Source organism: Osmerus mordax, chromosome 14 (assembly GCF_038355195.1).
Source record: "Osmerus mordax isolate fOsmMor3 chromosome 14, fOsmMor3.pri, whole genome shotgun sequence".
Taxonomy (NCBI): domain Eukaryota; kingdom Metazoa; phylum Chordata; class Actinopteri; order Osmeriformes; family Osmeridae; genus Osmerus; species Osmerus mordax.
This window is the reverse complement of record NC_090063.1, coordinates 3765808-3904149: the sequence shown is the minus strand read 5'-3', so window position 1 is coordinate 3904149 and position 138342 is coordinate 3765808. Positions and strand designations below refer to the sequence as shown.

Here is a 138342-nt window from a genome sequence, read left to right as displayed (position 1 = left end):
CAAAAGGGTAAGATAGAACAGAGAAAGACTACATGATGTAATTCAAGAGTATCCTTTCACTGAAGTTCACTAATTCATAAAAAATACATTGTAGTAAGAAATGTATTTTTACTCTTCTAGCACCTTTGACAATAATGCTTGATAAAATGGATAAGGGGATTACAGTTTTTAGAATGTAATAAACAGCCATACCATGACACTACTCAAATCTCTGTCGGGAATTTCCTACATGTGGGAATAGAAATAAAGTAATGGTCCCCCTGCTCTCCTCTACCCCCTCTCCACCCATTTAGTCCATGACATCCCAGAACGTTCTTGCATCTGACCTGTCATAATTAAATTTGGGCGGGGTTTAACTCCAAAGGACCAATGGGCTCCCTCCCCTGAAACAGCATGGTTGGGCAGAGCTGTGAAGGTTTTGTAGTGCTACCCAGTGGGGTCAGGTCAGTTTTAGTTACGCATTATGAGACCCATTCAAGAAGTGTGGCTTAATCAACTTAATTGCAAAAGGAATACACAGGGGCAGGCCTTTATTAATAAACCAAACGGTGTTGATTAAAGGTATGCTAATCCCCTTGTGATAATCCCTACTAGAATTGTTTCGCAAAATGGGGTTTTATATCAGGTAGAGGAGACACATACATGTTCATCAACAACTGTGAAGCAGCGGATGTGATGATGGGATGAAAGACCTTGGCGTTGGGCCATGACCCCCCCCCCTCCAACCTACCCCTGCCCCACTCCCCCCTCTCCCCCAGCCCCACGGAATCCATGTCAAAAACCTCTGCTTGGTCCGTGCCGCCATGACTTCTCCAGACGAAGAGTTGAAGAGTTAGAGGAGTGTTTGTGTTTATCCTGCATCTCCGCCGTCTCACCCCAACGTGAACCTCCCCAATCCAATACAAGATCGTCAGCAGAGTTATGTTGCTGCCTCTCAATGTCGTTCCCCCCCCCCCCCCCCCCCACCCCCCAGCCCCAACTGTACCTGTTTGCTTTGGCAGAACAGCCTCTCGTACAAACACCCGCAGCCCATAGCTTATTCATCACGCTTGCGCAGAACTTGATGATAAAATAACAGGCGTGCTGAAACAAACCATTTGTTACAGGCGCAGATTTATTATGCTGTCCACTTGAAACAGAGTACAGAGGCTTTCCAAGGCATCTGCTACTTAGGCTGCAACAACAAATATAAGCTAGCAAGGTCGGCTTGGCGCGGCCACAGCTGCCCCCGTAGCTTGGAAAGTCCCGCGTTCCTGGTCACCCCGGGAAGAGTCGTAGGCACACAGATGGGCCCAGCCGCTTTCCGACATCTTAGCAACCTATCCGCTCCTGACGGTTTACGTCCAACACATCATTAAGCATTCTGCATTACAGGGTTCAGAGGGGCCGGCTGGAGAGCTGTGCGGCTCCTGGCTACCAGCCTCAGACCTGGTTAGTTACATGCAACAACACCACTGAGCTGTAAACACTTCAGGGAGCACCAGCAGCCCGTTCATCATAGTGACACCCAAAGGTAATCGACACCACAGGCCTTAGCTGACAGTAAGCAGGAGCTACAGGCTTCTCTCAGACTCCTAGACCCCCATGACTAGACCAAGACCCAGACTCCTAGACCCTTAGACCCAGACATACATCCAGACTCTTAAGCCTAGACCTACACCCAATCTCTTAGGTCCAGACCCCTGGGTCTAGAGCCAGACACCCAGACCCCCAGACCCAAACCCAGATCCATAGGTCCAGTTTATACGGATGGCTATCAGTACTTGAACTGACCAACGTAAACACACATGGATGGAAATGGAAAAATATGAAAAGTTGTAGCAAGATTCAACAATACAAGTGAAATGGTTCTAAGCGTAGCAACACCAAAAAAAAACACAACAGTAAATTCCTACGTGCGTGATTTTAAGTTCACATTTGAAGTCCGCGTCTGCATCCACTGCACTATGTCATCCATTTGCTTTTTTCTCAATGGCGACGCCCCTGTCAGTCAAAAGAACAACATCAACATTGGAAGCCACCCATGAAGGCCGACTCCCTCTGCCTGTTTTTCTCTCAACCGGCGGCTCCCTTTCTCCTCCCGCTCCCTGACTCTCCCCTCTCCGTCCCTCCTCCCTTTTCTCACTATATCTTTCTCTCCCTTTCTCTTGCTCTCCGCCTCATTGACTCGACCACAAAGTGTCTGTTGCAGATGCCCCAGACCTCTAAAAGGACTAGCGAGACACCAGAGCTAAGCATTTAAGTGGGTTGATTCTCCCACCTCCCCCCTAACCCCTTTCTCTCTCCATGCCTGTAATGTACTGTCTATCCTCACCCGTAGTTTGGAGTCTTGCCCAAAACCGTCTGGATCCTGGATCAGTATTTGACAAGCGTTCGGTTCGCATAGCGTTAGACGGAGCCACAATGAGATCCAGAGGCTTTCTGATACACACAAGCCCACTGTCTCGGACCGAGCCCCTGCCACCCCCCCCTCCCCTGCCAAAAAGGGAGCCACATCAGAGGCAGAGCACGCAGGCCCTCTGTAACACATTATGGAGCTGGGGCTTTGATTCTTTTCTGCAAGATAGTGATCACACCACCACGGGTTATGTATGGCATTTTGGAGGTGAGGGAAATCCCTCAGAACGACGTGTGCCTCGCTAAGTCATGACAATGTGATCTGAGGACGGCGCAAAGCCCTTGAACCAGCGGCCTTGCACTGTTCAAAACCAGCTCGCGATCTGCTCCGAAGATTACAAACAACTTTGCACTTCTTCACTTTAAACCAACGTTCAAAGTGATCATTTCCTCTGTCTGTGTGTGTGTGTGTGTGTGCGCGTGTAGGCCAGGTTCCACAGTGCATCGTGTGTGGCTGCGTCTGGTCTCACAGTGACAGACAGTGGCAGGCCCAACCGTACTGTGGTATTGTGGAGATGGATTGAGAGAAGAATTTCTCTCTCCTTCCCTTCTTTCCCCCATGTCTGTCTATCCCTGCGCCATCCCTCCAGAGGTTAGGTCAAATAATAACAACAAAAAAAGAATATACCTAGTGAGCAGCGTCAACATGGACTGAGTCGGAGGGAGGCAATAAATACACGTTTCCTAGTGAAAGCCTGTCTCAAAGCAGTCTTTGGTGCGACCCCACGCAGCACAGCTAATCTCTCAGTCTGGCGGAGCATTACGAAGCTGTGAGAGGGGAAAAAATGAACGGTTTTATCCAGAGAGATCACGCCGAAGTGGAAAAAAGACGTCGTTTGATTTGATACTTCCTCCCACCGTTGGCGGACACTTCCTGTGTGCCGTCACAACATTTCGGCAGCCAGAGTTCAGCCCTAGTGGTGGGTGGGAGGGTGTGTGTGTGCGAGGGGGTACAGTGGGTGCTTCAGGGTGGTCAGTGCAGCATATCTGGAGCGAATCCCCGTAGGAGACGTAAAGGGGGCTCCACAGGCAGGTAACTAGATATATACTCGCTGCGGGAAGGGGTGCAGCGCGCCTGCTGAACCTGAACACAATTCCACTGTTAACAACAGGGCTACATTGACCTCGGCACCAGCTGGGGACGAAAACGCTGCTCTCTTTGGTTCCTACGGATTGCAGTGGTTCACAGAGTTGTACATGTGCGTGTGTGTTTGAATCTCTCATGGTCTTTCCTCCCACCAGCTTTTAGTGGCTCACTTATGGTCTCATCCTGGCTTCCCTCGCATGGAAAACCTGAAGAGGCTTTTGGCTTTTACAACCCCCCCCCCCCCCCCCATACACACAAACACACACTCTCACACACACACACACACTTTCACCCCCTCGGCTCTTCCACACAAACACACACACACTCTCACCCCCTCACACACAAACTCTCACCCACCCACCCACACACAGACACACATTTGCACACACTACACACACACACACACATACGCACTCTCTCGAACGGACAAAGCAAATGAATGCACAGCACCAAAATGGTAATCCAGCCACCACACAGGCAGACTTCTTCAAATGGTTCCAAAACCCTTCACATCACCACACATATGGCGGTTGGATTCTCTGCTGATATCTCAGAGTAATAAATCAGAAATAAACGAAATTGTTTGCAACAAATGTCTGTTATTCGTCAAGTCATAAATGCACCATTGTGTCACAGCACAAGCGTCATCTATCAAACCTTGATCTAAACTCTGTTGGATTTAATCGACTTAGTGCTTAGTGCTCCCACCAGATGAATGAACTTGTTCCCGAGGCCTGGTGTAGACCTGGAGTGTAACTGAAATGAAAGAAACCATGTCTGAATGAGATTAAAGCTCAGGGGTCAGAGGTCATTTCACTCCCGTCCTCTCAAGACCAGTGTTTGGTCAGGTGCTTACTCACAATCTTGTGGGAGTGCACTGTGCTCTGAGAGTGTGTGTGTATGTGGGGTGTGTGTGTGTTTGTCTGCATTTTGTTTGCTGACAGAGAAAAAAACGACTGGAATTGTATGTTTCCAAGTGAATGTACAAACTATAAAAATATTTAGTTTCTGTATCTGACAGGTTTTGCAAAACACATGCTGGGATTCACTAATTGTGGTCCACAGTATTCGCAGCCTAAGACAACAAGCTCTGAAATTTGTTTCAACTTGGTGTTTGTTGGTTTAGCCAGGGATTCAGTTAGCCTCAACATACTCTAGAAGGTTCCTGGGTGGACCCAAGCGGCTGTTTTTCTTTCACAGATTCATGGACTCCCGTATGTTTTTGCCAAGTCAAACAAGACAGAATAATACATTTGGAAACTTTCAACAAAGCTCGGAGGGAATAAAAAATGGCTCATATTTCAGTAGAAATTGATTTGATTAACTTACCTATCTATACTATTTCCACAGATTAGTATAACATTGCAAAGACCGACATTGTACATGAGCATGTACACAAACTCCTAAACAGGCATGGATCAAAACGGGAAAACTGACACTCAAGCTAAATTATGCTTACACACACACACACACACACACACCTACACGCACAGACACAAATACCACTACACAGAGATGCAATCAAATATATGTGGCAATAAAAAGCATACATGTACAATTAGAACAGGCAGGCCAGATGTAGGAAGCCCAACCTGACCGCAGAGGAAAAGACTTATAAAATAATTACCCTGGAAAAAAGTGAAACATGCTCAGCAAGTGCACTCATAGGAGCATGGAAGAAATTCAGAGAGCGCCCAGGTACTTGCGGTTAGTGGATTAGCCAAACTGTGTGTGAGTAAAAAGATCATAACGAAGGAGAGCTGTCACATGCACGGTACACAGACAACAGCTACGTACAGTGCATGCGAAAGTTTCAAACCCTTCGAATACGATATCTGGTGTTCGACGTTTCCCAGATGGCACGCACCCACACACACACACGCTTACTCGCACACGAACATGCAGCGTTTGTTGGTGAAACAGAGAAAGCACACTGACACAAACAATCAAGCAGCGTTTGAAAGGGTGACATTCAAACAGGGTAGACCGGCGTGCGTCCCCCGCTTCCTGTGTGAGTGGCCAGTGCGACAGGATCAGTGGGAGCTCTCCAGAGGCAGGACGGCAGTCTGACACTACTCCACTACTTCTGTCTGTCTGGGCCTCCTTGTTTTTCCAGTAGGTAATTGATTTCTAGGCCTGCCATCCTCCTCTCCTCTTGATCTCTCCATCCTTCCCTGTCACTCTGCACTCAGGTGGAACCGAGCAGTCGGGGTCTTGGGGTGTGTGTTTGGGGGGGGGGGGGTAGTGTCCGACGTGAGCACATATGCTACACAGATTAGTGTGTTTCCGTGCAATTCCCCCTTCACCCCCGACCCCCGTGAGGGGATAGAGTTTCTGAGGGTCGACGAGGGAAGAGAAGTGAAATGTAGCGGTGGTCGAACGGTGCTAGGATGTCACAGAGCAAACACATAAATCTGTGCATCTGAACACCGGACGTTTTGTTAGCTTTGGGTGTGTGCGTGTGTGTGTGTGTGTCTGTGTGTGTGTGTATCTTGTGGACCTACCTCTCTATCTTCCCTCCCCTCTATCCCAACCCCCCCCCCCCCCCCTTATATTTCTCCATCTTCTCTCCTCATTCTTTTTTTTCCTTTTTCATCTCAGTATTATTTGGAGGGTGCTGAAAATTTTTCCATTAAGACAAAGATGGAGAGTACTGCTTTGTAGATAAATAAATGTCTCAATTCCTTGGGATAACACTTCAGGCAAAATGACGTACAATTAGAATTTGCCTCAATTCATCTCACTGAGCACTGCTCAATAACGAAACCATTTTTAAACCATCTTTCATTATTTATTCCATGTTTCCATTTCAAACTACAAGCAAACAGATGAACTGAAAGGTGATTATTAAAGAGCCCTCACAGCTAACCCATGTCCCCTTTTTCCATCATTCAGAATTTGAGAGTTGGATTGCAGACAGTCGTAACGGGCTATCAGATTGATGCTCCCTCGTTAATACTTAATGGCTTTACCAGTCTAAACAAATAATCAGTCGCTCAGTAGCTGAGCGTAGGGATTCATGGGGCTATCAATTCACTCTTTCGTGCTGGGGAGGGAGGGAATGCGGGAGGAGGGTGGCAGAGGGGAGGAGAGAGATGTACAGAGAGCGAGGGGGACATGTGTATATATAGAGAGAGAAAGAGAGGGAAGGGGATAACTGGGAATTCATCCCGGTCTTGGACTTTCTCCAGTGGTGCTCCTGGAGAGGCGGCCTGCAGGGTGACCTCTGTCAAGGAGGAGGGGTGCGTTGCTGACCCCTGTACTGCACCCCCGCCCCCCCAAGCGTGCCCCCCACCCACCTCGAAACCCCCACCTTCCTCAAGGCAAAGCTCAATGCACACCATTCATGGCTGTGTGTTTATCCTAGAGATGCTCTATGGGGACGGCCTGAGAGAGAGAGAGAGAGAGAGAGAGAGAGAGAGAGAGAGAGAGAGAGAGAGAGAGAGAGAGAGAGAGGGAAAAGAGAGAAAGAGAGAGAGAGAGAGAGAGAGAGAGAGAGAGAGAGAGAGAGAGAGAGAGAGAGAGAGAGAGAGAGAGAGAGAGAGAGAGGAAAAGAGAGAAAGAGAGAGAGACAGGGGGAGCTGTTGGCAGAGACAAGTTTCCCTGGCAGCTAAGGGACCTGAAGGAGGAAGTGTGAAGGTTTTAACTACCCTGTGCGCACACACACTGGAGCAGAACACACACACGCAAACACACGCTATTGCGTCCTCCCCGGGAACCATTCTATCCACCCATCGACGGGGAACTCGATGTTATTTGCTTTTCCAGGCCTTGCTTTATAAACGTGTTAAACTTTCACCAACCAATATGCTTTTTGCTAACTGGTGTGGTAGGTAAATATGAAAAGAAGGACTTTAAAACGTACGCGTAAAAAAAAAACACACACACTTTCTCACTTTCGCAGTGTCTAATACAAAAATACACGCACACACGAAAACATACACACTCAGAAGTGTTGAAGTGTGTCCTAATGCATTTAAAGAGCTGGACCCTGGAATGATTTGGTTTCCCTGGAACCAAACAGCCCACATCCCCATCCACAAACATTCAGGAGAGCTGCACCTACCCGTCCTTCACCCGCGGCCGGTCTGGTCGGGGCCTGGGGGGGGTTGGAAGGTTAGAACATGGGGGTGCGACGTCTGTTTTCACAGCTGGGGTCATGCTTCAAAGTCCACAAGAAGGACCCGATGCACAGAGTCAATCAGTCCCATCTCCGAACAGGTCTTCTTTATTTGAGACCGCGTGAGACGAGGGGTTTGCCGTACATCTCGTTTCGGGGACATTTCGTTTCGTGAGCGTCTAGTCTGCATTGTGAGAGCTTTGCACGAGCGTGCGAGCATGCGTCTTTCTCCACGAGCTAATAAGTTAGCCCCCCTCGTGTTGACTTGGGAGTCCCCCTTCCATAGCAACTACTGTACACAGAGTCCCCATTCCCCCTCCATAACTCCATCGGATATTTTAACACCTCTGGACTGCATAAACGTGTCTCTGTGCATTCCTCAACGACATGCTGCCGAAATAAATCCGGCAAGTGAGCCACTTCCCATTTTTCTTCCCGAGGCTGGCACACATCAGTTAGATCAGTCGATATGATAATCCTTGGAATCTATCAACGGCATCCCTTGGCTGTTTTTCCACTCCCTCACAGCTCCATCAAAGTTCGGAGGAACGTGGAACTCACTCAGCAGGGCTGTCTGCCCCTTACCCATCTCCTCATCTGGCCCCCAGCATGAGAGGACATGCTCCACAAACTCTCCCCCTGACCCCTCACTGCTTGGCATGTTTGCTTGTGTGTGTGTGTGTGTGTGTGTGTGTGAGTGCACATAAGTTGCTCTGTGTGTGTGTGTGTGCCTGTGTGTGTTCGACGTTCAAGTGTAGACTTGGACATCTCCCTCCCCAGATGACTGGACACAGATGAGATAGCAGCAGTGATGGAGAGGGGAGATGGCTGGTACAGACATTTCCAGAACGCAGACATGGAGGAGGGACACATCTTTATTAACCCTCCAAGTCATTAGATCGACAAGCCGGCTGGCAGCCAAGAGCTTGACAAGGGTAACGTGTACCTACTTGATCTGCTAAACAATGCAAAACACAAACATTTCCCAATGAGATCTGACATGACCTTTCCAAACGACTGTGAAAACACAGGACATTATTTGGGTCTCCAATGTATTGTTCACTTGATCTAAACGGCAACGCGACGCCCCCGGTTCCATAGTGAGAGTGTCCCTAGCTGTCGGCTAGATATACGAGCCTGCTATTCCCCCAGTGGTAGCAAAACAAGCAGCCATGTTTTTGTAGGCCTTTCAGTAAAACCGTTGGACAAACAAAACTGAACTCAGAGAAGCGGAGGAGTCCAGTTCTAGGGGGTGGTAGAACGTACAGCGCTTCCACCATGAGTAAACACTCATGGCAGGTAGCCATTAAAGCAACACCAGCATGTTCCTCATCCCCAAACCTGCTCCAGGTTGGATGTTCAAGTGGGACATCTCCACTGATGCATAATCATACACATGTGTAGTGGGGGTAAATCCAACATGTAGATTGTATTCAATTATATTTGTTATTGCATTTTATAAAATATTTTCTTTTTTTTATATTGTATTGTGCCTGTCAATGAGTTACAGCGCAACAACCCCCCCCCCCCCCCCAGAGATCAATAAAGTACTACTCTAGAGTAATCTATTCTACCTACCCATTGTGCAACCAATTGAAATATATATATGTATGTTAGAAGGAAAATAAATGTGGGAAAGTGTTATGAAACTTGTGTAATAATGGCTTCTTATTACTTTATCATGTGATACTCGCTTTTATAATGTACCATAATGTGAGGTGTTGTGTCCGCACAAACGCATCTATGCCACACTCCCACCATGTGTACAGCCTTGCTATCTATAGTTTCTTTGGAAATATCCCAAGGACGGCTTAACTGGTCACATCCATTAAACTCCCACTCCGAGGGTGCGAGCAGCCACTGCCATAGCTGTGACACGTGAGTAAATACAAATGACTTGACTATGATTACTCCTGAGAAAATGTGTACGTATACCCAGAAAAGAAGTCTGCAAAGCTTTGAAAAACGACCTCTCCACTCTCTTCTCCCCCGCATGTCTCATTCTATTCGGGTAGTTAACATCTAAACTGGCGTCCTTTAGACCCGGACTAGAGAGCTCACGATGCTGCCGCCAGTCACGGCAGCGGTAGACACTTTAATTGCCCTTTAATTGTTTTATATTGTTGTTGCGCAATACAGGAGGGTCCTTGGCATTAACAGGTGTAATACTCTCAGAACTGTGACCTTCTAGGCATTGCTTATCTGATGCACTTATCATACGCACCTTTGTATGTTGCTTTGTATGTCTATGTCAATAAAAAGTGCCTCTCTTTCCATATCAATTGTGCTATTACATCTTTTTGTAACTTTCACAAAAAAAATTCATTCACAGGTTTCTTCTTTGCTGGTGGGTGCTCCACATCGGTTCACCCAATGTGCATTCAATGCACTTGCAGGTCCGCTTTGCTTTGACAACCAGAAAAGTATATTCTGAAAAGGACCAAAAACTCATCCTCTTACTCATAAAATCATAAATCCACAGCTGCTGTGATCCTTTTTCCCATGGGTACATCACCTCATCCATCACTTGGAGTTAGGGAGCTGATGCATTTCGTCTCTGCTCTCGGGTCGTGGCGAGTCACCTCCATCATGAAGCCACGTTAAACCCTTTACACCCAGAGACTGGAGGGGAGTCTTATCAGTGGGCTGAACTGTCCCGATTGTCTGCCCGCCCCCACGCTGATGTCTAACTGAGCTCTCTGGGTGGGCAAGGTGCCAGGCCGGATGAAGAGGCTCGGGGCATCATTCGATCAACGCTCGCTAATTCTGGCAGCCGGGAAGTGTAAAAAAAAAAATCCAAGGAAAACTGAAAAAGCTGAAAGTGTCATCCATTACCCAGAAATCTCTTCTGGCGGCCCATGTGCATGCTTGTCCCTGTCAGTCATGGCCGCCTCCCTATGAACACTGTAGGATCCAGAGTATGGGTGTGTGTGTGTGTGTGTGTGGGGGGGGGGGGGTGAGAGATGTGTAGGATGGATCTTGGGCGGGTTCAAGGCCTCTCATCGCTCAGTAACTGGCGATCTCTCCCACTCCTCTCACTCTCATAGCTTTCTCTCACCTCTTGTACAGCATAGCAGTGATGCAACACATCCATAATGCCAGAGACAGACACAGACATACCCACGCAAAATTCGACCCACACACGCACATGAAACACACACGCACATGACACACACACACACATACTCTGAGCCGGAGTGAACATTCCTCCCATCCCCCATCACCTACATCCTCACCCAGCCAGTTCAACATGTCTGCTAATGCACATCTCTTTTCCCTCCCCATCTTCCTCCCCCTCCCCCCTACTCCCCCCTCGCTCTCCCTCGCCTACTCCCCCCTCCCCCTACTCCCCCCTCGCTCTCCCTCGCCTACTCCCCCCTCCCCCTACTCCCCCCTCGCTCTCCCTCGCCTACTCCCCCCTCCCCCTACTCCCCCCTCGCCTACTCCCCCCTCCCCCTACTCCCCCCTCGCTCTCCCTCGCCTACTCCCCCCTCCCCCTACTCCCCCCTCGCCTACTCCCCCCTCCCCCTCCCCCCTACCTCGCCTACTCCCCCCTTCCTCTCGCTCTCCCTCGCCCACTCCCCCCTCCCCCCTTCTCCTCGACTCCCCCTCCCCCCTCTCGTCCTGCCAGGTGATGTTTCAGGTGCTCCGATACAACGTGGCCAAACCTCTGCCAACCGCCTGCCCAACCCCTCACTCTTTTATCGGCGCGATGGATGGCCTGTAGTGGGATTTACATCCGGCTAAGCGAACTGTCAAACAGATAAGCTGTCGGGGTTAGGGTTTGCTTCTTTCGCCCATCAGCTCACTCCACCGCAACATGCCTCAGTGTCTTTGTTTATGGAGTCGTCCTAGGGGGCAGTGATGCATGGTGATTGGGGTTGGGGATGAGGGGGGGGGGTGCATCTGAATGCATCAGAGAGGTTGAGGCGGGCACCGGGACCGAGAAGGAAGAGGAGGAGGGTGTGTGTGTACCCACACTGTGTCCTATATGATGACTCCATGGGCCTGGCCAATCTCGTGCAGCGAGCACTCGGGGACAGCGGAGCCACACGCAGGGTTTCTGAGGGGTTATTAGAGCGAGAGAGATTGAGTCTGTTCTTCAGGGAGGGGTTTCCTAGAAGGACCACGGCAACATAGCCCTCGCCAGTATGTGTGCCTATGTAGGAAAGAGTCAGGGCATGCGCGCGTGTCTTTTTTCGTGCAGTTGTGTACATGTGCGCGGGCGCATGCAAGCAATTACAGCCCGTACGTGTATCCCAATATTGCGGCGCCCAGAAATATCGCGGCTGTCATCATTGTGACAGATTTGCTAACAATGCTTTACCACCTTTGTGGCAGAGCATGCAGAGAAAAATCACAATGACTTTGTGATCAAGTAAGAAGTTTGAAGTGGCTGCCAAGCGTCACATGTTCTGTAGGCAGCTCCTGACTCTCACCGTCCCGTCTAGTCATTGTTTGACTTGGCTTTACCACAGGGTTCTGTCACACCCCAGCAGGAACAACAACTCTACCTCTGCACTGCCCGGGGAACGGGCTGGAGTCTGGAGAACTCATTTTGTTGGGGAACATGTCACAATATATTAGATGAATGTTCCTGGAGTGTAACCTTTAAGTGCTCCTTTGTGTTTTGAGACCACCTTTTAAGTGGTTCCATTTTCTAGTTCCTGGGGGGTGTTTATGTTAGGATTTTTAAGAACGATGCTAACATACACACACGCTCACACACGCCGCCACCAACACACACACACTAAAACACAAATCGGATTGCTGAAGTGGTCATTTGTACATCAGCATTGAAGCAATGTTTGCATAGCCTTTTGTAGGAACTCATTTCATATCAACACGCTTTCTCTAAAAAAAGATTTGATCAACTACCCTAAGGCAATTGGTCGGTCGGAGCTGTCAATCAGATGAGAACAGGAAGTGGTTTGTAGAAGCTTGTTTCTTCAGCTGAAGAAACAGCAACACTGGTAGCAGGCCACAGAGAACAGTACATTGACAACAGTTAAAATGGAGGTATGGGAGGGATTGAGAAGGAAAGACCAAGATCAATTGATAAAGTAGAGAGAGAGGCACACACTGGGACGAGTGAGTTCGAGAAAGAGTTACAAGAAAGAGTGTAGAGAGGAAGAGAGAAGGAGGAGGGAGGGGGAGTTGCAGGAGTGTTTCAGACAAGGAGGTAAAAAGCATGGGGGCGGCTTTGGTGAATTCCGAACGCCCCCTTCTTTGAAAGTTTGCGTGAGGCAGCTCAACGGAACGCCATGTCGTTTTTACGCTCGGTTGCTTCCAGGACTGAACTGTAAACTAAAGACGACATGCTCTCATTAGTCCGGCCGCCATGGCCTGGCCGGGCCATTTAGCGTACCCAGAATCCCATTGTTTAATTGTGGGGGTCGTGTCAAAGGTCAACCAAAATATTGATGAACTTTTTTAAGGGGGTTAGTTGTGGGGGTAGGGGTGGGGGGGTATCCACTAAGGCTTAAAGCGGCAGGGGAGGCAAGCCGGGTTAGAGGTGGGGAGGCCACAAACACAGCTGTACATAAAGCACACAGATGCTTGACTGAGTGGGGAGTTTCACAGGAAAAGGATGCATATCTGTGTTCTGCTGTTTTAAAATAAAATACTGCGCCTTTTTAGGACCTCGGGAGAGGTGAGAAAGCATAAGCTCCTGAATGACAACAACTCGAAAACTTTCCAAAAGTATCAAAGCGAAGGAAAATCCTTGTGTGATGGAATGCAACGAGTCTGGGAATGTTACTTCACACACAACTACACTGTGTAGGAGTAAACAGTAAAGAAATAAGTCACCACTGAATAACCATGTCAACAACATGAGGATCAAACCATCTGAGCTGTTCAGTGTTGTGAGGATTAGAGTGTTTGTTTAAATCCATGTTGGGTGGATTAATTGTCCTTCACTAAAAAGGACTGGGGAGGTCAAAGAGCCTGGTAAGGTCGTCCTCAAGCCACCTCTAGCCTGTGGATCTGGCACCATTACACAGAGAATCTGGTGCAGTATGACTGGGATATTAGTTGGCTAGAGGATGGTGACAGCAAGATGGTGTAATACTTTGAAATGAACACTATGCCATTTTACCAGAGATGCTTACAGAATGTAGCTATATTCTAATGTATCTAAATCGGTGGACAAACATTTTGAAGGCACGTGTTTGGCAGTAGTTAGGCTATTTTTAGGAAAATATTATCAGTTCCGCCTTGTTTTCTGATCTTTATAGATTTACAAACACACCCAACTTTTCTCCTATCCAAGATAAACTCACAGCCACTGAAAACATGAAAAGAATTGGCAACTGAAAGGATGAGCTTTTTCGGACCACCCTCCCGCTTACAGCATTCTTCAGAGACACAGAAATCTGAAAATAATACCCTCAATATTTATGCACGTGGTCCTGCCGCGACCCCGTCCACTGGGATAGATTAAGTGAATATCTGAAATGTTTTCTTTTCATGTGCGAAGCAGAAACATCTCAGTTAGTGCCACAGTTTAATCGGTTTAATGAAGGTATTGCAGAACTCCAGTCAAAGCTATTTGAAGATATTACTCTAAAAGCTCAACTTGTTGAGTTATTGTTTTGACGTGACGGGTTAACGTAATCCCAGGCTTCTCACGAATGCCTTTGACTTGAATTTACTTGATTTCTATGCTGTGTTAATTGATTGCCTTATTTAAGTGTTGGTGTGTAAAGACAATAAGATGTTACAAATATATAACCTACATAAAAACTATAGTACCTATTTACAAATCATTGAAACACATCCACAAAACATAATTACATTTAAAACACAGGCTAATTTGGGTGTCACTGAGAGGTGGGCCATCTCAAATTTCTTTGTTAAGAAATAACCATTAGTCAAATGTTTGTGTTATCCGTTTAGGTAAGGCGAAGGAAACGTGCACACACATCTGTATTTAGTCTCGACTTGATGAGCTAAACGCGTGTGCTCTTCTGGGAAACTGCTATTGAGGTTACCGAGACGGATTTAAGTACACAAAACAAAAACAAAGTGGTCACTTTATGCCCCAGGCGCATTTCTGGTGACATTTAACAGCAAGGAAAGCTATTTCCTTTACCATTCAAAGTAAAATGTTCTTAATTGGTCAAGAAGTCTGTTGCCGTTTGGGGAAATGTTTGTGATATCCCATGTGCTTTTCACTTCATCTTTGCCGTCCAGTTGATTCTGTGTTTATCCCCCTGTGGAGAAAATTGGTTTAAGCACCAATTTTGATAGGACACTGAAATATTCCCTTGAACTAACGCGCACCATTGAGAAGCCTTTGTAGTTCTAATGGATATTTATTACGAGTGTCAAGATAGGTTTATGTTGTCATTGAATTCGACTAAACACAGAAACAAACATATCACAAAGCGCACCTTATCTGACCAGCCGACTACAATGATACGCCATTAGGCTGGGGGAAATTATCTGACAGAAAACAGATAGTCATCTGTTAACCAAGACTGAACAGTGGATAATTTCACAGATAAACATCTTGGGAATTTGTACTCTTGTAAAATCACTTTGTAAAGTAAATCACCGAGTGTGTGTGTGTGTGTGTTTGCCGGCAACCGTTTGGGTTTCACAGGGGAAAGACCGGAATGTTATCTTTGTTGATGTATCCTACAACTTCAAATGTCAATTGGGAGCGCACTAAAACAAACGAGGTTACATTTTAAGATAATTAAATGTTGCGTTATCAGTGACTAACTGAGGTCGGTCCATGGTCCCTACACAGTGCGCTTTTGTGGGGCAAAGAGGGAAGGATGAGGTGGGATGTGCGCATGTGGCGCTCAGATGTGGGAGACAGGTAGGAACATGGTCTTTGAAGAAGGGGCGGTGTGGAGCGGTATGGGGGGGGGGGCTATAAGAGCGTGCGAATAGTAATAAAAGCTTTTAATGTATTCAAAATGGACTCTACCGGAACGTCTCCCATCCCAGTAAACACACAATTAACTCACTCTGCATTAGGGGCACTGCGCATGATGACGGTGAATTAATTATTGAACCCTCACATCTGCTCACCATTACGCATTGTGCACAGGCGCTTCAGCCTATAGGCAATGGCAGGTTTTTTGCTTGATGTTTAGCGGGACGAGTTTGGTGTGTTTGGCTTGTAATGAATAACGATGCCCGAATAATAAGAAACAATAATTGCATGCCGTGCACTAAGGATTTGCCAAAATATTTTAGTTTCATAAATTCACAAAATAGCCCCACGTGAAGATGTTAGTATTATGCAGCATGCTCTAGGACTAGTATGCTGTAGATTTTGGCAATATTTCAATTCACTTAGGCTATGTCAAAACAATATGCCATGGTTTGACTGTAGTCTAGCCCATTTGTACTTGCCTTGCCTACTTCAGGCAAAATCTACACCACAAAAGTGAAATATTAATGAGTAGAAGCCAGCTTGATGAAAAGTCTCTTTAAAAATGAATGGTTTGTTTTTCCACGATTTTCTAAATATGTGTTTTCTTGGAAACAAACATATGGGGAATAATCATTGTAGGTGGTTGATAAAAACAGACGAGGCTGTAGCGCCTGCAGCTAAGGAAATTCCGTTTCCCCCTCTTGTCTCTGAAGATTGAAGAGTTGCCCCTGGTTCGCTTTGCGCCTCTCAGGATGTGTTGCTCACATGTTTGCATCTGTGCGATTGGACTGTTGTCCCTGAAAGAAAATGCATAAACAGATTTTCGTGTGAACGTATCACGCTGGCTGATGCGCAAGCATCTGTTTTAAATATCTGTTTTGTTTTTCTAAATAAATGTCGGCATTCGATCAAGTTTATGTTTGCAGAAGGTGACTCACACGTATTGGATGAAAACACTGTAATATTTAGTCTAGTAAAGCATCATCCCTTAGAACATAGGATCATACTGAGGCAGGACATATCGATTTCGGTTCTGAGTACCACATTAATAACCTTGAGAACTGATCAATTTCAAATAATTGGTTCAAATAACTTTTGTAGAATATCTTTATATAGCCTATTTATTTTCTATAGCCTATAGATATGTTTGAATGTTATTTAATTAAAATAAACCTCAATGTGGCCTATGCCTGTTTGGCAGTTTGTGCAAGTTACCCACGGGCATCAACAAAGTGCTACCCCCACTTGACTCGACCTGATTCTTTCCTCAAAAGTGAGTGTAGCTTGTGATGGAGCTCAACTTCTTTAAGCCATGACAACTTTTCTGACATGTATAGCTTTAGAGAAGATTCACAGCCCCAGTATCGGTTTTCTTGACACCAAAGACTCCCAATAAGCTTAGGGCTATAGCCTAACTGTCGAGCCAACAAGGAATCACACACAGGCCTAAACACCCTGCATATAGCCTAGTACGACAAATGTGCCTATAGTCTAGAAATATTCGGATAAATGTCATATAGCCTACATTTGAGTGTGAAAAACTTCATATTAATATGTTAATTGGATACAAAGTTATTTGGAATATGTGCACTTTAGGCTATAGCTTTTCATTGCCTGTTAATCAATGTCTAAATTATGTACATGAAAAGACAATGCATGTTTTTCGTTTAATAGGGGCTAAAATGTAACGAAAGTTAGATAGCCTAAATCGTAAACATTTTCCTTGAAACACCGGTACTGTGAGTAAAAAAGATAGTCTATATGTAGCTGCTATATGTAGCCTACAACATCAACAACAACTCAACTTTATATCTGTGCGTTGACATTTTTGTTTCGTTTTTGTCATATGAACAATTTAATTATTATTCATAACATATTTTACAACTATTTATGAGTAGACATGGTAATAATTAATAGTCGGCTTTTTCGTTTTTTTAAAATTAAATATTAATGTATAGCTAGTTATTGAATGTTATAGGGTGTGAATAAAAAATATATAAAGTCGACAGAAAATAACATTCGCCCAGCCTACATTTTACTACCCACTGTAGGCCAGCGTGTGCAGGGGGTGCGTGCGTACATTACAATGTACACACAAGCTAGTAGACTCTGATCTAGATAGTGTTTTGTTTTCCTTCATAATTGACTGGTCAAGTTCATAGCAGACCATTCTGCGGGAGGGCCTAAAATCTGGGCCGAAACTCCCCACAGGGCAGGTGGGAGGAGACACGGGAACGTATAAGTGATCTGACCTCAACATTACTATTCAGAAAGATGTCTGGTTTCCAACTGAAAGTTATTTTTACAATATCCAATTCTCCTCTTTTTATGTAAAAATATAAAAAATCTCACTGTGAACTATAGAGCGCACATCATAGACACATTTGCAGGAAGGGAAAAGAGAGGTTGGGCCTTGAAATGTGAGTCTAAATTTATAAATCATCCCCGTAGTCTAAATATACTAAGCCAAAAGGTTGGCAAACATATAACATGAAAAGGACCGAGTCGTTTACCCACAGAACGTTCCCAAACCCCACCATAGAGTTCCATAAAACTGCACGAGGAACTCTAGACCCGGTCCAACCCTTACATCACTTCCACTTAACCTAATTAACAATAGGCACAGGTTGGAGAAAGTCACTTTTTCTTCCTCGCCAAAGCTATTTTCTCTCATAATTACCTCACTCTGTCACCCAGGCATGATTGAAAGTCTGAAGTTTGATCAGCCCCCCAACGACTTTTCCCGCAGATGTTCAAATATGATCTGCACATGGTTTGGCAAAACGGCACACAAAGCAATTACACCCAACTTGAGTCATGAAATCACGGGTCTTCTAATTATAGTTGTAAACCAACTAGATAATGTTAATAGCAGACGCCAGAACACCATATTTCTTAACAAGTGCTCCATAACTTTGTGCAGTTCCACTTGAGGAACGTTTGAAATAAGCCGAAGTTTCAGGAAAACAGAAAAGGAAATTTGGTTCGCTCGGGATCCTGCACTTGTGTGGCCCTGCTTAAGTAACATTATTACATAGCATATAATACGTTCTATTTTATAATGTATTGTCACTTCTATTAGACCTACAGTAATTATTAAAACACTATTACTGATGCTACTGTTTTTTTATTTGTTTTGTTTTTAAGTAGCTACCCTAGCCTAAGGCAACCAATTTTGCCTTAAGTTGCTCAAGACTTCAAAGATCGTCACGTTTTAAGGGGAGGCCATTTTACTTTGACCTTCATAAACATTTTATTTGGGACCTGTCTAAAATAATCACTGTGAAATAGAACTTAGCTCACAACATTGCATTGCTGATTTCCCAAAGATATTTCATAAAATCGGCGTGAAAATATTTGTACGCAGATCTGTAGTCTCTTTCAACGTTAGACAAGTTTGTTGGTGAAATCTTATTTCTAGGTTTTCTCAAACAAAACATTCGATTGTTTGATTAAAGTAAGAATAACTTTAAAGAGGCACAATGTGCGCAACGATATCTAGGCGAAAACAAGGCATTATGAAGTTAAGAATAAATTCATTACAAATGTAGCCTATTTTATATGTATAGGCTATATTTATACATCATAGAAAGCCCTACGGTTATTTCTTCAATATCGAGTTCATAACATTGAAAACACATTTTAGTTCCTTACTGCTTTGTACCAACTTGCTTTGCGTTTCATGAAGGGTTACCTTATTGCATAAAATGACTCCCATTCTTCAACCAAGACTCAATATACATACTGAACTTTTCCTTTCCAAACAAAACCAGGCAGCGCTTTAACCTCTCAAATGAGGTTGGAAACATGATGTCAGACCTCTCTACATTCAAATTAACCTCCAGGCATGTCCATTGAGTTGCAAATCGCCCGAGCGCGTAAACCTCGATGACTCCTGGTTGCCATTCAACTCAACAAGCGTAGAAGCTCACCTGCCTCCGCTTTCACGGACATGGGCTGTCAATTAACACCCCTGGCACGTTAATTACCCCGCAGTGCCTCAGCACTTCAGCGGGCTTCTCAGGCCCTTCACTACAAGAGCCTCTATTTTCTCAAGAGCCCAAGGAATCTGCATACGCATTTCAGTGCGGAAACAAGACGGATGCCTAGGTCGTACAGTGTCGTGCTATGACTGTGTAAGGCACGTTCAGTGTTCAGTTTTTTATCGATATAATATATTCACAGGGGAAAAATTGGGAAAAAATATATAATTTCCTGGCTCGGATGGCCTGGATAGCTATGATGGCATCTGCATAGTTGTAGAAGATATGGTGCAAAAACAAATGACTTATGTTCAGTGATCTTCAGGGTCTGTAGGAGAAAAGTCGTGAGTAAGCATATGAAAGTGTTGTGTACTCGTTCCTCTTGAGTCATGCCTAATGAGGAGCCCACCAACCCAACAGAGGGAGACAAAGGAAGGGTGAGGGCAAGGGGGGTGAGGATGAGGAAGAGGAGAATCAAAGCCATCATAATAACAGAGGTGAAATCTGTAAATGTTTGTATTTGGCACAGTTTATTCTGTAAATGGCATGCAAGCATATTTGCAACCCCCCCCCCCCCTCACACACACACACACACACACACACACAAGATAAAGTTAAACAAGTCAACAGCGGGCGGTCTCTTTGCACGCATAAGCTTGCGTGATTCACAGTGAGAAATTGAGTTGAGGAGTTGGTGTTTTTGTCAAGACCTGAGGCGCCCAAATACAAATAAAAAACAGATCTAACATTTATACCACTGAGACAGATGAAGTGGGATAGATAAGTATTGAAAAAAGAAAAGAGGGAGAGGCAGAGAGGGAAAGAATACAAAACCATTGCTGTAGACGTTCCTCATAAAGAAGATGACGCCACCTAAAAGACTCCGGAACAAGAGCAGGAGACATCAAAAGGAAAAACCTGAAAACATTGGCACAATAAGACCAATGAATACGCTTAGATCCTTTTGGAACTTCTGTGTGTGTGCCCGCCTGTGTGGTTCTGAGAGTGTGTGTGTGTGTGTGTGTCAGCCTGTGTGGTTCTGAGAGTGTGTGTGTGTGTCAGCCTGTTTGTTTTGGTGTACGTCCACGTACACACCAATACATCTGTACGTGTGTGTTTCTGTTACTAGTTAATGATTGGAACTCCCCGCTGTGTGTGTGTGTGTGTGTGTGTGTGTGTGTGTGTGTGTGTGTGTGTGTGTGTGTGTGTGTGTGTGTGTGTGTGAGAGAGAGAGAGAGTGTGTGTGTGTTGGGACTGTGTGTGAGGATTATTCCAGTGAACCACTGTAGTATTCCATTCTGGTGCTCTTTTGTGTTGTGGCCATGGTTTGTCAGTCCTGTTTCCTTTAGCTCTGCAGGGTTATAGGCACATAGCAGCCAGATACACTAATGATGACTCCTTCATGCTGTTTTACTTCTACTTGTGTGAAAAGGAAGCTCCGCTAGCACACACCAAATATACAGAAGCACACACAGGTGCAAGCGCACAAACACATGCGCCAGCACACGGATACATACTAACCCTGATAGCCATGCAAGGTGGCACTGTAACAAACCTAGACACTACCGAAACTACAAGACCTACAAGTTGATTCAGGGTACTTTGGATCACGTCGAAAAACGAAATGACAAAACTACAAATCAAAATATAATTTAAGACAGCAAATTTGATTTTTGTTGTTGTATGGATAGCAGCCAAATTGTGCTATTCAGACTTAAAGAGGCTAGCTGAGGCCATCGCAGAAATATCAGTTTAGAGTTAAAAAAAATATTTCAGTTTGCACCGAGACACCTAATGTCAACTAGTCCATCAACCTTCACTGACACTAATGGCATCTTGTCTTTTTCTCTGTTCAGATGAATCTCTCTTGCTCTGTCTTTACTCTCTTTCTCTCTCTGTCTGTCTCTCTTTACCCTAGTTTCTCTCGCTGTCTCTCTCTTTACCCTAGTCTCTCTCTGTCTCTCTCTTTACCCTAGTCTCTCTCTGTCTCTCTCTTTACCCTAGTCTCTCTCTGTTTCTCTCTTTACCCTAGTCTCTCTCTGTCTCTCTCTTTACCCTAGTCTCTCTCTGTCTCTCTTTACCCTAGTCTCTCTCTGTCTCTCTCTTTACCCTAGTCTCTCTCTCTGTCTCTCTCTTTACCCTAGTCTCTCTCTGTCTCTCTCTTTACCCTAGTCTCTCTCTGTCTCTCTCTTTACCCTAGTCTCTCTCTGTCTCTCTCTTTACCCTAGTCTCTCTCTCTGTCTCTCTCTTTACCCTAGTCTCTCTCTGTCTCTCTCTTTACCCTAGTCTCTCTCTCTGTCTCTCTCTTTACCCTAGTCTCTCTCTCTGTCTCTCTCTTTATCCAGATGTCTCTTCTTCTCCGTCTCTCTTTCTGCCTCTTTTCCTTCCCTGTCTATTTCTTTGTCCCCCCCCTCTCTTTCTCTCTCCCAGCAAGACCTGTAGATCACCCCTGAACATGGTTCCCTGTGGTCCAAGCTGTGGTCCAGCAGAATTCTACTTCCTCTTTTTTGGTCTCACCGCAACGTCAAAACAATGTTGCTTCGGACGCTGTCAGGAGGCAGAACAGAAGAAACTCAGCTCAGCCAACCAGGAAGTAAACAAAGCCACACAGCTTCGCTTGCGGCCCCGCAACACTGGGTTTCATCAAACCGTGTTTGATCCATTTTTGGGGGGGAAGGAAACAATTCCTTTTTTTATTTGTTATACGGTTTGTCAACAAAAGCCTGTTTGGAACGACCTCCACTTTTATGGCCCGACCCCCTCTTTAGTTTAGTATGACATAATTTCCTTATTGTCAAAATGGCCGTTTTCTGGTTTTAATCTACGCACACAAAAAAGAACCATGCCAAATGTAGGGCTAATCTCTACTGTAAATATTGTAGAGCCCAATGTCCGTAACTCGTCATCATTGACAAGTGTTCACGTTGGGTGGGGGAGCCCCTTTTCACTGTGTACACTGAAAGTCAAACAAGTTGTCGCTAGTGTCAGCCTCTTAGCTGTGCTTTCTACATGTGCTACCATATTGTGAACCTCCCAACAAAACCATTATCTCAACTATCTGTGGTAACTTCAGAAGTAAGCTACACTTCCTTTGCTTCATGGCCACAATCCCCCCCCCCCCGCACCCCCCCTCCCCCACCCCAAAAAAAACAGCCTGCAAGGTTTTTATCTAATTTGATACAGAACTGATCAATTCCTTGCTTTTCAAACATTTGTTATTGTTACTTGTCATGGCATGAGGTGAGAAAACGGTCTTGGAAATTGGTTTATGTTACGGTCCAGGATCTGACAAGCACGTTTGGTGTGGGGTTTCCAAACGTTCCACACACTTATCAAAAGAAAAAGGCCAACTGGGGAACCGGGGGAACGTAAGTGGCAAACACTCCGCAGGCCGGCCCAATTTTCAAGGCGATTTCCTAACTTGAGACACGTTGTTCTGTGAGTGATTGTGGTCCACTTCACGCTGGTGATAATAATGTTTTTCCAATGGGGGTGAATGTGGTGCAAATGGAGAGAAAAACCCTTAAGAGAGAAAAAAAAAAAAGGTAGGACGTCATTAGAAACCACACATTCTAGCCCCTTTGCTTTCCAAATGACACATTCATCATTCTGGATTGCAGGACATTTCCTTTGAAAATCAAAGCAACGCAAAGGTCATGGTAATCCTTACTACTACTACTACTTCTGCTACACACACAAACACACACACACACATATAAACATAAACATAGACTAAAACAGGCTTTCCTGGAGCTTTTCATTGTGATAAAGTATTCCTAAGCTCTTGTAATGAAAATGACTTCACTCTGCGGGGAAACCTGGACTCAACATGTGTTCACAGCTCCTCCTATGAACTAAGACAGCAGACAGACTCACCCCCACACACTCACAGACACACTCACACACACTCAAAGTCGGCTGCCTAATGAGGGATGACCAAGATCACCCAATCAAAAGACGGCACTCCACCCAGAACATATTACTGGATTACTGTTATAGGTTACCATGACGATGTTGTACTTACAAAGGCAGAGCTGGAGTTCACAACCTGTACCGGTCCAGTGATGTTGGATCTGCAGTTACAGCACAGAATCCATGACTAGGATACAGTACACCATTCACTGATATATACTGTGTGGATTTCTAGAATGTTGTCAGTCTGTCTGTCTGGAGTTTATGCAGATTACTGCATTTTTGTTTGCGAACGTTATATTTTATTTTTTTGCAGGCAGGTGTCACCTTAAAACCAAACATATTTTTGCATTAGGATGAACACATGAGTTCTTAATGACGACGTACACATCACGTGACACATCGTAGGATGGTAGATGTGTGCGTGTGTCCTGTCTCTGTATTGCATGTATCAGATCTGTGTGAATGTGAATGTGAATATGAATGTGAACGCTTCATGCGTAAATGAGTGTGTGTGTGTGTGTGTGCACTCTCAGTGTTTAGTCTGAGTTTGCGTGCATGGAGTATTCTCTTCAAGGGGATATGAGGGAGCATGTGTGTGTGTGTGTGTGTGTGTAAAGCTAATACCTCAGAGAATACTCCCTGAGTCTCAGTGTACAGACTGAATTATGCATCAGGAGATTCCCCTCCTCTCTCCGTCTCCAGCCCTCCTTTTGTCCCTCCATCTTTCTCTCTTTCACTCTCTCCATCTCTCCATTGCTCTCTCATTTTCATCACTCTCATCTAAGTGTGTCAGCCTCACTCTTAATATCCTCATCTCTCTATCCCCGGTGCAGTCTCGCTGTCTGTCTGTCTGTGTGTGTGTGTGTGTGTGTGGCTGTCTCTCCAGCCCCCACCCCCTCTTGTCTATCCTCCCTCCCTCCCTCCCATGCTTACTCATGCGTTAAGCAGTGGGTGAAAATGTAACGTTCTCAATGCAAGCTCTGCACGCGATAGTTCCAGGGCTGTGTGAGAAGGCCAACGGCCGTGAAGCAGCCCCACGTGGTCGGGGCATGCTGCTGCAGGAGACAGGAGCAGGAGGGGAGGGAAGGAGAGGAGGAGGGAGGGGAGGTGAGGCGAGGGGAGGGGGTGAGGAAGGGGAAGGAGAGGAGAGGAGGGGGAAGGAGAGGAAAGGGAAGGAGAGGACACTGGCGCGGTGGGCAGGAGAACTGACCCCCGCCATCCCCCTCGCCAACGAAGGGGGGGGGGGGGGGCAGGGGTCCGGGGCCGACTGAAACCATGGCAACGGTTCACACCGATGAGGGATTTTTTTTTTCTTCCTCTGGGTCTGCCGTAGCCGAGGTCAATCAGGTGGGTCAAGGTGAAACGGCAGAGAGGCGTGCGGGGAAGTGGGGGGGGGGGAGGAAACGAGGAACTAGTTGCAGCGCTAAAAGATACTTTCCACATATCCCGGGAACCCCAGACCCCTGACGAAATTAAGGCCGGGACCACAGACTCAAACAGGAGGAGGGGAGAGGTCATATCAAACCCATCACTCACTTTCTCCATCCCCTCACTTATTTTTGCCCCCCTCACCTATCTCCCCTATATCTTGCCCCCCCCCCCCTCCCCCCCCCCGCCATCCCTACACTCCCCAGGCCCCCAACCTCCTGCAGGTCCCCCCTTAACCCCAGGTCTGGCCGACCCCGAGGCCTGGCCCACGCCTGTGATGTGAGGGTACAGGGAGGGGTTAGGGGGGGTCTGATGTATGATCTCCCGGTCCTGCGGGCCGTGTGGCCCTGCCGGCTGATCTAGAAAAGGCCTCTCCGTGGCAGACGGGTTAACGTCTCGTGTCGGACCGCGGGCCGCCGCGGCTGCAGTTGTGATAACAACCTAATGACTTTCTACCTCTGATTACCAAGGAAGGCAGAAACACCGCCAGATCAAGGTAAACAAAGCAGAGTAGCACCTTCGGCTACAATAATAAACCTCCCTCAGAACTGGTGCATTCTGGGAGGATTACTCATATTTTCTCGTCTAATTAGGACAATACATCATTTCCATGCCTACACGGGGTGGGGTGGGAAATGGAGTGCGGCGGGGAGATTGGGGGTGGAGGGGGCGGGGGGGATAGACGAGATAGACAGGAAAGGGTGCGTGTGTGTGGGGTGAGTCAGCTTCAACACAGGGCTGTCTAAAAGTAGGACCTTTCAGCAAAACAAATGACAAAGAGTCGACCTTCACCTTCTCCTCTGTCTTGCTCTTCTCTTTCCCTGGATCCACGTCTACCAAACACCCACACAGCGGAGAGTCCTCCGGGCCTCTTGACGTGCTGCCTGTACTGGAGCTGTGGGGTAGAGGATGCTGACATGGCTTCTTTTGCATGCAACCCCTTTCACAAACGATGCATGCGATGATATCGGGGTAGCAATGGTACGCCTGGGAGGGTTTTACAAAGGTGAACAGCAGACTAGGCGATTCGGAAATGGTTCCCGATAATGGTTTTTGATATGAGGTCAGGTTAGGTTACTGCCATTTGTCAAGCCATTTGTCCCTGTGGGGTTCTCAATTCCGTAAGAATTGGAGTAGGTTTCGCATAGAATGATGTGAGCTATTTCACAAACCAGAGAATGGTATTCGATCTCGTCAAGAATGATAAAATCATGACGAATATGGCTTTGAAGGCTTTATATCATTGTATTGTATGGACCAGTATTGTGACTATTCAACACTGAGTTGGCACTATGAGTTTGTGCACGGTATTCAGTTGTGTGCATCTGTGCGCTTCGACAAGCGCGCGCGAGGGCACAAGCCGCGAGCGCACAAGTGTGTGTGTGCCGGTGTGTGCGTGTGTGTCTGCGTGTGCGTCTGGAAGTGCGTCGGTGTGTCTTCAGGCGGCTGCAGGAGTGCGTCCTTAGAAGATGCAGGTGTCAGTGTGTGTGGTCCCACTGTGGTGGTGGTTGAGGGCCCCGTGGGGAAGGAGGCCTCTTTGAGGACCGTCACTCGCGGGGTTAATATCTGTTTCCCATCTTTCCCAAGTGGCTCTCGAGGGGCTGCGGGTTTCCCCCGTTTCATTTTCGAGAAGAGGGGGAGAAAAAAAGAAAAGAAAAGGAAAGAAGGAGAAGAAAAAAAGGAATAAACCTCACTTATGAAATGACAAGTACTTGGAAAGATCTAATGTGGTCTTAATTGTCTGCCGGCATTGACAAGGGGGTGGGTGTTCCTGAGCATGTTCCCCATCACAATAGGAAACGCGATAAAGACGAGAAAAAAGGGGAGTATGTTGTCGACGTGAAGAGGATGGCGAGAAGTGAGGGCTGGAGTGGGACGCACTCTCACACACAGGCAAGCGCACAGGCACACTTAGAAACATTCTTGAAGTGCTAAGGGTGAGTTTCGCCTGATTCTGTGGCACACAAAGAGATGCTCTGGTGCACAGCCCAGCATGAAAACAGCACATCTAATAAGAGGCCAGAGTTGGCACTATAACTCTCAATAGATCCACTTAAGACCTTGCAAAGGACCTCCAAAAGCTCCAAGGAAACTCAGCTGCAACATTACTACAATGTCCTGTCTTCTAGATCATTGGCTGCCCACTGACTGCATCCAACCACCGAAGGCCGATGGTCTAGCCTGTTGTTTGCAGTCATGGTCAATAATAGTAATGATATGTCATGTATGATTGAGAGTTTATCATTGAACTAATGGCTACATTCAGGTAATCAGCCAATGCATCTTTGTCTGGCCCACAGTAAACTGTAATAACCAAATGGACAGATCAGTTGTGAGAGATTAGGTAACACGGTTTCACCCGACACTTGCTCTTGATAACCATTTGATAAATGACTTCCTTGACCCAGGATTTGATTGTCCGTCCTCAATGACCAGGTGTGTGCACATGCAACTCACCTTTCTGTCTCTCATGCATCCTGTGAGCCTTCTCGCGGAACCGTGGATACCTGAAGTCCAGGAGCGTTTGCTGAAAACCTTCAGGAGAACAGGTTCCTGGGTGAAAGAAGCCTCTCGAGAGCCCCTCAAATGTGCCGATTCCTCTTTTTCTGTTCATGCACACCGCCCGCTCCGCGGCTTAATTAGCGAGCTCTGGGTTTACGCCGCCAGAAAAATGTGTTTTTAACTTGTATGCGAATTTTCTGCGGTATGATTCCCCCTCATTCCCTGCACCCCCACCCTCTACCACCCTTGCCCACTTCACCCGTTCTCTCCATCTGTACTGGTTGAAAGCTGCAGACCTTCCCTTCCTGCACTGCTAGGCTGCTGCTTGTGGTACACAGTCACCCCTGGGAACAACATGTGTGCCACAAGATGATACGGTGGAAGTCTGGAGAGAAAGGAACACACAGGGTGGGCAACGGCAGCTTTTTTTGTGCTCATGTTGAAGCCAAATGCTTTGGAGATTTGGGTTTCCCACTGCAGACATCAGGTAGGCCTCTGTTTTGCCTTTCACGTGTTTGCATTCACAGTGATATCTAATTGGTGTGTTCTCCTTTTGGAGGTCTATAAGGGCCTTTGTTGTCCAATCGTGGAGCAGAAGGGGCGTGTGGCCCAGGTCTACCACACACATTGTTCTCTGGTCTGGCAATTAGCCTTTATGCTTGGGCTTCACATTTGGGACGGTAGAAAGGGCTTTGATGGTACCCTGTTGTCCAAAAAAAATGCTGCTTTATACTAACACCGAAAACATGCGCACTTCATCACGTCATGGGTCAGGGCAGCTCTTGTGGGAGATACTCTGAGCGTGCAGTGTAGCCCAACACAGCGAGAGATGCAACCGGTGCTTGTTATATCAGGGTGTTCAGTCATTCAGGGCCCTCTGTCACCTGTCAGGCCAGGCACACACACACACACACACACCCTGCCCCCCCAGCCTGGAGTCTGGTGTCTGTGCCTCATCTTGGGCTGCTGATGGGGAGACCACCATCCCTCCTTTAGTTTGGGTGTAGTGGGCCGCGTATACGTGGGGCGAGCAGGTCTCTTAACCCCAACCTTTCCCAATCCCACCTCTCATTATCAGTCAAACAGTCATTAGAGGGAGAGAAAGAGAGCCCGGGAGAGAAACAAACAGAGAGAGAGAGAGAGAGAGAGAGAGAGGGAGAGGGAGAGAAAGGGAGAAAGAGAGGGAGAGAGGGAGGGAGTAAGGGTGAGAGAGAGACAGACAGAGAGAGAGAGACAGAGAGAGAGAGGGAGAAAGGGTGAGAGAGCTACAGAGACTGAGAAAATGAGAGAATGAGAGAAAGAGAGAAAGAGAGAAAGAGAGAAAGAGAGAAAGAGAGAAAGAGAGAAAGAGAGAAAGAGAGGGAGAGAAAGAGAGAAAGAGAGAAAGAGAGAAAGAGAGAAAGAGAGAAAGAGAGAAAGAGTTAGAGAGAAAAGCAGTAAGAGGGTGAAGGGGTGGATTGATGAGGTTATCATGTGGATTAGCCCAGACTATCCCAGTGAGACCAAACGATCCCTTCTCCTGCAAGGGTGTTGCGACGAGGCATCCTTCTGCACCCGGCCACTCTCAGTTTCCAGCACTAGGTTATAATGAACAGATTTTTTGTTGGGGGGAGGGGGGGGCTTGCTCCAAGCCCTAAGCCTGGTTCTGGTTTGATTTATACAAGATTTCGACATTGTGTGGGTTTAAGAACAATTTCGAAAAATGGTTCCCCCACTGATACTGGTCTTAAGTTGTGGGTTCCCCCCCCCCATTACACAGAGCAAGTGCTAGGGGAGAGGGCGATAAGGGTCTCAGCTTACATGACACGACTCCACTGCTCTGCTCTGCAGTGCAGTGAAGATCAAGGCACTTCAACACTCCACCGGGCTGCCAGACCTGGCAGCCGTGCACAGAGTGACACTTTGTGACACGTCAGTGAACTGTGTGTGGCAGCACTGGATCCTCACAGCAACAACCCATGGAGCTGATTTGGACTACGAGGATGAATTGGATAAGTGCTGGTTGAGGTGCCGTGACTGTATATGGCAGATGTATGGTACAGGATTGGGATCATAAAGAGTGCGTAGGAAATAGGGTGTGTTAAAGGAAGGGGGGGGGGGGGAGTGAACTGGCAGAAGTCTTTATCAGCTGCCTCGTTTTTGCCACACAAGTTGATACTATAAAAAAGAATCAAAAGTAATCACTGACAGAAAGAGACGGAGAGAGAGGGAGGGAGAAAGAGAGAGGAGAGAGGAGAGAGAGAGAGAGAGAGAGAGAGAGAGAGAGAGAGAGACAGAGAGAGAGACAGAGACAGAGAGAGAGACAGACAGAGATGGCGTGATAAGAAGAGAGTTTGGGAAAAATAGAGAAAGAGAGAGAGAAAGAAAGTTAAATAAAGAGGGAGAAAGCGGGGAGAGAGACAGTCAACAGCAGCTCCAGCGACAGCCTGGACTGGCTGCTCAGAGTTTGGAAGCATTAGAGGCCACATTGAAAGCAAAGCTAAGTTGTTTGGTGTCCAAAAGAACACATTCACTGAGGTCTGTGTTGGAACACACATTAAATTAATCTCAGCACATCTGTCTGTCTGTATGTAGAGCTTTGTCTCTGTCTGTCCCCCCCAAAAACAAGGGAAGAAATATTTTTTGTAATGAAAAAAGTATCCTTTAAAAATGGTTTTCATATGGAAACCTTCTCGATTACTTGTGGTGCTGTTTGTAACCCCAAATTGTTTCTTTAGACCTTAAAATACATGTTCTGTTTTTAAATTGTTATAAATAATTCTACAGCCTTCCTTTGCTTTTAGTTTTTTAGGTATGAGAATGTCTTATCTTCTTGGAATAATGTATACATTCCGCAAAAAGAAAATGTAAGAAAAGAGACAATGTTGGTAGCGCTGACAATAAATAATATAAAACAGTTGCTCAAAATGTAAGCTGTTGTTTATGGATTTGAATTGTGTGTGAGGCTCTGAAAGGACCTTCGGTGAGATCAAACTCCCATCTCCGCTCCGCTCGCCTGACTACAGCTTGGAATCTCTAATTACGCTGCCCCAAAAAGAGCGAGGGATGATGCTTTTATGATGGGCGGAGGAGAGACTTTCGTTCCTCTTCCTCCTCTAACTCCATGATGGATGTTGTAATTCATAGAATGGATTGCCTTATCCAGCTCGACTACCAAGCATCTGGCTGCTTGTGTTCGCTGGTGGTCCTCCTGTGCTATGGTTAAGGATGTTTGTGTGTGAATGTGCTGTATGTGTGTGTGTGTGTGGGTGTGTGTGTTTATGGTTAGGGAAATAATGTTTTGTGAGATTGTGTGTGTGTGTGTTTTGAAAGCCACTCTCGACAAAGCCATCCTAAAATCATCTATTATAGCCTCGCTCATGTGATGTCTATGAGGACCACATGTTGCTCGGTCAATGGGAGAAAAAAATATGACTTCCTAAATCACTTGTGGCACTTTTCAACAGAAGTATGACGATGCAAGCACACAGACACACACACACACACACATGCAGACACATCGCATCTTTAAAAGAATCCAAAAGGATGTATGAGCTGTCAGTGTACGGTGGGTGACAACACTTTCTCTTTACTTTTTAGAGGGCCATAAAATTATGAAAGTAATTACAGACTAACCCACACCCTAAAACGTCACGCTGCGAGATAGGAGGCTGACATCTGTCAGCAGGAAGATGATAGTGTGCACTTTTATCATCATCAGTCTCAATTTAGGCAAAAACACTGGTGCTCTCGTGTGTAGAAACAATTAACCCGCAGAAGGTTCCCCAGGCCAAACATCTACCCAAATACTTGGCACGCTTTTTAACATTGAAAGGCGAGAAAAGCAACATTTCGAGTGAGAGAGAGAACGGCGTGAGGAAGACGTCTCCAGGGTGTGGCGTCGAGGGGCCTGCGTGTCAACGAGGGAGCCCGCTATGTGCCAAGTCGGGCTGCATGGGTCTGGATCAGACCACATGGAGGACCACACAGAACCACGTCGTCTGCCATTAGGACGTTTAAACCCGTCGAGACCGACGTGCAACTCCCATATTCACACAACACGGATTGATTTATGTTGTGGCTGTGTCGGAGCCTCGAGGCTTCACATGTGTAAGTGGCTGGTCTTGGGAGTCCGTGTTTGTGGTAGGGACTTCATCTGGCAGTGAAGGAGGGTGGATGGGGTGCTCCATCAAACGAATAGGCTGGCACTTCGGACTTGAAATTCTCAATAGATTTGATCAACCGCTTCCCACACAAGACCAAATAAGCTCCTACAGTATAGCCTTTTCTTTTTCAAACGCCTGCATTGGTTCAGTGCCATTTGTCCAGTACTATACTGCTTGCTGTCTTGTTTTTTTGAATATGAGTCTTTTTACACGTGTCTGCGGTTCACTTTGGAGGGTTGTTCCTGAATGACGGCATGAAATCCCCCACTTTCCTGTTTACAGGTTACATTAGCCAGTTCGTTTTTTATTCTCCTGACGAAATGCCGGTTCATGCCCGGGACAAGCCGGGGTTAGCTCTGGACCAAAGTCCACACATAAACCAGGGTCTGTTTTGAGAGGGAAAATAGAGATCTTTTCACCGTTTCATCTCAGTAATTCCTCGGCTCTCCTCCTTCGACCAGCCCACCCCGTCCTCTGCTACATACATCTCAGCGTGTTGTGTTTTTACGCGTGTGATCCATGTATAAATGAATACATAACACCAGTATGTGTTTCAGCACGTTCAGTCCCTTGTGTTCTCCAAATAAAAGCTTCATTCATGATCAGTTTTAATGGGGACTAAGACGTAGGTCTGAGTGCCAGGACTGTCTGTGTGTGGCAGTAGGGTTCCCCCGAACACACACGGCTGCATTAGACCTCCACCATTCCTCCTGCCAAGAGTTCCAGCTATACAGTCGTTCCCAGGGCAAACTCCCTCCTTCCCGCAGAATAATTCAAAATGAGTTTCATGTAAAGTGTGTGTGTCCTTAAAATGAGAGCCAGCCCATACCATAAAATCTCAGCAAAAGGTTTCACTATAAAGAATAATTGTTTTGCATTTCAACGTTTTCTAACTCGACAAAGCCTTTTTGTTTTGAATTAAACTGTTACAGTAAAATTCACTTAATGTGTCATTTCAGGCATGTAGTTTGTTCCAGTAAATATAGTAAATGTAGAATTGTATTATATAGGTAATAAATAATATTTTGATTGATTTGTATGTAATAATTATATGTACTGTCTTTTCTAGGTAATTAACAGTTGGGATGAATCTTTGAAAGTAATGATTTAAACCTGAAAAAAAATGTTTAAATGATTATAATCGACATCTGTTTAGCTTTCAAAACAAAACATTTGAAAAAGTTGACCATAATTAATAACATACTCAGACTTATGAATGAATAATGAACATAGAAGAATTATGAATGGCAACAAATGTGCTAGCATTAGGGACCAATGTCTGCTTCCTGTGAACTCAAGCTGACTTCACCAGATACATAACTGAAAAAATATAAAAATGACAGCTAGAAAAAGTGTTCGAGAAAAAGAGAAAGAAAGACAGACAGAAAGACAGTATCCCCAGTGGATAACAAAGATGACAGATGAATCGAAAACAACGTTGGATACACTTGGGTTGCCAGACTCAATTCGCGGATTTTGTTCAATCCTACAGGGTCCCTCCGGTTGTTTTGAAGGGGCGCGCGCGGGAAAAGCAAACAGTATTAATCCTCGGAAAAGTTCAAAATATCCTTCTGTCAAAACAAAAGATCGGGGCCCTTGTTCCGCACAAAGCCTACAAAATAATATTAACTGCAGATGTGAAGGAAGATGGTGGTATAAACACTAGATCCAGCCGTTCCTAAATGTTTAAAAGTGAGCCCAAACGCAGAAGGGCTGCGAGTATTTGCCCAGCTGTTGGGTAAATAAGCAGAGAGCCCTTGCAGGGCTGGATAACCTACAGCAGTGCCCATCAAACCAAACAGATCAGAGACCTCCGATAATCTTCCACTGGTCTGAAGTGGGACAGAGCTGACTCCAATTAGCTCAGCTCTGGTTCCACTGTCGGTATGACAGAAGACGGTGTGTGTGTGTATGTGTGTGTGTGTGTGTATGCGTGTGTATGTGTGTGTGTGTGGTGGCGGTGGTTGAGGGGGGTGCTTTAAACAACTGTTTAACATTACACCATCATTGAAGAGTGTTGTTTAGCCTGGCATCTGTGTTTAAGGTAGATGCATTGTGAAAGCCAGGAGTGATTATACACAACAGGCCTATACTGGTCTCTCCCTGACCGAAGCTAAAGACCATAGTGGAGAGACGTCTGCTATTATTACAGGTCTACTTCACTTGCGGTCTTTAACCTCATGTCCCATTATATTTGCAGATATGGATTTGGGATGCAAGGTCAAGAGGGTTGCAATTTGTTGACCTGTCATTTTTTGGCCTGTACACCATATAAGCAAATGTACAACAGTTGAACCTTGTGTCTTTTTTACTCCGCTTGTAATCAAAGATGCATTATTAATAAGATAATCAAACCCTACAAGCTGGTTTTATTGAGAGACCTCACTGCCAGACCCATGAACCTCGTTACATAACAGAGTCCCCAGACCTTAGCTCATGACACCTTGCTTGGCAGTGTGTCAGGCTGGATGTAAACAGAACGTCTTCTTGGTTACATTTGGAGCTCAAATGCATCAACGCAAGGAAACAGGCAATGGCTACAACAACGGCAGCAGTGGGATCATTCTGGAAATATATAGATGTGCCAACGGATCCTGGACCAGACGGGCTAAGAACAGAACCAGAGAGAAAAAAAAAATTCTACTGCTGAGCCCATTGGCTCTGGTTCCGCACTGGAGTGGAGGCGACAGAGTCCACAAAGCACTAATCAAAGCGAGGTGGAACATGTGAGCTGCCATTCATCACTGGGTGGCGGGGTGTGTGTCACTGCGAGTGTGTGTGTGGAATTAGGCCAAAAAGCACGACCTAATTCTTCATCTACAGTTATACGCTTGGCCGTTCTCTCTCCTCTTCAAGTTTGTTTTTTCAAGGTAGGGCCAATTCTTTAGCCAACTCCTCGTACTTCCTCGCTTAATCCAGAGAGTTTATTGTACAAATACAATTTCAAAGTTATGATATAATTAAAATCGTGTTTCACTGCTGGAAGCTTCAAAGCTCCGGCCGATTCCTAAGACGTTGTTTGCCGATGATGTAATAATTTCCCCGGGATATTTAAAATAAACACATTAGGCCTGAAAGAATTCAAAACTTGTCTCGGACTATAACTCCCCAGCCCTTTTGATTGGCGTGGGGCGTGGAATGCCACATTTTCTTTGCAGTGGAAACCTATGTCCGTCTCTAACGGCTTTCCACGCTCCCATGCAGTGTAAATGATAGGATAATAGAGTGCAGGCGATTGGAGGCTCTGTTTGTTCAATCCATTTCTTCACACAAGTTCCCATTGGCTTTTTCCTTCCCCCTGCCTGTGTGTGTGTGGTGGTCCTCTGATCCGGCTGACCCCGGCCATGTGTTTTCACTTTCTCCTCTGATCTGGGCTCGGCGACCAGCAGGGAACCAAATACAAATTGAATAGTAACCATTCACAGGCCACCCTTTTCATAGCGCCGTTAGGCCCGCTTTGTCTTCCCCCCAGGAGGGGCTGAAAGATAGATAGATGTTCCGTGTTTGGCCCACAGGCCCGCACTCTCTCTTTCTCCCATTCTCTCCCTGAGACCTTGAGGGTGTCCCGTTCCTACAACAAAGGTTTACAGGCCCGTTTTCCAGCATGATGCAGTTTTATTGCAGCCCGTAGTGTACATTTGATAGCTCTTAAATCCATATCACACGTTTACTTGCCTGCACAGATTACCAGGAGTGCAAAACACAGGCTACCAATTGAAAACAGTTAACCTTTACCGGACTTTAAAAAGGGGTTTTAAATAGGAATCTGCATGGAACGACCTATGGAAAACACGCCAATGAGAGAAGCAAAATGCTGGCATTTGGGTGGTGGGCCTTTTATTATTTCAGTTAAGGTGAAGTTTTCATTAGGTCTGTAAACCTCCTCCACCCCCCCCACCCTTTTGAAAGCAATATCTTTTTTCTTCTTCTTGTGAAACTCACCGGACAGCAGCGGCTTGCTAGTGGCTGGGTATGTTTGTTCAGCTTTTATTGGAAGACGTGGTTTGAAGAAGTTAAAAAGAACCCTCTTGTTGTTTTTTGGCTTTTGTGTTTTCTCTGGAGCTGGTCCACGTGCAGCGTTCTCTCTCCACGCTGCAAATGAAGGGAGTGGAAAATGAATCCAATAACTCACCTAAGGAGAGAACAAACTCTCGAGTTGACTGCGTGAATAATCTGCTAAAGATAGATAAGATGAACTGCGGTGTAGGTAGAAAACAGTGAGTCTAGTTATTTGTTCGAGGGAATGATCAACATCCATTTTTTTGGTGCACTTTGGTTGGCCTGTTATTTAAATAAAATAAAAACATCACTTAGACCCATAAGAATCATGCATATTTCAGATTTTTTTTTACTACATGATAAAAAATGATCTGTCTATTTTGTATATGATAAGATCTATTGGCTTTTCACCTCATTTTGCTTTGGCCCCCAGTAGAGTGCTAGTGTAGTGGCTGCAGGCTAGTGAATTAGCCGTACATATATTTGAAGTGTGAGTGTGTAATGTAATTTTCAAACCCTTTTGTTCGCTAGGAATCCTTCTCAGACAGCTTTTACTGGTATAAAAACACATTCATCACCTGTTTTGCATTAAAGTTTCACGCATTTTTCCCCTCTTCTTCTTCTTCTCCCCCTTTTAAATGATTCTTGTAAACTGGGCTTCGTTTACTTAGCCTGGCTTTCATTGCGGCCGTTTTGCACGGTTTACCTTTGTTTGGTTTATTAACCCAGGGGGTTACTTAACCTAAACATCCCAGTCGAATACTTTGGCTTTGGGTTTCTGCGTTTTTAACAAAATTCTTTTTCTTACGTCGTTGAAAGCGACGGGGGCCGAGGGTGTCCGAGTTTATGGTCCGCATTTACAAACCGTTTCGGCTGTCAGCTGGGAATAACAAATGGAAGAAGTGACATGTTAATCAAAGACATATTTGTGGAACATTCTGCTTATTTGAAACTTCAACAAATATTCAATCACAGCTTTATGGGAGGATGCCACACATATTGCAGAGTTTGGATAAGTTAAATTCAGATCTAATAGTTGCTTACACAAGATTAGCCTTTCAAGTCTGGACCACTTTATTTATTCTTCCATTGTGACGTTGACCATAAAATTACTGTTGTTATTGAGCCAGTCATTGTTTCATAATGTAAAACTTGACATAATCCTTTAGATTAAAATTTTTCATATTTCATGCACCATGAAATGAAATAAAGGAACAATGGACTCAGAAAATGTGCCTCTCGTCTTATTCTTAGCTTGAAGATTTTCAACTCAAATTTCTAAATATATTGCCCCTTTCCTCTCTGTTTCTGTGAAGCTGCATCTATTTCAACACCACATGCCTGGAATCCCCAGTGGAATAGTCTTAGACAAATAAAGGCTTAGAGCAGCATTACAGGGAAGGCGAGGGGTGTAGGCAAAAGATAACATGGGCTTGCACTGAGAGTCAAGTGAGACCGTCCTCATTTACAAGACCCCAAAATATCCCCGTAAATAAGAACTAAACGCTGGGTGTTGGGCGTTCGGTTCCCATGCTCCAACATTGTCTCTCCCTTCTCCTCCAGCTGCAGATGGAGGGAGAGGAGGGGGGGCAGGGGGGGGCACACTCTCATGGGTGGTCCGCCCCACATGGTCTCGCACTCTTGCGGTTTGTGCCATACATCTGATAGCGGTGGCTCTCAGCTGGGGACGGGGCTGGGCCCAGTTTTCGTATATTGCGCAGTGACAAAACGACATGCCTGAGACCGAGGCTGGGACTGGCTCCACAATACCTCCACAGCACCTCCACCAGGCCCCCATGTCTGCAACGAGAGCCACAGAGGAGAACGTAGAAGGGATGAGGGGGGGGAGACTTTAGCCACCACGGCCCACAGTCCGCACTTCAATCACGATGGGTGCATCTGAATGGAGGAAGCTTTGGATCCTTCCTGTGGCCCTCAACGGATCGTGGTCTTCGGTGACCAAACAGACCATCGGCTTGTGCGATGTGCTCGTAGACTTTCGTAAGCGTTAGTAGAAATCGAGCTCTGGTTCCAAAGATTGCTAAACCAGAAGGTTTAACTATATCAACGCAAATGATCCGTCATTATATCAAAACTGACAGACTGATAGAGTTGGTATGCGAAAGGCCTGTTGGATCATTTATGTTGAAGTGGAGTTGTCCACAGGCCCACAAATACCACACTTCAACTTAAGAGGTAACCCTCCAGTAACCACATTTTATTGAGTCTCTTTACCCTTCCAGTGTAATCTGTGGAGGCACAGGAACACAATTAGCCTCATAATAACGTTTTATGGAAATCATCTATATAGAGCAGAACAGCCTTCCTAGGTTGAGGCAAGGTCCTTCTAGTGTGGTCCTCTAGTGCACACTGCAGACACTGAGCCTTTCATCCTTAACAAAGTTCTCTTTAGCGGAGAAGCCAGGAGCAATCATCCCTTTTACCCCAACCACACGTGTACAAAGACAGGGTCAGCTGCTATGTCACCACAAATTGTCCTTCATTTTGTTAGGGGAAAATGGGACATGCCTGTGGGAACTCAATTGAACTGGAAGGGTTGAGTTGTAGAAACATCCGTGAGTTGTAGGTTTTTAAAATGGAGACTTCTCAGTCGCTTACGACTGATGGATCACAAGATGAGTCTGCTACTTTTTTTCATGGCAGACGTCAATTAATCGGCTGGTAATTTACTCACCAGCACACACTCCAGCACATAGCCAGAGACCAATTGAATCAGACAAAGCAAAGCCTTCATTACATCCCACACATCACAAACAGTAAAACTCTGTCTTTCTGAAGGCATAACGTCAACTACTATGACTACTGTCGCACTGAGCGAAACAGAGCCGGAAAAAGACAAACCCCCCCAAAAGCATTGGACTTGAAAGCAAGCACTTAATTAAAAGGACATGTTTGGGAGGCTTCTTTAGCGCACAAATAATGAAAAAGCAGCAGGAACAGACAGAACATTGAGCCTCACGCTCGTTGACAGCCTAATACATATTGTCATCTTTTGAAAGATGCATTTCTAGCATGACTGTGGCACTGTTTGCTAGTTGGACCATGCTGTTTGAGTTAAGTCTCTGTCCCCCTCTGCCTCTTTATTTTACGAGCTGACAATTGCCATTTCCCTGACTCCACGGCCACTTGTTTGCCATCCTGGTTAAGCACTCGCTCTCCACTCCAGTCACCTCATCGTGGATTAGCGCCAGAGAGTCAAGGGTGAGAGGCGAGGAAGGTGAGAGGCGAGGAGGGCTGTTACGGGGCTGCGGGCCGAGTCCTCGGGCTGCCAAGCTAGCGGTGGCAGTGTGTTTTACAAGTGTAATCCAATAGTGGTAAGAATGACCCAGTCTTTGTTCAGCCTGGACACCACAAGCAATTCCAATGGTACAGTATTTACTTTTCAACTTTGGCCACTACAGTCTCCACTTTGTGCAGAGCGTTTTGGCGGTGAGTTTCATAGGGGGATGTGAAATGGGTCATTTGTGTGTGTGTGTGTCTGTCAGTGTCTGGCGGAGTGTGTTTATGTAGTGTTTGTTTCAGTCTTCCTGATGTTCACTTCCTTTGGCAGAGAGGCCGTTCAGATGTGGCTGCTCTTCTTTTTCTTTCTGTCTGCACTTGGTGTGTGAGTGTGTGTGTGTGTAGATGTGTGACAGGGAAAAACGTGTGGATTTCTATGTGTGTGGTGGGTTTGTGTGTGTGTGTGTGTGTGTGTGGTGTCTTAATTTCAAAGGTAAATGAAACCCAAGACTGAAGCAAAGCTGACTAAACACACCCGGCCCAGGTGGTTAATGGTGCTCCAGAAATGACCAGTTGACCAGCACCATAGAGGACCCCATTCTGAGGTGCCCTCTCTCCCCTCCAGCTCTCAGCCGGCTCCCATCTGCAAGATATTATGCCCAGAACATTTTCTGTTTGTCCAACACATGTTATGGATGGGTGGTCTTGAGATAACACGACACAAACTCTATGGTGTCACTAAATTACAGGAGGGCGTTGCACTTTTTCCCCTAGTTGTCTACTCTCACTACTCCAGAACTGAAAACTTGACTTGGAGCTTCATGTCTCACTCGTGATTGGCTCATTGATTGGAGGCTCCCATGAGGACTATGAAGTCAGTCTGCCCCACACACACTCACGGTACAGACTCTCTCTCTCACACACCCACACACACCACAGACTCTCACTCACACACACAGCGCAGACACACACACAAGTGCTCATTTGTGTATAATGGGGTCATTTACTAGCACCAACATGTGGAAGGCTGGTGGAGGACGAGGATGAGGGATTAGGAGACATTTTACAAGCAGACAATCTCCACCTGACGATGGAAAAACGGCAGTGTCTCAGCCTCACCCGTCACCAAGCAATTGATCAAAAAGACAACTGTTGGAAATGCTGGTCTGCTTCTTCACATGCTTCAAATGGTCTGTAATAATATCTGTATGGCTGGATAGACAATACAGAAGATGGTTGCATTGGGAGGAGTGAGCTCTTGTCTTCTCTCTGAACACATCTGACAATGGGATTCAAGCCAACAACCATCGCTTTACTCATGTAATCTGTTGCAACCCATGGTGGGGGGGGGGGGAGGAGCAATGATGGGGTCAGGGGTCAGCGGTTGGAGGCTGGAGTTCAGAGCGGTGTGGGGTGGTTCTGATGAGGCCTGCTTACTGGTTAGAGAGGCTCGGACAGACACACAGATCATCCCTTGTAATTGACGGAGGCTAATCGCTGCGGATTCCCTTGACAAGAGAGATTACACACACAGACTGGGGCTGGACAATGGGGATTGTCCACCGCAAAGTGGACTCAGGGACAAAGGGAGGGAATCAGCATAGTAGACTTTGGAGAGAATGTGTGTGTGTGGGGGGGGGGTGGGGGGAGGTTGACAAAGGCTGAGCGGTGCCACCTTTTGGACTATGTAATGACAGTGGGGTCACGGACCCTAGGAGGACAAAGCAACAAGAATTAGAGAGAGACCAACATGTGCACTGGTCATTGTGACAAGCCCATAATGGGACAAGAGCCGTGTGTAGAGGGGATTTGAAATGGAAGATGTTCATCGTGACAGAAGATAAGAGGTGGGGGGTCATTTATGGAGGTCTAAGACCAAGACAGGATTCATCAGCAACACTCGAGTCAAGGACACTTGTGGGAGTGTACTGCTGTCTACAGCGTGTGTCCTTGCAGATGAGTTGACGAGCAGAAGAATCCTCACTTGAGACGGAGCTTTTCAGCATGAAGTTGTCGTTTGGGCACTCACCTCAGGTGCTTCCGTTTAGACGAGCGAAAACAGAAAGCAGATTCTTCTCCTGATGAATCCCATTTCCACCGAGTGTTGATGAACTCCGGAGTTATTGTCCTCCTTAAGAATGCAATTTTGGCTACGCAGTCAAATGCAGAAAGGGGAAGAAATGAGAGAGGGAGGGAGGGAGGGAGAGAGGTCTCAATCCATCAAGCGCATGGAAAGCTCATAACTCACTCAGACAGGTCTCGCCCTAGTGGTTTCAATGATACAGATGACTTTCGCAGAGAAAAAAATTATCACAAGCCAAGAGAAGCATATATACCCATACATGTGTGAACCTGTCATCTGAATGACAGACTGAGACCCCAAGGAATTGCTGTGGTGGTCCAATTAATGTACATTACATTTACAGACCAGTACCGTTAAGACCCACTACGAGTATGAGGTTGTCATGGCAGCCAAACTCGGATTCACCACGGAGACCACTCAGACGGCCATTACGTTCCTACACCTTCTTCTCCCCACATTTGTTGATTTTTTATTTCTCCGTTTTAATGTGTTGAGGGAAATGACTTCCGGGTAATCACCCTGAATCATCAACCGAGCAGAATTAAGAGATGTGTTCAGACGCAGCAGGGGTATTTCCAGGAGGATGAAGCCCAGTGTGCATGTGTGTGTGGACTACTCATCCTACTTTAACATATTTCAGTCATGTGACCAAAACACCCATGTTTTGATTCGATTCCGACACCGTCGGCATGCTCTCGCAACGATATGGACTGAGAATTGCGCAACAGCCGCCTATCGCAGTGATATCCTGCACTGTACGGTCCACAGCGAAGCTTTTTATGGATAATTCCTTTACCCTCGTTTGTTTTCTGCCTCATCCTTCCCCTCTCATCCCTCTCTTTCGTATTGAGTGTCAGCTATTCGAGATGTCTGATACCGCTGCTTATTGTTGTGCCAAAACATTGCTCGGTTTCCACGCGACATCTTGAACAAGTCTGTGAGAACTTTTTTCCCCTCCTCCCTCCTCTCTTTTCCTCTGCATGCTTTAGAAACGTGTCCCTACAGGGACCACCAAAGATGCAAGCTTACAACAACAAAAAACGTTCCCCAAATCAATTACAATCTCTAGTCCAGAGTATCCCGGTATTCAGCGCTGATGAGTTTCTCCAACTGTCTGACTTCCACTGAGAAAAAGCACAAAGGGCCTTCGCATGTGAATGTGAGTGTGCATGTCTGTGTTTGCGTGCTTGAGTGTCTATGTGGGGTTCGGGAAGGATGTCGCATATTTGGTCACATCTCTGGTCAGATATCTAGGATCTCCTCATTGCATTCATAGAAAGAAACGTCTCAATGTCTTGATGTAATCTTAAGGAGCAGTCGGATGTGTTTTACTCACGGGGATCCGAAATGTTGACGTACCAGAAAACGTTGGGGCGTGAAACCTTGAGGTATGTCTAACATCCCACATGAGGATCCGATAAAACAGCCCATCGCTTGTAATCATTTCAGAGAAGATGGATCTTAGGGAAAGACCAAAGAAAGCAAAGGGAGAGACAGAAGATGGGCCCGCTAAAGTGAGGGTCACGACTGTGGTGCGTTGAATTAACAGCTGAAGTTTCGTTTGAAAGCCCAGCACATATAAAAGCCTGCCATCAACACGTATAATCTCTTAGCTGAGCCCATTGAAAGCTGGGTCCCGGGGGTTAATTCACCCATCGCTCCGTGTTTGAATCAACTCCCGACTCACATTGAGATGAAAGCTGCAGAGTCCAGGGACCGGGCCTGGGCCTGGAGGCCCGCTGAGCCAGGACGACTGGGGCGGATTACTGCATGTTCGTCTGGTCGGACCTCCATCGGGACAGGGAAACTGAAAAGAAAAACAATAATTAGACATAATTGCTTGTGTCCAAACACGAGCATTAAAGCCCTCCTCCTCCTCCTTCCCCCCTTTCTCTCCCTCTCTCTTCTTCTTTCGTAGTACGTGAGGTGGAATGGAAGGGACACCCCCCTGTTTTGACAGCTGGGCAGGCGGACATAATTCGTGACAGCTGAACTGAAACGTCCTTAACCACGAAGACAGAGAGGGGAGAAAGAGGAGAAGAGAGGAGAGGGAAGACATAAAGGGAGACCGAAAAGGAAAAGAGAAAGACAGAGATACAGGAAAGGGAGGGAGGGAGGGAGAGAAAGCAACCCAGTCCTGGAGAGAGATCTGCAGAAAGGACGAAAATGATGAAAGGCACACGGCGTAAAATAGAGACGTCAGTGTCGTGCAGAGGGGAGGGACATCACTAGGGGGACGGGAGGAGGAAGGCGGAGGGATGGAGGAAGGGTCACGCATCATAAACTTGCAGGAGAACCAGTGTTGGAAACCATCCGCAAAAAACTGTGGACTGGAGAGACTACTCAAGATCAAACGTGCGCCACTGGAAAAGGAGCCAAATATTTAACGACAGAGCACCGCTGAACATGGTGTCATGCCAGGTTTGACGCATTGGGTTAATTTGCTGCTCCCTGGCGGTGACCCCTGACCTCTGGGGTCACAGGGTCAAATCAAACTGGGAGTGAAGCATCCAAAGCCATGTCAGTCTGAAAAGCTGGGGCAAGGGTCAACACAGAGATTCTCAGTATATAGGCCAAAACAAGGACCATATGTGGACTGATACACATTTGAAACAAAAATAACTCACTCGGACCTGATTTTCCATTCTCACTTCAAAACTACTCACCCACCTCCGGCCCCCACCCTCAGCAACCCCCCACGTTTCGACCCACCGCAGATATTCTGCTCTAATTCGATAAAGTCATAAATACCGTCTATAACAGAGAATTGACATGTGCCCTTTCAAATTGACAGTGACAGAAGTTTTCCCTGAGGGGAAATATTAATACAAACAGGGGATTACTTTTCAAAAATACACAGCTCCCAAATTCTCTCCTGTTGACTTTTCTCTTCAGTCCCAATTTGTGTGAGTGTGAGATGTTAGACTGGTTGTTGTTTTTACCAACAAGGAAACCAGAAGACTAGGGAGGGTCACATGACAGATACCTTTACACTTCACCTATCCATCCTAATTTGTGGTAAAGTACATTCTACAAGAGCTGGCTACTGGAACCTGTGTCGTTCTAATTTAGGAACTGTAGCTATACTATAGACTGTATAGTATAGCTACATGTCAGTGGCGGCTGCTGGTCTTTCAAACAGGGGAAGCTCATTTTCAAGCAAATACCAAGAAATAGGTTGCAGCCGTTTGTCTTTCAACTACAGTTGCAAAATCCGTGATGGGACTGAGCTTGAATAGCTTCGGCGACTTTTTATAGTACAAAATCGCTGTCAATCAAAAGGAGATGCAGTCTTTCGACTCCAATCATCACGCGGAAGCCCAGCGTCCAGGCCAGCCCACTCCTCCATTCACCCCCAGAGACGCTGAGCGTCCAGGGCGGGACATAATCGCAGCATTTATCCAATGACCGTATAGTTTCGAAGCACTGAAAAAAACTGTTCAACGCAGCCCCATTGAAGTCCATGGAAGCTGAGCTTCAACAGGGAAATGCACTGTGGCGCTACGGGAATGTATGAGATGGAAATCAGTCAGTCGACCTGCTAATATATGTAGCTGATTCTGAACGAAGTCGTCTTCGATATGAACGTGTTCTAACGCATTTAAAATGTTAATAAAAATAGTAAATATTTGACCATGAATTTTTTGTTAGGGGAAGCTGAGCTCCCCTTGCAGTCTTAAAGAAATCGCCACTGCTACATGTACTATAGACTCTAACGTGTTGATCAAATGAATGAATAAATGATGTACTGTTGGTGTGGATTGTATGGATTGAAGTCTGGTGTGACATACCGGCTTTCCGCAGGGCATGCAGGTGTCGACAAGATTTCTCCTCAACTTTGATCTCAATTATCCAATCAGTGATTATCCTGAGAGTGACCTTTGGATTGCCATGAGGATTGCTGAGTTTAAAAGGTGAGTTTATTTTCTGCTTCGTCCTACTTTGTGGAAGCCCTGGGAATGTCGAGACACAGACCCTGTATGTCACTATACGCTCAACTTTATTCCAAAACTTTTGGAAGTTGCAGAATACTTAGTATTTATATTTCGTCCTAAATGCTGTCTCTCACTCAGGTTCCTTAATTCCTTAAATATGTTGCCGTAAAGCGAAGGGAGTGACACAGTTTAATGTCAACACTTACACTCTAACTCAGTTTTAACTGCCACCACTAAATCTGAGTGGAGCAGCGCTCCGAGCCACCAGATAACTAACAGCCCCGGTGAGGAGCCCAGTGTTTCTCCTCAACCATTCCCCAAAGACTGCATACCTCCCTTCCCACAACCTTCTACCTAGCATCTGCTATAACAGTCACCCCAGTTATAGGGTTATGACTGAGATTCGATTCACAATCCTACTTTATGAACTTTTGATACCTGGATTATTACAGGGTCGTTCTTTATAAAGGAAAGTCCTGTGACACACACTAAGTGGTAAATGAAATATGAACATAAAATGTTCTACAATTTGCTGCATGGGTCAGTTTTATTCAGTCTGCTTTTGTCATTGATGTTACCATGGTAAAGAGTTATAAAATGAAATTATACACACAAAAAGATTATGTTGGAAGATGACTGACATTATTGGATAATAAAACATAATCTTATCATGCCACAAATATATTTTTATTCGTAGACATTTGCTGTATAGTTTCTAAATAACTACACAATGTCTTACTACTGAGCTACTTTAATGAACCCATAGTTACATTTAAAACAGGCCTCCAACTATTCAATCTCCTCTTCTCACACATGTGGACGTGCTCAAATTTGTTGGTAATCCTTACAGCTCATTGAAATAATACGTAATTCCTCCTAAAAAGTGATGACATTAAAAGTGAATGCATCATGTATACTTGCATGCCTTTGGTATGTCCTAAAACAAAGCAAAGAAGCTGTGAAAAGAGATTACTGCTCATTCTACAAAAATATCTCACTATTGTTGGTACCCCTTAGAAAAAAAGATACTAAATAATTGCATTATAGTAATTTTTCAACCCCATTAGTTTCTTTAATTACTATCTCTAGTCTTGTCTCTCCTTAAGTCTCCAATATTGACATCAGTCCTTCAGCCTATTTAAATGGAGGAAAGGAAGAGTCTAGTCTAAGGAGATCCAAAAGAAAATAACAGACAAGCATGGTAAAGGTACAAGCTACAAGACCATCTCCAAACAGCTTGATGTGACAACAGCTGCAAATAAGAAGTTGAAGGTTCATGGAACTGTCAACCTTCCTGGGTCTCTGCTTTTATCGAGGGGTACCAACAAATCTGAGCATGTCTGTAAAAAACCCTCCCCAGAGTTGATCTTAGATAAGATCCCTCTGGGATCTACAATGGGATCTACTCTAGTATGTATTCTGGAGATTCAAGTCTGACACTACCAGAGTAGATGAGTGAAACACCTGCTCCAGAGGGAAAGACAGACACACAGCCAAGTCCAGAGGCAAAGTAGTAAAATGTGTCTGGGAAAGACTCAGAGACGGGAGAGAGAGAGAGAGAGAGAGAGAGAGAGAGAGAGGGAGAGAGAGAGAGAGAGAGAGAGAGAGAGAGAGAGAGAGAGAGAGAGAGAGAGAGAGAGGGAGAGAGAGAGCGAGAGAGAGCTGCTACACAGAGGGAATGAGTTTATCAAGGTTGATTGGCTGAGTTAGTGAGAGACAAACATGAAAGGACTCCTACCATAGGACCTCTACTACACACATAAGCTTATCTCTCACACAGATACTCATTTTAACAAACTTAATATCATCCTTTAAGCTGCCCTAAAAGTGATATTGAATTCCCAAGAAGGTATTTGCGTTAGTGTGTGTGTGCATGTTAGACAAGTAAAACACAAGATATATTATGGGTTAAGCAAGCACACTGGCACAGTCCTGATAGGTCAGTGTGTGTGTGTGTGTGTGTGGGGGGGTGGGTGTGTGCGTGTGCGCGTGTGTGTGTGTGGTGTGTGTTTAGCCCAGCTCCATTTGCGGAAGCGTATGTAAATGGGTTATTATTCTGAGCAGGTCTGTAAATAATTTCCTGTGGGCTGACTATTTATCAGATTCCCTCGAGGTTTACTGTCTGATGCTCCTCGAACAAACACGTGTGTGTGTATGTGTGACTGTTTCATTCTCTTTCTACACAGACACAGACCTGCTCGCTGGGTGGCGACACTGCTGGCAAGCCGACTGAAAACTGCAAACGACAAAAGTTGGAACAACAGGAAGATAATTCAGATTTGATTGGTTTCACGTGTTCTTCATAAATAACAAAGCTTTCCTGTGCCTCCAGCGTGTTTTCCTGCAAACATGGAATCCATTTGTCCCCCCGTCCTCATGCCCTGACGTAGCACATCACACCCACACACACACACATGCACACACACACACAAACACACAAGCATAGGGCTGGCCCACCATTTTGGCAGGCTGGGAGACTTTGATATAGCGTCAGGAACTTATTTTAAAAAGAGCCACTTTTAGCTGCTAAAAATAGTTGTGAGAGACCCAGAGACAGAAATACAAATGTCAAATGTCAGATGTGTCTCCCTCATCAACGAATCAAAGACTGATAATTATAACTAATGGCAAGATGGCAACTCTGTGCCCTCTGCAATGTGCCTTTAATAAAATGGTTTGTGTGTGCACGTGAACACACTGTGTATACACACATCCAGTACTGTAATGTACGCAGGGCTGACATCATGCATGGGCCGCTCTACCACATATGCCAACAAGGGTTTACTTTGTTTCTCTCTCTCACACACACACACAGCATCACAGTGACCATATTACTCATTATTATTATTCCCATATTAGCACAGCGATCCAATGTAAATTTTCTTACATCCCTCATCAACAGTTCACAACTAAATGTGGCATATTGGCACAATGCTTCTTTTAAGGACATAATCAATCCATTTCATCTGTAATGTTTAGAGTATTGATAAATGTTATTTTTCACTGTGTTAAACTTGGAGTATGTATTGATATTATTCATCATTTAAGTAATCATGGTCGAATCTGAAGGTTTAGTATTACCATAACCCCTTAGGGATTCCTGTAGTAGTTAAACATTAATAATTTAATCAATTGTCTGGTATAGATTTGTTGATGACTTGTTTTGTGCAGAATTCTAGCAATTAGATGCTTAGTTTAGAACTTGGGAACTTGATATCATCACATGTTTGTGATTCAAACTGCCTGCTCCCGGCCTTGTGTACCTCCGTTCCCTCGTGACCTGCGATCATTAGCACATTCATCTCCATTTAGAGAACCCTCTAATTAATCGCCTGTCGATAGCGACGTTCTCGTGAGATATTGTGGTAGAATTGTCTGTGCGTTCGTCTGGAACCCTTTAATTCTGGAGTTGTTTAACGTTTGACGTGTTCCGTAAGGCTTTCATAAAACGGCGCAAATTCTACAAAACTGTAAAATAATGGGCCTTGTCGGCCACCCGCATTTTACTGTGCAGTAAAATTAATGGAAGTCACATTGCACTGCGGTTTATGCATCTACAAAGACTAAAGTCCCGGTTGGCGCACGGTTTAAAATTGTTTTCGAAGTAAGAATTTGCACTTGGAGTTAGGTTTATCTTCATTTTGCTTCAACTCAAAACTGTAAAGACTGCTTTAAATGTTTTTAAGTAGCCAATGAAACCCACACTTATTCAGGGCCAAAGTTTACCACATGTTCCAGCCGAGGTGACTCACCTGCCTTCTCAAACGAATTCCCTTTTTGTAACTGTAGCTTTAGAGCTTGAAGATGAATAGTGAACATTTATTGAAGTTAACAAATTGTTATTAGCTTATATATACAAAATCTTGAGCTCATGGATGTTTGGGGAAGTGGGGGCATACACTGAGACTAGGAGTGCTTGCCAGGGACAAACGTGATTAGCCCACTGTCAAGGAACAGGTTTCAACTTTGCTGGCATCGTTTTTCAGAATCGTTGATTACATGTATTGGTCTTTAATTGCATCCTTTACTCATGTACGTAACGTTTTTGTTTGCCATGTAGGCCTACTTGTGATGATTTAATATGTATTACTTATAGGGCCTACATTTCTTGAAAGCTTAGATTAGTATCAGCCCGAACATAAAATAGGCCTAATGACTCTAATCATTTTAATTTCCGTTGGAAATGAATGGATCTTAATTTTCGATAGTTTGGACCCACGCCACAGTAACTATAGGCTAAACAAGCCTACAACAGTAATCGTAGGTGTGAAATAATAATTCCGGCAGAGTCCTTCTGCGTCAACTCTCAATGAATTACCTTAAGAGCATCGAATATTCGATAGCCCATTATATCTAAATATTTCTTATGTAAATGTGCGTTTTGACGGTTAAAAATAAATAGGCGTAAGCTACAGGGTATATTTATTTTATATGTCAATAAATTATTTCATATATCAACAAATATCCAAAACTTAGTCTGGATAGGCCATATAAAGTTAGGCTACATAGGCCTATCTAAATGTAACATGTTATTCATTTTTGAAGTATAGCGACTACTTTAGAATAGTTATTATAATAGCCTAATAATCAGTCCCGTTTTTAATATAGGATATTCTAAGCTACTATGTTATTGTTTATTTATTCATTGTTTTGGTTTGTTATTCCGGCTGCCAATAATTAGCCTACCAGTGAACTGTCTTGTTTAATATTCTCCGACAGAGCTCGTCGGTCCTGACCCAGTGACAGCTCGACCTATCGATTCCCTCAATCTTCCAATTCCGCCCCCATGTGGTTAAATTACACTTGTGTCTAACCGGCGGCAGCCCGGGAACCTTAATGCAGGGGTGCGCCCTTACTGCCTGCGTCTGTCTTAGACACATTCGAATCCACTGAGGTCTCAATCCTGAAGGAAAACAGCCCGTAACGTCGAATTTAACTCAATTCCGCCCCGCATGTAAAATAAACATGCCTAGAGTCAGACCACTTCCACTACAAGGTTCAGTTACCGCATATGCCCGGGGAGATCTTGCTACGTGGTACGAAAGCTCGAAACTACTTGGAAAATGTGCATTTCATTGCGTCTCAAGGACATTTTTATTGAAGTCTATTGAATAATAACAGTTCTTGGAGCTGTTGGACCAATTTATAGTGCTCAGTTGGATAATTATTGTGTTTAATTTAAGAAATACAATGCCCTTGATAAATACACGTGTATTCATATGAAGTAAAAAAAAAAAATATAGCCTATGTATATATTGTGTGGATTATTTCGGATAGGCCTGACAACTACAGAAACAATAACGTGCACAGTCAATACTTTAGTCCAAATGGGCGCGCAAGCATGCCGACCATCCTGTATTCATCATTGTTGTGTTATACAATGCGCATTTTTCTGTGTCAAAGTACAATAACTGTAGTTCATGCCGTCATATTGAGCCCCGTTACATGTGGTCAGTCGGCACTGATGGATAGATATCTTCATAAGACGGTGGTGGAAGACGGGTAGAGGTGCAGTCGTCATCGGAGTCTTTTCCGTTGTCCAGCCTCTCTTCGCGCGACCTACGGCGAATATCAAACATAACACATCCTGAGGACACCATGAAGGTCTGGTATGGTACATCATGAACACTGCATGCTGATATGCTGTAGGCCCCATTAAATCATGAGCACGGGCTGATCTGGTCAAGCTCATTTGAATGTCACTTTGCAGGTACATTGTCAGAATGTAGTCCAGGCCTTATAATGTGGTAGAACACACTAGCCTATATAAAATGGCCAAACATTTCAACAGTTAAAATAACTTCAACCTTGGGGCAATATGCAGTACAATACTTATCCAACTTGTTATTTTCCCACTCAAACATTAACTTGTTACACAAGAGTTCCTCCTTGTTAGCTTTGCTTGTGAAAAGCCATGCTCAACAACAAATAGTGCAATGGCTAACACTTCCTCAGCCATTATATGAACAAGTTCAGTAAAACAGTACGTGTTATTATATCTACTCTCTTTCCTCAAAATAAACCTTTTTTCCAACATATTGCAATTTATTGTTTGCGTTGGGCTGGGTTTGAAAAAACATTTTAATCCTAATGCTTGGTGACAAGACTTACATTTTGCTGTGGTATTTTCTCCTATTTGTGCTCTCTCATCACATCCTACCTGCTGCCTGTTGTGGCGCTCAGTGTGATGTCATCGTCGGCGTTGAACCCCTGGTTCTCCGCTGGACACACCGTGTAATACCGCGGGGGAAGGTTTAGGGCAACCGCATTGGCCGGGCTCGCGTCTTGGGTGACGGAGGCATACGGTGGCGGGATGTACTGCATCACTGCGGCTCCCTGGAACACGATTGGCTGATTGATGCTGTTGAACAGGAACGATTGGCCCGGTGCGATCTGCTCCACGGTGGCGTCCGTGTCTTCGTCCGGCTGCTCCGAGCATCCCCCGCAGGTTATAAGCCTGAACTTGCAGATGCTGATGAAGACGAAGCTTCCTCCCACAGACAGGAGAATGGGCCCCATTAATTGGCTCCAGCCTTGGCTGTGGTTGTGGTCCAGGTTGAGCCAGCCCATTGCCGTGAAGGTCATGCCCACCAGGGTCATGAAGATCCCAGAGAACAGCAGTGTGGCGCCCGTCTTCTCGCTGTCCGACGCGGCCCCGCCGCTGGCATCTAAACCGGCGGCCAGGGGCCCGGGAAGGATGGTGGCAATGGTCAGAGGGACGCCACCGGGGGATATGACGTCCACGCTACGGCCTGTGTCCACCCCGTAGGCTACGGTGCTGAGGGCAGGGTCGGCCAGAGACTGCTGCCCCAGCATGCTCTCCAAGATGCTGAAGAGGCCGTGTCGATTCTTGAGCCCAAGTGGTCTGATCCAGGAGAGGCTGCCACTGCAGCGTGTGTGTGTGTGTGTGTTTGTGTGCGTTCAGCCATTCCCTCAATCACAAGTTGCAGGTTGAACTCCTGAGTGCGTCCATTGAGGCACTGGTTAACCCAAGACAAAGTAGTTACAGGTTAATCTACACAGTGCTGGTCCTTTGTACCTCATGGTTCGATGTTCCCATTCCTGTTAAGGCCTTAGAGGGCAGCGTCCCTTCCTAAGTGCGTTCAAACATTAAGTGTCAACCCCTCGTGAAGACAAACTCTGGACACCTCTGGACGTTATGACTCTGCATACTTGTCATTTTCATCAATGGATGAGGGAGGTTTAGTTAAGGTTTCTAGATGGGATAAAGTTCAACCAGGACAGTAACTCAGAGCCTGAAGAAAGGCACACAGGCATACTGGGCTGTGACTTGAAAAACAGACTTGAAGAAAATAATTGTGCCATGTATAAATGATGCTCTTGTTTAAAATGTTTTGTGGTAGAAATTTGTTAGGCATCAAAGAAAAGCTCTTTGCCGGAGCAGGGCTCAATTATATTTGTTTGATTTCACTTCATTACTGAGGTAAAACTCGACTCCACTGCGTAGATCTTGTATCAATATTTGAATCAGTTTAGTCAGAATACCAAAGGCCCCTAAGAGTTCAGGAAGGGAGCCTCGCGTTTGAACAGACAAGAGGAGGGTTTGAAGTCTGTGAAAGACAGAGAGTGAGGAAGGGAGCGTGTGTGGGGGGGAGGGGAGGGGAGGAAGGGAGGTGCCTGCACGCACAGACCATGGAACGCGAGCCACAATCCACCTTGTCAAATATCATTTCACACGCTCGCGTCACCGACCGCGCTGTTGTACATAACTTATCACCGCCAGCCCATACTGCAATAGCCGAACAATCAGTGTAGCATGTAGAGCGGAGGGGCTTAAAACACTGGCAATCACGCAATGCAGTGTCACAGGGCCAGGCATAACGAGCCGAGCGCTGAGTAAAAAAACGCACGGCACGCAGGCACTACTGCCGCCGCCTAAAAGGGGCCTCACCACTTAACTCTAGGTGCCGGGGCAGATTCACCACGCTAGCAAGTCTCTTCAAACATGCAACTATGGAGAGAGAAGTGTGTGAGAGATAGTTAGAGTGTGACAGAGAAGAGAGAGTGAGAGATGAGACAGCGAGAGGAGGAAGAGTGGTTGTAAGTTCATCCACGTCTATTGGTAGGCTAATAAGTGCATGATCTCTCATTGTCGCACAGCACACAGAGGCTTGTTCCTTTGCTCTGGGCTGATTGATGGATGAAGAAGCAATTATGAGTCAGTATCTGGAAATGGATGGGGCATGTAACTGGATCCAGTCCAGTGCTTACTCATTTTCCTGACTCAAGACTGATTTGCGACCAAACCAGATGTCAGATATACAGTTTATGTACACAATATTCTAAACCACATTTGTATACTCTTCTCTAACTATACTAAAGCAAACCTGTTCTTGGTGTCAGTATAGGTGTGGTTTAGTTTAGGTCTGGGTTAGTATAGGAGTTATATACTAACCCGTTAACCAGACCTATACTAACCAATACCTACACTACCACAAACTATAATTTATAGAAACCAATATTTATATAATAACACAGACTCGAGTATATACTAAACCAGACATGCTAAACCAGACCTATACTAAACCAGACTATAGTATCGTAAACCAGACTATAGTATATACTACATCAGACCTATACTAAACCAGACTATAGTATCGTAAACCAGACTATAGTATATACTACATCAGACCTATACTAAACCAGACTATAGTATCGTAAACCAGACTATAGTATATACTACATCAGACCTATACTAAACCAGACTATAGTATATACCACATCAGACCTATACTAAACCAGACTATAGTATATACTACATCAGACCTATACTAAACCAGACCAACATCAATCCAGCCCCTCTGTGGTGTCCTGCAGCAAGGCTAGAGGACCAGCCAGCCCTGTCTGTACCACAGCAAAGACACCTATCGTCATGGATTATTCATCCCCAATGCAAACACAGTGACATGCAAACATGTTTTTCACTTGAATTTCCGAGCAGTCTGCTACCATCCCTTAGGAGCGCTCACACCGGCCCGGCGGAAGTGCAGCGGCAGGGATCGCGTGTGACAGGGCCTGCCTCCGATCGAAGAGAAGATCACGCGTGACTTATTGCTTGGCAAGACAAAAGGATCTCATTTGAGGAACCACAGGCTCTGAAACATTCAAAGTCTCACCTGCTGGCTAAACCCGTCTGCATGTGTCTGTTGATACAGTGTGTGTGTACAAGTGGGTGTATTTTTTTTGTGTATATATAGTACATACTATATGTGTGTGTGTATATGTATGTGTGTGTGTGTCACACTAATAGACCCAGATAACTGTACAAAGACTACATATGAGCACCAAATGTTTCAAAGAACCCACTAAAAACTAGAGCTCTGCAGATTCTTTCAATTAAGAAAAATCCAAATATTTATAACCAGAACATTTCCTCTCTGGAGCCAGTGTGTGTGTGTGTGCTGGTGTGTGTGTGTGTGTGCTGGTGTGTGTGTGTTGTGTGCTGGTGTGTGTGTGCTGGTGTGTGCGTGTTGTGTGCTGGTGTGTGTGTGTTGTGTGCTGGTGTGTGTGTGTTGTGTGCTGGTGTGTGTGTGTGTGTGTGTGCTGGTGTGTGCGTGTTGTGTGCTGGTGTGTGTGTGTTGTGTGCTGGTGTGTGTGTGTTGTGTGCTGCCTCACTTAGGGGGCAGATTGATCCTCTGTGTTTATGCTTCCATGCCCCTTTGGCCATTCTGCCATTGGCTGACTTAAACCTCCTCTTTCAAACACACCTTTGAAGGCTTCAACTTCAACCCAAAAAGAGCGGGTGTACACTAGTGTCACATACATCAAACACCAACCATCTCTTCTTATGAAATAGTAGTGATTTCACATTTGAATGCATTAAACCTCATTAAAGATGATTATCATATGAATACATGCAAAAAACATGTCGTTTTTGTGACTGGATGATGAGCTTTAGGAAATCAAAACACTCCTCCATTACCCCCCCCCCCCTCTAACCCCCCCTTCTCTGATCCCCTCCCTTTCCTTCGCACCTCTCTCCCTCTTCCCCACTCCCTCCTCCCTCCCTCTCGTGAGAGGCCAGTAGCACACTCCGTCTCCAGCTCTACAGTACGCTAGTCACCCCCTCTCCTTGCCTGTCCTCACAAAGAAGGGGTGGGGGGGGGGGCACCCTCATCTCTATCGCCGCCACACCCTGTTTCACACTATTGTCTTCATTCAATAACACCAGAAGGACCCCACCTAAAAGAGGTCAACTTCCCCTTAGGTGTCTAGCTGTACTGTGTCATATTATCTGATGAACTGGAGGTAAAGGGGTGAAGCGTTGAAGTTACGGGTGAATTCACCAGCAGACGAGGCTGCCGGCGAACCACAACATGTGGAATGTTGACTGAAGTAACCGCCTCTCGAACGTCTTTACACAGGGAGAGCAAGGGAGGGGCGAGAGAGAAAGTCCTCGACGTTTAGCGGTCAGAGGGTGGGGGAGGGAGAACCTGCCATATAAGATGGGACCGTTTCTCAGTCCCCCCCCCCCCCCCCCCCACACACACACACACACACACGCACACACGCTTATCATGACAGATAGCCTGTGACGTGCCTCAGCTACCCAGGCACGGAAGGCTCGCTCTCTCCTCTGCTCCATCTCTACAGAGCTGGCTGGTAGGGTGTGCTCTGCACGCAGTGGACACGCCACGATCCCCCCGCCGTGGGACTGGGAAGGGGAAGAGGACAGGGACGAGTTGGACCAAGACAAATAGGAGAGGAAGGAAGAGGCTTGCTCCTCTGATAGATCCCAGTTATAACTTTCAACCTGACCTTCCAACCAACCTAAGGCTGAACAGGAATCAGAAACAGCAGGGGGAAAGAGGAGGGGGGGGTGTTGAGAGACAAGCTCACCACAGCTTCTACAGCTGGGGGTTCTGAAGCTCAGCCAATGGGAGAGTCTGGACTAATTCACCTCGGCAGATGGCCAATCGTATCAGTTCCAGCCACTAAATGGATTGGACGAGATTTCATGGGCAATCGAGTCCCGGGGAACAAACACACACACACAGCTTTCCTTCCCTCTGTATGCTGCCACTCTTGTTATGGTTGGCATCTCTGGGCTGGGCAGAAAGAGGCGCTAATTAATGCCTAATGTCCCCCACATTTTAAACAAGGAAGTGACTGAGCACACCATGCCACCATAACAAAAGCATGGAGGACAAAGCATGGAGGAATCTTTTTCAGTTTAAGAGATAGGCACAGCTTGGTTAGGCTTGGGAACGGAATGAACAGACAGACAACACAAAATAAGAAGAGACAGATTTTCGTATGAATTTTGGGTGTCAGAGACCACAGAAAACCACTGTAATTATGCAACGACAACAAAAATCTTAAGACCAAAAGAGATCTTCTCCATGATATTGGACAGCCCCTGAAATCTGCGCCTGTTTCCAGCGAGAAGGGAATTAACTTACAATTTCCTGCTCTGTTGGTGGAAAATATTAGAGCTAGTACTCTTGGATGACAATTCGACCGGTTCAGGGTTTTGAATTATACTTAAGAGGTCTTCTGAGGGTTGAGGGTTGGGGTGGGAGGAGGAGGTGGAAGCCATATTAATGCAACAGACTTACACCATCACTGTTTGTTCAGATGGCTTTACTCAGGTTGGAGAAAGAGAAAGAAAAAGGAGAGATCAAATAGGAACATCAATTACAAATTGACCATAAACGTTACTGATGTGGTGCTCGCTCTCTGTCTTGAGAAATAACTCAAGTCTACGGCTCCAGTGGGCCGTTGGACAAACAGGAGTGTGACGGAGGACAGAAAAGGCCAATTGCTCCCCGCGCTCCAGGCTCATACCATCAGCTGCGGCCCAGACTCGATCAATCCACACCAGATAACATCCACTTAGCTGTGCCAATCTAAGACCCAGACCCAATTAATCCATACCAGATGGCCTGTCTCCAGCTGTGACTCAATCAATCTATAGCAGCTACATAGAGTACAGTTCACACTAACAATACATGCTGAACTAACAGACAGCCTCAATCTATGCCAGAGATGCTTCTGTCTCTGTGTATCTCTCTCACAGACAGACCCAGGCTGAGTGGGGGGGGGGCAGGGATGGAGCCCACTGATGGCTCACACATGTTGCTGAAGAGGGACGTACGGAGGGCACAGAGAAGCTTTATTTCAATTTGCATGAAGGTCTGGGAGAGTAGCAGCTGGGGCATTAGGCATGACTTGCTGTGTAAATATGCATCGTGAGGCCGCGAGCGCACACGCACGCACGCAGGCACGCACACTCACTCACACACACGCACGCACACACACACATACACGCACGAATGCAGAGATTTCTTAGAACTCACACAGGCTCATATTCACACGCACCATTACCATGTGATGGCATCAGCACCTTCAACTTTCATCATCATTTCATCATCTTAATCACTGAGACAGCCCAAATGATTCAATTTGCATAATTGATCTGGAGATGTTAACTTAATAGAATATTTATTCATATAACATTTTTACTTTCAAATGTTTATAGCCATTGCACATGACCCCCTTGGAACCACCTTAACCCATTCCTTACACTGCTTCCATCAGGTTACAGATATACTGTATATCCCTGGCCTGGAAATAGGCATGCTTTGGTATATTCTTCTCCCTCTGCCATAGCATCGTTAAACAAAACATCCCAGTGAATTCCATAAGGAAAGATGCTAAAGGTAAATAAGTATGTACCTTATGTTGTGTTATGTGTATTTTGTAACTATGTCTAATCTATGTGTTCATATGACTCTCTGTAATAGACTGACAACACAAAGTAGGCCTGCGATAAAGAATCCCCGGTAGCTCATCTATTCTGTCCTACAGACTCATGAAGGCCTACCAGAGACACTCCCTCACATGATCTGAGAGTTCAGTAAACCTATATATTCCCCATCATGTTATGTCCTCCCTAATATCATAAAGGAAAAGTATATTGTCATAACCTGTTGCTTGTTTGCTTAAAACTCTTGGGGAATTCTGCTTGCTCGCCATGTCTGTGAGCGGGAGATGCAGTGAGATGAACATAACGAGGTCTCTGCGAGGTCAGTAGGTAAAAACTCACTCCTCCTGCATTTGTTTGGAGGAGAAATTGCCATGACTGTAACACAGCGCTGCAACTAACAAGGTACTTAGCCTGCGCACGCTTATTGACTTCAGAGCCTGTCTCCTCTCTCCTCTCCGAACACGATCCAGCCAAAGTACAGAATCTGACGACCCGGAAATCATTCTGTTGACCGAAACCCTTCACTACCTCTTTCCGTATTGCGTAGTACATAGCTCAAAGCGTGTTGTTATACAAGTGCTCCAAAAATATTTTAGATAGATTAGGCCTACTGAATATATGAATCTTCAAGTGCTCATTAATGGACACATATGACACATATAGGCCTAAAACCGTAACCAGAATAAGTATCTGAAGACACTGATTAAAGAGCAGGCCTTTTTTGTAATTGCAATTCTGCCTACTCAGATTGCGTAATCCAGTGAAATGTCATCATAATCAAGTAAAATTTTAACATTTCAAATTTAAAAAAGCACACGAGACCATTCATTAAGTAGTCATTTTTATATATTTGTATATATTCATATATTACACATTTAATACAGGCACATTGAGAAATCATAAAGTGAAAACGAAAAGTGGCTGAGATATCGGTAAAAATGTACATTTTATGAGAATCATTTACGCTGAATTTGCTCTTTTTATTCTCCTTTCGACAAACATACAAAAAAAGGTGACAAAAATGCCTTGGACAATTTCATTGAGTGTTGTGTTATGAGACAGCAAGAACCAGCTTGCTTTACATTGCATTCAGGTCCATTGTGGTTCTGTAGGAGGTCTCAGTGACTTCATAGAGATAGTTGGAAAGAATTTACAACAGTCACTTTAGGAGATTCCCACAAATAATCCAGATTTGATATGTACTTTCTGATAAAAAAAAAAAAATTGTATTCTACAACTCGTTTTGGGCTACCTTGCATTATTTGGTTGAGTGACGGAGTGAAATACAGCATTTATGAGATGGCGAGATACTTGGACTGTTTTGAAAGGGCACCCCATCTAAAGTTATCACCTGGATGCACTTCTGGCTGAAGGTCTAGTCTCCATCAGGCTACAATTATTCTTGAATTAAAAGCATACGATTAAAAAGACCACTAAAATAGCAATGCAAAAGGTTCATATTACAAGATATTTGTGCCAAGTACTGTGTAGAAAACAACCATGTTTTACATACAACCATTGTTTTACAACATTGTTAACAATAATAACTTTTGTTGTTTCATTAATGCATCAGTGAATCAGACATAAAGACACAAAGCCGGATGCCTGGACAGTTTCCAACTGCCCTTAGAACAGGAAGGCCTTTCGATAAAGAATCTTCACAAACGTGTTTTTATCATTTATTCTCATACTAGATTTGATTAATGTCTAGTAAACCATGTGAGAATCACACAGTCATCATACACTTGAGGGATCCTTTGCCTGCTGATGGAATAGTACCAAACCATGACTAGACACAGTAGGTATTGTAGGCTACTTCCTGGCGTAGCACCTGCAAACCCCTTTTCATTAGCCAATTAGCAACACCAGTCATTGTTACTAGGTACTACAGATCCAATTAGTGACTGCATATTCTAATCATGTGGATGTGAATTTCACAATAAAGGCTTTGGATGAAGAGGCAGATAAAGCCCTTTTTGACTGACTGGTAAATAAGGTTTCTCTAAGAGGAGCAAGTCTCTTTACTGCTGATTTTCAGTTGGAATAAGGCAATAAGTCATCTCTAACTATTGTGTCTTAGGTCAGAATCAAGTACCACATTTGGCAGTACAGACAACTGAGGAATATCTCCTCAAAGTTGTCAACACCTGTTGGCTTCAGGTCTGTTTAAGGCATTTCAAGAACTTAATTATTTGGCCTCGTTTTGACTCCACTGGATATTATTTGACTAACTCAAGTATTGAATAAAATGTTTAAAATGTTTATATTGATAGAAAAGACACCGAAACATCGTCATCGCAAAAGGCAGCTACGAGGTTTGGAGAGACTCTACTGGGCCAAACCTCTCTGGAAGACAAAGGCCTTTGGGTTTAGATAAAATTCGTAAGACAGGATTTTTCCCTTCGGTATCCGAAAAAAAAAGTTTTTATATTAACTGGCTCAAGATTGGTGCTTTATTTTTTGACTGTGCTTTTGCATACAAAAGAGAAAAGAGAAAAAGCTGTAGGCACATTTCTCCACAGAATCGTCCACAGTTCAAACAGGCACTGAGGTCAGTTTAGTAGTCATTTTTTGCTTTTGTATCAGAGTACTTGTTAAAATCGACAACACAATGACAATGTATCAAGGTTTGAGCCATAGATGGTTGAGAGAGGACTGAGTTGTAGTTTGAGACAGCTTATTCACTTAATCGCTTCATTGCACATGATTGGATAAGAAGGAAACCAGAAAAGATGACAAGCCAAAAATAAATCTTGAGTTCAGTCTGGTAAATTAAAGCAATCAGCAATTGCATTTACAGTGGAGAGAGATGGAAGAATGGATGAAAAAAGAAATGCGAGTAGTTTACGTTCATATCATCTTTTCTGTGTTCGAGCTTCGATGAATTACAGAAAGTAGAGATTGTTAGTGCAGATTTTTTTCTTTCATTTTTTTTCTTTTTAGATATAACATAGATTTATATATAATCCATACATTATGTTACCTATACAACACATACTACATATCTGACTTTATAAAAGTCAGAACAGGTCAGAAAGCATCAGACCCATCTCATTACTTTACATTTGCTGACAACTCCACATTAGTTCTGTCTGTTCATTTCTTTCTTTTAAATTCTAAACAGTGTTGCATACCCAGTGCGGTGTTCCTGTAGTCTTCTCTCTAACCAAGGGGAGGGGAAGGGGAACCTGGCCTGAAAATGCACGGATGGTTCCAGAAAGTCAAGGCCTGTCCCCCAAGATTCCGCCTTCATCCTTCATCCTTCATCCGAAAACAGGACAAAAAGTGGGAACGTGTGAAAGTAAAACAAAGTAACTTAGTTACTAACCCTAACCCTAGTTGTATAGAAGCCGTTGTGCTCAAGGGAGTCCAGGTTTGTCTCAGCAGTCTGCCATGTAGCGCCCTGCAACGAGGCACACAAGAAGCTCACATTAGTCCCATTCTAACCTCGTGTTTCTACACAAATACATTTTTGTCGGCCGCTCTCTTTGTCTGTTTTACGAAAAAAAAAAAAACATGTTTCAAAAGCCATTTCCATGCGTTCCAAAATACCTGTGGCAAACCGCTTTTTATTGAGGGAGAGTCGGTATCCAGAGCCGGGCAGCTCCATGTCCACCCCCGAGAGGGTGCTCCCCTCGCTCATGAACTGAACCGCCAGGGTGGAGGGGGTGGAGGGGCCATCGGAAAGCTCAAACTTAGCCCTGAGAGACCCCGAGCCTACAGGGTCACAACACACACTTTTTGTTTTAATGTCTTATTCACATACCAAAATATTTGTTGTGAGACATAAATGTGCGTCATTCATTCATTCATTCAGCCATTATATGAATTACCTTCATTGTCAGAGATATCGCTCAGCTTCCATAACGATTTCTGCTGCTCTGTGTTCCTGTGGAAAACATGAAACGATGAGTCAGTCCCGGAATCTAAAATGGCTCCTTTGATCTGTGTCAACCCCCTCTGTAAGGATCCTGACCAGAGGCTCTTTCTGTCTCACCAGATGGCGTTGGGCAGAGCTTGCATGCTGGTGACCCCTCCATCTACGGGCACTAGGACCTGGAGGTTGGTGAGCGTGCCGGGGCAAGTCATGGACTCCGGGTTGTAGCGGTAGTCGAGGCGCAGGTCGGTGGTGGTGGCCGTGCACTTCCAGTACACCGCAAGGTTCAGAGGGGTGGACTGGATACCATTGGACACCACCTGGGAAAATCAGAGGACCATTATACCATTAAGTACTTTGGGTGCACTTGATTCATTTTTCACTGAAAGGCTATGAATCCAGTGGTTCAGCTCCATGGAATGCAGCTGGTACTCGAATCAAAGACACAGCAATAACTTACCAAATAGTTATCTATTACTTTAACTGGCCGCAAGACTCTAAGTGCTACTCTTTGTCGGCTTAGACCAGGTTACTTAAGACGAGCATGCAACTAACATATCCTGTCATCCATGTTTTCTTTTGCAGTTTTTTTTCCCACTACCCAGGTGGAATCAAGGTCACATCCAGTGCAGACTCTGGTGTGGTGGTGGTCATGTTGAGGTGTGGATCTGACCTGGTACTTGAGGATGTCGACGTTGTAGTAGGAGGCTGTGGGGTTCTGCTCTGAGGACTTCCTTAGGTACGATGTCAGGGCCGGCATGTTGAACCAAAAGTCCTTGGTGTTGGAGTCGCTCTGTGAGGGGTCGCTGGATCCAACACACACGCACGCACACACACTTGTTTTAATGCCTTTGGGAGGTACAACGTTGTTGGAAAAGAGGAAACCAAACATTTTACAAAAGGTCGTAAAGACATCAGCACAAAGTGAACCAAAAAAAGCACCATCTCCTCTGCAAACTCACTCACACACACACACACACACACACACACACACACACACACACACACACACACACACACACACACACACACACACACACACACACACACACACACACACACACACACACACACACACACACACACACACACACACACACACACGGACAGAGGGAAAACTATCAGAGACTCAATTATTCATTGCCCTCCTTGGCTATGTGTGTGCAGCTCCAATAGCTCGGAAAGAATGACCCTTTTATTGCCACCCAGCTATTAAATCATGAATTCCGTTTGATTCAATTAGTAAAGCCATGTGGTCTCCGGGTAACCTCAGTGGAAGCCAAGCGAGAAGAGGAGCAGAGGGGATGAGGGGATGAAGAGAAAAAGAGGGAGCAGTTGAGGGGTAGGGAGAGAGGCCCTTCTCCTTTAGAGGAGAGGAAAACGGTCAAAAGAAAAAACGCTGTGTCAGGTCTTTGTTTAAAACACGTCTTCCCAATAGGTCAGAGTCTCTTTACGCATCGGGCCTTTTGTTGTCAACCCGTTTATCGAATTAACAAGTGGTCCAACTGCTAGGACGGCCGACTGAGTAAGAGTGCGTGTGTGTTTGGATAGGAACACGTGCGTGCCTGACTGAGTCGTCATGATGTGACTGAGTCGTCATGATGTGACTGAGTCGTCATGATGTGACTGAGTCGTCATGATGTGACTGTTATCCCAGCAACACCGTGTGTTGTGTCCGAGCGGAGGGAGGTTAGCGGGACATGGCCAGTCGAGAACCCGATGGATGGAAAAACACTTCACCCTGGGCGTAACGACAGGTTTACAGCCGATCCTAATCGAATTTCCTCCCCCCTCTAAGACTCCCCCCCCCCTGATTCCTCCCCACAAGACTGTAATAAATTCTTCTCTGTATTTTAAAAAATATATTTTTGGGGGGTGTTTTTCGCCATTATTTGTAGTTGGAGAAAGAGAAGAAGACGTGCAGGAAGTAGTCTAGTCAACCAATCAGAATCTGACCCTGAACACCCAGCTTGAACAAAAACACAAACTTTATATTCACGCAACTGTCTAGTCACGGAAGACGTAGAAGTCGATTGGTTGCTCGTCTGCACTGTAGTTTACCAACTGACCATATACATATGACCCACTCACCTGTATAGTAGCTGCTGATTGGGCAGGATCTGCTCCAGCTTGCTGGTGTTCCTCAGTTTGAAGGTGAGCACGGTGGGGGAGGGGTTGGTGGTGAACACCTTCATGATGCCCATGGGGAAGGAGAGCGTCATGTCTCCGGTGATCTTCACTATGCACCTGAGACACAGACACGGCCCTCATGACCACTCAAACACTGGGTCAATACAGCTGATTTGACCGTGTGAAGTGAACTGATTCACATCGATGTTTGTCCAATCTAGAAGTCATCTTTTTTTTTTATGGTAAGAATTAACCATCATACCATTGCCTGATGCAAGTCTCTTATTTAATACTATTACTACTGTTTGGAAGAGTGTCTGGCCCAGTGTTCCACCAATCTAACCCAGGCCCAGTGTAGCCCAAAGCAGACCAGTACAAGTCCAGTCTAGACCAGTACCAGCCCCAGTCCCTCACCGCTCAGCCACCTGACAGGGAGTCAGGTGGCTGAGCGGTGAGGGAATCGGGCTAGTAATCCGAAGGTTGCCAGTTCGATTCCCGGTCATGCCAACTGACGTTGTGTCCTTGGGCAAGGCACTTCACCCTACTTGCCTTGGGTGAATGTGGATAAGAGCGTCTGCTAAATGAATACATGTAAATGTAAATTTAACCAAGGCCCATTCTAGCCCAGGACCAGACCAGTCTAGGCCAGGCCTAGTGTAGTCTAAACTGATTGTGTGGTTTTAGCGTGAGCCCCAACTCTGCCTCTGTGTCCACTACATTGCTTATGAAATGTTCCATTGGCTAATCCCTGCAAAAATAAGACTTTTGCACAGCAGCAATTTAACAGCAGTTAACCAATAAAGGGGTATATGTTTTCTCTGCCCCAGACTATAATCTACCCCGTGTGGGTTATCCGCTCTGAAAGAATGGTGTCGGCATAAAGCAAATCTAAAACATTCCACACGCAGGGAGAGGAGACTCAGACACACACCCCTCCCATGCGTGTGTGAGACAACAGTGTGAACTGTTAAGAGGGGGGGGGGTCATTTGGGACATGAAGCGTAGTGCTTGTTTGCACGATACATTGCAGCATGAGCAACGGTGAGTGCTAAAATGCTAATACCTATGTGCGTGTCTGCGGTTTGGGGAAATTGTGTGCAAGCAGCTAGCTCCCTCTCAGAGTGTGTAGTGTGTGTGTGTTTCTGCACGCATGCCTGGGTGTGTGTGTGTGTGTGGATGCATATACAAACATGTCTGGCTGTGTGTGTGTGTGTGTGTGTGTGCAGGCCCAGGCTGGGGGTAGCTGCAGGAGGTCATGTGAGACTCACTTAGTAGGATCAGCTCCTTTGAAGTAGGCATTAACAGATTCTGTGAAGGCCACAGCGATGGGCAAAGCATCCTGGGAAGCCAGGGTCACCGGGCTGGGTCCGCGAGATGTCCCTGAGAGAGGCAGGGAGACAGAGAGAGAGAGACAGAGAGAGGCAGGGAAACAGAGAGAGACAGAGAGAGACAGAGAGATAAAGAACAAGATAAAGTGATGGAAACATACAATTATTTCAGTTTTGAAGTTTTTGTTAATATTATTAAAAACAAGAAATCAAAATGTGTTGTGAGGGTGTGAGGGTAACAAGACACAGTTAGAATGTACAATTCTGAAGGTAAAAGACACAAGGTACAGTTCTGTAGAAACATGCTTCTTGGAATAAAATGCTTGTTGTTTGTGATTAAAGTGCATGAGTAGTCAGGTCATTTAGGCTTTTGAACCAATTAAAATACAAGGATTATTTGAGCAAGAATTGTTCATTCAAGACGGAACAACTGCTAATATTAAACCTCCATTCCATCATCCAGGATTAATGAAGATACACCCATGCCGTTGACCCAGGGAGAGACACATACTGACGGACCAACCACAATCACATGTCAAAAGTCTGCAAAGCCGACAGCCAATCCGGGTGGCTGGTATTAGTGCGTCACACAGAGAGGGCAGTGCCCGGCCTCGTTAACCACCCCCTTCCGTTTCCTACCTGCGGGCGTTTCGCAGCGCTTCTCAAAGGTGGGCAGCTTGGCTATGAAGCCATCGTCCTCTACGGTGGCCACACCAGAAGCACCCAGACAGGGACAAGACACCACAACCCACAGAGAGTCAAAATGAGGTGACACGATGCCAGGTGGGAGATAAGAGGAGGACACACACTGCCAAGAGTCACCCCAAACACTGAGACTGGCATCCCCCTCCAGCCTCCTTCGATCACACACACACACACACACACGGGTCACAATGCAAGAGCTACCAAGGACACACCGCCCCGGGGCGTCGTGTGACACACGAACTCCGGAGAAGGAGGTGGGAGCGGTATGCGCGTTGCAAGTGGAGGACAGGAAGTTAGGGTGGAGGAAGTCGCGCGGAAGGAAGGAACGGAAGAGGGAAAGAAGGGAGGGGGGGGAGACTCACTCTGACTGAGGAGGAGGAAGGGAGAGAGGGAGAGGAGGAGCTCCGGGCCTGGAGAGGAGGACGAGGGAGCGAGGGCACGCTCCGGCCCTAGGAAGAGGAGGAGAAGGGGGGGGAGAAGGGGAAGAACGGAATCGCAGACACACCATTAAAAGGAAGAACGACAGAACGAGGAGGAAGAGAGGACTGCGGCGTCCTGGGGTGGGGGCGTGTCCTTACCCACTGTGGGCGTGTTGCTCGCGCTCAGAGAGGCGTTGGAGGACAGAGAGGAGGAGCTCTCTGCCCGAGCCAGCGGTGCCGGAGGTGGGCTGGCGTTGGACGTCGCCTTGGGCGGGCTAAACGGCCGCACCTGATTGGTCAACAACAACATAAACAAATGGGGTGGATGGATCGGATGAGTGATTCAGTTGTCAGTGGACCTAGCGACTGTACAGCTGATCTTGCAAAGGTGTGTCACACTGAGCTGAAAGAGGAAGCTCTTGCCCAATGGGTTGACACGTCCACTTGACACATAGGTGTAGCGAATTATTAGTAGTCACATATGACACATATACAAGTTTATTTGGATTGCAGTGCTGAGATCAGACAGATACTCACAATCTCATTGATGCCAGTGAGCTTGCTGGTGGGCAGCTTGGGCCTGGAGGAGGGTCTAGGGGGGGGCACCAGGGCTCCAGCAGCCAGGGGGGTGGTGGGGCGGTTGGGGACAGGCACTGTGGGGTGGGGAGGATCAGTCACAGGTGAACAGCAGCACACAGGCACAGGCACAAGGAACCATTTAAATAGAGTCGAAGCAGAGGCAGAAAAAAAGGAAAAGATGGCCTGCTGTACACTCTATAATGAGGAGGTGTTCCTCGATGCCCTATGGAATGACACATCAGTTTAACCTGCTGACTAGTCAAAGAATTGCTGAGTCACTCCAATCAGAGTCATTCCAACAAACAAAAAAACAAACATGCATTAACATTTCAAACATGCACAAATGGAAAACTGTATTAAAAAGAAATATAACAGAAATTAAGAAATATTTGTGGGTAATAAGTTTATCCAGGATATTGAAATAAACGCCAAAATAAACAAAACAATTATTCAACCATAACAGAAATTATGCAAAGGTAAAAGCTTTAATAAAAAATAAATAAAAATAAGATTTTAAAATAAAATGTATTAATAAATAAATAAAATAGAAATGAACAACTTCACAAAGGCAAACATTGCAAGTGCAGCAACTCCCATGCTGCTTGTTACCGTTGGTGATCTGGCTGATTGTAGCTGCTGCCAGTGGAGCGTAGATATCCTGGTCACCAGTGGTGCTGTTTGGCTCCCCTAACCTAACCTTTGCCCCACTGCCCAGAGACACCCTGTTGTAGGGGTCGGCGGGGTCGTCAGAGAAGAAGCGGGGTGGCCTCCCCGAGGGAGGAAAGGTGGGGGGGATGGACTGGGGCCTGGGGGGGTCCCTCACCCCCCCACCGCTAATGGTTTGGCGGCGTAATGGCACAAAGTCATCATTGAAGGCGATCCACTGGCTCTTGGACCAGGAGACGGAGGAGAAGGCGTCTGCACTCTGAGGCTGGGTGGCTGTGGCCCGGGTTGGGACTAGGGCTGGGCTCTGGGAGGGTTCCAGGGGCTCCATGGGCCTGGTGAGGGGGGCGCTATGGGCCCTGGCTGGGATGGGCCTCAGCCCCAGGAAGGGTTCATCCAGGGAGTCCCAGGGAGAGGTGGAGGTGGCCGAGGATTGGAGGGGAGAGGCACCAATGTTGGGCTGCTGCAGGCTTTGAGCAATGTGGGGGGAGAGCTCTTGCTCTGACACCACCTCAGCTGGAGGGGGCGCTGGAGAGGCCAGAGCAGTGATAAGCACACAACAGAGAGTAAGACTAAGTACATCATTAGCAATGTCACCATGACTAAACAGAAAGGTAAACAGATACACAGATTAAAAACCTACTTTGAACTTTATGCATAATTATATCCATCAACTTAAAAAGCATATTTAACACCTCACTGAATCAGTTACTTTCTGAAATTAAAATGACATTTCCTTGTTGTAAAATACAAGTAAAACTGAACAATGACCTATAAAAAGGTGGAGACTTCTGTTATACAGTAAAATGGTTTCAGCTTAATGGACACTTTTAGATGCAATTTTGCTTTGAGAAAGGTGTTAAATCGTTCACTTAATCCAATGCAATCTCAAGGCAATATTAGGCAACCCCTGCTCCAGGTCAGGCCAAGAATACCAGACATATTTGAGGCTAAAGCCAGTCAGTAATAAATGTGCATTACTTCCGTCTGAGAGGACCCTTGATTTAGAGGTAGACACACACACACGCATGCATGCACGAATGCACACACCCCCTCTCATTTTGAGGGTTTTCAGTCACACACAAAGTTAGACTACAGCACTCACATACTGAACTAAGTACTTTGCACATCCCCACATCTACCACAATAAAAAACAATTACAACGCGGCTGGCACGTGTACAGCGGCTAACGAAGGTTTAAATAAAAGAAAACGCTGGGAAGACAAAATCATAGGTCGCGATGACCTCGATCCAAAAGAGGCGAGGCGAGGCGCACACTCTTTACCTGGCTCTCCTGGGAGAGAGACATCTAAGTCGTTCGGATGGAGACACGGAGAAGGAGGAGCGGGGAGGAAAAGGGAAGCGAGGTCTAACGAAGAGGGGGGGCGAAAGAGAAGAAAGCAGGGGTCAACACAAAACAAGACAAATAAACCAACAGCCAAAAAAAAAAACGGCAAACAAAACAGAAATCCTCCACAGGTGAACGAGAGCTCGGAAAAGGCCTCGAATAACCTAATCTCTAATCTTTTCTTTCACACCTCTCGAAAGAAAAGCGGCCGGCAGATTAATGTTGTGGAGCGTTGAGGCCGGGCCTGTTGAGAAGTGTTGTGTGTGTGTGTGTGTGTTCGGCACTGCTAATACCTGCCTCCATTGTACACACAGAGACTTAACAGGTCAGATGCAGGTTCTAAGTCCTCTAGCTGCATTTTAACTAGGGCACTTTAACGCTGCTCTTTTGACTGGTAATCCCAGACCTCTGACAGTAACAAGACAGTGTTTGACAACAGACGTGCCAGTGGGCCTTACGTACGGCCCCTTGACCTCAACTAGGTGCCAATTAACAGTGGATTACGATTAGCCGAGCCAAAGGGTCAGGGATAACGTCAGCCTGTTTAATCACTGGCGATGCACACACAGGGCTCCCCGCCCTCCCCCCCTCCACCAAACTGAAGTTCAGCACTAGAAACGTTCACACACATGTGTTTATGGCCTGGATGGAGATAAAGGGAGAGCGCGTGAAGAGAACGGGGGGGGGGGGGGGGTGAAGTGTAAAATACAGAAAAAAAAAAAAAGGAAAATACACCATGGCATACAAGGGAAGTTGAATGAAACTATAGATTACAATATGAGCACACAAACAAAAAAAGGAACAAAAAAAAATAAAATACGGACAGCTCAACGAATCACAGGCAGAATCCCAATGTTGAAACGTTCATGAAATGTTTGATTCGAGTCTGGTTCCGGGAATACTTCTGCTGTGTAAACTGGGTTAAATGGATCGGAACCAGACTGCAGAACGAGATCAAAATGGCTACCAGTCTAACTGCCTAAAGTGGAGTGTAGGGTTCACTGCAGGGGTCACCGGCCCTCTGAGACAGACCTGAGAGAGTAGACTTCCAACTGACTGGTCAGAGGGAAGACAGAGAGACACCGGGGAGAAAGGGAGAGACAAGAGAGAGAGAGGGACCGGAAGGGGGTGAGGGGGGGAGAGAAAGAGCATGTTACCTGCAGATGAGGCGACGGAGGGGGAGGAGCCAGCTCCAGGGGAGGGGCCAAACGGATCCAGCGACAGCAGGTCACTGTTGGTCAGTCTGCTGCTGAGATAGAGAGTAACAGAGAAAGAGAGAGAAACAAGGGATGAAATAGAAGGCTACTGTCATACAAACAAAGTCATTGTGGCATGTGCACTAGGCAGCAGGATTCTGTCTGCCATGAGACAGTGGGAGGGTCCTCCTCTACTTACTCATTATAAGATACTGGCATCCTGGTCTTTCCCAGCTCATCACCTGGAGTAGAGAAACACAAATTAAACCCTGTATACACACACACACACACACACACTCACACACACACACACACACACACACACACTCACCTTCACCATGTGACCCCGAAGAAAACACTTACACACACGTTTGCACGCACTCAACACTCACACACACAGATCCGTTCACACACACTCGCAACCAAACACATCCACTCAGGTAGAGGTTCACTCTCAACATCCAGGCACACACTCCGGAGAGAGAGACCCCACGCTAACAGAGGCGGGCCGTGGCCCGGCTCTGTTAGCGTGGGGTCTCTCTCTGGCCGGAGTGTGTTTAGAGAGCCTGGCCACCGGAGCAAATGACAGAACAGGTGCTAATCCTGGAAATCACACCATCCTATTCATGATTCAAACCGAGGATTCCGTGAATTAGTTTTCCAAGAGCTCTACCAAGACCCCCCGGCCCCTTTACCCCAGCCCCTTCCCCGGCCCCTGCTGCCTCACGGCATGGTGGGTTATCTGTGCTGCCATGGTGCCAGTGCTGATAGCATTGAGGCTCTGCGTTAGCTTGCTGTAGGTTAGCGGGTGTTAGTACGCTCTGTGTGTGTGTGTTTGTGTGTGTGTGAGCGCACAGGGAGCTGTGCCAGGGCTTACAGCCTGGGCTGAGGTGAGGTCGTAGCACAGGGAGTGAGTGTGTATGTGTGTGGTGTGTGTGTGTGTGTGTGTGTGTGAGAGAGAGAAAGAGTGCGGGGGCTAGTGCAGGGTCAGACTGACTGACAGACAGGGAGCTACTCACCTGGTACCTGAGCCTTAGCGACTGAGCCTATTCTGCGGGGGGCGAACCCTGCTGACCCCCCCGAACCCATGTAGAACACACAACTATCAATCTCAACTCAGCCTATAAAGTCGTATCAATGTAACCTCTACCCATTACTTGATCATTGAATAAAAGTATCAATATATACTAAATGCTGAATGAATACATTATTACTGTTATAACTGAATTCTGAATATAAACTGAACTGGTCAATATAAACTCAGCTGACCAAGAAGTTCCTATCAGGGTGTAAACTCAATATCAATCAATGTCTTTTTTCACATAGTTATTGGATACACTTTGGGGGTTAATTTGGAGAGATAGTTATGGTAAATACTCTCCATACAAGGTGTGATTTGGTGTATTTATGTCGAATTTCTCTGACAGCCTGGGATGTTTATCAGGCTCTTTAGCAGAAATGAAACTTCTATTCCGTAGACCCAGCCAAAATGCATGGGGAAAAAGAAACAGCAAAACATGGTCGACATGCAAAATAAAAACAGGCAATTAAGCAATTAATCTTACTTATAGCTTATAAGATGACATGTCTACATACGCAAACATGGAAACAAATCAAAATAAATAAATAAAAGTAGCCGAGTTTGGCTCTCGTTTGGGCCATGTTGATTTTGGCGAGAATGCAAAAATGAACTTCTTCAAAAAGCAATCCGGGCATTAGAGAGAGAAAAAAAAGAAGACATCTAAATGGCAGCTCCTTTTAGAGTCACACAGATATAGTGCAAATACAGTACACACACGCGCGCCCACACACACGCACACGCGCGCACACACACACACACACACGCACACACAGAGACAAGGAAAATACTCACTGGATTGATTCCTCCGAATCTGACTCTGAAAACACAAACAGACATTAATTAATTCCAGCGGACACACACATGGGACAAGCTGTGAACTTCCCTGCTCCCCAGAAACACAGCCCCTTCACATCTCCACACAGTGGAGAGGCTGAGAGCACACAGTCAGTTTGTCTACAATTCAACCAGATGAGCTGTATGACCACTCGAACAGCAACAACAAGCTATGTTTAACTATGTGGACTGACAGTACAAGGGGCGTAAAAAAAAAACCCTGATGTTTTGAAACGATGTTGAAAACTATATTATTAACTGTTCCCTGAGGGGAGGGTGCATTTTACACTTCAGAGTTTAAGAGACAGTTAATCATCGTATTAGACTGTTCTCTCTCTCTCTCTTTTTCTCCCTTTCTCTCTCACACACCAACACACAAACACACACACACACACACACACACCAGGCGTTAAACCTAGGGTGAAACATTCAGCAGTACGAGACCTTTCCCCCTCCCCTCCACACAGCGATGAATCAGGCCCAACAGAGAAGGACCCGGACACTTCCACTGGCTCCCTACCAGAGCCCGCTGAGGACATCAATCTGACGCGGCACACAGGCTCACACAAGATATGTACTCCTGTGTGTCCGACCCTATGGACACAGTGAACATCTGTCTCAATAAAGTTTTGACTCACACAGAGGGGAGAAGGGGAAGAGAAGAGAGAGAGAGAAGAAGAACGAGAGAAAAGTAGGAAGAGAAGAGCGTAGTAGAGAGGGAGAACAAGAGAAAAATCTTTGTTTGTTTTTTTTTTAAGTTACAAAAATAAGAATTTGAAAGGAGAGGAAAAAGAGAAGTGGGCGGGAGGAGCAGGCAGGAGAGCTGCTGGGGAAGGTAGCCGAAGCGTTAGGCGGCCGCGGAGCAGGGAGGGCCACGGTTTCGTCCCACAGGCACCGAGCGGCAAATGGGTTCAATTACGGCTCTCCTCTGGCCCACACACACCCGACTTCCACCGGCGTTTCAATAAAGCACCGCCACACAGGGGAACGAGCAGGAGCAGGCGGGAAGAGACGGAGAAAAAGAAACCAGAAGGAAAGAAAGAAAGAAGGAGGGGGAGAGAGAGGAGAGAGGCATGCGTTCAATAATTCACCCCAGATGACGCAACCTTCGTCATCACCTACATTTTTTAAGTCAGGAACATTTAGCCCAGAACTTTTCTGTCAACATGAAAGTGGAAATAACATGAAAATACTTGAAAAGGAAAAACATTGTGGATGGAATCTTCTGGTTTCCAAATGATAATAGAACCCAAGAAGACAAACAACTTTTTGTGTTTTCTTTTGTAGTTTCGGACGAGGAAATATTTGAGAGGTTAAGTTGTGTCCTCGTCGACCAATCCTCATTTGTAACGCACAGAGTGAGAGGTTCAGGCCCTGGAAAAGCCAAACATTGTTTTTCCTGTAGATACTTTCTCAAACGATTCAACACAAATTAAATAAATTCAGTGTAAACCCTGGACTACTTGCCAAGGTTGATTCATTTGGTTTAAAACAAATAGTTAGCTTATTCAAAACATATCTGTAAAAAACATTACCGAACACTCCATCAAATCTAATGGTTGACTTGGCCCATAAAGTGTGCATAAATACTTGTACACAAGTCATGTCCAAACCCTGAGGTCAAATCGTATAAAACACGAGAGGAAGAATGAACAAAAAAGAGTTGGAAAGAGAGAGAGAGAGAAATATTGAGATTGAAAAAAGGCTGATTAAAACACAGAAAGTAGTGGAGAGGAGTGCAGGAAGAGAGGATAGAGAGTAAGTGGAAGAGAGTGAGAGTGAGAGAGATAGGAAGAGAGGGGAAAAAAAGGCTTGATTGGAAAAGCAAAAAAAAAAAAAACTGCTGAGTTTACGCGACAGTTGTGTTGTGTGCAATAAAGATGGAAGGATGGTGTGAAGAGAAAAAAGAGGAGAGGCTCACACAACTGCCGTCCATACACCGAGCGTATGCGACAACAAGTAACATCAAAGCACCCGCCCACCCCCACACACGCTCAAAGTGGTCGGAGACGAGGTCGGCTCTGGGCGGAAGGTCAAAGGTCAACATGGATACAGCGCGCTGCCGGGCTCCGATACGCCAAGCCTGGAATGACTACACAGAGAACAGCGTGTGCGAGTGTCTGAATCCCCCTTTCTGAGAAAAGAGGACTTAGCCAAACCAAGGTCTTGCCCTGGGTATTTAAAGAGACGGCTCCGACTGCACACCTGTCGCACCTTGAAATCTGTTTAAAACCACCCGGCCAGCTAACAGCACGCCAGCGGCTACCTGCGTGGATACCGTCTCAACACGCGCGCTACAACGTGTAAAAAAAACCCTGAGATGATGATGACGATGCAAGCACAACGGGCTAGCTCTCGTGGCTGGGCCTCTGTCAACGCAGGCCCTGCGAGACACCTGGCCAAAGCACACAGAGGTTTTGTAGAAGAGCGGTTGAGAAAGCTGTTGAGCTCTCCCAGGCCTGACGAGCAGGGGATAGGCTGTCTGCTGTTGCCCTCTAGTGTTCCAGGAAAAAGACAAACTGTGGAACTGCCCTGCGCGACTTTAGAAGGGGAAATCCACAGGTGTACGGCGCCAAGGAGTGTGTGCGTGCGCGATTGTGGAGTGTGTACGGGAATGTCAGGGGATGTGTGCGCGCGTTCGGTGTTAGGCGCGGGCATGTACGCGGACGCGTGGCGGTGTGGGCAGGATATTCGGACGTAAGTGTGTGATGGGTGTGCGAGGACATGCATGTCTACGGCTGTGTATAAGTAAGTGGTTTGTGATGTTTATGACTTTGTTTATCTGTGTGTGTGTGTGTGTAAGCGAGTACACGAGTGTCCCGTGTGTGTGAGAGTGTGTGTGTGGGGCACTAACACACCGTGGCTGAGGGCGATAGGCTGATGTTCCCAATGGAGGCCTTGAGCTCGTCGATCGTGGCACGGCTCTGGATGGTCCCGTTGTTGGGCTGCACCGGCTTGATCTCCACGTGGAACTTCTTGGGCTCGTCCTCGTCCTCAGAGTCACTTGACGAGTAGAAAGAGTTCTCTTTGGCATGTAGACACACGGGGGAGGGGGGGGGTTAAGGAACCGGAACCGACCACAGAACACGCTGAAGGCGAGGGGAGAATATGTCGGACATGTGGTCCACACAGGGCCGGACTGTGTTCTTGTTGGGGTTTAGAGTCTTTAGTTTGTTAATGCGGGAATGAAAACCAGAACTTTCCCCGTGTTTACAGTTCTCGCAAACACAGCCTCGCAAAAGATGCTCCAAAGGAACGAGTTCACTTCAAAAAGGAAATAGCGAAAGAGCAAAACAACTCTCCACGATGCATAACAACCACTCGTACTGTAGCTGCACAGTCATGTTTCACATTTCTTGTTGAAGACGAATAAAGAACGTATCGTGCGAGGCAAAGTGGGTCAAAAGGAGCACAGAAAAGGATATCATTTTCATTGACCTCGGGCCTGATACAGAAACCGTCTTCGTCAACCTGGGGAACATTCTGGAAGAGAGAGGGAAAAACCTGTCATTAATATAGAACGAGGAGAGGAGTTGTTTGTGTGCGGGTGAGAGAAAGAGTGACTGATTGACTGAGTGTGTCCACATGTATACTGTATGTGTGTGTTGTTTTCTCACAGCGTTTTGGATGTCTATGTTCCCATTGTACCCTGGGGGTACTCCATTGGCAGCGTTCTGTAGCCAGACAAAAATGAGACAGAGAGAGGGGGGGGGGGGGGGGGGGGGTTTGTAGGGGTAGGATGGCAAAATACAAGAAGTATGAATTTACCACAGAGGTACTTAGATCATAGAAACAACAATTACAGTGTTATCTGAAAACAGAAAACAACTTCAAACGTAAACTCTGTTTTTGCGTTCAAATTTCTATGGTTGGAGTAAAAAAATAAATAAATCCAAGACGTAAATCTCCACGTAAATGTACTTACAGTAGCTTCAACTTCAGTGGATTCTCTGAGAGAGACAAAATAAACAAAAATAAAAAACGTACACAATCATATATTTCATCGTTCTAAGGATATGGCTTTTTGTCTATACATCCCAGCAGCAGAGTTGTGGAACAGAACGTCTCAACACTGTGTTCACTCACGTGGAGTCTGTGTCCTTGTCTTTTCTGCGTCCTGGGATAGCGAACGTCTTCCTCTTCCTGGGTTTGGCTCCTAACGGCAAGAACGTCAACAAACAATAACCTCACCGTTACAAATGTTCCCTAACCCAGTGACTCCAGAAACTTCTATTTGACAAGTTAGCGACTAAACTGTGAATTCTATATTTTAACAGCGGGCCAAAAAACATGGCGCGTTATGTTATTCATTCACGATCTCCAGATTATAGTGTCTGACTCAAGTGCTATGTAATTTATTGTGTGTGTGTGTGTGTTTTACCTTCCGTGGCAATAGCTGTGTTGCACTCCTCAAACTCGATGGGCCCTAAGCAAACAAAACACCCTTTTAAAGCAGGTCGAGTCACGTTGAACTGAAAGGGTTAGCGACCCTCTGCTAAGTTATGCACACTCCCTTATTTTGTTGAAAGAAATGAAACCACAGACGCACTTCTTTGAGGATAGTGTGGACACAGACACACGCACACACATATGCACACGCACAAGTACAGACACTGAAAGGCCCTGGCAGCTCCCAGAGGGCAGATGGGGTTAATCGCAGAGTCAAGTGTGTGTCTGTTGACTATGAGAAAAAGATTTGACACACACACACACACACACACACACACACACACACACACACACACACACACACACTCCCTTTAAATTCTGATAAAATGCTTTCCCATTTTCCACACATGCACACACTCATAGACATTTACACACACAATCTTGAACACACGCTCGCACAACTACACACAAACAGCTACAAAACACTGATTCACACCCTTGCAGCCACGCATACAATTTGACAGAACCAACGATGGCGAAGCTTAACGATAATCAAAATGATTAGATTAACATCTGAAAGCAACCTTAATCAATTCAGACTAATGACCGTGATATCATTCGGATCCTAACCAGCCTCGGATTATTCCATGAAGAAAAGAAAAAAGAAATATGCATAAATGACCTAAGGAAAAAAAAGAGAAAGAAAACTCTTGCAAAAAACAACAAAGCTCACGCTTAATTTACTGCTCATCAATTATGCATGCTTAACTCTGAGTCCTAGCACTTGGAATGGTCGGCCGCCAGAAGGTCTCAAAAAGCATTAGGGTTAGGGTTAGGGTTAGCATTTACAAACGGGTTGTGGCTGAGAGGTTTCATGGCGCACGCACATGAAGAGAAACCACGCTCATCCTCAAGACACACACAAAAACCCACACATCTTCACAGTCTCTCTCTCCCTCTCTCCCTCTCTCCCTCTCTCTCCCTCTCTCTCTCTCCCTCGTCCCTCTCTCTCTCTCTCTCTCTCTCTCTCTGTCTCTCTGTCTCTCTCACACGCACACACTTGCAAAGCCGTGGGAACAACCAGAGGCAACACTTAGGATAAATGTGCGCCTTCAATGACCTCCTCTTGGGATGGTGGTTCTGGCTACGCCGCTCATTACAACTCCAGCACCATCGCACACAGCCATTAGCTGAAGCCACTGTCTCATCAACTAAACCAGCCATCAGAAATCACATCCAGGGAGAAGGAGTAGACGATCATGGTTAAGTCCCAGCCTCCCAGCAAGTGTGCGAGTTATTCAAAAGTCTATCGGGGATGCAAAAACAACCCGTTGATCAAATAAATATTCCCCCCCCTCTCCCGTTGACAATTTATGTTACTACAACCGGACCGACAGGGCGTCCTGGCAGTGCTGTGACTGCAGTGAAAGAGATGCAGAGCATTCCTGGCAGAGAGCAGATCTATGTTCCCAATGCCCTTTAGAGCCTTTTCCTTTTGCATTTGTTGTCTTAGAAGCTAATGCACAACCGGGAGGGAAGAGGCAGGCGGGCCGTTCGCTGAGAGAGAGAGAGAGAGAGAGAGAGAGAGAGAGAGAGAGAGAGAGAGAGAGAGAGAGAATGAATGAATGAAAGAGAGAGAGAATGAAAGAGGGAGAGAGAAAAAGACAGAGAGAGGAGCAATATTTCCGTGGCACAAAAATGTCTTTGACCTGAAAAAAACAAAGCGAACGATATTTGACTCAAATGTATACGGCGGCAGACGCCATCGGAGGCAGTGAGCCTGCACAGGCAGCATCAGTGGCGAGCAGAGCTGAAGCATTGTTGTGAGGGGTGGGGGGGAGGGGAGGGGGGGGGGGAGGGGGGTGGGGGGGCTGGGAGGTTGACCTGAAGCGCAGGGAAGCGGCGAGTCACGAGAGGCCTGCATCACGGCAAGTGTAGTGGATGAAGTGCACCAATGACCCATCGACTCCACTGTGCAAATATTGGGCCTCTTTACCGCCGGCGAATACACACGATTGCCGAGTGTGTGCCCCATTCCAGTCACAACACACTCACACACACACACACACACACGCACACACACACTCCATGCTCTGCCAAGACCAATGTTCGCCAGAGCCAGCAAGACGGAAAGAGAGAGAGAAGAAGCAAGAATGAGAGCCAGAGAGTGATGAACAGAATGAGTGGTGATCTAACACACAACACTCCCCCTAAACCCAACATGCACTGACGAAAAGCAGCAACATGCACACTGTGATGAAGGAACACTTCACGTCATCCGAATCTCTGCAAAAACCCGACCTGGGGTTTTCTCTCACAGATTAGACTCGCTGTGGCTGCCAAACAAAGTAACACCAAAACCCCCAAAAAGAGTAACTACAACATGACAGATGTCAGAAGGTAAGACTTGTGTACGTCTGTAGTTGCTCCAGAGTTCAGGAGACCCTGGCCAAAACAGCAGCCAGGGTGGAGCTCGGGGCTCCGAGGGCAGGGGAGCGGCGCTGACGGCGTGGCCCGGTCGTCCAGGACGTGTTGTTCACACGCACTGGGGAGGACCAGGGCGTGGCGGTCGTACGTCGATGCGAACGCGGACGGGGAGCGCTGGGACCGCAGCGACGGAGGTGGACGCGGCACAGTGAGAGGAGGTTTCTGTTTCTTCCTCGCTCTCCCTCTCATTGCTCCTCTCTCCGTCCATGTCCTGTGTGTGTGTGTGTGTGTGTGAGAGAGGAGACAGAGAGAGAGAGAGAGAAGAGAGAGAGAGAGAGAGAGAGAGAGAGAGAGAGGAGAGCATGCAGTCACGCATGAAAGCAGGAAGCTCTTTTAAATTGCATATGCTTCACATGGCGCTGGGAGCGGAAGAGGGGCGGGGCGATGTTGCGTGTCTGGCTCTCTGCCAGTTGACAGCTCAGCTGGATATCGGTGAACACTCGGTGCTACCACCCCCCCCCTCCCCCCCAAAAAAAACCCACACCCCCAGTGTCACTGTTTCCGTGGTAGAAAGTTTATTCAAGCTCTCTCTCTTTCTCTCTCTCTCTCTCTTTTTCACCCTCTCTACCTTCCTACCTCTCTCTTTCTCTCTCTCACCCGCTCTCTCCCCCTCCCCCTCTCTCTCTCTCTCACTTTCCCTCTCTCTCTCTCTCTCTCACCCTCTCTCCCCCCTCCCCCTCCCCCTCTCTGTCTCTCTCTCACTTTCCCTCTCTCTCTCTCTCTCTCTCTCTCTCTCTCTCTCTGTCCCCCCCCCTCTCTCTCTCTCTCTCCCTCTCTCTCTCTCCCTCTCTCCCTCCCTCTCTCTCCAGCCATCAGAGTGGCAGTGTCATCATGGGGACGACTGGGTTATTGTTCTGACGTGGCGGAGGTCACAGTGTGACCTCTTCTGAACAGCCGGACAGGAGGAGGAATTCTCAAACTGTTTTTGGCCCCAATTAATTTGGCTGTCAAAACAAATGCAAGCCCTTGCACTGTGTCTGGACAGAAGGGTGAGCATGTGTATGCACACACACACACACACACACACACACACACACACACACACACACACACACCCACACACACACACACACAGGGGTACAGCCCTCTGACTGCAAAACCCGAAGTAATGTGGCTGAAAAGCTGGGTCAATGAAATTGCAGAGTCACTATGTAGTCTGACCAATGTACACTAGGGCTCAGGATACACTTTAGGCCAGGCCATACCAGATGGCTGAATTAAGAGAACACGTACAACACTACAGTGTGTGTGTGTGTATGTGTGAGAGAGAGAGAGAGAGAGAGAGAGAGAGAGAGAGAGAGAGAGAGAGAGAGAGAGAGAGAGAGAGAGAGAGACAGAGTTGGAGATTTGCTACTTGATTACTGTGGCATGGCCAAGTTTACACAAGACTCGTTGTTAGACCCTGACCTCCAGAAGAGGGCTGTTCTGACTGCTTAGCCTGGCCCCTCTCCATCCCTCCCCCTGTCACATGGTGGCTGGAATGCAGTGGCCCAGCCCAACCCTCCAGGAGATTAGTATGATTGGTTCTGATGGGCCTTGACCAGCTTTAATTAGCCCTCTCCATACCATCCCCCTCAAACTCACAAGCCTGACATAGGGACACAGTCTCGAGGACTTGGTACAGGACCCAGCATTGGGTCCTGTACTGGGGCAGGTACAGAGGCTGGTGCTGGGTCCAGTACTGCACTGAGGATGCTACTCTCCTCACTTCCCTCTGCCAACTGATCCAGGAACAGCCCTCCGAGTTACAGGTAGTCATACGCACACACGTACATACGCACCTAGCTTTATCCCTCTCATAGTCTGTGTGTGCTCGTCTCACCTGGCCTCTCCTTTCCCGTTCCTTTGCTTTCCGCCAGTTTTTGTATCAAACTCTCCACCGACGTGTTCTCCATGTTCCTTAGAAACTCTGTGTGATCCTAGAAAAAGTGAGTGAGAGAGAGAGACAGACAGAGAGAGAGAGAGAAAGACAGAGAAAGGGCAATGAGTGACAGTTTGTATCCTCAAGTCGTTTGTTTGTACACGCAGGAGGGCTGACAAACACAACACGCCGCAGAGGCTACAAGGGCGCCTTTCGACCGCTCCTCTCCAAACACTACATTACCCACAACTCACTGCGCCGCCCGGGTGCCTGTCATGCCCTCGGCCATGGTTTTTAGCACGGTTTCTCTGTGTCAGTGTCCATGTCCTGGGGAGACCAGCTTACATAATAAATGGAGCTATTGTTTTGTTGTGTTGGTCGTTTTTTTTTGTTTGTTGTTGTTGTCTGTTGACGGTGCGAGTCTCCTGAGTGTCTTTGGTATCAGAGGAAGGGTGGTGTTTGTTTTGTTTGTTTGTTTTGTGTGCGCGCGTGTGTGCGTGTGTGTGTGTGGGGGGGGGGGTGCGTGAGCATAAGGGAGGGATGATAAACATGTTCTGACTGTGTGCCATCTCACCAGACGATTCAGACGTGCGTGATCATGTAAGCACAGCAGAAGCTCCCCAGACACGCACGCTGCCACACAGACGCACAAACACGCACACACACGTGCCCCCCCCCCCCTCCCAGGCCCCTTGGGCGAGGCGGAGTGCATTAGCCCCCTGTTCCTTTGTGAAAGGAGGGGTCTGGTTTGCCGTGGCGGGATAGAATGCTCACTCCAGCACACGCGATCTGTCAGGTGCTGCTGCCGTGACAACACTGCTGTGATGTCATCACCTGCGTGCCTAACACATACACTTACACACACACACACACACACACACACACTAACTCCTCCCTAACCGCCACATATTTTTCACACATGCACAGATAGGCAAAAAGGAAAAAAGAAAACGACGGCATATCCGCCTTCAAGGGCATGTCACTTACACGCGCGCGCTCACTTACAAATACAAACACAGCACACACACTGACATGCACACCTGCCCTCCTTTGAGCATCGGTACCGCACGCAGCCACGTTTTATTATGTACAGTCCATCGAAGCTGTGTGCCAACAGTGTGGTTTGACATTCAAAAACACGACTGGTCTGACATGTTTCCTCACGCGGTTTCTTTCCTCCATCATGTTTCTCTCTCCACTGCTGCGCCCCTCCTTTTCTCCAATCGTATTCTACCTCGCTTTCTCTCCTCCCCCCCACCCCCCCATCCCTTTGTTTCTGGTCTCTGGTTTCATAGCTCCACTGCCCCCCTGTCCCGTGCACTCTCACCTCCTCCCCTCTCCCTCATCCCTCCATCCCGTGCAGTCTCTAAAGACCTCATCCAGTTCTCTGCCCTCTCTCCTGCTGGGGTGTGTGTGTGTTTGTTTCGTCAGGCTTCCATCCATGCCCATAGAGGTGGTAATGGTTGAGACACTGCCACGCCACTGGCTCACACAGCAGTGAACCAGTCTCAAGTCCACAGAACACAGAATTACACTTAGGAGCCAGCCTGCCAGCCTGCCAGCCTGCCAGCCTGCCTGCCTGCCTGCCTGCCTGCCTGCCACGGTCAGGGTGCGAGCTAACTCTGCCTGTGTGCTGCTAAACTAGAGTTCAAGGTGGGAATCTTCCCTATGCCGTCTGTATAAAAGATACAAACACCGAATGGGGGGGAGGGGGGGGGGGGGGATTTGACGACTGTGTAAAAGGGAGTCGGCATGCCGGGACAACACGCACTCGATGCCAAAGATGAAGTTGCGTTTCTGATTCTGGAAGGCCGGCACGCTGTCTGAAACCACACATGGCGGCATTATGACGCCTTTGTTTGGTTTGGTGTAAACAAACAACGGCGCCATAGAGGTGGTCTTCTTAACGCAATGTAGAGGGATCTCTGGCTGAAGTATTGTGTGTGTGTGTGTGCTTGTGTGTTAGTAAGGGATTGTGAGGATCCCATCAATGATTCATGTGTGTATCTATGATTGGACAGTTGAGATGCAGTCCCCCTAAGTGTTGGTATCCATTTGTGTTTGTGTGCATGTCCGAGTGTATGTGTGTTGACAGAGTGTATTTGTTATTTGTTTATCTAAAGTGAACCAGTTGAGTGTGTGTGTGTGTTTGCATGAATGCATGCATGCATGCCTGGGAGAGTGTGCGTGTCTGTGGTCTCCCTGATAAAGCAGTATCTCGCACGACTAAGAGTGGACCACGATTTCTCTCCCTTTCCCTGTCCCTCCCTCCCTTTTCTCCTCTCTCCTCCTCTCCCCCTTTCTCTTCCCCTAACCTTCCATCTCTTGCCTCTCTCCCTCTCTCCCTCCCTCTCTGCCTCTCCCTCCCTCTCCCCCTCTCTCCCTCTCCACCTCTCTCCCTCTCCACCTCTCTCCCTCTCCACCTCTCTCCCTCTCCACCTCTCTCCCCTCTCCACCTCTCCCCCTCTCTCCCTCCCTCCCCCCCCTCCCTCCCTCTTGGTAATGGTGTTCCCTAGCTCACACAGCCTGGTCTAAAGGGTATTCATCACGGAATCACAATTACTTGGGCTGTGTGTAATTTTCCAGCTGTTTGGAAGAGCACTCACCCACCTTCAGGCATGATGTTAATTAAGCCCAGCCAGCGACCGACAGGCAGGCAGGGCCACAGCACTCTGCCGTATCTGTTATCCATTCGCCTTCTTCACACGGAAGCAGACGAGCAGATTAGGGTTCTGGCGCCCCCTCTGGCGACCGCTCGTACTACAGCAGTGAAACGCTCTCTGGGCTGAGAAGGAGATCTTCTGGATTGGCTCACTAATCTGTCAGCCAAACGCCGACTTGTTTACTGACAAACATTCAGTATGACCCTTTTTCCAAAATGGGAGTATACACATTCCAGACATATTTATAGGATGAACTTCACGGGGGAACACGATGTGACATGTCCAGAGTGGTCCGCTTTGGTCTGGTGTGTGTGCTATGACCAGGGAAGACGAGCCAATACACTCGGCCACTCACAGACGCAGTGGAAGGCCGGCACGCTGGTAACATGTTGAAAGTGTTTTAGATTGGCTGAGAGGGAGTTTTGATCAGTTTTTAATTGGTTGGTATAAACGGCTGAATGGAAGGCTTCCTGGTTCTCAGTGGAACGATTAGCAAGATCAAAGGCAACACTAATTGATCTGACGCGCAGTGAACCCAATGAGCACAGCGTCAAGGCAACCAGACACCCCGCCCCGCCCACAGGAATGTGTGTGTGGACGTGTTTGTGTGGATGTGTGTGTTTGTATGTATGCGTGTGTGTATGTATGTGTGTGTGGGTGGATGTTTGTATGGATGTGTGTGTGTGTGTATGTATGTGAGTGTATGTGTGCATGTGGATGTGTGTGTGTGTGAGTGTATGTGTGTGTGGATGTGTGTGTGGATGTGTGCATGTGAATGTGTGTGTGTGTGTGTGAGTGTATATATGTGTGTATGTGTGTGTGGATGTGTGCATGTGGATATGTGTGTGTGTGTGTGAGTGTATGTGTGTGTGGATGTGTGCATGTGGATGTGTGTGTGACCTCACCACTCCGATTTGCACGTGTGTCTCGTCGACGGACTGGGAGTACGATTGGATGATCTCCTTCATGTGGACAATGTGGCTCTCTTCAATGTCCTGAAATTTCTGAAACAGAGAGAGAGAGAGAGCGAGCGAGGGGTAAGGGAGGGTAAAAACTGTGAAGTGCCTGACAAACGGCCATTTTATTGGGAGTAACAGATCCAAGTATCACACAAACACACACAACAAAACTTCCTCCTTCTGCAAACGTACTTCTTCCTGTTTGAGTTGCTCTAACTGGGTGGTCTGGTCAAGGCGCAGCCCCACAACCCAGTACACCCAGTGCACCCCTCCGCCCCCTCCGCCCCCTCCGCCAGCAGCACAAGGTGCCAATTATCTCGGGTGGGCTGTCCCTGGGAGCCGCGCGGCGGCCGTGACGGCGTGCTCATCCCGGGGTTTGGAGCGGCTCGCGTGGGGGAGGTGGGGAGATGGGGAGGTGGGGGAGACCGACACTCTGGTGTTTACTCGCGGCCGTTCCCTGGCACCGGGGCGAGCTGGGATAAACCATGGAGGACGACTATAAATAATCCCCAAACTGGAAAATCACAGCGTAGATGGAGAGAGGGGAGGGATGAGCACTGCCAGACCGCGTAAACACATACACACACACACACACACACATACATGCAGACACACACACATTCTCAGAGGCCTAAATGTGCACGCACACGCGTCCTCTTTCTAATCTTTTCCCATGAAGCACACACAAACACACACACACACACACACGGATTGATCCCGCACAGTCAACAAACATACACACATGTGGAAGTATGGACACGCACACATGCAGTGATGTCAGAGAGATCGCATGTGTGGTGTGTTTACTGTGGATAAGCACATATGCTGACAGTGAGGTGAACTGTGGTGACTGGGATGTGAGGAAGTGGAGCTGCCACATTGCTTCCTCTGGGGGAATATAACCAGGATGGCTGGGCTAAGTCAAACCATCCCCTGCCTCCCTTCCTGCCTCCACACCTTCTTGCTGCCCTGCCTGCATACCTTCCTGCTGCCCTGCCTCCACCACACCTTCCTGCTGCTCTGCCTCCACACCTTCCTGCTGCCCTAGCTCCACACCTTCCAGCTGCCATGACTCCTTTCCTTTCTGACTCCGCACCTTCCTGCTGCCCTGCCTCCACACCTTCCTGCCGCCATACCTTCCTGCTGCCCTGCCTCCTGTCCTCCACGTCCCCCATACCTTCCTGCCTCTATTATCTCCCTCCCTCCCTTCCTTCCTTCCTTCCTTCCTTCCTTTCTTCCTTACCTCCTTCCCGCTCAGCCTCCTTACCTCACCTCCTTGCCTTCCTGGCTCCTTACGTCCTTTAATCTCTGCTCCCTCACTTTTCGGCCCCCATCGCTCCTGCCCTCCCAGCCTAGCTCTGTACGTTTGCCGAACAGCAGGAGGATATACAGAGGATGTGGAGCCCAAACTCTGTTGATCTGATTTTCATTTGCCGTTTATCTAATCAGCCCTTCAGATGGTTCCAATCAGGACTTTCCACAAAGATGAGGGCAAAAAACACAAGCCGGAGACGATGAGCATGGAACACAGGACACACAACCCAGAATACGGAACACACACACACACAGTCCCTGTCCCACACACACAGATGCACAAGCACGCCCTAACACATACCGTGCACACGCGCCACATACGCACCCTCCCCCCCCCCCCCCCCCCCCACACACACACACACAACGTGTGGTCTTGAAAACATCCACTCAAAACACATTGCATGAATAACACGGCACAGAGACACATACCGCAGAGATACAGGCAGAGCAGGGAGGAAACACACACACTCACACGCATACACACACGCATACGCACGCAGCAGATACCTGTGCAGTCTCTGCCATCTTCTGTTCAAACTCAGACTTGGCCGTGGCATATTTCTCAACGTAGGATTTGTAGGCCTCTGTGGCCTTCTTGGCCTTCACTCCCGCCTGTGGAACACACACACGCACAGCGTATTTTAGTACATTACACACTCAACGCTGTACACACACCTAACATTACACTGGCCCAGTACGGCACTCTCCCAGACTCCACACGGAGAGGGAGCCGAAACGAGAGACACTGAGGCTTTCAAATGATTCGACTGACTTCCACACCACCACATCATCAGCATTCCGTTGCGATAAAGATTGGCCCTGCTCGTGTTCTGTATGTGCGTGCCTGTGTGTGTAGGCGTGTGAGTGTTTGTGACCCCCCCCCCCCCCCCCCCCCCCACCTTGTCGGCGTCTCTCTGGGTGGCCCCCTCCTTGCGGAGGCGTTCATGCTCCACCGTCTTGGCATTGTAGTTCTCCTTGGCCTTCTGCAGCGCCTGCGAGGTGGTCTGGATGCTCTGGACTGCCTCCAGCGTGGACGCCACTTCCTCCTTTGTCTGGGCGACCAATCACAGAGCACGGCGTGGGCGTGAGAGAAAACTACAACCATAGGAAACTTACAACCCCCCCCCCCCCGTTCGTGGATAGCTTAGACTCGATTTGATGTTTTCCGGAAGCTTACGGACGGAAATACGAGGTGTGGATAAGCGGGGAGGGAGACGGGTACAGATGAGGTCGTGACTGAGAAACGGTGGTGTTTTTCGGTCGTCTTACTGTCCACAATACCACACGTCCAGAGAGCGACGAGTCAGACACTGAGAAACATCCGAAAACCCACATGCAGGGGCTTCCGCCGAGTACATTTGTTCTCTGCGTTTTGTGGAGGTAACCCACACACATTTACATTTAGTCATTTAGCAGACGCTCTTATCCAGAGCGACTTACAGTAAGTACAGGGACATTCCCCCGAGGCAAGTAGGGTGAAGTGCCTTGCCCAAGGACACAACATCAGTTGGCATGACCGGGAATCGAACTGGCAACCTTCGGATTACTAGCCCGATTCCCTCACCGCTCAGCCACCTGACTCCCCACACACAGACCTAGGAAGAACATGCCGCCGCCATGGGCCCCCAAAACCCACCTCAGTTCACCTACAGCTAATTCACGCCCGGCGTTTCGGTAGCTGGGACGCGCGCGCGTGGCCGCCGCCGCCTCATGCATGAGATACGAGCCGATGTTGTGCCGAGAGGCGGAGAGAAGAGAGAGAGAGCGAGAGCCGGAGAGGTGTAAAACGCAGGGTCTGCCGCACGACAAGGCAGAGCACGGACAGGCACCACGCAGCACAAGGGAGCGGCCCTCAGCCGGCGGGAGGGGGTTCACCACTCACGCGAACCAGATTCGTATCCTTTTGCGACGAACGCAGCTAATACTGTAGGCCTTCCCCGGTGCTGTATGGCCCTACTCGAGGCCTCAGTCACGTGATAGGGGCTGAGGGGTCATTGAGAAACAGTGACGGAGACAGAGCTAGGCGTAGGGGTTTGGATGTCTCCACTGGAGCTATGAGGAGCTCTAGGATGGAGACGGGAACGTGAGAGGTTTGAGAGGAGGGCGGACGAGAGAGAGAGGGAGGAGCTTCAGCGGGGCGCGACGGGGCGTTCCGTGGCTCAACAGCTACACGCTGTGGCCGCTTGACGGAGTGCAGCATTCCGCACGGACGCAAACACAGGCGCACAATCCCTCTTTTTCTCTCTCCGTCGCTCGCTCTTGCAGGCGCACAAACACACAGCGTGACCCTCTCACACGCACGCACTCCCAACTCACTGACACGGGCGCGCTTGCTGCTTCGTACCTTCTTGTGAGCTTTGGCCTGTTCGTCCACGTACTTCTGCACCTCCTTGATGAGCTCCTGCAGCTTCCTGACCAGCTCCATGTGGCAGCCGGCCAGCTTCTCCGTGGAGGTCTTGAACACGTCCCACACCGGAGCAAACGTCCTGAGGGGACAGGGGCGAGGGGGAGAGGGGAGAGACAAAGAAAGGGGGAGAGAGAAAAAAAGAAAGGGGGGGGAGAGAGTGAGGCGACGGAGAGAGAAGGGAGCAGAAAGAGATCGAGAGTCAAGAGTCTAAAGGACCCGTCGCTCGGACCTCGCCACGCCAACGAGATTCTTACCCCAGCTGGGAGAAGTTGCTGGCTGACTTGGCGAGTTTGGTCATCGATCTTGCATACACCTCCTCGATAGTAGCCCTGGGAGTGGGACAAACACGGACAATGATGTCATTCCTTATCTTTACATCCCGACCTGTTGTCGTGACACGGCGGGTCAGAGCTATCAGCGTGACTCCGTCACGTGAATTGTCCGTCCAAATCTGCGAAACAAAACTCCGTGCTTGCTACATAACACTGTTGACTTCGATGAACTGCTTGTTAAATACTTGAATTTAAGTAGTCGGCTGAATCAATTCTGAAGCTGGAAAATGAATGAAGGTAGTGTAAACACACATATGAGCTTTTAGACAGCAGACAAGGAGTTTAGACTCGTGAAATCATATCATGAGAGGAACTTTGTTTCGTACGCAAGGTTCATGTTGAGCAAGGGTGGACAGTAGCAACCTTTTTTTTCGAAAGTACTGTACTTTAGTATATTTTTGGAGTTTATATACTTTTCTTGAGGATTTTGATTTTTTGGGGGGGTGGGGGGGGGGAGGAATGAGTAGTTACTAGGCACTTCACCCTACTTGCCTCGGGGGAGAATGTCCCTGTACTTACTGTAAGTCGCTCTGGATAAGAGCGTCTGCTAAATGGCTAAATGTAAACGTACTAGTTAATCCATTACATTTGAAAGACAAATATTGTGCTTTTGAGTCCACAACATACCTATGAAGGTTCCCTTTACTCAAGCCATTAAAGCACAGATTTGAAGTCGTCGGTTCCATGTTCTTTTCTTAAAATGTGGTAGAGCGTACGCGGTGCTCGTCACAAGAGACTAAACTAGCACAGTAACCTACTCCTACGCTGTCGGTCGAGCTCAAAGAGCTGGCTGGATTTTTTTTGGATCACTTGGCGGCGGTAATGATAACTACGGCAGATCAAGTTGACGATTCCTCACCGGAGCATCCATGGTCATATCTGGGAAAGCATGTCGAATGCAGACCATATACACACAGCCAAAGCTGTGTCAGAGCCCAGGTGGCTAACATGGTGTTTTATAGGGGTGGGGTGGAGGTGTTCAGAAATGAAAACGACATTGGCTGTCCTTTTGTAAATAAACATTGTGTTTCTGTAGGCATTTCTATGGGCTTTGTAACATATTCGAAAAGTGTTTCATTCAACATGTGGAGTCAGGTGGCTGAGCGGTTAAGGAATCGGGCTAGAAATCTGAAGGTTGCCAGTTCGATTCCCGGCTGTGACAAATGACGTTGTGTCCTTGGGCAAGGCACTTCACCCTACTTGTCCCGGGGGAATGTCCCTGTACTTACTGTAAGTCGCTCTGGATAAGAGCGTCTGCTAAATGACTAAATGTAAATGTCACATGCTGTATAAGCAAGTCAGTGCATTCAGAAGGTAGTTTGAGTCATTAGGTTCACACATTTCAAAAACAATGATTTGACCTTAAAAGTAAAACTTTCTTTTTAATACTTAAATATGTTTTAAAGCAAGTACTCCAGTAGTTTACCTTAAATAAACATTCTACTGAACAATTTTCACTTGTTTTGGTGTAGGCCTAACATTTGAGTCATCTCTAAGTTAGTACCTCTAACTTTGACTCGAGTAATGGGAGTTGTCTACTTTGTCCAACATAAGAGAGAGAGTTTGTCTTCCTCTCGCTCTTCCTCCTTCCTCCTCCGTCATCCCACCCTCTCCTTGCGTGGAAGCGACAGAAGTACGTACTACAAACATTTGTTTCGCCGGCGTCCTGAATCATGCACGTTTCATTTAGGGCTCTCCGCCCCTCTGCAGTCACGACACCGCAGGAGCAAAGTCAGGCTGGGGGCCCGCAAGCACGCGCCTGCACAGGGATATATCCATGCTGAGGATACAGCTAACTCTGCCCATCTTTACATACTTTTTTGGGGGTCTGTCGAGCAAAAGTAAAGAGAAAGAGAGATAAAGATAAAGAAAAGACTTCCCACGTGTGCGATCGTAGGGGTCAAGATGCATAACTAGGGTATGGCAAGGAAGGCCTCCACTCATGAGCAAAACACACACACACACACACACACACACACACAGCTCATAATAGCCTTCTCTCTATTCACTGTGCTTCATTTAGTTTCTGCTGGTTAATCATGCCAGAGTGTAGACCGAGCGGTACTTCTGGTATTAAAGAGGCCCTAGTGACAGAGGTGTACTGTGTGCCGTTCCCCTGCAGAGGGAGCCAGAGTGCTGGGGACTGCGCCACGCAGCTACACAAAACACACCTAGCCCAATTCTTCATGAACACAAGGTCATTTGTTCCAATAAAAAATTATGTTAGTCACCTGTTATTTGTAAAAATCATCCGTTTGCATTTTGACCAATAACAGTCTTCTTATCAATACAAACGACATTGTCCAATGCAGGAAGAATGCAAAAAGAAATCTTTAAAAAGATTCTCTCATTTCTATATCCTGATACATTTATCTGTGATCAGATCATCCCTGTGACTGATAACCACATTCCTGAGAGGGACTGAAGCAGACAGTGGAAGTACAGCAAGAATTACAGCCTTTTTCATTCGAGGTCACCAAAATAGATTCCTTACACAATGAAGCTCACAGCACGCATTGTGAGGAATCTGAAAGGAAGGCATTATTACAACATACTTGACAGACTTCAAGTAGGCAGGGTTCATGGTGTGGATTAAACCTTAAGGAGGTGTGGTGTGTGTACTGTAGGTGTGTGGGGGAACGTGCAGGCGTTTGTGTGTGTTTTTGTGTGTATTGTGAGTCCTCGAGTATGTGTGCTGTAGGGGTGTGTGAGTGTGTGTGGGTGTATGAGTGTGTGTGTGTGAATGTGGCCTAGGTATGTGTAGCTGTTTTAGCTACTTTACATTCTATTCAGAAAACACCTCAGCCTTGCTCCACAGACATTTAATTTAGCATACACAAAAATGTGCTTAAAATGTCAACAAATCCTGTTTTTCAAGCTCCCTTTTCAAGTGGAATCTGATTTGGTTAAAATGGGAACCTGTTCAAAGTGGAACTGTTAGACAAGCAGTGACAATGGACCATACTGTAGGCTAATCTACTGTAAAGTAAATATAAATCAATAAGAGGAATAAAACATTTAAAAAGATCAGTAACAGTTCAATTCCAATTTCCCCCTGAGTGTTGGCTAACCGTAGCTGTCTCACTAGACTCTACGTTGTTACCTGGTACTTATTTACTCTTATTGTTTTGTATACACTGCAAGTGTGAAAAGCTTGGTTAATTTGTCACCAATTTCGTCTTTGAATGGCTTTGAGACGTTATTGTTCTTTCTGTCTAAATCAACAAACTATTCCGTCTGTTCTGAGAAACAGTTTAATTGTCCGAGATCTGTACAGAGCTGTACCTGACTCTTGGAAAATGAATTCCTAGTAATACCAGGTAACATGTCGAGCAGGAACCTTTCCTGACACAATTCATTAGTGTCAGCATTCAGCCCAAAACTGACTTCAGGACACCTGAATTGGAGCAAGTGGAGCGGCACTAAACGTGAGATGGTTAACATTTGACCTAAAACACACACACGAACACGGTTGTTACCTTTCTCTGATGAACTCAGACAGCTCCTTAGAGGACATCTGGCCATGCTTCATGTTGTGGTAGAGGACGTCGAATCCATTGTTTTTTTCTCCCTGGACACCAGAAAGAGAAGAGCAGAACACATCAGATGCCTCATCATCTCACAAGATGAACCAGCCAGCCAGCCAGTCAACCAGCGAGCTAAGTGTCCAGCCAGCCAATTCAGATCTCTTTCAGTATTACCATGTAGGCACTGGCCCGGTCCACCAGCAGTACTCTCATGGCCTGCAAGGCCGACAGCTGCATGTGGAGAACCCTCTGGTCCACCATGCTCATCCTAGCCATGCTGCCTCGCTCCTCAAGCCCACAGTACTCAAAGTCCTAAGCTTCCGTTCTAAGGTCTAAGTCTAAGGTCTGTTTTTTAAATCCTGTTCAACGGTCTGGTTTTGATGTACCAAGTTCTGAAGACTCTGTAGGCCTGTAAGTACAGTCAGAACCCTTTAGAACTTTCCCAGGATTCGGTCTGGTATCGTGAAGAACGGATGAGACCAATGTTTGTCTAGGAGTAACCATGCCAATACTCGAGGGAAGGAGTCCTGTTGCACAGCGGATGTAAAAAATGCATCAGCAATACTAAATAATTCATAGCAAGTGGACAAGTGCAGCTAAATGGGTGGCGATTGGAGAGATTTAAGAAGGAAAACAAACAGAATGAATGAAGCCAGATTGAAGTTAAATTCTCACCAGTTGTTGTTTCAACTCACAGTCCAAGTCAATATACGCCTTTGGATTGACAAAGCTTTTCCTAAAACACCATTATTATAGCTCCAGCACCGACTAAATCTCCTAATCTTTCCCAAACCCAAATACACAGAGACATTACACAAGTATTTAGAAAAATTCCCTTTCCAACACTCTGGGAAAATGCTTACTATCCAAGAGTAACCAAGAAATCATCCCTTGATTCGACCTCCATGGCATTGTGTTTTGCATCCAAGCCTTATTATCTGCTACATGCTCACTTTGTGATATGAACCCTTCAAGGGAGTATGTGTGAGAGTGTGTGCGTGCATGTGTGCGTTGTGTGTGCCTGCCTGCCTGCCCGTCTGTGCACCAGCTGTTGCTAACCTCCCCTTCCCTTGAGCATCACACAGCCATTTCCTGGTTCATGAGCTCATCCAATAACACAAGCCCATTCAGCTTGCTCTAACAGATGGAGCCCACCCTCAGCCAATAAAACATAAGAGTAACCGGCGGTCAGAGGTTAGGGGTCGGAGAGTTCAGGAAGGTGATTTCTTAATGGACCTGTGAGATCGGTCACATCAGGATACATCCAAACAGACTTGGGCAAAGAGACAATAAGAATGTGTGTGACAGAGAGAGACACAGAGAGACACAGAGAGAGAGAGAGAGAGAGAGAGAGAGACACAGAGAGAGAGAGAGAGAGAGAGAGAGAGAGAGAGAGAGAGAGAGAGAGAGAGAGAGAGAGAGAGAGAGAGAGAGAGAGGCAGAGAGACAGAGAGGAGAGAGAGGGAAGGAGAGATACACTGTGGTCACCTCCTGACTGAGCTGTTGCACAGTCAGCAACCTCAGAGTTCTAAGCTGGACTTCCTGTTTGAGAGCGACGCCAAGCATGCTAATCAAATCCGGTCTGGCTGCTGCTATGAAGCGGTCATTGCTGGAACACACACAGTCTCACGTTCACTCACACAACTGATACAGTAAAAGGCTGGCGGTCACCTCCCCAGTATTTGGTCATATCTCTCAGCGGGCGAGACTGAAAGAGGGAGAGACTGAAATAGAGACAGACAGCACAGAGAGAGACAGAGACCAACTCTTGCACTCATACCAGGGGAGTTCAGGACAGTGTCAGTATACGACAGGGAGAGACCACTCTGACCAATAAGAAACCAATCATTAATCAAATAATCAGAACATTTATAATAAGATATTTATGGAAGCACTGGCCAATGACAAAGATTCAAACAAGGAGAGGCCACTTGCCAATGGGTAACAAGGACAGAGCATACTGTCACCTGACCAATAAAAGAAAGGAAAACAAAAACACCTGAAGGAGAGTGAATTTTTTGTACCAATAAGAAACTAGAGGTAGCAAGCACAATGGCCAGCAGGGCGGAGCAGCAACAGGAAGGAGTACTACTGACTGCTGCCCGTGTGCACGTGTGCAACGCAGCAATATGAAAGAATACAGAAGACAAATAAAAACAAAACCAGGAAGCAGGTCAGGGCGTATTTGCTTTTCCACCCTAGAGGACAACAATGATCCCTGTTCCCTGCACACAGAGGCCGGTTTTCGCACTGGGGACCAAGTTTCACATCTAGGAATTGAGGAGAATTAAAAAAACTGCCTGCTGTCACTGCGCAAACTATCATAAAACTCCACCCTCCATTGAAGAATATGTCCGAAAGACAGTGTGATATGACTGGGATTTGATCCACGCCAGGCCCAGTTCAAGTAGGGTTTATGCAACTGTCCCTAACTGCCCCGAATGGCCTCCAACTGCCCCCAAATGCCCTCCAGATCTTCACTGAACAATCCCATTCGGAGATTCATTGACCAAGAGCCTGGCCAGGACGGATCGAGATTCTAAGCGCGTCGCGGAAGTCAGAGTGTTAGTCGGGGACAGCCGTTAAGGCTGTGAAAGATAACATGGAGGGGGGCGGGGGGGTTCTGGCACACTGTTATCAACCCCTGCTGCTATGTCAGTGAAGGACTACAATATATAACTGTAAGAACTGGAGAGAGAGAGGGGGGGGGGGGGGGAGAGAATAAGGAGAGTTAGATCAATATAACCTAAATGTATTTATGAATGCTGCAATGGATCAAAGTAGCTTTTGCATGTGTGTGTGCGTGCGCGCGTGTGTCCGCTGTGCACCAACGGATTCGAGAAACACTAGTTCCTCTCAGTGGAATCAGGATCACGTCCCGGTTGGACGGCCAGCTGCAAAACCAGTGACATCATGCTGTTGCCACCAAGTCTGTCACCTTCACACACACACAAACACACACACAGCTCTCTCTATTGACATTGTCTACGGATCAGAAAGGGGAAGGTCCTCTGTCCATGTGGAGGAACAGCACAACAACACACCACGAAGAGGAACAGCACAACAACACACCACGAAGAGGAACAGCACAACAACACACCACGAAGAGGAACAGCACAACAACACACCACGAAGAGGAACAGCACAACAACACACCACGAAGAGGAACAGCAAGTGTCCTACCTCCCTCACAGCCTTTCCAACCCCTTGACCTTATCCTTGTTCTGTGTCACAGTGTATAACACAGTGTATACCACAGTGACACCATATAGGCCAGGCGTAACCCCATTCGTGACACATCTTGGGTCTAGTTACTCAGTGATAAGGAAGGAAGTGTGACCCTGCCACTGTTGCAATGCTTTCAAATGTCAACGCCATGAGAGCAGATCTCATGACTGGAAGGTTTTCCATTATCCTGAATTAGTGTACTATGGTTCAACACATAAGTCCTCTGTAGAAGAAGAACAAAATACAGAAAAAGGACGGGCAGAGAAAAAGAGTTAGCGAAAGAGAAAGAGACAGAGAGACATACACAGGTCTCTCTATCATATGATACCTGTCTGACAGGAAGGAGAAGGTGAACCCAGTGAATGTCAAACGACAGCAGTATAACATCCCATATCCTGTGGAGGAAGTTCCATGTGTTTATGGTTGCATGACTACTTATGTAACGTTGTATGTCACTGCTAACCAGTCTGGCTTTCTTTACAGTGATGCAGCTGGCGATATTGCTTAACCGCGGACCGGCACGAGGCCTGCGAGTGGATCTGGATGGGTTGTCCATTAAGGAGACAGCAAGCAGAACTGACTGAGATTCGGGGTAGATTTTGGAAGTTGTTTGGGGAAGCGTGCAGTGGGTCCACCCTGACTAAGACACGTTCTCCCTTTCTCTCTGGCCTCTGTCGTACCGGGAGAAAACACTAACATTGCTGTGCGAAGTGTTCTGTTTGTTTTTGGCAGAACAAATTATGCGAAATTTGCAAGTGGGTGAGCTGCCGTCGTCTAATTTGAGAAGCGCACGAAACGGAGCCCCTTAATGATGATGAACAGTTCCAGCAGTCATAACATAGGAGGGAAACACAATTAACTTTGATACAGTGCAGTGCACTGACGTGAAATAGGCTAATTCTATGTCAAACTTAAATGCAAGCAAATTAGCTATCCACTTAGAAAACAGTCGTCTTTTTTAGGTCCCATGATAAAAATGTGTACAAGTGGGTTAAACAAATGACTGTAGCTCAAACCACAGATATGCTTGCAAGAGTCGCAATTCATTGTTAGCATGTTTAAGACTAGAGCAGTCTGGGAAAAGTGGTTCAAACAAGGTTAGGCTAATTGAATGTCCTGTCCTTGATTGTTTCTAATCCTTAGCAAAGGTTTGGTGAAATGGAAAAAAAAAACTATTTTATAAGGAGGTAGGGAAAGTTATTTGAGGGACCTCACAGCTGTCTTCAGGTGGAATGACAATCTACTTAGTTGTTGAAAAGGTGGTAGTAGTAGGTACTTAATCGATCCCCGAGGGTAAATTGTGGAGTTGCAGCAGGTAAGATAGAAAATAAAAACAAAATATCTCAAATACAAAATAAGACAAAATACAAACTGAAGATATAGAAAATACAAATATACAAAATACCCAACACAAAAAAAAATGCAGGGCTGTACACAGGGTAAAACAAAGGGTAATGTGCAGAATTTAACACAGGTGACACACATACAAAACAATTAACATAGGTGACACAGGGAGACACACAGGTGAAGCAGATAATACTGCTAATATATAGCATGTACCAGCAAACTGTACAGATGAATGTCCGTTTTATAAGAAGCCCTAATAATATTTAATCTCTTATACCTCATATATTATAGGGAGACGTGTACCAAGTTCTGTGAGATGTACCTAAACTGTGCTAACAGAGCAGTGAAAACAGTGCAGTATAATTACAGTTATGGAATGAGAATGTGCAGAATGGTAACATTGAGGTAGAATTCAGTCATTGAGTGGTGCCCCAACAGCACTGCCAGTGTTCCGGCTCACAGTAAGGCAGTATATGATCGCTGGCACGACCGACTTTCGATAGCGCTACTTGTGACACCGGGGGGGTGACCAGTCTTGCGCTCAAAGTGTTTCGTTTCGCCACAATCATGTGGTGGAGGGGGTAAGACATACTGCTCATGAGGTACGAGAGGACCAGCCCCATGATGTGGGATGATGCGAGTACCGGCCTGTAGACATTCAGGATGGCGGCGTGCCTCTTCTTGGGCCCCGGGACCAGACAGGACAGACACGCCGTCTTCCATATCACAGGGACCACATCGAGGCTCAGGCTGAACTCGTTCGGGGGTAGCCTACCCCGCACAGCCGGGCGTTGCGGCTCCTCTGCATCATTGGGCAACTGCCATCAGGGCCGGGGGGGGGGGGGGGTGGGGCTTGCCCTTGTGAAGCATCTCCGGCTTTCTCTTCACGTGGGCTGTGGTGAACGACGGGGGCGGCGCAGTTGTGGGAGGAGGTATAGATGGGGTATTGGTAGTGGCAGGAGGAAGTGGTGGGGATGGGGGGGAGAGCAGGTAGGGCCGTTGTCAAACTTGTTGAAGGACAGATTTAGCTTGTTGGTCCTGTTTTGACTACCCTCAGCCTGTCCATCCGTTGACTGAAGCCTGCGATGTTCTTCCGCCGCTGCCAGACGTCCCTCACCCGGTCCTGCCGCAAGCTGGTCCTCCATCTTGTCCCTGAAGGCTCTCTTACCCTCCCCGATCGACACCTTCAATTTCTTCTCGACACTCTTGGCTTTGTGCCTCCCACTCCTTCTTATCGTTCAGCAGATCCTTCAGGTCGGTTGTAATCCAAGGCTCGTTGTTGGGAAAACAGCAAACTTTCCAAGTCGGCACATCATTGTCCACACAGAAGTTGATGAAGTCAGTGACACATTCAGTGAGTCCATCAATGTCCTGTCCGTAAGTCGCTGAAAACATCCCAGTTTGTAGTCCCAAAGAAGTCCTGTAGGGCATCCTTGGCATCTCCTCAGTGTTCTTCTGGTCACAGGTAAACTTGGAGCCTTTGGTGGGCAGAGGAGAGAGAGGTGCACCAGATTGTGCTCCGATCTGCCAAGTGGCGGGAATGCAGAGGAACAGTAAGCATCCTTGACGTTTGCATACGGAAACTTCAAGTGCCCCCGGCCTGCACACGCTCACTGGAGCTCTTAGCATTAGGCTCCAGACAGACACACGGTGGAGATCCTGTAAACAGAGACTGCCCAACTGTAAACCAGGAAGTGGCCGGTCCTCTCTCTGTCGTTTCACGGCTGTACTCACACCGCCCGGTTATGACATCATTGAGATTTGAGCAGAGGTCAGCCTTGTGAGTACAGAATGTCTGGGAGCCGACTGGAACACCGTGCTGTCAGGGCTTGGGGAGGTGGGGTTGGATACACAAAAGGTTGTTATGATGTAAACTTTATTTCCATTGCTGCACGAAGGGGCTATGTAGGTGGCCTGCTTTTAGTAGGCAACGGAACGTACAGGACAGACATTTTTAGCGTAACATGCCATTTCAGTATCATATTTTACAACGAGGGCTACATTTTACACAACTGCAAGTTCAGACCTGGCCAACATAAGACAATAGAAGTTTATATTGTACAATGGTATTCAAAAGCATTCACATTTTTATTTAAATTCCTTACTGATTGGGGGGAAAAGCAATACCCAGTGAACCCTGTATTTGTTTACCTAGTCCTCCACAGCCTACATGACAGAAGAGAGTTTCTACAGGCTCTCACGTGGTTATCTCCTGCAGACCTTCCAAATGGACTCTCATGGCCGAGGTCCAATACCAAGTATCATCCTGCTGCACCTCGATACAGTCACAGAGTTGACAGCCATCTGCTATCTACCTTGGCCATTTGTGATGACCTCATGGAAAACAAACACAAGCCTATCTAAAATGAAGGCGGACCTTATTTGGATGATGCAGGAAGTGTTGTCTTGCCATATTGCCAAACTGCATACCTCATGTTACCAGTGTGTCAACAATACAGAAGTGTGAAGAGCAGCATACGTTTGTGTGTGTGTGTGTGAGAGAGAGTGATAGTGTGTGTGAGAAATGATTATACAGACCGCAGACACACACCCAACAGCAATCATCAGGCTGTCGGCTGTATCAACATTTGCTTATCTTTGCTTAATCTTTCCCATGAAACACTGTCAAGACGTTCACAGACACAGGCCCTGCCACAGAACACAGAGGCTCAGACCCAATGCCAACACCAAAAAACACCCCAGAACCCAAACAACCAAACTGTGGGGTTTAGGTACAACATACGACAATCCAAAAACAAGTAACTGAATATTTGAAAGAAGAAAGCTACTGGGGACAAACATTTGAGGTAATAATTGCAGTGATGCAGCAATTTAGAGAGAGGAGACATGCAGGAATGGCTATTTCCATGTCATTCCTGAGACTTGTTTGTTCAGCTAGGAGAGAAGATACGGTGCATATTTAAAATGCAGGGCATGGTATTGACTAGCCGTAGACAGAGAGATAGTGTATCTGTGTGTGTGAGTGTGTGTATGCCTTGCATGTCAAGCATACAGCTGATCTTTGCCATCGCTGTCCTCTTGTGGCTTATCTCAGTGCACAAAGGGCAGATTGAGCGACCAGCAATGGCAGGGGTCTTAGCCTAGCACCTAAGATACAGCACAATCTCTTTCCTCTCTTCCTTTCACCCTCCTCTCTTCTTCTTCTTCCCCTTTTTGCAGTTTCTCTTCTTCATGTCTTTGACTGCTAGCTGGCTCAAATACTAAAAATATGACTCAATGTTAAAAAGTGAACAAGGCATGACTTGAGTGGAGTACTAAATCCCACACTGGTCTAATTTAACAACACAGATAAAGATAGTTCCTTCTGACATTCAACTTGAACCAACAAATGCAACTAACCAGAGCAAACCAGGTGTATGTCTGGGTTGCCAGGTTACATTATTTTTGGGTCATCAAAGAGAACTGATTGAGTTCTATTTTCTGTGCCCAACCCATCAGTGGTTATTTAGGGACATATTTGCAAGGATCTCTACTAGGTTCAATATAGGATGTTAGTTGTCAGTCAGCTGACAGTTTAGATAACACCAGTTGGGCAAGGAATACACCGCTGAACCACATCTCACTTAGCTATTTCACCACATCATTTCTACAGTGAGATGTAAAGCTTATTATTAGGAATGCATGACGCTGTGTGGTTTCCTGTATAATTAGACGTGGCTTAAATTGATAGTTTTCTATTCGTTAAAATGAGAAAGACACATACTGCCTAAATGCAACTACAGGTGTAATTTAGCCCCAACTGGCTTTAATAATACAATATTAGAGTTTATATGACAAAGCTAAAAGATTAGCTTCGGACGATTGCTGCAACCTGCTAGCCAGCATACGTAGCCACGTCAAAACATAACCAGCCAGTCTGGCCACGGAAGAAGCACAATCAAATTGTAGAACATTTAACAGTAAGTAATATATAAAACATCGTTTCAGTTACGCAGTTTGTTAGATAGAGTTGGTGCCTATTTTGACCTACAATGTGTCAATGTATGTTACAACTATTCCCAAACTTATTAAACACCTGGACTCTCACTGAAACTTCATTACAAGAAAATGACGCGTGCAGTGTTGTGAATGACAACTGGGAATGTCCAATGGCTTTCACCGCAACGACCATAAACATTCCAAGACACTCCATGACAGCCAATTGAAGGCGGTGGAGGTGGATTCACTCAACAATGATGTTAGCTAGCACTTAGAGGCCCAATGCCCGTGGTAGCAAAATATCATTCGCCGAGAAAATGTAACAGGGGCAACTGGGCTGTAGAATGGTAACGCTGAATGTGACCCATATTTACATTTACACAACCACTTTAATGCGCGAATAAAAAGATAACAAGTGGTTTAATAGTGAATAATTTAGTCCTCCTGCATATTACATTCACTTACGGGGTTGAGGGGGGGGGGGGGGGGGGGCGTAAGGGGGCTAGAGTTTCACAATACCACCCGGCTAAGGAAAATAAACAAAATCAGAACATACCCAGAAATTCTCAAGGAAGTAAGGCGTTATCATCTTGGTTTCTTCCACTCTCCTCGTTGCGACACTTTAATTAGTTGTAACTAAATCAAAATTTACGTAATAGCTCCGCCGTCCTCCCCCCGTTTCTGTTGTGTCTGCTTTTTTCTCTCTTTCCTCCTCTCCTCTTTCTTCTCCCTCTCCAGACTCCACCTCCGTCGACTACTAGAATCGGTTAATTTCCCTTCCCTTATCCAAAGAAATTGTTGCTCGAGGAAACAGCGCCATCCATGGCAGGAACAAAAAGATTTACCAACTCGCTAATTAAACAAGCACTCTAGAGACAGTATAAGAACCTATACTGAAGCTGGTCAATTTAACGTCCAAAAGTCCAGTTGTTGTAACTGCCAACGTTCCAGCGTTGCTTGGTTATATGCTGAATGAGGTTTTGCACTTAAAACATGTCCATGACTCAACTCACCTGCCTTGATGGATATCTGCCCGAGCAGATTCACGACCAAGTTTATTATTGAATAGGGCCTAAGCGCAATTTGAAAAAAAGAGACTAAATTCAAGCGTTTCATATGTATGTAAACAATTTATTGTCAACAATGTACAGATCCAAGCAGTGATAACCATTCACATCCATTACCTCATACAAATGTTATTACAAAATTACTACAGTACAATATAGATTCTTTGCATGATCCAAAATATTTGGTGGCCCCAAAAAAATATTTTTTCTCAAATTTCAGCAGCTTACTTATCAAAAAGGAAAATAAAATAAAAATAAAATCATATTGTCACAATTCGAAATGAAGTTTCTCCCATTACAGCGAGTGAAGGTGAAGGCAGACTTGGAGAAATTCTAGTCAAGTTTCATAGTTAAATAAACATCACAGGGTATCCAGGAGTTGTCGTTTGAAAGAGACATTCTGCTGTTGTTGGTTGACGCTGTAATAAAGGGACACGTAAAGCGTTTTATACTCTTTGTAATATTAAATACCTCAGTTTGGACACCTAGCCGTGAGCCATGAGCACAAGTTGCTTGTGCGTATCACATATTTCTTCAGATAAATCAGCTAAATTATTATCCAATAGCTCTCAAGGCATCTTGTATATTATTACACTACATATAAACGACTACAATTCTTACAATCACTTTGCCAAAGTTGCATGTATTATGTGCAAGGTTACTCTTTCCAATTTCTTATTCTCTTCTTCACTAAAGTTGTGATTTCAATATCAGTGTGTCTGGTAAATATTTATAAAAAAAAATGGTGTGTGTTTTAATCTCTCAGAATCCTGTTGGTAAGCTATCTAGCACACATACTGTATCTAACATCAATGTTGAACAGCATCCACATATACACACTCTGTTCATGGTTGAAATAGGAGAGGTTTACAACTAATCTCTTTTGGTAAAGGGAGATGGAAAAAGGCATACATTAGGCAAAACAACAACAAAATAACAGCGGTAAACACAAAACAACCTGAGGTTACTACAACAAATATTCAAGTAGAGAAACTAAATTGTATAGCAGTGGACGTCGGTAAAGACAGCACATCGACAGCAAATGCGTTTTTTTAAATATTTTTTGCTATCTCTCGCTCTTTAGTTTGTGTGTCTTTAAATGCAGTGTCCTAAGTGGACAGACCCAGTTAAGCCATGCTTCCTCCTTGTTTGCATGCCAAGCAGCTGGAATGTGACAAAGACTAAATTATTTCAAACTTCAGGACACCAAATATACATGGCACAACACAACAAACAAAGACAAGTGCCTCCACATATCCCATGATGCTTTGTTTCTGTTGTTTCATTTGACCAATAATAAAAGAATAGGACTAATTGTCATTGAATAATTTCCACATTAAAATATTATTTAAATTCAGTTTTAACAATCATAATCAATGAATTAAAGAGTTAGGTCATTCAATTTATAATGTATTATTTATCTAAAAAAAAAAAAAGACTAAATATACCAACATATCAACGGAGAGGATAATACTTCTAAACTTAGCATTATTTAACGTGCCCATGATCAACTATCAATAAATTATTACTGTACAATTTATGTACGAGTGGCACTGCATATTACATTTTCATATCTTACTTTTTGAGTGCATAATATGGCCTTAACACAGGCCTTAAAGTACTGCAGGGATTTCTCTGACCAGCAGAGCCGAGTTGATTGGCTGGGCAGAGACTGCCCCACCCCTGCCCACTTACAACTTCATCATGGGATACAATCAGACAGTCAAACACTTCCACTTTTTTTTGATTCTCAGAGCCATAACAAACACAAAACGAAAAAGGGAAAATTGAGTACAAGATCGTATTCCTAAATCCTGGTTTCACAGCATTGAAAAGTTAATGACTAGGTAGGACAATAGTTAAAGATAAACACGAATAGTAAAATGCTCCAGTCGGCTTGGATTCAATGAAAATTGTCAAAAAGAGGGTGGGTTTTGCAAAGAAATAGTCCTTAATTATTATTTATTTTTATTCAAAGCTTTGTTGAATATTAAAATACCCCCCCTCCCCCCTGCTAGACTGGGATGTGAAGGGCCACCAACATGCAAGGGATCAGTACCCCGCAAAACACAATCACTCAAAACAATCATTACAATCATCCTCCAGATCATGCTTTTAACACAAAATGCAAAAACAACTAACGGCATAACCACAGTACATAATAATAAAAAATAAAAAAGAGGAACAAAAGATTCACTATAACAATAGTTTGCTGTTTGTCGAGTTTGCATTGGAGCACAGAGGTCACAAACACCAATGTAGGACTAGATTCGTATCCTAATATTACTCTAGAAACGCAAACATGGCGATGACGACGATGATAATGGACACTATACATGACGAACACCTGTATGCCATTTCCCTCCCCCCCACTGGAAGAGAGCCGGCTGCGGAGCAGTGTAAAGCCACGTCGACTCACGTAAGAATGTGGGAGTGTGATATGCTCGCCGGTAAACGCACATAGCACGCCACATCCACGGCACAGGACAAAAGAGGACCGGCGTCGCTCAAGAGATGGCTACAGATATGTACACACTCTCTCTCATCCACAGCCTAGCTCCTAGAGACCGTACTACTATACGAGCTACCTTCGAGATAGCCTAGCCATGCTTGCGACAGTAGACATTTATAGAGGCTCCCCAGGCAAGCATAGAGGGGACGAAAAAAAACAACTTTGAAATGGAGTAAAAACACAGAGGTTAAGGAACTTTATCACAGGGTGATGCAAACATCACAACTATCCGATGCAACACACACAGCACTCTAAAGATGAACACCACCTTCCCTGTCATGATGCAAGCATGCTACCTACCCCCAAACCACCACCACCCCCCCCCCCCCCCTCTCTGCGTTAAGACAAGTTACTTTAATTTCAACCACAACAAATAATACTACGTCTGTGATGCCATTTTTGACTGGCTGGCAGAGTAAACGACTTCTGACCAGTTGTAGTCGAAATACTCTAAAATTACTTTTGAATTACTGTTGAATGTCTCTTTAAAGACACACCAATCTATTGTTTTCAACCACTCCACTCAGATATCTAGAGACAGCAGACATTTGATTGAGGACTACAAGTAAAGACAATGCAATTATCATACTCTTATTAAGATATGCAAAGGAGGACACCTTTTTTTTGGCTATAAAACGTTGCTGGCTTAAAAAAAAAGAAAAAAGTCTCTAAATATGATAGTTCATCAGCCTTTTACTCCATTACCATACCGCGGTTAGTTGTTAACTAGCAGCTGTCCACACCATTGCGGAAACAATATTACAATACAGACCTACTGCATTTCCAGGCAATGTCCTGATTTCAGATCCACGACTATGGTACAATCCAGTCTAGTGCTTGTAGTTCCCCTCCCCCTCACCCCCACATCTATCACTGAGTGGTAGATGCCGACTGATTGGTTTTTGATTCTCCACAATACCGCCCACCCTCCCTCCACCCTCAGTCAGTATAAAACTCATGATTTTACCCGACCTAAATAGCTTTTACAGAGTCAACAGATATATGCTCTGCAGTGCTGAAGAGGAGCTTAGAGAATGTATGTTTTATGAAAGGCTGGAAATTAAAAATGGTGAAAATACGAAAGAAGAGGCCTTTCCGTTTCTCTTCAGTCTCTGATTGAGATGCGTTGGATAGCTGAAACTAAATTTTCTCCAATGATAAAGTTGGCCTGAAGGTCACCCCCCTCCCCCCTTGCCTATGCAGAGGGGGGGGGGCGTCGAGTGCCTGGTCTAACTCCTCCCCTCCCACCCCGTCCAGAAGGATGGGGAGGGGTGTGCAACCCCTCCCTCCCCCAGCTGGCAGACCCTACCCCCCCAGTAAAGGGTAACTTATCCCTGGGTTTAAGAGACTCCTGTCGTCTCCCGTATGGACTGACCTGGGAACAGAGAGACAGAGGGGAGGACTTGTGAGTGAATGGTGACACACAGGTACAATTATACAGCCTCATATTGGCATACGGCTAAGTTGACAACCCACACTAGACTTATTTGTTTGACATTTTTAAAGAGAGACTCACCCCCTTGAACAGGCCCATTCCTATGGACACAGTTAGACCCCGTAGAAGGTGGCCAGACGTTCCTTAAGAGGCAGGGGGAACTGGTCAGAGAACCGCCTCCAGTTCTCCTCCCCCACCTGGTTTTTGAATCCATGGAGGATCTGAGAGACAACAATTCCTACTGTGAGATCGTAGGTAGACAGGAAACTCGCACGCAGACAGACAGATGCACGCCCAGTCTCCCATTCACCCTCACACACAAACAACCTTATTCTATACTTAAATAATGGCATACAGTGTACCTTGCAGAACATGTCTCTCAGGTCATCTTTTGGATTTACCCAGGAGGCCACTGCATCACAGAAAAATATAAAATCCTAGGAGAAATGGGGGTGGGGGGAAGGGTCACTGGTGAGTGCAGAATCTACGACACTACTTCAGGTTATCACCAGAGTCAAGGAGCCATTTTACTGGTGAAGCAGGTCTGGTTCTGTCCACTAGTGGGCGAACTCACCTGCACCACTCCTCCAGGGTTGACGCTAATCATGGTGCAGATGCCTCGGAACGCAGAATCTTTCTCCTCGTTGTCTCTTATATTCCGTAGAGAGGTGCACCTGACAACAGGAACGAACCCATTTAACCACAGGAAAACTTCAGCAACAGAAACATGTGTATATCCAGTACAACATTATTTCATTTGCTTGGAACCATTGACCAATAAGTAAAGTCAATGAAACTACCTTGAAAAATATATACAATATATTTAAATTACGCATTAATCTTTACGAGTGATGATAAATTATCTATCAACTGCGCTACTTTTTTTTTTTATTTTTACATACAGTACCTGTAAACATAAAAATAACTCTAGTGTGTAGTCTTGATAACTTAAGCATTATTAGCATTAATTCAGTCTTAGCTCAATACTAAAACAAAAGACTATCAATTTAAATTGTAAACCTAACTTTAAAAATCCTCTCTCTCTCAGACGTGGTCCTAAGGACTAAGCATGCACGCATCAGACAAACGGCACCAGTACAACGCTGCCCTTCTGAACACAATTCAGTAATTAAATCATTCTAAAATTAGCTTACTAATATTTCTAATAGCACTTCTTAAAGTCTAGTCGCTTTGGTCTGGAGCATGTACACTAAGACCTTCCTATCCAGACTGATAGGACCTTTATAAATGCCAATTACTTTTCATTGATACGGGAGAATATTTAGGTAGTGCATTCTGGGATAGGCGCATGCAGCTGGAGGACTACTGAAACAGGAGGGGGACGATTTGGGAGGAATGATCTAGACAGGAAGTCTTTTTTGATCCTTCCTCTTGTATATGTAAAACCAGCAGGCATGTGATAATCTAATCCCATGCACTGATTAGTTGTTAGGGACAATTAACGACATAAAAAACTGCAAATCAAATAAATCAATGTGTAATACATGGAGTTGCTACCGAGAAGAAAACAAATCACAGAAGACCTAAGGAGGACAGTATTAGTTACATGGTTGGCAATGGTTAAGGACTGATTCATAAGAAACAAATGACTTATTTCCAGAAAGAGAGACAGGGAGGAGCGAGAGAGAAGACAGCGACAGGGGAGGATGAGAGAGAGACAGACAGGGAGACAGTCGAGGAAAGAGAAGGAAATGAATGAAATAAAAAAGATTGAATAATACACACCAGGGTCTTACAAACTGCTGAAGCATGGGTGCCACCTCTTGAGGACAAACGTAACCAAGACGACCAATTGTTATTGCTAAGGTAACGCAACCACGGTTATACACCACCAAACGCCAACCAAGACATGAGCAATGAGGGAGGGGGGGAGGAGAAAAAATAAAGAAAAAACAAACAAACAACTCAGAAACATAAAATCAACATAATCTGTGTATGATTATTAACAGAAGATTTCACTTGTGTTGATTCTAACTTCCCCATTCACTAAAAGGGGGAGGAATGCAGAACATGACACTCTAAAAACGACAACACGTTTAAGGGAGAACCCTTTGACAACACAATATCTTCCACAATGCAATGGACAGCATGCAAGTCTAGCGGATCTGAAAAATACCTCTATTTACGTGCTATGGGCAACCTAGTAAGGGATTTTTACAGTACTGTAAGTGGTAAAAGGACGATTTATGGTTCAATAAAACATTTTCAATCTTTCCAACTGAAATGTGCATTCATACAACTTCGATAAATATAAGCGCCTTCATTGGGCTTTCAGAGGTTTCTCCCTTAAACTCACAAAAAGGTTATCTTTTCAGAAGAAACAGAAAATATATAGATAATTTTTTTTGGGAAGAAATGACAGATTACTCCAAGTGAACTAGATGAAAGGAGACTAGTATCCAGCAGGGCAGGAGGAGGGGACCTAAGTTTAAGAGACACAGAACTATGCAACATTCTCATTAAGAAACAAGCATTTATGAACAGTCCAATGACACATGCAGAAAGCAGATGATAGGCTAATTAGAAATTGAGTTCAGTGCAGGATAGGCTTATATGTGGCCCATGAGCGCGGAGGGGCGGGTTTAGGGTTATGAATCTCTGCCGTCTGTATGAGGCAATCAGTTTATTAATTTGTCAAGCTTTTTTTAGAGACCAACATTTATCACATGACATCTTGATTCTCTCCGTGGATCAGTTTAACTGAGAGCTGCCAAGTTTTTCTAACATAAGGCAGATAGAACTGTTACTGTTGTTTAACGCTGGATCATTTCGACTTGTCTGATGGTTTTTGGTACCAATGCATATCCTGCACCAAACATCCGCCATCCTTAACTAAACAACATTCAACATCTATTGGCAGATATGCATTCACATTTAAAAAAACAGTAACTAAAAAACAACAAATAAATAAACTGACAAACAAACAGAACACATCTACAAAGTTCTGTATATGTCCCTGTTGGTTAGTTGAGCAGGTTACACTTCACCCTTGCCTCAGCCTAGATAGGTTGACTTGTTTGTATTGAGCGGCCATTTTGGCTCATTACAGCCCAGTTTCCAATGACAAAAGGTGTGTGTGGTAGGGGCAGAGCGTAACCATGGTAGCGGGCTCTAAAATAAGTGCAATTTACATATCTCTCAAGACAACAGAACATGTTTAGAGTGGGATTATCTCTTGTTAGTTAAGTTCAGTTAGCATTCCGTTGTCTAAATAGCTGTGACAATTTCTCTATCATATGGTAGTAAGGAAAATATCAATAAACTAATCTCGGTCATTGTCTGGTGCTCTACACTGAATATTGTACGAAACCTGTCGACAGAGCGCAGAATCAATCAGTATCAGTTAATAGCACGCCTGGACATCTACAAGGTTCGCCAAATTATCGATATATATATATATATTTCTTAAATATACTTAGAGGGTCAAACAGGCCTACCAAAGTTAGTAACCAATTAGTGGGTGGAATAGTTGACGTGTTAGTTTGGGTGGAACCGGCGAAACCTGTAGGCGCCCGAGGCTAGAAAAGACTGCTTGGCACGCATGGCCTGTATAGAGGCCTGGTCATGTGCTGTCGAGGGCCTGTGTGGACAGAGCCCCTTCCTGTGTGCCTGGCTGGCTGGCTGGCTGGCCTGGCTGGCTGGCTGGCTGGCATGGCTCATTGGCTGCTCAGCAGCGCCACCGTGTGGTACCTGTGTTCTCCAGCAGGGTCTTTGGTGTGTTGGGTCTGTTGATGATCTCCACCAGCTGGTGCAGCACCATGGCCACGTACGGCTGCATCTCAGAGCCTGGGACAGAGGAGGGGGGGTGGCAGGGGGTGGATGGGTATTGATCAATCTGGACGGGTCAGTTGTGTGCGTGTGTGTGGTGAGAAACAGAAAAGTAAGCGAAGGAAGGAGAAAAACAGACACAGAAAGAGAAGGAGACAAAAAGACGTGACAAAAACTCACCCATTTGTATCGATATCTCTCCGATAGCCCATGTTGCATTGTTGCACACTGATATCAACTCAGGATTGAGATTAGTGCCCAGTATAGGCATGAAGTCAGCTGAGGAGAGAGAGGGGAGAGTGTGGTCACACACACACAACAAGAGCCTGACGTCTAGATATCGAACAGAAAGTTTCGATTTTGGCTTTGTTTTATCGAATAACGGCAGGTGGCAAGAGTTCCCACCGATGCATGGCTTGACGTGCTGGAAGCAAGCTTTGGTCAAATCCCCCAGGAGTGCAAAGGAACTTTGGCGAACCTCCGGCATCTTGTCCTGAGAGAAGGACGGAGGCAAGGTGGGAAGAAACAGGAAGAGAGCTCAGGGAAAAATCACGCATAATCAGCTGACCGGGCGGCTTTCATTGGGTAATGCGAAAACACACGCCTAATCGATCTCTGCGTCAGTGGCTGAGCACAAATAACAAATAGGTCATGTGGGCGACTGGTCAGATGGTCTGGCACTTCGGGAGCATACCTGCATGCACTGGTACATGAGGGTCAGGATGTTGCTACGGGCGACCAGCTGCTCAATGTTGCCCCCCAAGCCCTCAGCCAATCCGCTGAGCAGGTCCAGCGCCACGATCATGAAGTCCTTATCAGGGGCCTCGTACTGGTCTGGCTGGGACTGGTGGAGCTTTGATGGTCAAGATTATACAAAAGAACGACAAGAGAAGAAAAAAAAGAGAGGCATGAGAGAGGCATGGAGCAGGTACAGAGAAAGGAGAGGTGGCTAGAGAGAGAAAGAGAGAGAGAGCGAGAGAGAGAACGAGTAGAGAGAGAGAGAGCGAGCGAGAGGGGAAAAAGGTAGTTGGGAGGGAGACAGAGCTGGAGGGAGGAGAGGGGAACGGAAGGATCTGAAACAATTAGATCCAACATTCCTGAAGCGTGACAACCCACAAAGAGTCGATAGCCTCCAAATGTTTCGCCAACGCGCGTTCCTTTTCATCTCAGCCAGTAGCCCGAGTCGGGTGCCAACTCGCGCACCGGGATGGCAGAAACAACGGGTTGTTTACAAGCTGGGATACAGTCGCAACAAAAGCAGTGCACAAACGCCATCTCATTCTCACGCACATGGTTCTCACAGGTGAGCAGCTGGCACAAACTCTGCAGCTTGTACGTGAGGGGAAGGGTTTGCGTGAGTGGGTACACCTGTATATCTGAGTGTATATCTGAGTGTATACGAGTGTGTACGTGTGTGCGTAAGAGTGTGCGCACGTGAGTTTAGGAGGGAGTGTGTGGATGTGTGTGTGTGTGTAGGGGTCCAGCAGACTCACCATGGCCTGGGCCAGGGTTTTTTGGACCAGGTTGACACAGCGCTGGTAGACGGGTTCACAGTAGGGCAGGAAGCCACTCTGCAGTGCCGTGGCCACGGACGAGAGACACTGAGAGACAGGGAGAGAGACAAACGGAGAAAGAAACGGGAAGGGACGAGGAGAGACGGGAAAAAAAGAAGAAGAGGGAGACGTAGGGATCAAACGGTCAGCCCGACAGGAGCAGCTGGAGGTGGAAGATATGAGGGAGCGACTGAACAACAAGTCGTGATTCGACTGAGCTCGCGCTGTTTAGCTGCGAGTGCAAAGCTAACGGAGGGGAGGCACAAGAGGGTTTTCTAGAAGGAGCCGAGACTCAGACCAGTTGGAGGGCAGAACATCTGGGGAGCCTACTGACCTCCAGCAGAGGGAACAGATCTTTATCTTCATCCTTGAGCTGGTTCCACTTCTGGATTAGAGGAGGCATCAGCATCTGAATGTACTCCTGGACACCGGCAGGGTGAGATCACGTCAGACATATAACATACACCAAAACACGTGTGTGTGTGTGTTTGTGTTTGTATGAGGGTATGAGAAAATGTGTGTGTATGAGCGTATGATTGACTGTGCAAGTGTGTGTTTGTAAAAATATGAATGGATTTGTGTGGGTGCTTGCCCCCACAAATGATGTTGCACTTAAGACATTGTTTTTGCTGCAGTATACTCAGTTTATGATTAGTGAGTTACACTGTAGCTCATATATTATTATTGTTGCACCATGGCTGTTAGCTGAGATGTGGTCATTTTGCATTGGCCATTCCTCAATCCTCGACTTCCTGCCTTACTTTCCATTTGGACTTGTACGTTGCTTTAGATTCAAGTGTCTGCTAAATGAATTATATGTAAATGCACAAGTGTATGACCCTGTGTGTGTGTGTGTGCGTACCGGCTTGTTGAGGTGGTGTCCCACAGAGTCGGCCAGGGTGCCGATGGCGTCGTACAGGATGAGCAGGTTCTTGTGCTGGTACTTGTTGAAGGCGAAGACCAGCGTGTCCAGGATGTAGGCCAGGTAGGGGACCAGCTCAGTGCACGCCTCCTCCTCCAGAGTAGCAAACGCACTACGGGAGGAACAGTGTGGGGGGGGGGGGGGGGGGGGGGGGAGTGATAAAAGGGGGAGACAACTTTAGAATCAGAAGGCTTGCGGATATACATTAGGGGTAGACCGATTATCGGCGTCGACGATTATCGGCGTGGCCGATTTTAATATTCATGTTGTTATTATTAACAGTTCTCAGACTTAAAGATGTGGTTAAAATAATTTAAAGAGAGCCTTTGTCAGAGGCCTTTTTATTCTTCATTTTGACATTCATTTTCATTTTTACACTAGACATATATATCGGTTCAAAATATCTGTTATCGGTCTACTTGATCTGTAATAATCAGTATCGGCCCTGAAAACGCATATCGGTCGACCCCTAATATACACCTAAATCCACTTGAAAAAGCATTTGAGGTTATGAGGCCCAAGCAAAAGGGCGCAACAAGGTCAAGTTTTTCACGTTTCACTATACTTGTGAGGACATTTGGTCCCCTAAACAAGACCACACACACACACACACACACACACACACACACACCCCTCCCTACCTGCAGGCAGCCTCCTGCACCCTCTTGTTGCCGTCCAGGATGCGCTGCAGCAGCTCCGTCATCAGGGGCTTCAGGAAGGTGTCCGGCGGCTGGCTGACCACCCAGTGGGCGTAGCGGCTGAGCGTCCAGCAGGTGATGGAGCGCACCAGGGCCTTCTTGTCCGACAGACACTGGACCAGGTGGGGGATGAGCTCCGGCAGGTAGGGGATCATGCCCTGCATGCAGCCTGAGGAGGATGGAGGATGGTGGGACAGGGAGGAGGAGAGGAGGGAGGAGACGGTTAGGATGAAGTGGGCAGGAGAGAGGAGAGGAATTAGACGTCTTGACTTCCATTTCCTACAATGGCAGCGCTGTGTGAAACGAGCTGTTTATATTCAGCAGGTGATTCAGACTCTCGCCGACTTGACACACGTAGGAGTGGATGACTGGATATTCACCTCCCCCCAGGCTTCATCCCTACCTCTCCTTCCCTGCTCCTATAATTGCTCCCCTCAATGACCTCACTCCCCTCCCTCGCTCTCTCTTTCCTTCCTCTTTACCCTCAGCAACGGCCCCCTGTACCAGGGAGACAGACTTCTCTCTCTCTTGTCTTTCCCCTACCCCTGGTCTCTCCTTTCTCTCTCTCTCTCTCTCTTTCTCCCCCCCCTCTCCCTCCATCCTCCTCACCCTCAGCGATGGCCCCCAGCACCAGGATGCCAGACTCCTTGACGGCCCAGTCTGGGTGGAACAGCAGCTCCTTGAGCAGGGGCAGGATGGGTTGGAGCAGGTCGTCCCGGAACACGTTCGCCAGCACGTCCAACGCTGCCGCCGAACACTTACCTGCAGGAGGGACACGCGACACACACACACACACACACACACACACACACACACACATACGTACAAAGACAGGCAAAGGTAAAGAAATTACATCACATGACTTTCCAAGGCGTCACGGGACAACCCGTGACATCACATCCTGTCCCGTCACGTCAAAGGAAGTATAAAAGATGTCGAAAAGAACGCTCAGCTCAGAGAGCGAGGACTCTCTCTCCAGCCGGAGGGTGACACTCACGCAGGTTCCAGTCGGAGATGGTGTCGTCGTCATCCAGATCGTCGTCATCCTCGTCATCCTCGTCCTCGATGCCGTCTCCCTCGTGTTGCTGGGCAACCGTGCGCGAGCGGTGGAACCTCGGCCTGATGTCCTGCTCGTTGTCGGGGATGGCCTCATCCTCTTCCACATCGCCCTGACAACACACACACACACGTCATTGCTCTTGCTATGATATAATTAGCTGCCTCTAGGGCTTCTCGTTATGTTCCAGTGCAGTCTGGGTCCATCTGTGAGCCTGTCTATCTCACACAGACCGAAAGTTAGGACAACATCCATATGTATGCCTGCTAAATATTCAGAGCACTCTGCATACTCACACCAAGGAGGTACCAGTTCACCAAGAGACAGGGATGTAGCAAGGCATAATGTAGCTTAGTTTTGAACACACTCACATCGGTCTCGGACAAGCATACGCTGGCACAACCACTGATACACACCGAAACACACACACACACACAGCAGATTGAGACACATTGGACTGAGAGGTAGCCAATAGATCACAGGTCACCCCCCCCCCAGCAGGTTATTTCAGAGTTCCAGAGAGACTGACCTTGAGGAGAATGATGTCGATCTCAGAGTACTTCATCCCGTTGACGAGCACCGGAGTGAGTCTGGGGGAGAGGAGGAAGAGAGGCAGGGTATGAGAAGAGGAGGAGGGGGGAATAGGAGGAGAAGAGACGCAGGGGAGGGGAGGAAAGGAGAGGAGAAGGGAGAGGAGAGAGCCAGGGGAGGAGTAAAATCATGACAAGTAGACAGGAGGCCGTCAGGGGGCAAGGACAGGTCAGGGCCTCCAGGCCATCACTCGGGCCCTAAATACACTGGTTCTCCTTGATTAATGTGTCAGTGGTGTCAGATGCTGGAGCCGAGGGTTACAGATAGGGTTCTCAATCAAGACCCGGCCAAGGGCATGGGATGGGGGGGGGGGAGGGGGCGAGTGGGTTGGTGTAGGCAGACGTCCAGCTTAGGATGGGGGGTCTGATCTGAATTAGTAGGGGTGGTGATAAATCATAGGGAGGCTCTGCCGGAGCGATGTGTGTGTGTGTGTGTGCGTGCGTGTCACTCACTGGGAGAGGTGTCCACCCAGCACGTCCTTACACACGGGCTGCTCGGCCAGTGTGAGCCAGAACTCGCAGGCCTCCAGGGCCACATTCTCATCCTGGTCCTGGGTCCTCAGCAGCATGTACTGGGGCAGAGGACCATGGGAAATTGAGTTTTTTCCTTTTACATTTGTAGTTCTTTTCGTCGTTGAATTATTGCAGAGGCGCACCCACAAGGGTGGGATAAGAAGTGGATGTCGCTGACTGCACTACAATGTCTTTCCAGCAGGTGTCACCGTGACAGCAGTGCGAAACGCTGGACACTGGCCCTCGAACTCTTTCTCCATGTCTTGCGCCCAGTCATTGTTTCCTTCTGTTACCCGACACTCTCCCTCCCTCCCTCCCTCCCTCCGTCCCTCCCTCCGTCCCTCCCTCCGTCCCTCCCTCCGTCCGTCCTTTCCTGTCCCTCCCACCCATCATCTTTCTCCAACCATGTATCCCTCCACCCCTCCCTCTTTCTCTCCAGCCATCTCTCTTTCTCATCCACCCACCCGCCCGCCCGCCCGCCCACCCGTCCCCTCTCTCCTCTCCAGGCAGGCAGTGGGCCTCACCTCGATGAGGTTGTGCATGTGCGGCAGCAGGCGGTCCATGCGGACCTCCAGCAGCATCACCAGGGCCCTGCACACGTTCTTCCTCACCTCCGGCTCCTCGTCCGTCGCCAAGGCAAACAGGTTCTACGGGGAGGGAGACAGAGACAGAAGGAGACCGAGACACGGACAGAGAGAGAGAGACGGAGAGACAGAAAGAGGGTGAGAAAATGACCTGTTTCAAGTTTATTGTCAGACGCACAGGACAACACAGGGTCAGACTGGGCACTGAAATTCTTAGGGCAAGACAACGCAAAGCAACCTGGCATAACATAACATATAAGTACACAGAACATAGATTGCATCTATGAGAAGCAAAACTATAGTGAACCTCCTCATATACAAATAATATACAATATTCAATACAGTACACTAAACCTCTAAATACACATTATACACATAATAACCTATACTAACCTTATAAACCTATACTAACCTAGGACAAGTGAAGTACAATAGTGCAGTATTGCTGATAGTGCAACCAGGAGCTGAAATAACCTATACTAACCTTATAAACAGACAGGGAGAGGAGGTGTACACTCACAGCAACTATCCTTCACACGTTAGATGGGACTATATCAATAAAGTTGGATTTGATTCATTATCAAGCCAAATTCTCTCCGGATTCTTCTAGAGCCTCCATGGAGAATCAGAGGAACCGTCTGTCTAAAGACGGAAAAGGACCCTCGCGAGGTGCCTGTGTGTGACAGTCAGTTGTTTGGTAGACGCCATGTGCGCCATTTAAAAAAGGTACACACACACACACAGGGACTCCTACGGAACTAACCAGCGGCCAATCATCTTGAACTTTCCCCCACAAGGAACTCGAGTAAATAACGGCAGATAACCCACAGATAACCCGCAAACCATCGAGGGACCTCATGAACTGCGTGGAGTTACTAAGCATGTGAATGTCAGAGAGGGACAGAGCGAAAGAGAGAGTGTTGACCCGGGAATCTTTTCCCAGCTGCGGCATCTCTCATTGTTCCCCCGTCTGGCCTGTCCAGCTCTCCGTCCGCTACACCAGCTGACCCGGTCAGAAGCTTATCAGCCGTGACCGCCATGACCAGGCACTCGTCTGGATTACAGCCTCTTATCCAAGTCGCTGGAATTGGATTTGTGGACAGTGCAGAGGGCCGGCCCTCACTGCTGATGTCTCAGTGCTAACCTACTGACACACTGCTCTCTGCATGGACCCTCCTGGGGACACAGACCGTGCTGTTCTGCCTGGCTGCCTGGCTGGCTGGCTGGGACTGTGGGTACGGATGCAGCTGCCTGCTATGTGGTTCTCTCCAGGCTTCACACACACCATTTGTCTTCCTCCTGCTCAGAGTTTGGAACGGTGTACGTGTGTGTGTGTGTGTGATTCAGTGTAGCACGATCCATCAAGAGTAAGAGCTGGGTTTGGTTCGAGGGTACAGAGGAGGACCGTTGGAATCAGAGGTCGGCCTAGAGGTCGGATGTAGACTTGCCTCTATGAAGGGGTCGATGTGCAGCATGAGAGCCTGGGTTCTGCTGATGATGAACTGGTTGACGCAGGCGATTGCGTGTGACCTGGAAAACACACATGGGGGGGGGGGGGTTGAAACCAGTGCACCAACTTAGATCACATGTCCACCCCCCCCACCTCATCAATGCAGCCTCTGTCTTCCACGCTCCCCTCCTCAACCTCAGCACAGACAGACAGACAGACAGAGCTTGGATCATCCGAGCCTGACCATGTTGTTAGTGAGGTTAGAGTGGTGAGCGATTGGGGATGCATGGACGACTGATCGGGGATGGAGGGGTGGGAGAGAGGAGCGAGCGATCGGGGATAGAGGGAGGAGCGATCTGGAATGGAGAGAACAGTGATCGGGGTTAGAGAGACGAGAGGCGTGTGGCGATCGAGAGGAGAGGGGTGAGCGATCGGGGACGGAGGAATGTGCGATCGGGGGTGGAGAGAAGAAAGAGGTGTGAGAGATTGAGGGCAGAGGGGTGAGTGAGGGAGGACAGAGGGGTTGAGGGAGAGACAGAGGGCCGGGCGGAGCTGGAGATCATATAAGAGAGATCAGCTGGGCTCAGATGGTGAGTTCTGTGAGACCTGATCTTGGGGCTGCTGTGCTTGAAGAACTGCAGGAATTTGGGGATCATGACGTTGAGGGGCCGGTCTAGCATGTCGCTGTCCAGAATCTCTGCCGAGTCCTCGCATATCTTCTGCAGGGCTCCAAACGCTCCCTGAGAGAGAGGGAGAGAGACAGAGAGAGAGACAGAGAAGGCAAGTGAGAGATAGAGAGAGACAGAGACAGAGAGACAGAGAGAGAGAGAGAGAGAGAGAGGGGGGTGGGAGAGAAATTGAGAGACAGGTTGGTTAGAGGATGTTTCAGTGTCATACTCCGTGCATCGGGGCATAAATAAATATTTGTCGAACATTAACCCCGCTCCCCCATAAAACCTCAGGGACAAGCCGACTTCATGCCAACATTGACAGAGCCCCATAAAACCTGAGCATGTCTCCACCTGAACACGTTTTAGCGTTTAAATTGGCTATACACCCAGCTGTATCCAAAATGATGATGTAATGGAAACATAAATCTTTGCAGGGAGCATTAAAAGCACCTATGCTTGAAAACAATGAATGACTCTCTTCAAGGAAAACGTTTATCACATTGGCTATTATTGTTATTTTTCTCATTCTGTGGCTGTAAAAAGAGGGTTTGACCACATAGCTGATGGATAACAAAATTGTCCCATAACCTTGTTAAGTACCTGCCAACACTGTCCTTTGGTGATGGGGATGGGGGGATGGGGGGGGGGGGGGAGTCAATCTCCCCCATTTCTCTCACACAGAAATTTGCGCACACACACACGCAAACACAGAGTGGTCTGAAAAGCATATGTAACCAAAAGCACAGCAGCAGAGGCTGTCTAAGGGCCGTTTCTATGGCAACCATCGCCACGGCAGGCCTGAGCTCCTTCCTCCCCCAGACAGTTTCTAGACAGGGACATCAAAGCTACGAGACACACCGTGTGTGTGTGTGTCTATTGTGTTGGTCTGCATGGATGTCATGGTGGAAAGGTTTCTACCTGCAGCCAGAGAAGAGCTGTCGAGGACAAGGAACAGTGTAACCAAGGTCACAACCAAGGGTAAACTAGAGCAGACATGAAACCCCTCAGAGAAAAGGGGCAGAGGGGAGGGGCGGGAGTAGCTTGGTAGCTCGGAAGGCCTGAAGGACCTGTGTGTGTGTGTGTGTGTGTGTCGAGCTGCGTGACACACACTGTTGACAGACGGGAGTTGTAAGTGAGGGTGAGGGGGGGGAGAAGACTGGCTGCTGTGCATACCGATGGGCTCCCCAGGGCCGGGCCACTGGAAGGGTGAAGGCAGGAAATGACAGCGATGCTGGAGGACTGTAAGCTCAGCCTGCCGGGGGAGAGCCACGCTTCAACAAACGTGCCCGTCCGTCCCACGCTTCCCCCGCACCTCGCGTCTGGTTTGAGATGACGTTTGAAATCACTGTTTTTAAAAGGAATGGGGACATTTCCTGGCCCCCCAAAAAATAATAATAAATATGACATTGAATCACGACAAAAATGTCCCCCAAAAAAACCCCGAAAATAATAAGGATCCCTCCTCCTCTGCCATGGCTCTCCAGGGACACCCTGTGACGATGTCATTTCCAGCATCCCGTCGGAGCGAAGAGCTCCTCAGCGACATGACACCTGACCTCTGACACGTCGAACCGCCCGTAAATCACCACAGCGAAACTGCTCTCCAGCTAAACCTAAATAAAGAGGTCTGCCGCCGGTCTGCGGAGCCTCAGTGGGACACACACACCTGCTCCATGCTTTTTATAGTGTGCAGATTGGGTGGGGCAAAGAGGAACAGCCGCCGCCGCCGCCACTCCCCCCCAACAGACACACACAGCCCTCCAGACTACAAAATAGGGAGGGTCCTAAGGCATTGGGGAAGGGGGGGAGACAGTCTCCCTCCCCAGATGTTAGTGGGGATATAGTGTGTTAGCAGCAGGTCTGAACACTGCTGCTAGTGCCTGAGTTAGACTGAGCTACAAAGTCTGGTGTGACAGCCAATCCAAGTCAGTGTTTTACAGTGTCGTCCGTCTAGCCGTCTCTGGGGGAGGGGATCCCTCACTGAATGGCTCCTCCCAAGGTTTATTCCATTTTTTCCTCTAACGAGTTTGGCTGGGAGTTTGTCCTCGTCTTCCTTGAGGGTCTTGGTTGGTTGAGGGTTCTATGGGCGTATGCAAAGCCCTTGGTGACACTGCTTGTAAAAAGGACTACACATATAAATTTGATTTGATTTTGATTTGCTGTCAAGCGGACAGTATAAGCCAAGGTCATCCCTGAACTATGAAATTCTTATGTCATGGCAAGAAGATCCTTTAAGTCCAGAAAGTGGCAAGATGGGGCATCCATGGATCAGACTTGTTTGTCCAGCACAGCCCACAGATGCTCGACTGGATAGACGGGGTTCGCTCTCGAAATTGTGTCAACCTAAAAATATACTTGGAAGCATTTGTGCGAGAAAGACCACATGAACATTTTCGGGGGGAGTGCTCCTAAACTTCTGCTGGTGATCCTAACTTTTTAAAGTTGAGCGCACCGGTGCTACCAAGTACAAAAGTGTATTTCAAGCCCGGATAGAGATACTGGGAATTTGGAGGCTAGGTCAACACCTTGAACTCTGTTCCTCAAACCATTCCGGAATCATTTCTGCTTTGTGGCAGGGCGCATTATCCCGCTGAAAGATGCCACTGCCGTCAGAGAACACCGTTTTTAAAGGATGTGCATGGTCTGCAAGAATGTGCATGGTCTGCAACAACGCTTAGGTAGCTGGCACGTGTCAAAGTAACATCCACATGAATGGCAGGGCCTAAGGTTTCCCAGCAGAACATTGTCGAAAAGCATCACACTGCCTCCGCCGGCTTGCCTACTTCCCATAATGCATCCTGGCACCATGTGTTCCCCAGGTGAGCGTGACACAGCCATCCACGTGACGCAAAAGAAAGTGGGATTCATCCCCCCCAGGTCACCTGCTTCCAACGCTCTGGGGTCCAGCTCTGAAGCTCACATCCCCATTGTTAGACGCTTTCAGCAGTGGACAGCAGATTGGTGTGCGCGTGTGTTTGCGTGCGCGTTAGCATACAGTCAGGACAATCTTTGTATGCACAGATACAAACACAAACTTTAGCTTACAGGTTCCACATACTCAGCGGTATCTCCCGACCCACTTCTTTACGCGAAAAGTTCCCTAAAGTTCCCTTCTTTCTAAAATACGCAGTGTGGATAGTCCTGTTAGCAAACCTCCGTTATCAATGTTCCTCATTACAAACATACACACACACACACACAAGCTCCTCTGCAGCAAATAGCTGACCTAAATCTAGACTTGTGTGAGCTCTGTGTTCCTGTGCACAGAGAGGCTTTGTGGTTAGTTTATTTATGGGAAAGATGCAGAACATATTTCCAACGTTTCCTTCCATGCACATCCTTCCTGCTCTGACGGAAGTTTAATCACTTTTGCACAGCAGGAAACTTAATAAAGATTGCGGAGAACAGTGCATACTGTTACAGATGTTATCGACTGTACTGGGTGGTACGTCGTCCTGCTTGTGACAGGAAAAGACAGGACCCGTTTTAGAGTAGAAGTGCTATGATGGAGATTGCCATCCATGATCATTAACATTGAATTAATAACACAAATTGAAAAATGTGAATACTGACATACAGAAGGCAGAGTTCTAATAACATATGTACTGTACGTGTGGCGGACCCTCCAGGGGAGTGCTTAGGGAGTGTGTCTGAGGACCTGTGTATGTGTGTGTGTGTGTGTGTTCGCAGTATGTAAATGTCCTTCAAACCCTCACATCTGCATTAAGCCTGCTGTCGCTGGCATGTGCAGGGCACACGGCTTATGAGCGGAACGTGGCGTGTGTGTATGCGTGTGTGTATGCGTGTGTGTATGCGTGTGTGCATGCGTGTGTGTATGCGTGTGTGCATGCGTGTGTGTATGCGTGTGTGCATGCGTGTGTGTATGCGTGTGTGCATGCGTGTGTGTATGCGTGTGTGCATGCGTGTGTGCATGCGTGTGTGCATGCGTGTGTGTATGCGTGTGTGCATGCGTGTGTGTATGCGTGTGTGCATGCGTGTGTGCATGCGTGTGTGCATGCGTGTGTGCATGCGTGTGTGTATGCGTGTGTGCATGCGTGTGTGCATGCGTGTGTGCATGCGTGTGTGCATGCGTGTGTGCATGCGTGTGTGCATGCGTGTGTGTATGCGTGTGTGCATGCGTGTGTGTGCGTGGCCCCTCAATCAGCTCACTTGTGAAGCACCAGTGCAGTGCGTTGGCTTCATATTTACTACCTCTGGCAAGGCTCCACGGAGCCACCGCAAGGCATCATGGTATAGCCAGGCTATTTTAGGAGCTGTTGCAATGGACCGCTCCCCCATGACGAAGCTCGATGTTAGCAGGACAGGAAACGGAGTGTCCGGCTTGATTTCACTTGAGACATATGAAATCGTTAAAAAGGGTAAGCAATATATATGCGGTGACTGAGTAAGCCGGGAGTTTTCCACAGCCACGGCTCAACCCTCTTCGACACACACCTGCAACACGCCTGACTTGAATACAAATGTCCCCAAGTATGCGACAAAGACACCACGTGCTCGCAGTCATACATCACTGCCTGGACAAACACGCCCTCGCTCTTTTCTCAGACGCGCGCAGACGCACGCACGCGCAGGCACACGCACGCACTCACTCACTGGGGGCGAGTGTACCATCGGGGCAGTCACAAGGGAGAGCGGGCTCAAGGTCGCGAAGTGGTCGGCCAACGTGAGGTGGTAGCCTGCGAGACGCGTCTACGCTGTGTGGCGACAAGGATCCCTTTGTTGGGCTGGAGCGCGCTGCTTCCCGGGGAGGCTCCGTTAAGCGAGGCGCGTCGAGCGAGGCACGCTCTCCCGGGGGCCCGGGGGAGCAGAGCCACCGGCGGACAGAGGCTGAGGACCGTCGAGACCAAGCAGGATCCATCCAGCCTTCGGGGGGGGGGGGAGACGCTCGGGCTGCTGGCTCGCTCCTTAAGGAAGCCGTTCAGGGGTTCACATGGGAGCCTGGAAACGGGGTCAGTTTATTTCCCCTCCCCCGGCTGTAGATAAAGGGAACGGAGACGAAGGGGAAAGGATTCCATGGTGAATAAGCTGGTTTTAGTTGGAGGTTCAAATCCAGCTGAGGGACTTTGCCTTCTGCTGATCCAACCAGCAGGATGCCATCCAGATGCTACTTCTCACCCCCCCCCCCCCCTCCCCCAACACACACACACACACACACTCTCTATAATTATGGCTCCCCTCTGCCCTTCAAACCGTTTCCCTGATGCGGAACACACCACCGCCACTGAGCTGGACGACATCAAGATCGCAACAGTGCTCCCTGGTCTTGCCCAGAGCTTGGGAGCAGGGCCGCCCCCCCCCACTCACCTCACAGGTGTTGTAGTCCTCCGAGTCCAGCAGGAGGCAGAGTTTGGGCAGCAGCTCCGGCCAGTTCTGCAGCTCCCCCTTGGAGGCGATGGTGGTGATGAGGATACCTGAGACGGCGCCGGAGAGAGTGGATGATCAAGAGAGACAGAGATAAGGGGAGAGAGAGAGAGATAGAGAGAGCGAGGGATGACAGAGGGGGGGGGGAAGTGCTCAGAGCTCCAGCAGACAGCTCTAAACGAAGTTAAAGAAGGACTGCAGACAGTGCGCCCTTTTGGCTCCATCCTAGCTCCACCCGATCCTATTCAACTACATTCTACTGTCGATTTGATGGATGTGACGGGGCCTTTGCACGTCTCACCTCCACCTTCTCCTTTACTCTGTTCCCTCTTTTTTTATAAAACATGCTCAAGAGGAACGCCATTTCCATTCCCATGGCATCAAACTGTGAAGCTCAGAGACCATACCAATGTGTCACACCTAGGAGTCTGTATGGGCAGTGGCACTGGGCAGCGCCATCGAGAAGAAGCTTCGATTTTCCGCCATTTTGGAAGCTTTCCTTAACAGAAGGAACAGGCGGCCGGGAAACCTGCATTCTGAAATAAATCTGTTGTTGTGAGGTGATTTGTGTTCAGCGCAGATGTTTGGTAACCACGGCAACGGAGCCCCAGCACTGGGCTGTGCCGGTGGGCTTGGATATGAGGACACCGTGCAAACCTGTTCAGCTCGCACACTGTGACACGGTATGAATTATTAATATACTGTACGTATATATCGTTTTTATTGCTCCCAAAGAATTCGGATTCATTTATATTCCTTCCAAAAGAGTCCTATTTTTTGTATTATTTGGATTTAAAACCACAACATAGGATTGAGGATGGACAAAACTGTCAAATGTACCTGTACTTGCTGCAAAGAGCAAAACAGAACGTGAACCTTAAACACAGTGCTGCCCAACCACAAGCACGACCAACAAGAAGACCCAAATTACCTACATTTCTATGAACTCGGCAATGTATTGAGAACAGCATATAGATGAGCCGTGCCGAAAGTACGCAGAAACCATATGCTGCATCTTGTTATTTTCAACTTCACACGGGCTACACTGTGACAGGTACGATAGCCAACACATAAACCAGTCTCATCCAGAGCCAAGCCTAACACTGGTGGTGATGGGATGGTGGTGTGTATACTGTATTACTAAAGCAGGACCTCTGGCTCTCTGGTGTCCTCCGACTCACCCACGGTGGCCCGGATGAGGGGCGAAGCGTCTCCAATGTTCTGCAGACACTCGCTCTTGATGAAGTCGGACACGCCATTGGGGAAGCTGTGGTAGTGGGCCTTCACGTTGTTCTTCAGGATCAGCCCACTCAGGGAGCGGGTCGGCTCGTCTGAAAGGGGGGGGGGAAGGGGGGAGGGGGTCGGGGCAGACGTATTCCAGAGATGAAGCGAATTCTACAATTTCACAGGACATCTCATTTCTTCGAACACAGTGCATAACGGGGCAATAATAAATGAATGGTAAAAAAGGACCGTGACATTTGCCGATTGAAAACAAGGAGACTGGGCGCGTTTCCAGTGCAGCGATCTCCTAATGATTTGAATTCTGTGGGCTTTCAGAGGTTTGAATATCATTCAAATCGGTGCATCTGGCCGGCGTCCCAAAGAGCGTCAGCCAAGCAACGTCGCTACAGCCAGGTCACGGTGACACAAACACAAGGCCACTTGTACTCTACTGTGCACTTGCTGAAAGGAAAACTAAATTAAAACTAAAAAGGAAAAACTAAATTGAAAGCTTCAAATAAAATGAGGTCTGCGGATCATTTTTCCGATAGTCAAGCAGACTGTAAAAAAGTCATGAGTACAAGCTCATCGACAGATAAGGTAGGTGAGATGAACTCTGAATAGCAACAGCAGGACAGCCAATTAGGAATAAATGCATTTACCGCTCAGATGCTGACAGCTTCGGACTGTCTTCTACACTGGGATTAAATAAGAGCTTTTGCATGCTGCAGAAGTCATTTCAGCCTTTTATCAAATGAAGGAGCTAGATGTCCTTGCTTTAACTACACCAAGTCATCTAGCACGTCCTGATTTCACATTATAGGAGTAATAATCATTCCCGTTAATAATCATTAAATTCCTCTCTGTGGACAGTTGACATAGCACATGCCCATCTCAAACTAAATGGCTTAGAGGACAAAATCATTGGGTCATCAACCGTCCAGCCTGTCAGGTCTGGAGTTGACTGGAGGCCGGCATTAGGGTTAAAATTAGAGTGACCCATATTCTTGTGCCATCGAGTTGGTGACAGGCTATCAAGCGTGGGTTGCTCTAGTCGAGGACGCCTGGCTTGTACTCAGAGGCGGTACTGCGACACATCAGCAACACCAACTTGTAGAGGCACACTAGTGCCAAAATGATTAGTGGTGGTGGGGGGGGGGGGGGGGGGGGGGGCGAACTGCTGGGGAAACGGAACTTACCTTCTGACTTCAGCTTCGTGAGAACAAATATCAGGTAGTTGTTGAAGTCTGGGAACTGATTGAGCTGTTCCAGTCTCTGAGGACGAGAAGGTTGAGGAACGTAGGAGTGCAGGCTCGGCAGCACCTGATGCTTATCACGTTAATTACTGAGCCATATAACTATCGCAAAGAGCCCTCCTCTCTTTCATCCTCCCTGTATGACTGCCATCCACCCAACACACAGACAAGCTGTGTGCCACTCGAGATAGAAGACAGTAACATCTGCATACCATAACAGCTAGTATCTCTATGGACACTTCAGTCATCTCCTTAACCAGGCTTTGACCAAGTTGACAAACTACCTAGTGCCCACCCTGCTCCGTGATGCCTTTACTGAGCACCAAACAGGCTTAGACTCCATTACCAGTACACTTATCTGTTGGTTTAACCAGTAAAGTATGTTGTAGACAACTCATGCCTTCTCTGTTCCAACATGGCCATGTCCCCACTATTGATAATATGCTTACTAGATGTGAAGGGTCTAATAGAGTTCTGATACAGAATACCCAGTATTACAGAGGACATTCCGATTTTAATTTGACACAAATAGCAAGGTAGGTACCCAATTCTGCTAACAAACCCCCATCATCATGACATAGCTTTCATGTGTCATCGTACACCATTACTAGCAGGAAAATAGGCACAGCACAACACTGACAGTACACATTAGGCCTGATGATGAGATGACCCTCTTTACAGTGTGGTTAATTTGAAGCTATAGCTAAGATCAACGTTAGATGGATAGCTGTCAAAATCTGCTTGCTATATGGTGATAGCCTAGACAACAAGCTAACGACGTACTAGTTGCCGCTTTAGAACATGCATTATCAATAAGTACAAAACAATGATTAATAATCAATATCAATTTCTACCAATACGTCTATTACCAGCGTACTAGCCAGCTGTCAGTGTCGGTATATACACGCTAGCAATGTAGCATGGTAACCCGCCGCTGTTGTGTGGCTGACACACACCCAGATTGTAGCTAACAAACTGATGTCTGGACTTCCACTTTCGTCTGCGAGCAATGCCAAAGGATACTTGCTGTACGGATCTTTGAGTGGAGGTATCAGGCGACTGTGACTCTTTTAAAAGCTGTATGATTTGCTGAAGTCCTTGCTCGTCTGGTTTCCACTCACACTCCATCTTGGTTTGCTGCAAAGAGATTAAACGGAGAATGAACTGTCAGTCACTAGCTCTAGCTACTGTACTGACTAACGACGTTAGCAAGCTTGGTAGCTAGCACTGTCTAACGCCTTAGCCAGCAGTCAAATTGTCCGACAAAGGTAGAGCTATCTAGCATTGCTAGAGGTAATATAGCCAGACTAGCTATGTAGATAAAAAAAAAACTACAAATAGCGACCATTTAACGTTTTAATAACACGCTATTATTTCACATACCAGTACCCGATATAGGTTGCCTATAGTTTCTTCCTGCAATATACTGTAACTGTCCAGAATTTTTAGACATGGGGCGGCTTGTCTGTGTCAGCGCAGGAACATTCTGTTTTCGCAACAACTAGCTTTAGCTATATGATTGCTTTGCTAGCTAGTACTCATACAGATTCATGGCGCATTTACGATCCTATCCCAGATCTGGACGGTCCTATTGCCCGTCTGCTTTTTAGACTGAGAACTGCATTCCAGACAGGTCACTTCACATTACCAGTGTACGATAAAAGGATGCCGCCGACCATATCGATTTTGGATCATATAAGGCGAGGAACATTTAAATTAATTAAGTGTGACCATTCTTATACAGTGGCACTGTTAGCATATATTCCAATCATCTGGTGTTACAATTTCATAAATTAGAACATTTGCTAGATTGTTATAAATGTGTTTACTATCACAAAATAAATTAAGATAATCCCCAGGGTAATTCAATTTCTTATTTTATGAATGGTATAAATACAGAGGTATAAATCATAAATACAATTTTAGGGACAAGCTGTGTTAAGAAGCTAGCCACAGTTAAACAACACTGCTCTCTGCTGGCGAGTACTAGGTAAAATGTTTGCCGCAAGTTAAAAGGTAATTCACGTTGATTTAATTTTGCAACTAAAACAAAACACTATCTCAATGAGATAACACAAAGAATAAAATATTTTTATATAAAACATTTAGAAAAATCTAATCAATTCAAAACATTGTCTCAAGGAAACGCTCATACTGCAAAATCCACTCTGATATCAGCAGTGCAAACAATGTCCACTAAGGGGCGTTCGATTATCACAAATCAATTGTAATTAGTGAAAAACGGTACACCACAAATATTTGTATATTCTAATCAGGCAACCTGTGTACAATTTGTCAGAAAAATTTTCTGGAATTATTTATATATATTTTTACTTGCCAAAATTGATACTGGATTTTTTTAGCACCTTATAAGGTGATCATCTGGCAGAGCCTGATGCCAAACTCATTTACCATCATGGGGAAAAACAACACCCCACACATTCCTTACAGACAATTTTACTCAACACAAAATACAATACAGTACCTCATGCATAGTATTAATGTTACTATGACATAAACATCCTAACATGGTCCTAACATGGACCCCATGTTAGTTTCCTCAAGGATCGCAATGACTCTTGCTTAGAGCCTTGCTGCTCTTGTTGGTTAGTGGTAACTGATTTAAATTATTGAAATATTTTTTACTGTTGCTTGCTTTTCTACAGGTACACTTGCACTTATAGCGATTCATGTTGTTTAATTGTAACTTGTTTAACTACATGCTCTTGTGGTTCTTCCCTTTGGCACTTATTTTGGTTGTTCACAATATGTGCTTCATGTTTTGGCTACCCGCGATGTTTTTGGACGCTTTGGATAAAAGCGTCTGCTAAATGAATAAATGTAAATATACGAATGAAAAATAACTGGGTGTCTTTTTCTCATTGGAAAATCAGTACCATGCAGCAACATTTGACCCGACTCCAAACATATTCTATATGAAACAGCTGCTAGTCTGCTATAGGTTAGACAGCTAGAACACACACAAATGCACAAACACACACACACAGAGTACGAGACACAGTCGTGTCTTATCGCTGAGTTGCGGTGGCAAACCTCTTTCCATTCTTGTTACCAGCAGAAGTCTGTATCAGACTCATGACACTATGTTGATTGAAAAAAGTCTTAGAAAGACACTGATGTAGTGGAAAAAAAACACATATCTCAAATAATCTCACATTTTAGTATCTCAGGCCTGGGACAATTCTTTCAATCTGTGAATGCAGTCTAATATACTTTCAACCACAATTTTTTAACAAAAAATGTCTGGCTTTTATTAACTATGCATCATAAATGTTTTTCATGATCATAATCTAATATGATCTGCATATGCATGCAATCAGATGTCTAAAGTGCAAATCTATAATTATCCAACATGTAAACATTGAAGCTCACACCAAATAAAACAGAGGGTGAAACATGTATAATTATCAGTTCTAAATTCCTTCTGTCACTTTTTGAGTGAGGCAATTATATATCTCCAGCATTTCTGCAGACATAGAGATGTGGGTTTACCAGCTTCCATCATGGCCTGTGTGCCTCTGACTGGACAACAGATACTTTACATTTTTCTGTTTGTGGAGTCTAGAACAATCCTTCTCAGTTGATTACAAACACCGGAATGAGTTCAGTAAGGGAATATGAGTTCCGGGCTTTCCAACCAATGAGCGCTTTCCACATGCGGACCGAGAGGACAGTATTCGGAGCACGCGAGAGGTGCAGCGGAGACTTGCGATTGGTGCTGATGATGAGAGTAGTGAATCCGCAGCATACCGGGCAGACGACGGATTTGACCGTGGACATTCAGATACGTTACTTTTAAGACCTGTCGCTTAGCTAAATGCCTCAGCAATTTTCAGGGAATATATACAGAAAATATATACCATTAACAATGCAGCTGTTATGAAGGTGATATGAATTTCTTGTGTTTGTTGTAGACCTAGTGGAGCGTTACAGCCGGCGAAGTCAAGGGGTAAGGGAAAGGTATCGAAATAGTGGTAGCTAGCGAATCGTTCTACCGGCACGGACACGCTTCTTGACACCCGGCCTTAGAACACTTAGAAGAGGGAAAGTTCTTGGTCCACAATTATACCTTAAGTATTTTCCAACTTAGTTTTAGGAGAGAATCAACGGTGAAACCTTAGTAGTTAATCCAAACAGCCGTGGTTGGTAGTAAGATTTAGAGTTACTGTAGCTAGCCGTGTCCTCAAGTGGCCGTTTCACCATGGACAACGCACACACAAAGACAGTGGAAGAAGTTTACAGTAACTTCAACGTAAATGAAAGCACCGGTCTAGGCTTAGACCAGGTAAAGAGACAACGGGAAAAATGGGGACCAAACGGTAAGTAACATTGTGTAAAATAATTGCATTACTATACCATCGGTGTCAAGCTAGTTAGCTTGCTGCTAGCGGTTCGTTTAATTCTGTAACGTTAGCTAATCCGTCACTGCATGAGTCAGAAAAAAATGGTGCTCTGACGTCACCAAATGAAATGTTGAAATACTTAATTCAAATGTTTAACGTATCCTTGTAGGGGAAATGCTCTCTGAAATAACAGGAAAACAATCTGATACGTTAAAGAAGTGTACATTTAGACATTCCTTGTTGAATGAATGTCACAGTAGCTCCAGAAACCCATGTGTAATATGTCGCTTGTCTTTCTCTCCCTATATCCGGTTTGGTGTCGTGTGGATGAACCACAGAATTACCGGCTGAGGAAGGTAGGCGCAAACACTCATTCCATGCGTACATCGATACACGTGAGACGTGACCGTTGTAGTAATAGTTCATCAAATTATTTTTATGTATTCCAATTCATAATTTGTCCCTCCTAGGTAAATCTCTATGGGAGCTGGTGGTTGAACAGTTTGAAGATCTCCTTGTGAGGATACTTCTTCTTGCAGCCTGCATATCCTTTGTAAGTATAATGGACACTGCCGAAAACATTGGCGCCTGGCACCAAGTAACATGTTCGCGTCACCTTTCAAATCAGAGCCCGTGTACCTCTGGCCAAAAGGTGTTCTCAGTCAGACTGCCGTGTGTTGTATACTTTGGGAAAGATTCAGCACTAGCCTACATCTAATCAGGAATGCTTCTCCAGGAGGAGAGTAAGATGCCCAGAATATGTCCGGTGACATAACACAGAAGCTTATGAAAAAAGGCACATTCTCTGTGTCTGAGTGTTTAGGCACGACACTTGTAAATGGTGCGTTTCCACTGTTGTGACAAATCACTTGTCTGCAATCGTGTTAAAGTTCTTCTAAAAGCCCACATCCTTGCTTGAGGCCCTGCTGACAGAAACAGTCTTGATTTCACAGTAATTAGATTTTGTTTAACTGAATCTATGAAACTCTACCACAACAAATGTGAGTATAAGACGGCTGTCTCCTTCAAAGTTAAGGGCTTTTATAGAGTTCCAAGTGTGTGGCTTTTGGAGAGACAGGAATAGTTAGTCTTGATTGTTTCCCGACTTTCATACCTGAGTATCTTGGAGAAGGCCTCTTCACATGTATCAATTGCAGATGCCAAAAGACGTACGAGTGAAGACAAAAGTTGCGATATCTCTGGTTCTATCCTGACCCAGACACAAGCTAGGTGTGACAGATCCCCTGGCAGTGCTGAGCTCTGTTCCCTCTGCCGCTGCGTCCACCTGGAAGCTTTGGCCTGGGGCCATCTGGCCAAGCAGCACAAGCCAGGGACCATAGTAATGATAGTGTCAGGGATGGTCTGGCCTGCATGAGAGCCAATGGCAGTAGAGCACACTCCATTCACAACTCCCACAGATACCCATGCACTCCTTTTTTTTTGTATTTTTTTTACAATTAGATTTTCAGTTTGATCAGCTGTTCTCCAATGGATCAGGGGGATGTCCATTCAATGAGACACATGCTTGAGAACTTTCTCCTGCTCACGTCATTCTAAAGCCGACATAAAGGCATGTTCCCTGTGTGGTGTCAACTGACTTGGGACAGAGCACTGCAGTTATGGTCGAGTTAGACATGTAATAAACCACAATATTCTGGTGGCCCTATTCTACAGTTCCTGGCACTATAGGTCGTAGTATCGTGGGGGGATGAGTAGATTTGTGTCGTTTCTACCGCAAATGGGTGTCATGTCACATTGACAGTTTTACCACCAGAGTGCTGGACGAGCTCATTACAGGGGCTCTGAAGTAATGAGGTTGTGGGCTCTGTGGGAGCCTAGTGGCTCTTCTGTCACTGCAAGCATGGAACAGAGACATTCAAACTAAATATGACTGCCCAGGGATATATTTAGTCTTCGATGAGAGAAGTGGTCAATGTTGCCCCGTTTGCTCACAAGAGCTACTATGGCCTCGCTGACTTAACTTTAAAAAAAAATTGTTTTCATGTAATTGCGGCCCAGTGTGTGTGAAGTCTCCAGCTTGCTGGTTCATGCGTCATTACAAGGGTCTAAAACGCTGGGGCCTTATCAGATTGATGATTACATAACGTGGCCATTTGAACTGGAGTGGTTTGAAATGCCTGTCACCTACATTAGGGGCTTGAATGGAAGACTTGATGGAGGACCAACCCCCCCCTCCCCCGGATGTGCTGGCTGGCTCGTCTGGGTCAAGTATAACCTAGCAAACTATTGTGAGAACAAAGGCTTTGCTGTAGACTGTGTGACCGGAACTGGGGTGAATATTACTTTACTGTGAGGGTAATCAACATTAATTAGTTGGCAACAATACTTAGCGAGAGTAGCTGGTATATAGGCTAGCATGTGTCCTAGCTAGCACCTGCTTGGTAATGTTCTGAGCCAACTTGTTGTATGACTGATTTAATGGTTGGTTAAGCGGTTGAGAATGTGTTTTAATCATCCTGCTTGTTTTTTTGTTTGTTTTTTTTGTCCCTCCATAGGTGCTGGCCTGGTTTGAAGAGGGAGAGGAGACCATTACAGCCTTCGTGGAGCCTTTTGTCATCTTGCTGATTCTCATAGCCAATGCCATCGTTGGTGTCTGGCAGGTAAGCACATCTTTCACAGCGCTGCATGGCGTTTAAATCGTATACATTGTTCAACATGTAGACCATTTCCATAGGCTTGTGGTGGAGTTTCTGCTCGATCTATTGAAAAGGTCAGACCATAACTTCAGACATGCAGGCTGTTATACACTGAGTTGGCTAATGGTTACAAATGAACTGACCTATATGAAAAGAAACCATGGTTTCATGGTTGTTTTTTTGTGCTCACTACTGCTTATTCCCTGGAACCGATCGATGGTGGTTCTGTTCCTCTCTTGCCAGATTTCTGGCCAGTTACATGCCTGCTAGCCCAACAAACCCACTGAAACCTAAGGGAGTAAACAACAGACAAGAGGAAGGCTAAATATAGAATAATCTTATACAGTAGCTGAGCCGGAGGGTAAATCTATTCTTTTCAGTCATGATCTGCTTCGACGGGAAATTGTATTTCTCACAAAGTTCAAAAGGACAAAGAGCGAGGTCCCAATTGTATCCAGCTTTCGGTCGTAATACCTTTCACAGCTACTTCCTTTACGCACTTATTTTGAAGGGTCAATAAATATCCAGGACACTGGCTTTTTCTGGATAAGTATTATCAATCAAAATAGTGTATGGCACCCAAAGAATGTGGATTTTGTTTTGATTGAAATCATTGAGACCCATAGCAATATCAAAGGCAAGATTCGTTGTCCTTTTATTGCTGCTACATCCTTGTTGCCAGTTCTATCGCTGTCTGCACATGGCAAATGACACAGAACATCAACCGACCATGAGCGGGACCCTCCACTAATGTTAGTTACCCACGGCGAGCCAACCGCCCCTTTAAGTGAATTTCCCCCACTCAACAATGGACTCCTTCTTAAATGTCCTGCCTTAAGCACTGCAACAACAATTCTATAGAATACTATGTCGTTTGGGCGTTCTCAAGTCACCCCACTGCTCACAAGACGATCACAATTCCAGAACATTCTGTGTGGAGACTGTGTCTTATTGTAGTCTCTGTCCACCTACACAACACTGCAGTACAACTGGCTCTAAATACATGGAAAGGATGATCATTTATCTAAATTAATCAGTTAATCCGTGGTCCCCCCTTTTATACCGCCGGGTATTATCCTGCAGAGATGGTGCATCCCTTTCCCCCATTAACTCATTAGCGTCATTACATTTTCAACATGTCTCGACCAAGGGAGGGAGTCCACAGAGTATGGACAGGCACCTGTCGCAGAACAGGTGTGTCACAGGGACGTATCAGTGTCTAATGAGTTTGGTGGCTTGGCTCCCTCAACGCGGCCCTCGCTGTGGTCTCCATAGCAGGCTGGTGCCATCGATAGCATGGTTAAGCCCCGCTGAGGCATGAGTTGGCAAATAATCCGAATGACGCACTCTCACAGTGACAGTTTCTGAGGCCAATACAGTTGTATGGAAGTACAGTGCATTTGAATTCAAGTTGTCTTCTTAGCAAATGGCGTATTATAACTTTTATTTTGCACTTGGTCTGTAGTGTGTGTGTGTGTGTGTGTGTGTGTGTGGTCTGTGGTCAGATGCATAAGAAGTTTTGACTTTGTTTAGGTGTCAAAACTGTCTCAAGGAAGTACTTGTGAAAGTAACGTTTTCTTTTGTAGTTGTACAAAAAGGAGAGTAGGCTATTTATAGTTGTGTGCGTGTGTGTGTGTGTGAACCTCAAGACCTAGATAACCATCTCAATCCAGGCTAAGGATAGAGCTGGAACATCCCAATGGAGCCTCTGAGGCAGAAAGAGAAAAGAGAGGGAGGGAAACTTCTATTTTCCTGAGCCTTTCTTTGTCACCCCGAAACCCTCGTCCCACTTTCTCTTCCCTTGTCTGATTTATTTTGGTTTCCATTCATTGCCCTCCACTACCAGCCTGAGAAATCCTGGCCTGTTCTCTGAACTGTCCCTTAACTCTTAACTAGCTAAGTCCTTCTATGGGTAAAACAGGAAATGTAATAAACAGTCACAAACCAGATGCCCCAGAATGGTGTCTGTGTATCAGATGATGTCTCTGTGCATGTCTGCCTGTTTTTCCGTCTCGTTGTATCTTCTCGTTTCTTTGGTTATGCTTACCTCTTTCCATTTAATGCCTAGTCCCGCCCGAAGGTGTTACAATGGCAGGTAGAGTTTGATTCAACATTGGTGCCCTGATACCAGGCAAGCGAGGCGTCAGAGGCCCTCTGCTTAATCACCTGGCCGTCTTTTCCAATCAGCGTGCGGGAGCCAGGGCAGGCCGAGCGCCATGTCCCTGGAGCGGGTCCACCCCGCTGCCCAGCACAGGGGCCTCATGGTGCAAGCCTGGTACAATACGCCACCAGACTTCGAGGGCGGTAAAGAGAGGTACATGACGCTGGAGCGTCTCTCCGCCACTGTCTGAGCGGCTAAAGGGCTGGCTGGGGGAGGGAGGGCAGCCGTAGTCGGATGGTAGCGCTGGTAGCGTCTCCTCAACAAGGTTGTTGCTAGGGGGTTGACGTTTTACAATGAGCTCCTGTGCTGTCCGTTGCCAGGTAGGCAGTGTAGCAAAGACTTGGCCTAGTTGTCATGGAGACATGTCTCGATTTTAAGTTTGGACGTTGGGGCCACCTTCCTCCCAGAAAACGTGCGAATAGAACTTTGTATTGAGTCGTCGGCCATTTGTTGGCTCTCTTACCCCCACCCCTCACTTCTGAGGGCAGGACTGGGGCCACGAGCCAGCCACCTCCCACGTGTGTGAAATGTTAAGGAGACATTACCCACATTTACCAAGCAAGTCCCCGTCATTGTAATTCACACCCCCGCCCCCCCCCCCCCCCCAGCTCTCGTTGGCGAACAATCACTTGCACAGTCCGCTCGGCCTGCCAGAGTACACCTCAGTGTACCTCGTGCTTTACGGCGCTGCCTGCCTCCCCGGCCAGCCTGCACTGTCGGTTGGATTTCCGCCAGAAGGCCCCTCCGAGGTTCGTGTAAAGAGAGGAATCCGCTTACTGTCAACTGCATTCGCCATTGTGTAAGCAAATAAAGTTTGCATGGGCACCACCAAGGTATGGTTGACGAACGCAAATGTTTAAAATGCCAGACATGTATTCAGCCACGTTCAGAGCCAGTAATCCCCCCCCCACCGCCACCTCCTCCTGAAAGCAAAGCAACTGTGCTCTGCAAGCCTGTGATGACTGGGCCCTGTGGTCATACGGAGGACTATTCTCCTGCCTGCATCCCATCCGGTCAAGTGTAATGACTTTGGCCCCCGTGTTCATGTTGTTGCTGGGCTACCAGTAACCCCGCCCCTGAGTGTGTGTGCCCGTCCTTCCCTGGCCTGCCAGAGCCAACCGTTCCTCTGGAGGGATCAACCCGTAGAGGGAAAGGTCAGGGGGAAGAGAGCTGATCAGGGTGGGCAGGGCCGGGCCTCGACTGAAGGAAGCATTGGAGAACAGAATAGAGGGAATGGCAGAGAGATGGACAGATGAGGCGGAGTAGTGAGGACGGCTGGGTGACGGTTTGGAACACGCGTTCCATTATCTGATTGTCCGATGAGACGTCACCTAGATGGGAGTCAGGTGGCTGAGCGGTGGGGGAATCGGGCTAGTAATCCGAAGGTTGCCAGTTCGATTCCCGGTCATGCCAACTGACGTTGTGTCCTTGGGCAAGGCACTTCACCCTACTTGCCTCAGGGAAATGTCCCTGTACTTACTGTAAGTCGCTCTGGATAAGAGCGTCTGCTAAATGACTAAATGTAAATGTAGATGTTGCCACCATAGCAATAATTCCCAGGGCTGCATGCATGACCCACGAGGACTCTGATGTGGTCCAAGCCTGATTTAGTGCAATGGCTGCCGTGGTGGTGTTTATTTGATGTTTGTCATATTTGACGTGTTTAAGAGAAGAAGAAAAATATACGCTTTGGGCTCATTGGTATTTCAATGAGTTGAGCTGGGACGCACCCTGACAAATCGTCCAATGACGTTAACGCGGAGTGATATTCAATTGGTCCCATCTCGTCCCTTTCAAGGAGCGGAACGCGGAGAACGCCATCGAGGCTCTGAAGGAGTACGAGCCGGAGATGGGCAAGGTCTACCGCCAGGACAGGAAGAGTGTCCAGAGGATCAAGGCCAGGGACATCGTCCCCGGGGACATCGTGGAGGTGGCTGGTAAGAGACCTGTCCAGACTGAGCTCTTTCAGGGTCCGTCTTGCTCTTTTTTTTCCTCTTATTCTCCTTCCTCCAGCTCTCATCTAGACCTCTCTCTCCCTCTCGCTCTCTTTCCCCCTCCCTCTTCTACCCTGCCCCTGGCAGTTTGCCTGGGGACATTCTGGTGGTTGGTAGGAGTCGGTGACTAACAATCCCTTCCGCATCATCCACTCTATTTGGTGTGAGGAAGTTTGACATTCAAGCAAATTAATTAATTAATTAATGTAATGCGGAACTACTGTTAGATACTCGTGTTTTTTAGGGACACCTAATCTGTTGCCCCGCTTTAGCTCTGAAGCTCTGATTGGCGCCGCCGTGAGTCAGAGCTAGCTAGCAGCACTAAGGACGAGTATGGCGAGTGGTGGCGACCCACTAGACGAGAGAGAGGACCCGCCGGCCTCTTTAAGATCACAAGTTTGGGAAAACTTCGGTTTCCCATTCAGTTACAGTACTACAGGCGAGAGAATGGTGGATAAGACAAGCACTGTGTGTGTCGGCGTTGTTCAGCAGTTGTGGGGTATGTGAGCGGAAATACATCTAACATGCTAACGCATATAACGCATCTGGATAAGAGCGTGTGCTAAATGACTTATATCCGACGCCATCACCCAGGTGTGCCAATCACTGGAACGAGACCAAAAAAACTGTCCAACTTCTCCCTCCAGTGCTTAACCAGCCATTAGATACACGTACAAATAGGGCCCAAAAAATCACTGACGCAATCTGAATTTCCTTTTAATCTTCAATGCGCCCGTATTCACTCGTAGAAGAACCTGGTTTGTTTTGCTTTTCCCTCCGTTGTACCGAGCTCGTACCGAACCGTGATGTATGAACCGAACCGTGACTTTAGTGTACCTTTTAGGGCTGGGCGATATGGGTAAAACATTACCGATATAGATATTTATATTTCAATTCGATAGCGATAATTAAGACGATAGACCACAGATCCGTAGTAGTAGCAAAATAAGTCTCTTCCTCCACTTTTTCCCTACACTTGGCATAAAGTTTAGGCAGCGCAGTGTGAGAGAAGTGTGCGGCCAGGGAGCACGTACCTGGGGTCAAGTAACTTAAGCTTTTTATCAATACCTTGGCGCAAACTCACACTTTCTGCATGTTCCAACGAGTGATTTTGCTTCAGGTGGTAAAGGTTTGTCGTATTACCAGACTTGGTAGCCACCTGTTTGTTTACTACCCAATTTGCATCGAACATTGCTCTGCTCTTTGTCGGATTTCCCAAAAAAGCCCAAAACCACTTTCCAATAACTGAAGAAGACAAACCCTTTTTATCAATAATTTCTTCATTGGAAGTTGCTCCCTCGCCATGGCTATTGCTGCCACTGTTTTCGGCAATAAGACTCATTTTCTGCGGTTGACATTAGCTACTCCACTCGAGGTGGCCAGTATATTTTAGTGAGCGTAGGCTACCACTTCTCCACAACTTCCTGCTGCATCACAGAAATGATTCTCTATCGACATTATTGAAAAAGAATTAATGTTACGATATCTTTATTGAGGGAAGTCAGGTGGCTGAGCGGTGAGGGAGTCGGGCTAGTAATCCGAAGGTTGCCAGTTCGATTCCCGGTCATGCCAACTGACATTGTGTCCTTGGGCAAGGCACTTCACCCTACTTGCCTCGGGGGGAATGTCCCTGTACTTACTGTAAGTCGCTCTGGATAAGAGCGTCTGATAAATAACTAAATGTAAATGTAAATGTAAGTCATTACTTTGATAATTTTTTAAAATTGATTTATCGCCCAGCCCTAGTACCTTGTACCCCCCCTCCCACGTACACACACAACCACGGTCAGGGAACGGCCCAGAAAGAACTCATTTGGACTCAAGTGGCTTGTTGTTCAGCTAACCTGGCTGTTAAGTAGTGGACAGGTGCACGCTCACTTGTAGACAGACAGATGCCCATCTCAACACGGGGTGCTCGTCCCTGACTAATCCACCAGGTGAGTCACCGTTACATAAGACGGAGAGAAGCAAATGGATTAAGAGCGTTTTGCAAAAATGTATTTCATTGTGTCAGCGTAGGTGAGCGATACAGAACAGAAGCTGCTGCACTCGGCCAGTAACACCCCCACCCCCCCCGTCAGACACCTCGCCCCAACTGTGCTGACCTCCATGTTGTCTGGTGTCCTTCCCTCATCCACTCACTCCTCGCCGAGTATCGTTTGGCCGGTTTAGTACCAAACACCCGTACAGTTAACGCTGCTGGAACATGGAGCGTGGGGCCCCTGTGTTCCAGAACGGGGCCCGTTTGCACAGGCTGCATGCTGAGCCGTGTCGCTAAGTACGCGTAGTAGAGCCGCGTCTGGTTTCTGTCCTCCCTAGTCCCGTAGTCTAACAAGGCCCCAGCCTAGGATTCCCCCTAAGGCTCGTCGAGAGGTTAACAGGCTCCTGTATA

The 138342-nt window shown here is 46.6% G+C and overlaps 5 protein-coding genes across 14 annotated transcripts in view; 1 reads left to right on the top strand and 4 right to left on the bottom strand.

Moving 5' to 3' along the window:
- Positions 1 to 50169: 50169 nt before the first annotated feature.
- tmem174 (transmembrane protein 174) lies at positions 50170 to 51544 on the bottom strand. The gene is made up of 2 exons (XM_067251073.1): positions 50889 to 51544; positions 50170 to 50287 (listed from the first exon to the last, which is right to left on the bottom strand). The coding sequence occupies exons 1-2, from the start codon at positions 51542 to 51544 to the stop codon at positions 50170 to 50172; spliced, it is 774 nt and encodes a 257-aa protein (XP_067107174.1).
- Positions 51545 to 58286: 6742 nt separating this feature from the next.
- fcho2 (FCH and mu domain containing endocytic adaptor 2) lies at positions 58287 to 100760 on the bottom strand. Of its 9 annotated transcripts, none has more exons than XM_067249972.1 (28): positions 100628 to 100760; positions 91510 to 91601; positions 87953 to 88027; positions 87636 to 87777; positions 86191 to 86343; positions 85799 to 85903; positions 83924 to 84022; positions 80317 to 80413; positions 76000 to 76044; positions 75705 to 75774; positions 75544 to 75568; positions 75236 to 75292; positions 75044 to 75101; positions 74477 to 74652; positions 71577 to 71601; positions 70723 to 70773; positions 69903 to 69945; positions 69665 to 69756; positions 66455 to 66570; positions 66077 to 66206; positions 65861 to 65947; positions 64734 to 64845; positions 63427 to 63582; positions 62009 to 62141; positions 61456 to 61655; positions 61292 to 61347; positions 61011 to 61175; positions 58287 to 60861 (listed from the first exon to the last, which is right to left on the bottom strand). In XM_067249972.1, exons 1-28 carry the CDS (start codon positions 100658 to 100660, stop codon positions 60839 to 60841), a joined length of 2616 nt encoding a protein of 871 aa, XP_067106073.1. In that variant the 5' UTR covers positions 100661 to 100760; the 3' UTR covers positions 58287 to 60838. The 9 variants fall into 9 exon arrangements, with proteins under 9 accessions (XP_067106073.1, XP_067106075.1, XP_067106074.1 ...); XM_067249974.1 differs by having other exon boundaries at positions 69665 to 69753; XM_067249973.1 differs by having other exon boundaries at positions 70723 to 70770.
- LOC136956277 (uncharacterized) lies at positions 66735 to 68810 on the bottom strand. The gene is made up of 4 exons (XM_067250170.1): positions 68801 to 68810; positions 68445 to 68468; positions 67106 to 67687; positions 66735 to 66751 (listed from the first exon to the last, which is right to left on the bottom strand). The coding sequence occupies exons 1-4, from the start codon at positions 68808 to 68810 to the stop codon at positions 66735 to 66737; spliced, it is 633 nt and encodes a 210-aa protein (XP_067106271.1).
- A 4184-nt stretch (positions 100761 to 104944) lies between the features above and the next one.
- tnpo1 (transportin 1) lies at positions 104945 to 126229 on the bottom strand. Of its 2 annotated transcripts, XM_067249919.1 has the most exons (25): positions 126158 to 126229; positions 125798 to 125911; positions 124718 to 124793; positions 123476 to 123625; positions 122238 to 122344; positions 116848 to 116981; positions 116240 to 116321; positions 114732 to 114854; positions 114148 to 114266; positions 113634 to 113694; positions 113045 to 113216; positions 112657 to 112809; positions 111991 to 112216; positions 111290 to 111461; positions 110762 to 110848; positions 110368 to 110475; positions 109569 to 109727; positions 109280 to 109367; positions 109055 to 109153; positions 108797 to 108892; positions 106832 to 106907; positions 105660 to 105759; positions 105448 to 105522; positions 105167 to 105306; positions 104945 to 105025 (listed from the first exon to the last, which is right to left on the bottom strand). In XM_067249919.1, exons 2-24 carry the CDS (start codon positions 125900 to 125902, stop codon positions 105199 to 105201), a joined length of 2676 nt encoding a protein of 891 aa, XP_067106020.1. In that variant the 5' UTR covers positions 125903 to 125911; positions 126158 to 126229; the 3' UTR covers positions 104945 to 105025; positions 105167 to 105198. The 2 variants fall into 2 exon arrangements, 1 of the variants encoding a protein (XP_067106020.1); XR_010878211.1 differs by lacking the exons at positions 104945 to 105025; positions 105167 to 105306; positions 106832 to 106907.
- A 2752-nt stretch (positions 126230 to 128981) lies between these two features.
- LOC136956865 (sarcoplasmic/endoplasmic reticulum calcium ATPase 2) overlaps positions 128982 to 138342 on the top strand; it is a 27584-nt gene continuing 18223 nt past the window's right edge. Inside the window, exons 1-5 of the mRNA XM_067250889.1 lie at positions 128982 to 129114; positions 129477 to 129494; positions 129609 to 129691; positions 131655 to 131759; positions 135755 to 135893. Of these exons, the coding sequence (XP_067106990.1) occupies positions 128997 to 129114; positions 129477 to 129494; positions 129609 to 129691; positions 131655 to 131759; positions 135755 to 135893 (463 nt within the window). The 5' untranslated portion in view covers positions 128982 to 128996. The remainder of the gene's footprint in view (positions 129115 to 129476; positions 129495 to 129608; positions 129692 to 131654; positions 131760 to 135754; positions 135894 to 138342) is intronic.

Coding starts and splice junctions, on each gene's coding strand:
- tmem174 (XM_067251073.1), bottom strand. CDS start 51,544: ATGCTGGGGCAGCAGTCTCTGGCCGACCCTGCCCTCAGCACCGTAGCC. Junction 50,288..50,888: donor AGCGCCACAACAGGCAGCAG/GTAGGATGTGAT, acceptor TATTCGCCGTAG/GTCGCGCGAAGAGAGGCTGG.
- LOC136956277 (XM_067250170.1), bottom strand. Junction 67,688..68,444: donor CTCTCTCCCAGGAGAGCCAG/GTAAAGAGTGTG, acceptor TGGCCTCTCCAG/CGCCCCCTCCAGCTGAGGTG.
- fcho2 (XM_067249972.1), bottom strand. CDS start 100,660: ATGATAACGCCTTACTTCCTTGAGAATTTCTGG. Junction 80,414..83,923: donor CACACGTGCAAATCGGAGTG/GTGAGGTCACAC, acceptor CACTTTTTCTAG/GATCACACAGAGTTTCTAAG. Junction 63,583..64,733: donor AAAGGAGCTGATCCTACTAA/GTGAGTCTCACA, acceptor TCTGTGTCTCAG/GTGCATAGTGAAGATCACCG.
- tnpo1 (XM_067249919.1), bottom strand. CDS start 125,902: ATGGAGTGTGAGTGGAAACCAGACGAGCAAGGACTTCAGCAAATCATA. Junction 112,810..113,044: donor CATCTCCGACTGGAACCTGC/GTGAGTGTCACC, acceptor TCCCTCCTGCAG/GTAAGTGTTCGGCGGCAGCG. Junction 112,217..112,656: donor GCTGGGGGCCATCGCTGAGG/GTGAGGAGGATG, acceptor CATCCTCCTCAG/GCTGCATGCAGGGCATGATC.